Source organism: Mesocricetus auratus, unplaced genomic scaffold, assembly GCF_017639785.1.
Source record: "Mesocricetus auratus isolate SY011 unplaced genomic scaffold, BCM_Maur_2.0 Super-Scaffold_100009, whole genome shotgun sequence".
NCBI lineage: Eukaryota > Metazoa > Chordata > Mammalia > Rodentia > Cricetidae > Mesocricetus > Mesocricetus auratus.
The window spans coordinates 28,389,427-28,501,206 of record NW_024429193.1 but is presented as its reverse complement, the minus strand read 5'-3'; the positions used below and the strand labels follow the sequence as shown (position 1 = coordinate 28,501,206).

General features: G+C 44.2%; 3 protein-coding genes across 4 annotated transcripts; 2 read left to right on the top strand and 1 right to left on the bottom strand.

Annotated features, from left to right (window-relative positions):
- Window positions 1-4,498: 4,498 nt before the first annotated feature.
- On the top strand, window positions 4,499-16,949 carry Pla2g12a (phospholipase A2 group XIIA). The gene is made up of 4 exons (XM_005082816.4): window positions 4,499-4,862; window positions 10,799-10,875; window positions 12,131-12,296; window positions 16,042-16,949. Exons 1-4 carry the CDS (start codon window positions 4,649-4,651, stop codon window positions 16,158-16,160), a joined length of 576 nt encoding a protein of 191 aa, XP_005082873.1. The 5' UTR covers window positions 4,499-4,648; the 3' UTR covers window positions 16,161-16,949.
- Window positions 16,950-23,053: 6,104 nt separating this feature from the next.
- Casp6 (caspase 6) lies at window positions 23,054-36,470 on the top strand. Its single transcript, XM_005082815.4, is given in 8 exon segments — window positions 23,054-23,142; window positions 27,743-27,783; window positions 28,456-28,605; window positions 29,237-29,313; window positions 32,687-32,862; window positions 34,947-35,066; window positions 35,068-35,104; window positions 35,882-36,470. Coding segments are annotated over 7 exon segments (831 nt in total). The 5' UTR covers window positions 23,054-23,142; window positions 27,743-27,754; the 3' UTR covers window positions 36,124-36,470.
- A 2,194-nt stretch (window positions 36,471-38,664) lies between these two features.
- Mcub (mitochondrial calcium uniporter dominant negative subunit beta) lies at window positions 38,665-96,671 on the bottom strand. 2 transcript variants are annotated; one of them, XM_005082814.4, is made up of 8 exons: window positions 96,141-96,664; window positions 52,548-52,623; window positions 50,807-50,977; window positions 45,329-45,433; window positions 42,318-42,478; window positions 40,656-40,859; window positions 39,649-39,765; window positions 38,665-38,865 (listed from the first exon to the last, which is right to left on the bottom strand). In XM_005082814.4, the coding sequence occupies exons 1-8, from the start codon at window positions 96,237-96,239 to the stop codon at window positions 38,794-38,796; spliced, it is 1,005 nt and encodes a 334-aa protein (XP_005082871.1). In that variant the 5' UTR covers window positions 96,240-96,664; the 3' UTR covers window positions 38,665-38,793. The 2 variants fall into 2 exon arrangements, with proteins under 2 accessions (XP_005082871.1, XP_012978058.1); XM_013122604.3 differs by lacking the exon at window positions 45,329-45,433 and having other exon boundaries at window positions 96,141-96,671.
- Between the last annotated feature and the right edge of the window lie 15,109 nt (window positions 96,672-111,780).

The following is a 111,780-nucleotide window of genomic DNA, read 5'->3' as shown; positions in this document are numbered from 1 at the left end:
ACTACCTCGGAGAAGGACCTTGTGAATCTTGGACCTTTCTGAGCTTCCTGAGTCTGGTGAGTCTCTTCAGTGTCCTGACCTTCATGAACGCCTCTCCTTCCTTTGGAAGGAGGAATGTTATAGGACAGTCCACAATAAGAAACTGTGAAAACCCTGGTACAGTCCTGCTACAGGGCAGTGACGCCTCCTAGCTCTTGTCCCAGCTTCTGCTTCTTAAGTACTAGAACGTTTTCCTCCCCACACCCTTTCTGGAAACCCCTCCTCAGCCCCCCACACTGTCACAGCCACTTGACTCCTCTCCTGTCAGCAGCAGCAGACTGGCTCTCCGGTTCGTTAGCCAGCCTCCTTGCCAGCCACGTGCTTCTGGTTGCTTCTTTTATTTTGTTCTTTCTATGGGTTCTGCATCTTCCTGTGACCCCCGGGAAGGAACCCCCGACCCTCGGGGATGAGGTGATGAGGGTCGCTACTAATTTGGTGGGCCTTCACGAGCAGATCCGATCTGAAAAGTAAACTTCAAGAGGTTAAAGGAAACAGGCTCAAGACAACGTTTGCTGATCAAGAGTGTTTATTTTTGGGGCGAGCTAGAACTTATAGAGGAAGAACCTCAGGGTGTGCTACAAGCATGTCACTCAAGTCTCAACTCAAATATACACCAAATACGGTAAAGACAAAGCTATAATTTTCCATCAGTCATCAGTCGCATTCCACAAATGCTTGTCAGGTGCAGGAATTAGGGAGGGGTAGGAAGTATTCAAAGGAACACTTTAACCTTTTGTTAACAAAGACAATTGCTCTGTAAGGGTTACTTCCCCCTGGCTAGGTGGGTGGGCTGCCCTGTGTAAATTTAACTTTTATGGTTAGCCTTTTCCTTTGTCTCAAGGGCATGTGTGCTCGCAGTCACGTAGGCAGAAGGCCAAGAAATGGTTGACAGACCATTTTGTTCAAGGTTCTAGCAGTCCCCAACATCTTCCCTCAGTTTTCGGTGAGTAGAACCTTGGACTCACGAATCCTTGTGTCTGGCCTTCACATTTCCTCAAATAGCAGACTAAATGTGCCACCAAGTAGTAGCCATTTCAGAAGTAAAGCTCTCCCCCGCTTCCCCCTCCCGCATGTGACATCACCATCCTCTCGGGGCTACAGCAAGTGCTCCATCTCCATCACATTGCCATTGACTGTCTGCTGGCTGTCTCAGCAGCGTTTATCATTCTCCTAGTATTGTTTTTATTGGGTTACTACCTCTTTTCCAACTGTCACCCAAAGTACATCGTAAGACGGATGGGAGTCCTTATCTGTCCTCTTCTTGGCTGCACCCTCTTGCTCTTAATTCAGAGGTGTTCAGTGACTCAGCATTCACTGACTTTAGGATTTGTTTTAAAATCAGTGCCATCATTATGAAGCAGTCAGTGGAGACATCTGTCTCCAACTGGGTTCTGGTCTCATCTTCCTCCAAACACTGCCTTAGTCAGACAATGAGTACAAAAAGGAGGTACTTATGGTCTGCTTCCGGTTAACATCTCTAAACAATTTGCCATGCACTCATGGTAGCAACCAGATGCTCCTGGGGAGCTGTTACAGCTCCAGGACTTGTGTGGAAGACTCCTGTGTGTGAGAATGTAAGCAGTAGAGGCTGCAGGCTCAGAACCCCTTCTGCAGAGACTTGAAACCTGCAGAAACAAACAAAAAACCCAGAGCAGGCCTGGGTCAGGTTCTTCCTAAGGGCAATGAGTCGGGTCTCAGAAGGGGCCCGTGTAGGAAAAGACCAAGTTCTGTGGGAACCGGATGGTCTCACTCCAGGGCTTTATCAGCTCACAGGTCTCTCTCAGGATTCTGAATTACATACCGTAGAATCCAATGCGATCGGCTCAATGCAAACATAGATTCAATGCCTCCATCAAATTGCCTGCAGACAAGTCAGTGGGGCATTTTATTGATTAATGATTAATGTGGGAGAGCCAGGGCAACTGGTGGTGGTGTAGCCCCAGGTGATCCTGGGATGTTTAAGAACAAGAATTGAACAAATCAAGAGTAAGCCAGTAAGTAGGTGTCTCTGTGGTCTTTGTTTCACTTCCTGCTTCCAGGTTCCTGCCTTGACTTTTTGCCCTTACTTCCTTGTGATCTGAAGATGTAAGACCTTTCTCCTGCAAGTAGCCTCTGATCGTGATCTTTATCACATCGACAGAAACAAAACTAAGCAGCCCCAACTGTCTCCTCATCATTCTGGCTTTTATAACAAACTATGTTAGCAGGAAAACCTCACCTCTCTCAGGAACAAGACCCCAGGCCATCCTGAAGACAAAGAGTTAACTCAGAACATCTGCAGCTGCTTATTGTTGAGTTATGAGAACAAAGAGAGCTAAAAGTAATTACTAGCCCTTGAGACACCAACAAGGTCTGGGGGGGTAGAGGGGTGGGGGATGGAGTGGGGGGTGGTAATAATACTCCTCAACTAACAGCCAGCAGACAGTCAATGGTAATGCTGTGGTAATTTTTTTTTAAAGGCGGCTGGAGAAAGATGCCATGGACAGAGTTCAAGTGGAGGGTTTTTGTTGTTGTTTTATTTTGTTTTTTAATTAGTGGAAGGGAGGGAGGAGAGCAGCCTCCGGGGACAGGAGCAGCCGCATAGGAAACAGGCAGAGAGGGAGGCGGATGGGAGGTGGGCAGGGCCCTTTTAAAAGGGGAAGTCGTGAATGTACACAGGTGGTGCTCTTAGTGGCTGCAGCTGCAGGCGTATCCTGTCAGAACCCCAAGGACAGGCCAGTACAGATGCCTGAATACCAGCAAATACTCACAAAGCTGGAGTCAGAGATGGACAAAGTGGGGCTTCAAACGCCCACTTCCTGGGTGGGCAGCACTTGATACGTGATCATCTCTCTGACTGGGACAGGGAACACATAGAGCATACGGACCCTCCACTGCGCATCATAGCTCACAGAACTAATAAATCTCACGAATCGCTCACCTTTTGTCTAGTCTCTGCCACAGCCCTATAAAAACCTCTAGACAATGAAGTTCCCCGCATTTTCCCTCTTCAGAGGAACGGAAGAGGGTCTAACCAGTTGGGTTACTCTGAATTTGTGATGTCCTACGGGAGCTCAGTGGAACTGCACAATGTGCAGTGGAAGAGACAAGGTCCCAGGGAATGTGGCATTTGAGAATGTAACCCCTAGAGAGAGCCAGCAAGCCGGAGTCCTCAGGGCACAGGCTCCTGTTAAGACATTAGCACACCAAGTTGTGATGTGTAAGACATAGAAAAGAGAGAGGCTTGGAGCAAGATCCTTGCACTCGAGAGGCCCGTGTAGGAGGATGGTGTGTTTAAGACAATTTAGAGGGCAGCTTGGGCCACAAGCCAAGATCCTGTCCCAGAAAAATAAACAAAAAGGGCCTTGGGTTTTTTTTTTGTTTTTGTTTTTCTTTTGTTTTTTCGAGACAGGGTTTCTCTGTATTGTTTTGGAGGCTGTCGGTCCAGCCCAGCCTCGAACTCACAGAGATCCGCCTGCCTCTGCCTCACGAGTGCTGGGATTAAAAGCGTGCGCCACCACTGCCCGGCAGGCCTTGGGTTTTAACTGTGGGCTGGTTACACACAATCTTAGTGCATTCTGTCCCGTTTAGGATGACATATTCCTGGACCAGGACATCTCTCTGGTAGAAGAATTAAACAATCAAGCCTTGCTTTAAAATTCTGGTGGTAAAGCTGGTTGGGACCTCAAAGGTCAGCTGGCCCAGTGGTTCTCAGTATCAACCTGTTAACACCACTGTACTCTAGAGCAGCATCCAAGGACCTCGGCTTCCTCGCCACCTGATCTGTGGTTATCCTTTCACTACAGTATTTAAAATTTAAGGAGGGTGATTGTGATTCCTTAAAATTGGACAGGGACTAGAGGAGTGCTGTAGCTCAGCGGTTCTCAATCTGTGGGCCGGACCCTTGGATTGAAAGGATCAGATATCCTGCATATCAGACGTTTATATTACGATTCATAACTGGTGAATTACAGTATTGAATTAGCAATGAAAATAATATTGTGATGGGGGTCACCACAACATGAGGAACTGTATTATTAAACGGTCACAGCAACAGGAAGGTTGAGAACCACTGCTTTCATTGAAAAGGGGGTGTGTCCACCGTCAATGACCCTCAGACGACCGGCAACTTACAGCGCTAAGACTGCCGCAGGTCATGAGGTCCCCGTGAGGACCCAAATTCTGTGGAGTACGTGGCAGTCACGTGCTCAAAGAAGCTCCTGCAGTGGAGTCCTGACCACGCTCAGAAAAGGCCAGGCTGTGCCACTGGGGTCGTTCTTCACTGTGGCTCGACATGAGGAGAGCTTAAAAAACAAAACTCAGCACGGTGCTGAACCAGAGCAACGACCACGTCTAGGGCCCGCTCGTTTTTATGACTCCACAGAGGTAGGACTGAAAGCCAAGGGAGCGTCCCAGCGACCACGTGGTCGAGGAAGCCGCCCGCTCACCCTCGGGCTCCGGCGCTCCTGCGCAGGCGCACTGTGCGGGACGCGGCCCCGGGGAGCGGCGCGCGCCCGCCCGCCCCTGTCCGCGCGGCTCAGTGACGGGGCGCGACCCCGCGAGCGCGGAGGAGGCCGGGACCTGAGCCGGAGCGCGCGCCGCTGCCCAGCCCGGCCGCCCGGCCGCGCAGATGGCGGCCCCGCGGCTTGCGCCCGCCGGGGGACCCGCGCTCCTGCTGCTGCTCCTGCTGCTGGCCAGCGCGCGAGGCCAGGAGCAGACCACCGACTGGAGGGCCACCCTCAAGACCATCCGCAACGGCATCCACAAGATCGACACGTACCTCAACGCCGCGCTCGACCTGCTGGGCGGCGAGGACGGCCTCTGCCAGTACAAGTGCCGCGACGGTGCGCCGCCGGGGGGCGGGGCCGGGGCGTGGGGGGGACAGGTGCGGGGCGGGGGTACGAGAGACAGGTACGGAGCAAGGGGAGGGAGGGACAGGTAAGGGGCGGGGTGACGGGAGGCAGGTAGAGGGCAGGGGGATGGAGGGACGAGTGCGGGACCGGGCCTTAGGGCTACAGGTGCCAGACGGGATGGGAGGACAGTTTCCGGCCCGGGGAGGTGGGACGTAGATGCAGCACCGGGGGATGGAGGGACAAGTGTAGGACAGGGTGATGGGGGAACAGGTGCCAGGCAGACCTCGGGTGTGGAAAGAATGTGTGGCGCTTGGAGCGTGCTGTCCTTGGGATTGAGCAATCTGGAAACAAATCTGAGAGGTCACCGGAGTGCGTACTCTGCTCTCCACTGCTTCTGATCCCCCCCCTTCTCACCCCCCTTTTTCTTTCCTGGCAATTGCACGGAGTTGCCTAAGAACTTACTGATGTATGAACCCTGGAAGTGGAGTGGAACGTACTGATTTTAGCGCGGGCACACACACACACACACGTCTTGCGATTGAGTCAGACACACACACACACACACACACACACACACACACACACACACACACACGTCTTGCGATTGAGTCAGCTGAGCATATAAAGCCAAACGGGAATTTTAAAGCAATCAGTTGATATTAGCGGTGCTTTATTTGTTATCCTGCAAAGCTAAGGAAAAATAAGTTGGGGCTTTTGTACAGATTTCCGGTGCACTTGGTTTTTGAGGGAGGAGAGATTTCTGCTAGCTTCTAGAAAACAATGTATTAAAACTTGAAGTTTTGTTTTAGTTTTTGAGAGCCTGGGTAGCCTACACTGGCATCGAAGTTGGTGTGGCTGAGGCTGGTCTTGTACTCCTGCCTCAGCCTCTCAGGTGCTGGGATGGCACCATCCTGTCCATTTTGTGACCTTCTTTCCTTGGAAATCAGTGGTGTCTCTTCCTTATTCTCTGCCAGTATTGTAGTTTTTCGCTTATTCCTCTCATGGTTTTAAACGTTTTGTTGGAATCTTTATAGCCGTGTGGATGGTAATACAGTCAGCACTCAAGGCAGTTATTTGGGTTTTGGGAGGGTGTTTTTGTTTGTTTGTTTGTTTGTTTGTGGTTTTGCAACTGAATTGTTTTGAGAGTATGGGGTTTCTGTTTGGCAATTTAGAATGTTGGGATAGAACTTGAGAAATCAAATTTCTTTCTTTTTTTTTTTTCTTTTGAGACAGGGTTTCTCGGTATTGTTTTGGAGGCTGTCCTGAAACTCACTCTGTAGACCAGGCTGGCCTTGAACTCACAGAAATCCGCCTGCCTTTGCCTCCCGAGTGCTGGGATTAAAGGCGTGTATCGCCAACACCCAGCTAAGAAATCAAATTTCTTATGGGATTAGCCAAGGCTACCAGCTGGAAATAGTAGGGATATCCAGGACTTTAGTGAGAAAGTCTGACTGTAGAGTTGGTGGTCTTAATAAAAACCTTTATCCTGTAAAACTGCAATGTCACCTGCAGCCCGTGGGCCTCTGTGATGCCACCTGCAGCCCGTGGGCCTGTGGGTAACCTCCACCTCTATGTTCATATAGACCTAATGATCTTCCTTTGCTTCTAAAGTTTATGCCTGAAGATTTCCACCAGTGAGCACCAAATGTGTTAGGGGACTCCGTGGGTAACAAGGATTAAATGATAACTTTGCTAAGGCAAAAGTTCTAACTTAATTCCTGACCACTATGCAAATATTAGCCTTCACCACGTGTCAGTGGTTGGTAGACTGGGGAATCGGCAGTGGCAGATGAAATCCCTTTACCTGGAGTTTATGCTCTGATTGGGAGAAGCTGGCAGTGAATCAAAGAGCTGTGTGCTCACTGATCTGCTGTGAGCCAGTGCCTTGAAGCGGTAGTGGGAGACAGCCCCAGTGGCCCTGGGAAGTGTTAGGAGCTGTTGACCCTTTAGATAGGATGTTCCAGGACAGAACATCATCTCAGGACTGGACAGCAGCAAGACTGCTCTGTGATAATCAGGGAAAGATCTTCCCAGGCCGAGGGAACAGTGGCCCAATTTTTGTTTTGTTTTTCATGCGTGTGAGTGTTTTGTCTGTGTGTATGTATGCTCATCACGTGCATGTGGTGCCTTCAGAGCCCAGAAGAGGGCATCAACCCGGGGCTACAGACTGTTGCAAGCCTTTAGATGGGAGCTGGGAACCAGATCCGGGTCCTCTGCAAGAGAAGCAAGTGTACTTAACTGCTGAGCCAGCTCTCCAGGCCTTGTGAATCAATTTAAGTTTTTTAAAAAGTAGCTTTCTATTTAATTTGTTCTAAATAATTATCTTTTAAATTTAACTTTATTTATTATGTGTCCGTGTAATTTATTGGGGGAGGGGACAGAGAGAGAGAATGTACACATGAACATGTCATGGTGTACATGTGGAAGTCAGAGGACAATGCTTGACGTTTGAGAAACGGCTCTCTCCTGTCACTGTGGCATCTAGGGATCAAACTCAGTTCTTCAGGTTTGTAGGGAAAGGAGCTCTTGCTTGCTGACCCATCTTTCAGACCTTGAAATAATATTTTAATATACAGGTGAATTTGGAACTTCAAAACACTGAGCTGTTTCAGGAAAATAGTTACCTCTAATATTTGTGGTAGGTTATTTGTCCATCTATTGATAAAAAAAGTTTAAATTTTGGCAGAGCATTTCCCATTTTTCTCAGCTAGTAATTGCACTCATTACATGCTAGGAAAGGAGGACAAAGCTGTTCTCAAAGAAACGGTTGTGCTAATTTGGCTCAGAGACATTAGAAAGCAAAACCTTGGAGTGCACACTCATACAGAAGCGAAGATGCTATTTTTAGATGGGGTGAGCTGGAATGGCATCCGTTAGTTGTTCCAAAGAACCCCAAACTAACCAAGCACACGTGCATATGCCCCTTTCGGCGAGAGTATTAGGCAGTCGTCCCAGCATCGTATTCTTTCCAGCGTCTCATATGCGGTGGGTGTGGACCTTTCTTATTCAGCGCTGGAATACTCCATACCGCCACTTTCTCATTCGCCCATGGAGTTTCTCTGCCGTCTCTGCCGCCTGCTCATCTGCATCTCCAGAGTGGGCGTGTTTACTTGGGATTTTCCCTAACTTCATTTGCTTCTGCTCATCCTCTTGTCCAACGGCAGTTATCTCTTAAGAAGGAAGTGTGCACTTGCATTAGTGGGATACTTACAGGCCTACGTCAGCTCACTGCTACCGCAGTCACCAAGATGTCCGGAAGCATTCCCATAGATGGGGAATGGAGAAAAATTAGATAAGGTACAAAGAGCAGGAAAGAGGGAAGCATTGTTGTATGATCAGGAAAGGAAATACACTCCTAGTTCTTTAAAAAAAAAAAAAAAGCAGACAGTTAAGAAGATATGAGAAGCCTTCAATTACCTTCCGTGTTTTTTTTTCTTTTTTTGCTTTGCATCAGCAGTCTGAGGTGGGAATCTTTGTATACGAATGGTGCTGTGTCTGCAGACTTGCAGGTGGGAAAGGGGAGGTACATACCATCTAAACAAGTAGAAACAGAACAAGCTGTCATTTCAAATGCTAAGCCCCTCCTCTTTTCCTTCAGCTTCCTGGCAGGTTTTTAGGTGGTGTGCTTCTGAACCGAAAGCAGTTGTTAACCCTGAAAGACTATAGTCAGTGCCCTCTTTTACGATTTGAACACACTGTAGCATATCTGTAGTGCTTTAAAAAAGATTATTCATAGTCTGGCTCGTTGACTAATGTATACATCTAGAGAAGTGGTTCTCAACCTTCCTAATGCTGCAACCCTTTAATACAGTTCCTCATGCTGTGGTGACCCCCCAGCCATGAAATTATCTTCATTGCTATTTCAGAACTGTAAATTCACTGTTATGAATCATAATGTAAGTGTCTGATGTACAGGATATTGGATATGAGACCCCTGTGAAAGTGTTGTTAACCACAAGGGAGTTGTGACCCATAGCTTGAGACCCACTGCTCTAGAGGTGTGTCAGCATCTGAAATCACTCGCTCTTAAAACCCGTTCAAGAGAAAGCGTTCCGCTAATGTTTAAGGAACTGGGATGTTTTTCCCCAAGAACACTTTGCCTATTGAGCCTTTCTTCTTGCTATGGTTTGAGTATGGCTTGTCCCTTCCGGAACTGAAATTTCATCTCTGTTAAAAGGTGCAGTACTAAGAGATGAAACGTTACGAGATGCAGCGGACTCTGTCCTCATGAACTGATCAGATCAGTCTGCGTCTGCTTCATGGATCGATTGGGTTATCTTGTGACTGAGTGTGCAGTACAAGCCTGTTTGACTGGTTCTCCCACGCTGGTCTCTAGTCATGTGATGCTCTGCCCTTTCAGAGGACGAAGCCAGCAAGAAGGCCATAGCTAGCTAACTAACTAGCTGCAACTCCTGAACTCTGGACCCGAAATATGAGCCAAAATAAACCTCCTTTAAAAAAATTACCTCGGCTATTTTGATATTAGCAGCAGGATATAGCTTGGGCTGGAGGTGTAGCCCAGGCTAGAACACTGGCCTCATATTCTCAAGGCCCCGAGTTCAGTCAGTCCCCAGCACCAAAAAGAAAAAGAAATGAACTAAGACATCTGCCTTCTAAGCGGGGCTTTCAAACATAGGTAGAAATGTGTAGTTTCTCATGATTGTCCCATGACAACAGCAAACTGCAAACACTTGACTCAAGCGAAGTCACACTGGCTGAGTGGTCTCCCCAAAGGTTTGGATTAATAATATAACTGCTGCTGGAGAGGATTCGCCTATAGCAAGATGCTGCTTGCCTCAGTCCAGATTAATATCTATGGCTTAAGTTTATGACCCCAGGCAATACTAAGCAGATAGTTCTAGGTAGACAGTTCACTAAACAATGGTGGATGAAACAATGGTGGACGACTAAGTAAAGCCAACAAAATAGAAATAAAAAATTCTGTAGCTGGTCTAGAAAACTAATTACAGAAATTCTTGAAGAAATTCTCAGGTAGCTATTTATTTATGTTTTGATATTTTTGAGATAGGGTCTCTCTATGTAGCTCTGACTGTCCTGGAACTCACTGTGTAAACCAGGCTGGCCTTGAACTCGGAGAAATCCTCCAGCCTCTGCCTCCTGAGTGCTGAGATTAAAGACATGCACCACCATGACCATCTAGGAGTAGATCTTTTTGAAGTTCACTTTTAGAAAGGACTTTTTTTTTAAATTGCTACAGTTTGAAAGTTTAGCCCAGATATAGATAGCTTCCATAAGCTGTGTTAAAATGAATATTCTATTGCCCTCAAAAGTGTCCATCATGTAAAATGATGTTGAGTTTGGGGTAGAAAATGGAGGCAGAATGTATGGTCCTTCAGTGCCCTATGGCATACTAGAAGTATTAGATTATCATTGCATAGTCTCATCTTTCTTAGATTAGGCTCTAGCCAAGTACCTGGTAGTTGATGATTTTTAAGTTTTTTTTGGGGGGGGGCAATGGAAGATTTGCTGGAGGTTAGGACAATATTCATGCCTTACAGACTTTTACCTATGAAGCTCAAGCATTAGAGGTGTAAGAGGACAGGTTGTGTTGATCTTTGACACATGTGATGCTGTATCATGTGTCCCTTTGAGATCTCCAGTGGTCCAGGACAAGTTATTGCATGTTTTGACAATGTATGTTTATGAATAGCAATTACCTTCATGAATGCTGCTATTCGTCTATATATGTGCACATTTGCATATGTTCGGCATTCTTCACAAGAACTAAAAATAATTCCTTGATCAATCATCCTAATACTCATCAAAATAAATATATTATTATGTTTCATCCAACTAAACATTAAATGTCTTCAAGGCTAGCCAAGCACATTGTATACCTTTACAAATATGCATCTTATTTCTTCCGTATCTTAAACTAAATAGGACATCCTTTGTATTTTACATAGGATCGAAGCCTTTCCCACGCTACGGATATAAACTGTCCCCACCAAATGGATGTGGCTCTCCATTGTTCGGTGTTCATGTAAGTCCTTCCTTTCACTTCGATAAGTTTTGTGACTGTTAGTCTGATATTTCTAGTAATGCAAGACTTAAGTGTGTCCTCACTTAAGTAAGCAAAATTATTTTTGCTTACTATAATGATTGTGTTTGTTATTGTTTTCTGATAAAACACATTTAACAACTAAACAATACTAAATGGGTCTAAAATAATGATTTATTTTATCTTGTATAGATATCACATAAATATTGTATCACAGATATAACTTGAAATTTTAAAGTGCAAAGTACTACCACTTAGGGAGGAAAAGAATAGATCAGGCATGCTTTCTATGTTAAAAAAAAAGGTGGGGGGCTAATTGGGGTGGCAGAATAGTTCTTATAGCAGTTGTTACTGGGGATACTAGAGGAGCCAGTAGCCACAGGTAGAGGGTGTGTTTATAAAACAGCTCCTACCCATGAGGGTTGTGTAAGTTAGTTGAAATAACTAAATATAAATTATAGAGTTATGGTAATGGTATCTCTAGAAAATGAAAAGTTAAAAAACAAACCACCATTTGAATTGTAGGCAGTTAAGAATTTTCTATAGCACTTCATAGAAAGTACATCTCTATGGGGGAGGACACACAAAATGCATTGGAATATCCTAAGATCCTAATTGTTGTTTTTTAATGCTCTTAGGCATATTTGTTGTTTAAGCAATGCCTCATGGGGCTAGGGAGATGGCCCCATGGGTAAGAGTGATCCTTGCAGGATGAGTACCTGAGTTCAAATCCCCCATACCAACATACAAGCCAGGCATGGCCATGTGTGCTTGTGATGGAAACAGGCGGGATCCTGGGAGCTTTCTAGATAATCAGTAGCCAAAACAGTTGTCTTCAGGTTCAGTGAGAGCCTGTCTCAGGGTAATGAGGCAGATGGCCATAGAGGAGGACATTCCACATCCTCCTCTGCTGCCCTCCTGTGACCACTGCTCCTCACACACAGACTCCCTGCACAAATAAAGTTAGTTGTGTGTTGTGTTTTAGACAGTTAAAAGTTGTGAAAGCTACTGACAGTTAACTCTAACACTGCAAACTGGAGAGGAGTGTGGTATGGTTGACACAGTTACATGGCTAAGAATGAGTAAGAAGAATCCGATTATAACACAGAAAGCATCCATAGGTGGACGTGGGTCTGGGGATTGTCTACCGCAGTCGTCATTTCTTTCTGTGAAGTCCATTTGAATGCATTGCCAGTGCTGGCGGTTTGCATCTCACTGACAATAATCCATCTCACAGCTGAACATTGGCATCCCTTCCCTGACAAAGTGCTGCAACCAACACGACAGGTGCTACGAGACCTGTGGTAAAAGCAAGAACGACTGTGACGAGGAGTTCCAGTACTGCCTCTCCAAGATCTGCCGGGACGTGCAGAAGACTCTAGGGCTCTCTCAGAACGTTCAAGGTAAGGATGGGCCTGCCGGCTGGGATTCGGATGCCCTTAGTATTTCAGTGAATCCATGCTCAGTATAAAAGCATACCAAAGGAGCTCTTTCTCCTTCATTAGCTGTTATGATACAGCCTCTTCAGTTGTCTGGAGTGAGGATCATTTTGTAATCTAAAATTATATACAGTTACAAAAGCAGTGTTCAGAAAACTTAGAGGAGTGTCTGAGGCAGAGAAGGGAAAAATTCATCCACCTTGTGCCCTGGAATATGAATCTAATCATTCAAAAACTAAATGTTGTCATAGGGATGCGGTAATACAATGTAAGAGATTGAAGTTGGTTAAAGGCAACAGAAATTTATTTCCCATAGTTCAGTAGGCTAGGGAGTACAAGCTGAAGGCATAAGCAGTCATTGTCTAGCAACGTTTCTTTTCTGGGCTCATAGACCACCCTACCAGTTGTATCGTGGCATGGGGAAAGGGACTAGGCAGCTCCCTGGGATCCTGTTTTGTTTGCCTGCGTTTTTATTGTGTTGCACAGTCCTGGGATTACACTGAGGACCTTGCATATGCTAGACAAGCCCTCTACTCCTGAATTATGTCCTAAAGGAATACCTTTTTTATGTGACTAATCCCATTCATGAGTATACTACCCTCATGACCTACTCACTTCCCAAAGTCCTTACTATCTTAATTCCTTTACCTTGGATGTTAAGACTTACACAATTCTTAGAGCAACATAAACTGAAGTATTTTCTTATATTGTTCTATTATTAAATATGACTGCTTATATTATTCTATTATTAAATAAAACTCAGGAGTCAGATTTCAGGGTAAAAACCTGATTGAGCAGAGAAGTGACCAGTGACCCCCCCCCTTTCTCCTTCCCTGATCAAAAAAGGTTCTCGATCTTTTTAAGCCCCTCCCTACTACTTCCTGTGTGTCTCTGTTTCCTGGGTCCTCCAAAACCTCTATGGCCAATTCTGGTTGGCTAGTTTCTAACTCCACCCTCAGATTCAAGGTAAACTTTATTGTCAGATCGGAGTGTCAGTGTGAACAAATATCCCGCAACAATAGACATCTGTAGCACCAGTGAATTTAAGAGTGCGGTATAGCTGCTAGATTGAAGGCTCATGCCCATGATCCCAGAACTCAGGAGGCTGCATGTTGCACGACTTTACCTGGGGATGTGTAAAGAAACATCTGTTCATACTAGATAGGGCACCAGTAACGACCAAGGAAACAATTCCATCCAAGTCCAGCTTGGTAAACTGGCAATTTAACAATCACGCCACGTCTATTTAACAAAACAGTAGTATCACTCTTCACAACACAAGCTGAGATTTCCCCAGGGTTTTACCTTGGCTGATATACCAAACATGAGTTCCCTGTGTGCAGCAGGCCTTCAATACAATCAGAAAGTAGTTGGATGTACCCATAGTGCATCAATGGGCACATCTTGCATGGCCTGTTGATGACATTAGCATACCAATTAGAACAGTTTTTGATAACACTTCCCCAACATGCTACCATGTTCCAGCCTACAAATGTTAGCCACCAGGGAAGAAGCTTTCAGATTGTTCCCAACACGATTTCATCATGTCCTATAACCCCAGCAATAGGACTTACTATTAGTCATTGTGTGTGGCAATAGAATTGATTTCATCCAAGTCTAACTTGATGATCCAGTAAATTTATTGGTGTAACTTACAGCATCATGGGTATCTAAAGCATGTGTCCTACCTAGAGTAGGTAATGACTCACAAAAGCCATATCGCTGGAGTCCCAACCTCCAGTGACCCTTGTCATAAGCCGAACTGAAATGTCTGTGGAAATATAAATCACTGTTCAAATATGAACATTTAGAAGGCTTTCTACTATAAGTCAAAGAATGTATTATACACTAAAGTCAGAAGTGGCAAAGAGGAAGGCAGGAGAGAAAACTAACATTCTTATGTGTTTTCCTTAAATATTGTGCTAGGTAATGTAATGTTTTCTTTTGATGCTCACAAAAACCCCCAAGTGCTAGACAGGATGTCTCTATCTTTGAGGGAAGCAGAGCGAGGCCTGGATCTTGTCCCAAGTAGGCCTTGACTGTCTGACTCTGGAGCCCAAGCTCTGTCCACTGACTGTTCTAGGGAGGCACATGTGGTATTCTGATTCTGACATCCCAGGAAGACTCTCCAGGGGAGGTCTCTGCCGCAGAAGAGGCCTGAATCACTCTCCCCTCTAGCCCACTTCTGGCTGTGGTAACAAACTGAAGCGCTTGTGGATGGATTTGTTTTCTCACTTCAGAAAGACTGATGCCTGCAGTTCAGTCTGCGTTTCTCTGGTTGATGTGCTCTGGACTGGCACGGTCTTTTGGAGGACTTCAAAAAGGATGAGTTTTAAAATAAGAGTCGTCCTTCATGTGAATATTTGAAAAATGGCTGCTACTTTGTGGTTTAGCTCTGTGAATGTAGCATGCCTGCGGTTTCTTAGAACAGGAAAGGTAAGCTGATAGCTTTTTTATAGTCTTAACATTTTTTAAACCTCAGGAGAAACTACTTTGGATTTCCCATGAGCATCCACCCTGAAGCCAAGCTTTAGAATTGGTCAAAGAAAGAGAATGGGTACCATTAGTATGAGTGTCTTCAATAAATGCCATCAGTCTTAGAAGCCACTGGTCGTAGTGATGCCTTGAGGGTTCGGAGATTTTTGTTATTTGCTTGTTTTAAATTGTTTCTATTAAATTTGTGTATGTATGTACGCACACATAGACCACAGCACACTTGTGGAGGCCAAAGGACACAACTTGTGGGGGTCGGTTCTCTCCTAGTGCCTTTGCCTAGAGTCGTGCCCCTAGTGCGGAGGTTTCTCCTTTACACTCCTTCCTAAGTCCGAGGGTGCAGCGTATTCTTAACCTGTCAGAGCCGCAGCCTCTCTGTCCTCCAGTAGTGCAGCAGCCACACATACTCACTTGCCGTGTAAACTCCGCAGTTGTCAGACATCTTTATTGTGATTACATTTCTCTGCTAAAAGGAAAACTAACTCTGATGACTTAGTGTTCCATAAAGATTATTACTTGCCTACAAAAAGTTGTTCCGAACAATTGAAGCCAAGCATTTGTGCATGTGCGTGCGTGCGTGTGTGCGTACATGTGTGTAGGGACTGAGATGGAATCTGGAGGGTGTGCTGCTGGTGTGAGGGACTTGGATGACTTTGACCTCCTACGTGTTTGAGTGCCCACTGAAGGGCATGGCCCTGTGCTACAGCAGGTATACAGGTGGGAACAGAGCAGTGATGACATGTTGTGGTGATATTTGTGATTTATTAAAGCTTGACTGGGAATCCAGAAAGCAAAGTCAGCCTCAAGCTATAGAGATCAGGCAGTGGTGATAGACACCTTTAATCCTAGGACTCAGGGTTAAGAGTAGACGGATCTCTGTGAGTCCAAGGCCACCTAGATCTACACAAGATTGAATCAGTCTAAAAGAGAATTATAGCTCACACCTTTAATCCCAGGACTCATGAGAGGTATTTAAGACAGGAACGGGGCTCAGTAGGAGGCATTCATTCTCCAGCCAAGCTGAAGAAAGGTTACATACAGTCTGAGGCCTGGTGAGAGCTTGTGGAGACAGGATCAGCCCATTCAGCTTGAGGTAGAGGTAAAGAAGATAGTGGCCAGCTGCTTTGCTTTTCTGATCTTCAGCTTGAAGTTTGAACCCTAATATCAGTCTCTGGGTCTTTTATTATTCATGTTACAACATGTCTTTTCTCTGCAGCATGTGAAACAACGGTGGAGCTCCTATTTGACAGTGTCATACATTTGGGCTGCAAGCCCTACCTGGACAGCCAGCGAGCTGCATGTTGGTGCCGTTATGAGGAGAAAACAGATCTGTAAGGAAGCCTGAAGCCAGCGAGCAGATGAGAACTGATGCTTTCACAGCCGAAGCTGCCTTATTTTTGTGATGGGTCATTTTTAGACCTTCCTAGACTGTGTTTTGGTTTTCAGCCTCACAGTGAAAAGGAGTGGGCGTCGGGAAGAAGTAGAAGAGCATGCTCAGGACCGAGTAAGTAGAGACAGGGGCATGCTTGCCTTCGTGGGCCTCACCGTCTCAGTGGATCCCCAAATCGGGAAGAAACGCTTGAAGACTGTATGACTTGGTTTTCATAGCTGTACTTAACAATAAAAATGAGAGCAGATGTAAAATTCATTGTAAGAACTTTTCAACATTATTTTGAAATCTAGGACAATCTTCCCTTAGAAGTATTATTTACTGTGAAATTTCAAATACACACTTATGCCGAGAGAAAGTAACTGCTGTTTCTCTAGAACCTTCTGAGAGGATGTATCGTGTTGGTCACAGTAACAAGGCCTCCAAGTGTGCAGTTTGTACAGTTGGAGCCACCAGCCGGTATGTCTCTTCAGGGACATCCCAGTACATCTGAGTATTGTGATAGGAACAATATTCAGAAACACCGCATTCCTGTTTCACAACCAGTTCTAACAAATGTCATCTTTTGCTATGAATTCTAGGAAAGATGGATTTAATGGGGCAAATCAGAATACTATATGCTGTCGGGTTTGATGTTTGTTCCCTAATACTTGCTCCTCATCTTAGATGCTGGAGTATTCTTAAAAGACTGACCTTTTACTAGTGGTGGTCTTAATAAAACTTATTCTTGATAATGTTTTCTTGATTATTTCTTGAGTGTTTTCACGTCTTTAACTGTGGAATCAAAGTGGACGGGAAAGGCAAAGTAGAAAGAATTGTCTCCTGTGGACTCTCCCTTCCGCTGACAATAGCAGGTGTGCAAGCAGATCCCCGAAAACCTTGGCTGTCTCTTGAAATGTCTATGAATATTGGGGATGTCTTACTGACCTCAGAATGCTCAGCTCTACTGACGGTTGACTGCTGACTTTCCCGATCCCAGACACCAGACCACGTCTATCTTTTAAGTAACACATACTCGAGCTGTAAGTAAGCTGCTTGGAATGTCAGAAAAGAACACAATGCTAAGTGGTTCTTTGTAAGTCATTGCAGGTGGCTCTGGGCAGAAGGGAAGGCATTCTGAAGAAAGGGCTGCATTCCTGCAGCTCTGATCGAGTCTCTTCTCTAAATGGTGACATGATGGCAGCCACCCTGGTAAGAGATGTATCTGTCAGACAAAGCAAGGGTATGCCTTGAGGCTAAGTGAAAAACCAGGCTCCAGAGAAAAGGCATGGGACCCTTAACTGGTACTTTTAGGAGGGGAACAAAACAGGCAAAGGTCTTTCTGCACACTATGTTGCATTATTCAGAAGTCACAGACATATATATTGCAGTGTATATATTGAGATGGTATATAGTGAGTGAGGAGGGAAGTAATTCTTGTAGTTTGCTGTTTTTCTACCCTTTCATCCTGCAAACCCAGCCAGGCCCTATACAATAAGTATAACCAATATATATATAAATAGGTACTTTTTAAATATCTACTTTTATAGATTATTGTATAACTTACATACTATATATATTATGTATACTTTTATAGTATAACCAATGTATATAAAAATAGTAGGTTCTTTTAAAATATCAATTTTTATAGTTTATTGTATAACATATATTACTTTGATAGTGTTACCAATATATATAAAAGAGTAGTTTTTAAAAAAGGCAATAGGACCTGATAGGTAGCTCAGCAGTTAAAAGTTCTCGTTGATCTTACAGAGGACACGGGTTCAGTTCCCAGCACTCAATGGCAGCCAACAACCATCTGCAGCTCCAGGGGACCGACCTCTTCGGACTTGTGGTACACATAAAATCAATCTAAGAATTTGCTTTAAATAAAAACTTAAAATAGATGCTAACAGTAAAACTGCATCGGTGGATGAAAAGAGAAAAGAAACAAAGCGGAAGGACGTGACTGCTCCTAGATACGGTGGAGGAGGTTTCTCAGAGATAAAAGGGAAAGAGCATAGCCAGAGGCGGGACATCTGGGGGAGTCCAGAGTGGACATGATCCTGAACCTGTGAGGAGAAGGGGAGGGGGCAAGCAGGAGAGTAGAGGAAAGGGCCAGGTAACCAAAAGGACTGGATTATTTAGGGAAAGGCAGCTGGGGAAAGGGAAGCCCAGCCCGTAGCTGGGCTGGAGAAGTTTGGAGTGGAGGTAGGGAATACCAGCCACGCTCTGAAACAGGTAGGGACTGAGGGATGCCGGGAGAACCTGGTGGCAGGGTCTGCCTTGCTTTGTTAAGTATGCACCTGAGATGGCCATTTGTCTCAGGATTGAGACCTAACAATCAGTATTCTTGTAAGACCCCGAATTTATAGAAATAAAATGTAAGCTTAAACAGGGAGGGCACCCCACTAGAGAACTTGGGAAGTGAACAAAGGACCCCATCCCAGGAACCGGCCATACCACAGAATGGAATGTATGGGTTAGAGACCTTAATTGCAGAAGGGCTGTAAATCCACAAAAAACCAATTATGGGCTGCCACCTGTGAAGAACTGACCAGGGCAAACAAGACTAGTGGGAAACAAGGAGATAACACTATTTACTTAGGGAGAGATAAATTAACTCATACCAAGGTTTGATGTGAAGGACATCTTTACTTCCCCGGGACAGGAGTCACGTACCCCCTTCCCCCATCACGAGATAGGGACCCCTCCCAAAAGCTTGTGGTTTTTGTCTTTAAAAGCTGATTGTAACTGAACCTCGGGGCCAATCAGTCTAAAAGCTGACCGAGAGGCCCATCTGCAGATGCCTAATGAAAGCCTCTTGCATGTTGCATCAATTGGCGCGTGGACTCTTGATTCTTGGGGTGACGAATCCTGCTTGGGGACCCCTCCTCAATTCGGGGTACCCCAACATTCTCACTTCTGTGTGCTAACTATAGTGGTTTTGGATTGCTTTTCTTTTTCTTAAATTTTATTGATTTATTTATGTGGATGGGTATTTTGTGTCCATGGGTGACTATATGGCACATGCATATGTTGCATCTGCAGAGGCCAGAAGAGGATTCGCAGTTCCAGGGAACTGGAATTACAGACCATGGTGAGCGGCCTTGTGGGGTGCTGGGAATTGAACCCCGGGGTCCTCTGGAAAATCATCCAGTGAGCCTTGAAAGATGCTACTGATACGAAATAAATAATCCAGAGGCTGGAGAGATGGCTCCGTGGTTGAGAACGTTTTCCTTTGACTTCTATCAGAACTGTCACAGAGAAGATTTCTGTCCCAGGTCACTGCTTCCGTGAAGGCAGAGACTTGTGGTGGAGCAACGCAGCTCCCTTCATAGCTCACAGAGGCAAGGACAGGAAGGGCTGAGGACAAGGACAAGCCATTCTCTTTGAAGGTCTGTCTGAGGGGGAAGCTCCAGCTTCTAGTTTTCCATCAAATTCCAATAGTTCACTGAGTTGTGAAGTGACCAATGTGCAGGGCCATTGATACAGGTAGCATCCTTGTGATCCCGCACCGCTTCTTAGCAACGCCAGCCGGTGGGAGGCAAGCTTTCGACACACCAGCCTCCGGAAGACATTCTGGATCCCACCGTCATACACGTTTTTCTTAAGTAGGGAAGTCAGAATCCTAGAAGCTTAGTGTTTACATGATTTCTATAAGGGAAACAGCTGAGCACGTTGATAGCATTAGCACTGAAAACTGACCAAAATTTGATTCTCAAATTATTTAGAATATGTTCCGTGTGTTTCATTCTTAGGGTAGGTAACACGCTAAGACTTTGGTATAATAATTCTTTTTTTTTTTTTTTTTCTCCAAGACAGGGTTTCTCTGTGGCTTTAGAGGTTGTCCTGGAACTAGCTCTTGTAGACCAGGCTGATCTTGAAGTCATGGAGATCTGCTTGCCTCTGCCTCCTAAGTGCTGGGATTAAAGGTGTGTGCCACCACCGCCTGCCTGGTATAATAATTCTATAACAGTGAATGGTCTTCAGGTATGAGACAGTCCATCCTGCCAATTAAGTGTTGGTCTCTGCTGTAGCTGGCTTACCTTACTAAATAGTTTGGTTTTTGTCTTCTTCCTTCCATCAGCAGGGAAGGGAGCTTGCTAAGCTTCCATCTCGTGACTGTCTGGTGGGAATGTTCATCAGACTCGCTGAAGTGGACTTCAGCCACTATTATGGATAGCGCTTGCTTTAAAATTCTAAAATGACGCATCTGTAATTTTTAAATAAGTTGTTACAGTTTGGATAGAAACACAGGCCAGTGTGTTTGAACACTTGGTTGCCAGCTAGTGGTGCCCTTTGAGGGACGGTAGAATCTTTAGAAGGTGGGGCTAACTGGAGGAAGTGCGTCTGAGTTGCTTCTGGCTGAGCTGGCTGAGCCTTTAGAACCATATCTCAGGCCTGCTTCTGGCTCAGTCTCTACTTCCTGACTGCCAGAGCTGCAGCCAGCTGCCTCCGGCTCACACACCACCATCAGGAATTGCTTCTGCTTCAGAGCCTTCCCTCCGAGGAGGCAAGGTATCACCTTAACTAGAGCCGCCATAAACCCATCCTCCACTTTATAAACCCACCCTCCATTACCTTGCTTCTTTTGGGTGCTTTTATCACAGTGATTAGGAAACTGGCTGACTCCTGATACTTTGTATCTTTAATGATCTGGGGATCTGCAATGTCCTCGAAGGTCTGGGTGTTGAAGGCTGAGTCCCCAGCCCAGTGCATTTTCAGGGGTCATGGTCTTGAAGAGGGCTGCTATTCCCCCTCACCCCCACCCCTCACCCGTCTTCTTCTTGGCTGCTATGAGGTGGGCAGCCTCCCCTGCCATATACTACTAGCATGCTGTCCCGATTGCCTTTAACCCCCAGAGAAATGGGCTACCCAACTATAGAAGCCTCTAAAAGCGAGTTTTATTTGTAAATATTTTTCTCTTTTAAGTTGGTTCAGGTATTTGTTATACAGACGGCTAATACAAAATTTATTAAATGTCAAATTAGATGAAATCTTACTTCAAAATAAGTAATTACAGCTAGATGTGATACACATGCTTATACATCCAGCACTCTGGAGGCTGAGGCAGGATAACAGGTTTGAAGCCAGACTGGGATACATAGGGAGAGCCTATCTCCACATACATACATACATACATACATACACACACACACACACACACACACACACACACACACTATGAAACAAGATCCTCTCAATTACAGAGACTATAAAAACAATAGAACTCTGAAGAAATGACTCAGAAGGTAAGTGTGCTCACTGTTCTTTCAGCAAGGGCCAGGCAGCTCACAACCACTTCTAACCTTGCTCTAGGAGATCCCACACCCTCTCTAGGATTCTGTGGACACCTGTACACATGTGCACATATACATGCACACACACACACACACACACACATCTAAGTAAAACAATAGTATGGCGGGTGAGATTATGCCTCTCTGTAACCCTAGTGCTTGGAAGGCTGAGGCAGGATAGCCACAAGTTCAAGGATGGCCTGAATTATATGGGAAGATCATGTATGCAATGGTGGAAAAAATATTTTGAGATAAGGTACTTAGCAAGAAAAACAATCCCCTTTATCTGCTCTTTTCAAATAAGCCGAAAGTCAGTCAGTCAGTGGTCCTGCTCCTGTATGGTAAAATATAGGTAAAAAGTAACAATAGGTCACATCTGCTTTCTCCAAAGGTGACAGTACAACTTTAACCCCATTTTTTCTGAGCATTCCCCTTGAAAAACAGGGTTCTCAGTTCTTTGCAGGTTTGACTGTTGTCACAGCCACTACTGGAGAAAGAGACTGATAGGCCATGTCTTAATGACAGAGGACACTATTAGAACGAGTGAATATTACTAAGCCCAAGCCTCTTCACTTACCACTCAAAAGGGGCCTAGTGAATTGGGGACAGGTCTTTAGGACAAGGAAAAAGGTCTACTCAGTAAGCTAGCAAGACTGAAGACACAGTAGACCACCATCCTGGAAGGCTTTTGCTTTTTATTTTAATGGAAACGGTGATGTCAAGACTAGTGGAGAGCAGAGGCTGTGAAAAGATACCTGCAGATGCCCAAAGCCAGCTGTTGGCAGGAATGAGGCTGTAGGTGTGCATGAACATGCCCTGACCTCATATGCACACGTGCTCCCCGTCCCCACTCCCTGCATGTCATGTACACATGACTAAGCAGTATAATAAAATAACCCTCAGTCAACTGGCAGCACCTTAACGTACTTTTATCATCTCTACTTGGTTACTTTTCAAAGGACAAGGTGGCACACAGTAGGTACAACGCTCAGTGGGTGAGGACACAGGAAAAGCCGTCCCCATCACTGACAGAGCCGCATCGTCCTTAGAATTTGCTACACTTTGCCAAATTACTTCTGCTTCTGCAGGCCAGACCTAAACACCCGGGAGTTGGTAGTGCTTGACTTGCACACAAGAAGCCTGGGTGTGCTGGCACAAGACCGCACAACGCTGAGTGTGTGGAGGGAGGCAGGAGGATCAAGGCCAGAATCGGGGAAGGAAAAGGGAGGGAAGAAGGCTCGGGAGTTGCCTTCAGTTATTGCAAGCCTTCTAAAGTAACTGGATGTAGAGAAAACGCCCCCACTAAACCGGAGCACTAGATAGGGTGGCGAAGAGCCAAAGGCAATGTTGAGTTCACCACCCTGGACGTGAAGTTGCCTGTCCACCCTTGGCGTGGTGGACAGTGGTGTTGTCCCTCAACATCACCACCACCACACCTGCACGCAAAGGCGGGTTCTGCTGCGCAGGGAGGCGCGGTGGCGTCCTGGCGTTGCCGGGTGACAGGGCCCTGGCTGAGAGCTCCTCTGGGGGAGGCGGAGGCGGCCCCTGGGGCAGGAGGCGGGGCGCAAGGCGGGGTGGAGCTGGCAGGAAGCGGGGCCTGCGGAGCAGCGGTTGGAGGGCTAGGACACCCGGAGCTCGCCCGCAGGTAAGTGTAGGCGCCGGTGCGGGCACGGGGCGCGGGGCGAGCGGCGGCCTCCCGGGACTGGTGGGACTGGCAGAAGCGGCGGGAGTGCCCCGCTGCGCGGCTGCGGACGTAGCAGTGTTTGCCCAGGCTAGTTCTGTGAGAGCCTTTGTCCTCCAGTTCCGCAGCGTCGGGGCTGTTTAAACTTTAAAGGGCGGCGCTTGCGCTGTGCGGCCGAGAACTTGGCTTTGCAGGTTGAGTCCTGTTTTGTTGCTCGCTTCTGCCTGAAAACTGGAGGGAAATGTCTCTCCGGGGATGGGGCACAGGCCTGCGAGAGCGAGGCTCAACCCCCGGCGAGGACCAGACACCGCCGTCTCAATGGTGCCTGCAGCCAGCAAACCTTTGGCTGCCAAGCAGTGTTTTAGCCCCAAAGAACTTTTCTCCAGAGTAATAAATGCTAGTGCTCGCTTCGGAGCAGGCTTCTTGTCGCCTATCAAAACCCAAATTAGTGAAAGTAAGAAACTGCAAGTTTGATTGGTCTATAAGGTCTCAGGTGGCCTTTATTTCAGAGCTCGAAAGTCCCCATGGTCCGGCAGACAGTGGCCCTGCTGACTTTACAGGATCTATTGGCCATCTTCAGCTTAGGAATGAGTGGTGAGAGGTGGGAAACCAGGTTGGGGGGAGGCACTTGTACCGATTCCCTCCCCCTTTTGTTAGATTCCTTTTTTCCCTGCCCCCTTCCTTCTAGGGAGGAGGTGAGTTACTTCTTGTGGGTTATTACATGATTGACAGGGAATATGGATAGGTTTTTCGAGATAGCTAGTTTGGAAAGCTAGTGGAGTACCTGGTGACAGGTTGTACAGGCTTTGGAATCCCCCAGTGGACCTAACCTTCAGTTCCTCAGAGGCAAGTCTGGGCCGTGTTCTGTATTCTGAGGCTTTGGAAGTCATAATAAGATAAAAAGTATCCACAGTGCCAGGCAATGAACACACAGTGACTGATAGCATTATCCGGAAATAGCCATAAAAAAGAGAAAACAAAAGGGAGTGTTTTTGCACAAATTAAACTAAGGAACTGGAAGGCACTGTTTGCATTCAGATGGAACAGAACAGAGAAGCCGAAGGCCGAGAATCAGGTTTCACGATATACACATTTAAAATTCCTTTTCACTAATTCTTCTCTCATACAACACGTCCCAACTACAGCCTCCCCTCGCTCTGCTCCTCCAGCCTCCCCCAACCTCCTCTGTCCCCCAGATCCATTACCCACACTTCTCCCCAGAAAAGAGGAGGCCTCCCAGGGACAGCAACCAAACTTGCACAAGATACAGTGAGACTGGACACAAACCCTCACATCAAGGCTGGATGAGGCAGGAGGTGACCACAGATCCTACTTCTCATACTGTATCTTAATCCCAGCTCCCAAAGAGGCTAAGGAAGGAGAGTCTCAGGGCTGAGGCCAGCCTGGATAATGTAGAAATACATCTTGGAAAAAGAAGAAAATGCCGGGTCTGGTCATGCTGTGCTACAACCCAGTACTCAGAGGGCTGAGGCAGGGGGATGTGAAATTGAGGCCAGGCTACGATCGCCACTTTAAAACTCTTGGCTAAGATGAGAGTCCCTTGAGAAGCCTGCACCTTGTGCTGGGTACTTTTACATCAACTTGACACAAACTAAAGTCATCTGAGGAGGGCCCTCAATGGCTCTAAAAGTATGGTTCTCAGCCTGTGGGTCGTGACCCTTTGGGGTTGAGTATCAGATATCTACATTACGATTCATAACAGTAGCAAACATTACAGTTATGAAGTAACAATAAAAATAATTTATGCTTGGGGGGTTACTAAACATGAGGAACTGTATTACAGACAGGGTCACAGCATTAGGAAGGTTGAGAACCACTGCACTGTAGGTCAAGCTGTAGACAAGCCTGTAGGGCATTTTCTTAATTACTTATCAATGTGGGAGGGCCCAGTCCACTGTGGGTGATGTCAGCCCTGGGCTGGTGGTCCTGGGTTCTATGAGAAAGCAGACTGAACAAGCCACCAGGAGCAAGCCGGTAAGCAGCACCCCTCCATGGCCTCTGCAGCAGTTCCTGCCTCCAGGTTCCTGCCCTGTTTGAGTTCTTGTCCTGACTTCCTTCAGTGATGAACAGCGATGTGGAAGTGTAAGCCAAATAAACCCTTTCCTCCCCAGCTTGCTTTTTGGTCATGGTGTTTCATGGCAGCAATAGAAACCTTGACTAGGGCAGATGTCTTGGGTATCTGTTATAATTTTCCTAAGCATTCCTCCTCTCTCCACTAATGCTTATGCTTGAGTCTATATTAAAATTGTCTGAGGCTGACAAGATGGCTTAGCAGGTAAAGGCACTTGCCACCAGGCTTGAGGACCTGGGACCATGTTATAGAAGGAGGAAGCCTGCCCTACAAGTTCTCATCCAACCTCCACAGTGCCCTGGCATGTGCCTACCAGCCTCCGTGCAAACACAAAATAAGCACGCGTTAAAAACAAACGTCATTAATAGACTCCCCCTGTACACTAAAGAAGCCCTTGCCGAGGTTGTGAATCCACAACCTTGAAACCGAATGTCACATTTAATAGATTTTCTTGAGCAACTTAGTTAAGTCTGTAGTCCCTGAGCACACTGACAACCCAAACCGAGGCTTCCCCTTGACTAGGAAGAGCAGAGTTGCTGTCCAGGCCTATCACCCTTAGGAACACATCAGGTGGTGACTGCCTTTCGTCACAGCAGCCCTCCAGTACACTTTGAACTGCCTTAGGCAAGTCATTCAGTGGAGGCAAAGCTACCTTCCACCCAGGCTAGAGAGCCTGCGGGTGAGGACAGTCTTTGGTTTTCTGGCATGGTTTTCTTTCATTGGAATTTAATTCGGTTTCTCTATAGTATTGTTGGCTAAAAGATGAGGGAAGGCTACGCGCAGCTGTGGTGTGGCAGGAGTGAGGCCCCTATCCTGTCATCCCAGAGCAGCCAGTGGCCTGGGAATTACCTGGTTCCTGTGATAGCAGGGACCCAAGGGCAGATACCCTGAAGGAAACCTTGGGAGAGTGGAGACTGAGGTAAAGTGACGATTCTTAATCTTCAGTATGAAACTTACCTGGTTACGACGGCAGACTGCCAGTCCCTTCCCGGATTCTCAGTTAGGATGGAGAACCGGGATTGGACATGCTAACACTCACACCTGGTATTCTGAGGCACATTGAGGAAACCCACTTAGCCCTTACCTATTGGATAAGGAAATGCCCTACTGGACTCTTCATTGAGAAATAGTGTGGCCTGGGCAAACTCCAAGAGGGATAGGCTAAAAGGGACACGAGCCATTCCCCCACTCCCCCACGCTCACTGCCAGGGTGGTAGTGGTCTTGTTTAGTGACATGAGGTTTGGGACCGTCAGACACCAGGGAGACTGTCTAAAGACAGAGGGAAACCATCCACTCTGCCTCCGTGACCTCTGCCAAAGATGTCTCCTGTTCGCTTGCCTCTTTGTTCTTGACTCTGGCCTCCCTCTAATCTGTTAACTAATCAGATGATAACAGACTACTGATCCTCTTTCAGTACAGAGGCCGTTGGCTACATGTGCCTCATTTAATTTTGTTGCAAGCTGGGCCAGGTGGCCTGTACTTCTGGCTGAGCCAGGAGGAGCAATGCGTTGAGCCCATGAGTTCACGCTGAACAACAAAGTGAGACCCTGTCTCATTAAAAATAAATGAAGGTTGAGCTCCCGTTTTACTTGCTACATACGTCTCAGGTGCTCAGTGGCCAGCAGTGGCCAGTGACCACCCATGGCATGGCATACATTGAACGTGGGCTCAGCGCAGTAAGTTCTGACACACAGAAGGGTCGTCTGAGAGTGGTGGTGACATGTGATCGGTAGTGAGTACAGGGGTACTTAGCAGTGTTTTCAGTGGAGATATGCCATTCAGAAGACCAAAATTTGAGCTTTGCAAGTCTTGCTCTCTTCTGGTTAAGTGCATTCCCTGTACTGTGACATTAACTACACACTGGATTTAGTTCTGTGTGAGTCAGCTCCTCTCCACAAAAGGTTTTCTGTGTACAACAAAGCAACTGCATTTCCTTCAAACACTGGAACCACAGAATTTGTTTAACTCAAGGCAAATGTGTTTTCTCCATTTTAGCTTATGATTTGTTATTCTGCAGGCAAGAACAGCCTTGTGTTGCTGTCACTGGTTTACTGATCAGATGGCTTCCCTTCATTTCCAGGAGTCTTAGATTGGAAGTCAGAGGACCAGAGGATATCACTGTACTTTAGTTAAAAGTAAAATTACACTTGGGAGGCAGAGGCAGGCAGATCTCTGTGAGTTCGAGGCCAGCCTGGTCTACAGAGCGAGTTCCAGGACAGCTTCCAAAACAATACAGAGAGCCCTGTCTTGAAAAACCAAAAAAAAAAAAAAAAAAAAAAAAAAGAGTAAAATTAACAAGCAGGGCGTGGTGGTGCACACCTTTAATCCCAACCCCCAAGCAAAGGCAGATAATCTGTGAGTTAAAGGCCAGCCAGGTTTACATAGAGAGTTCCATCCTTGCCAGGGTTATGCAATGAAATCTTGTCTCAATAAAATAAAATTAACCAACATCAACTTTGTTTTCCTAATAGGTGAAGTAAAACATGACAGAAACAGATGGCTTCTACAAAAGGTAAGAGTGTGTTCTTGTCTGATGAAAGGCTTTTCCTTTCTTGGTCCCAACCATCTTATAGAAATGAAAGTAAGAGTGCAGTTGTTACCTTCAGTGTCCTTCCGGATCTGGGGAGATGATGTGTAGGTATGGCTAGAACCATAGTTCTCAACCTGTGGCTCACAACTCCTTTGGGGTCGCCTAAGACTATCAGAAAAACACAGATACTTACATTATGATTCATAATACTAGCGAACTATAGTTATGAAGTAGCAATGGGAATAACTTTATGGTTGGGGTGTTGCTACAGCATGTGGAACTGTATTAAAAGGTGGCAACATTATGAAGGTTGAGAACCAATGGGCTAGAAGGTACATCTTGTCAGAGGACCTGGAGTGATGTTCAAATGATACCGTCTTTGGTAGGGTGTGGGTTTACTACTAGAACTTGGCCCTGGGCCTGCCCGTTGTCCTGTCACTGGATCCTGGAAAGCAGGAGGAAACATCAGTGCCGAGGGCTTGGGATGGAGAGCTGACAATGGGACACAGGTTGTTAACCAACAGTTAGCTTTTGTCACTGATGGAGTCGTCCAGTGCCCAGCCCTATAGAAGCAGCAAGCTCCCATCTAGACATTGACTTTGGGCTCCGTGGGCTCATTCTTTAACATGAGTTGTTTGTCTTGTGCCTCATCAGCAGGGAAGTGTTTGATCCAGCAGAACAGTACAAGATGGACCACAAGAGGAGAGGAATCGCCCTCATCTTCAATCATGAGAGGTTCTTCTGGCACTTGACGCTCCCAGAGAGGCGGGGCACCAGTGCTGACAGGGACAACCTGATTCGAAGGTAGTTTTCTCTGTCAAGATGATACTCTTAAATGACAACTAATCATAATTTAGCACTGATGACAGATTAAGAGCCTTACTTAGCCGGGTGGTGGCGGCGGCGGCAGCGCCTTTAATCCCAGCACTCGGGAGGCAGAGGCAGGCGGATCTCTGTGAGTTCGAGGCCAGGCTGGACTGACAGCCTCCAAAATAATACAGAGAAACCCTGTCTCGTAAAACCAAAAAAAAAAAAAAAAAAAAAAAAAAAAAGAGCTTACTTAGACCCAGCATGTGCTTAGCATTCATGAGGCCCCTGGTTCAATCCCAGGTACACAAACAGGAAACACCCCACCACCATCACCCACACCCACCCTGCAAAATAAACTGGGAGCTCTTTGAGAACTTGGCAGAGCTGTCTTCCTCCCCTATACTGTTGATTGTCACTAGGTTTTTCCTTGTCACTAACAGATGTGCAGTAGATGGTAATAGTCGTCACCGAATTGGCTCTTAGCACCGTTAAGCCCTTTCAAGAGGGATTACCACCGTCAGTTTTTACATATCATAAAAACAGGCATGGAATTCCTCAGAAAGGGAGGATTATTGGATGGCCTGGAAATGCCCTCAAGCTAATTCTGAGTTTGTTGTGTCACCAGGCTTTCAGATCTAGGATTTGAAGTGAAATGCTTTAACGATCTCAAAGCACAAGAACTCCTGCTCAAAATTCACGAGGGTAGGTGGCCTTGCAACTTAAGACCTCTGATGGGGTTGAGTACCTGTTATCTCCCGCACAAGTAATTCACTATGCAGCAAAAAAACTGTTACTACTTTCAGCAGGTTAGAGGTGTTTGTCCTGCCTCTGTGTTTCCACTCCCTAGAGATCTGGCAAAGTATGCCTCCAAAGATTATATTAGCATGCTTCCAGTTATATGTTTATGTATTGTTAGTATTACTCCAGAGTTGCAGGAAACGACTTGTTTGATGGTGAACATCTAAAATGCAAATTCTTCAGATGCTGGGTCTTTCTGAGTAGGCTCCATACTTAGTCTTGCCCTTGCTGTTCATTGCTTCATGGTGCTGATTCCCGTGTCTTTACACTGTTGCATCACTGTGCAGTGTGTATTCTAATTATAATGCAACTTAGAGTCAGTCCCTACTTATGAGCTTGCAAAGCAGTTGCTACTGGACTATTATTGCTGTTTGCGTAATCACTTTCTCCAGCACTTTCCTGTAATTAAACAGTTATCCGTGAAACTGGCTGCTAACTAGGTTTTCTACTTTGCTCATAAGCTTTGGAGGACCCCCGGGTCTTAATGATCCTGGCAGCTCTGAGAGTTAGGCATGGCTGTCAGAGGTGCAGTTTCTAAGTCTTTTCAGTCTACTGCAGGAGATTCTGCTCATTCAAAGAAACTTTCGGGGCCTTGCCCAAGTCACATGGGTCTTTTAAAAAGAATTCGTAAATTACCACATAGCCACTGTATGAAGCCAGTTCCGTCGTGACATTCGTATTCCATTTTTGGACCATGCACTTTGATCATGTTCATTCTTTACCTTCTGTTCCCTCATCTCCCCTCCGTCTAGTCCTACTCCCCTTCCCAAATGAGTGTGACAAGTGAGGCAAGTAAGGGAACAGTGTGAAGCCGAAGATTGCACTTTCAGGATCACTTGAGAGACTGTCAATCCTCTTTCTGGGTCTGCCCTGTTTTGCTTAGTGGCGATGGTCTCCCTGTTCAGTGCATTTTCCTGAAAATGACATGTTTTGGTTTTCTTTGTGGCTGAATACAACTCTATTGTGTGTATGTGTATTTTCTCTATTCGTTAAGAGCTGAAGACGACTAACTGGGTTTATTTCTGGGTCTTCAATCCAGTTGGTCAGTGTTTCTCCGTGTGCTGGCATCATACTGGTGTAGTATAACTTAAAATCAAGTGTAGCAATAGCCCAGCTTCGTTCTGTTCTGTTTGTTTAGGGTTGCTTGGCTAGTTCCGGCTCCTCATGCTTCAGTATTCAACTCGGGATGCTTTCTAATTCTGTGAAGAATGAATTATCATGAGAACCTGTAGATAGCTTTTGTGTTATAGACCTTTTCTTAATATTGTCAAGCCGTGAGCGTAGAAGCCTGTCTTTCACCTCCATAGTTTATTCTTGTTTATTTTTGTTGTTGTTGTTTTTTTTTTTTTTTTTGGTTTTACGAGACAGGGTTTCTCTGTATTGTTTTGGAGGCTGTCGGTCCAGCCTGGCCTCGAACTCACAGAGATCCGCCTGCCTCTGCCTCCCGAGTGCTGGGATTAAAGGCGTGCGCCGCCGCCACCACCACCCAGCTGTTTATTTTCTTTTTTAATGCTATTGTGAATAGGATTCTATTCCCACTTTCTTTCTCAATATATAGCATAGAAGGAGGCTTCTCATTGTGGTAGCCTATTGTTTTGTTGAATATGTTTATAAGATCTAATTTTTCTGGTGGAGTATTTAGTGTTTGTTTAATTTTAAAAATTTCATGCATGTGAATGTTTGTATGTAAGGTGCCACATTAGTACCTGCATGTATGTAAGCATGCCACATTTGTGCCTGGTGTCTTCAGAGATCCGAAGAGAGCATCAGAGTTCCTGAAACTGGAGTGACAGATGGTTGTGAGCCGCCATGTACTTGCTGGGAACTGCTCCTACCTGCTGAGCCGTCTCTCCAGCCATTTAGTGTCTTTTAAATACAGGATGGCCAGCTGGAGAGATGGCTCAGTGGTTAAGAGCACTGGCTGCTCTTCCAAAGGACCCATGTTCAATTCCCAGGACCCACCTGGCAGTTCACAAGTGTCTGAAACTCCAGTTCCATGGGATCTGACCCACCTCCCTCTCTCACACTCTTGTGCGTGCACACACACACACACACACACACACACACACACACACACAAAGATGCAGAAGAAACACCAATGCACATGAAATAAAAATAAACCTTGCATAAATAAAAAATATAATAAATCTTTACATGCAGGATCGCACCATCTAAAAATGGGGATAATTTACTTCTGTCTTTCCCGTGTGTTTTTTTCTCCCGCCTTACTGCTCTGATTAAAACTTAAAAACACCATATTGAGTAAAAGTGGGAGGAGCACGTGTTCTTTCGTCCTTTGAGGAAACGCTTTGCTTTTTCTATAGTACGGAGTTATTATTAGGTCTGTCACTAGTAGCTGCATCGTGTTGCATTGTGTTTCTGGTTTCTTCAAGGCTGCCAGCAGGAGAGGAGGTTAAGCTTTGTCAGCATCTGTTTCTTCATCTCTCAAAGCAACACTGTACTTTGTCTTTGAGTCTATTTGCATATGCTGAACCATCATTATAATCCTGCAGTTAAGCTAACTTGGTCGTGGTGTGTGTTTTTCTTAATGTGTCGTTGAATTCATCTTACAAGCATTTTACTGAGAATCTCTGTATCCATGGTCCTTGGGGATGTTGGTCTGTGATGTTTTTGTTGTATCTTTAAGCGTGGATCTTAAAGGAGCCTCCCCATTTTTTCCTAAATCATGTTTCTGTACTTGGTATTAGCTTTTTGAGACAGGGTTTCTCTATGTAACAGCCCTAGCTGTCCTGGAACTCACTTTGTAAACAAGGCTGACTTCGAATTCACAGAGGTCCACCTGCCTCTGCCTCCTCCTTTGCCTCCCGAGTGCTGAGGTAAAGGCCTGCACCACCATGACTGACTGAAGAGCTAATATCTTTGTGAAATTGCTTTAAACTTTAATTAGTTTCTAAGCCAGCCATAGTAGGACACACACATGTATCCAGCATCAGGAGGTTAAGGGTGGTGGTGGATTACTGGATATTTAAGGCCAGCCTTCTTAGGCAAGAGTGTCAGTCCTGTCTCAAACATCCAAAATTTAGAAAGTAAATTTAGGGCCAGCATGGCTTTAGAATGAGGTCCAGTCTTAAGAAAAAATAGGAAGAAAGGATAAAGATGTGTTTTATTACAGGAAGTTTGTATTAATTAAAAAAAAGTAGGTCCTTCCCCTGCTATTTTGTAAGTGTACTTTTTTAAAATGCCCATAACTTGAAGTTCTGCATGTGGATAACTTACTTATTTTCACCTCTGCATGCATTTTGGGGGGCATCTGTAGTGTCCACCTCAAGCCATGTAGATGCCGATTGCTTCCTGTGTGTCTTCCTGAGCCATGGTGAAGGCAACCACATTTATGCATATGATGCCAAAATTGAAATTCAGACGTTGACTGGCTTGTTCAAAGGAGACAAGTGTCAGAGCCTGGTTGGAAAACCCAAGATATTTATCATTCAGGTAAGACTGATCATATCATTTTATAAAATTCAGTTGATTATAATGGTTAAAAAGTTAATCTCTAAAATAAGTTTCTCCAATAATTGGAAAAGTCCTTTTTGAATCCGGGTCTAACAGAGTTGTATTTTGAGATGTTAACATTTATTGTAAGAGTGTTTTGAGTCATGAGGTATTGGTACACACCTTTAGCCCCAGCACTCGCTTGGGAGGCAGAGGCTGGTGGATCTCTGAGTTTGTCTACAACATATGGTCTACAGAGTGAGTTCCAGGGCAGCCAGAGCTACACAGAGAAACCCTGTCTTGAAAATCCAAAAATCAAACAAAAAAACTAAACCAAGCGCTGGTGGGGCACATGTTTAATCCCAAGCACTTGGGAGGCAGAGGCAGGCAGATCTTTGTGAGTTTGATGCCAGCCTGATCTACAGAGCAAGTTCCAGGGCAGTCAGAGCTACTGAGTGAGACCTTGTCTAAAAGAGCAAAACAGAAGTGTTTTTTTTTTTGAGACAGGATTTCTCTGTGTTGTCCTGGAACTCACTCTGTAGACCAGGCTGGCCTTGAACTCACAGAGATTCACCTGCCTCTGCCTCCCTAGTGCTGGGATTAAAGGCGTGCACCAGCAATGCCCAGCAACAGGAGTGTTTTTATTAACATTTAATGTGACAGAGAGTCACCAGTGTGCCTCTGCGTGGCTGGGCTGGGTGTGGAGGATGCGTCACTGGAAGGAAGACCTGATTACACAGGACCGTGGGCAGCCTGGGCTCGGGTCTGTGGGAGCTGGAGAGCATGTAAGCCAGGCTACCCTCCCCTACCTCATCCCTTTTTCACTTCCCCAGGCTCACTGCCAAGCTGCCAAATAGTTTCAGAAATAAAAGCAAACGTTTGGAGCATGAGAAGTATTTATTTGGTACTGGAGACTTCAACGTGTGAATTTCAGGGTGGAGCACAGTTTAGCCTGTCACAGTGAAAAGTAGAATTTAGCTGCATGACAGACAGACCACTTGCCTGGCAAACATGAAGCCCTCAAACTGGAAAGTAGAAGAATTTAATGCTAGCTTCTGACTTGAAATAGTTATAAGTTTAGAATGCACTTTAAAGTGGGAATAGGCTAAGAGGAGAGGGAGTGTGGTGCTCAGGGCTGGAGGGATGGCTCCCTTATGGTTAACTGTGCCTCCTGCTGTTCTTAGAGCAGCCGAGTTCCCATCCCTGCTTCAGGGATCCCAGCACCCTTTTCTGAACCCCGGGGCACCTGCACTCACATACGGACATTCACAAAGAAACTGTTCGTTCAAGCAGGGTTTCTCTGTGCAGCTCTGGCTGTCCTGAACTCACTCTGTAGACCAGGCTGGCCTTGAACTCGGAGATCCACCTGCCTCTGCCTCCTGGGTGCTGGGATTAAAGATGAATGCCACCGCCTTAGATACTTAATTGTTAAACATTGCAAAGTATATTGTAAACAGAAGGCAAAGGCTTGTGGATAGATACCTTTTTGAGTCAGACAATGCTGTTTCAACTATTGACAAATTATGACTGAAACTAGACCATTACCAGGGAAGTAGCTGTGTTAGCTTTGTATCTCTCATTGGTTTTGACTTGCTTATGTGGCTGCTGTTACTGATGGGTGTGTGTGTGCTGGTTTAAAACTGGTGGGAACTCAGTGAGTCTAGACCGACAGCTGTGGAGCCAGCATGGGACCCAACTAGGCCCTCTGCGTATGGAACTCAGTTGTGTGGCTTGGTCTATCTGTGCCCCCACCCTGACCCCCAGCAGTGGGACCAGGATCTGCCCCTGGTGCATGAGCTAAGTTTTGGAGCCCACTCCCCATGGTGGGATGCTGTGCCCAGTCTTGATTGGGGGAGGGGTGTTTGTTCCTGCCTCAATTTAGTGGGCTAGGCTTTGTTGACTCCCCATGGGAGGCCTTGCCCTTTGGGAGGAGTGGATGGGGGGGGGGGATGTTGCTTGGGGTGGGGAGGGAGCTGGAGAGAGGTGGGAGGGAAAACTGTGGTTGGAATGGAAAATGAATAACAAAGAACAACTCAACCAAAGGTTGGGAATGTGCAGAGAAAGTGTTCTGCCCTGTTTTGTAGGCCTGTCGGGGCAACCAGCACGATGTTCCAGTAGTTCCTCTAGATGTGGTGGATCATCACACAGGCTTGCCCGACAATGTCACACAGGTGGATGCTGCCTCCGTGTACACGCTGCCCGCGGGGGGCGGACTTCCTCATGTGTTACTCGGTGGCCGAAGGTGAGTGAGCCGAATGCTGTGTAGAAGCCTGTGACACCTTCGAATTAGATTGGCTCTAATTGGATTTAATTTCACAATTAAATCGCCACTTTCTATGAAAAAGCCACAGACCTAGTCATGTTAAAATCCTTTCTGATAAATGAAATGTAAAATACCATATGGAATAACAACATTCCTGTATAATTGTATTATAATAACAGAGTGTATAATTGTTGCTGCCGTTTGGTGATAAAGTATAGCAGTGCTATTCTAATATATTTGTGGAAAGCCTTGTTGAAAAAAATTTGCTAATTTCTTTGGTTTTCGGGGGGTTTGTTTTTGGTTTTTGTGGTGTTTTTTGTTTTGTTTCTTGAGACAGGGTTTTTCTGTGTAGCTTTGAAGACCAGGCTGGCCATGACCTCAGAGATCCACCTGCCTCTGCCTCCCAAGTGCTGGGACTAAACGCATGCGCCACCACTGGCCGGCAATTTGTTTTTGAACTGAATAGTTTTGCTTAATCTCTGGCCTTGCAGTATCACTGGCTATTATCTTATTCTAGTTTTCTTTTTTGGAGAGTGGAGGAAACTTCACTAACCCTGTATATGTAAAACCATAGAATTAACATGTTTTCCTGCATGAGATTGATAGATAAAACAGTAACCACACGATGAGCAGCAGACCTTAGACTTTCCCAAGGACTTTAGAGAGCTACCACTTCTGTAACTATTCGTTATCAAAGTGTCTTTCGGTCACCTTGAAGCCAAGGGAAATCACGCAGCTCCCCCACCGTCTTTTCAGGGTATTACTCTCACCGAGAGACTGTGAACGGCTCGTGGTACATCCAGGATTTGTGTGAGATGCTGGCGAGGTACGGCAGCTCCTTGGAGTTCACGGAGCTGCTCACACTGGTGAACAGAAAGGTCTCTCAGCGCCGTGTGGACTTCTGCAAAGACCCAGGTGCAATTGGCAAGAAGCAGGTTCCCTGCTTTGCCTCAATGCTGACCAAAAAGTTGCATTTCTGCCCCAAATCTAGTAAGTAGGGTCGTTGGTTTTGTCTACACACATTTCGCTTTTATCCAGCTGTCAATTGGTCGAAGCCTTTGGCCCATCAGGGGAAAATGTTTCAAGGTATAAGGTGCTGTGAGAGAGTGCCGTTTCCTGTTTGTTCATTTTTAATCACGTTGGAGATGACGGAAGGACTAAAAGAAATCCTCAGGAAATTACTATGCATAAGTGTCTACTAGCGTTTATTACATTTGTAGTAAACTGTAAGGTTACCCAAAATACCAGCCACTTTGCCTTACATTTATACAAGTGTATTGTATAATGTTTTTAAAGATTTTTGAAACTCATGAGATTTTTCATTGAATAAAATTTCTAAAACTCATAGCTTATGTAATTTATAGTGACCTATTTACTTGGTCATATATCTGTTTATTATCTTATTTACCTATAATTAAACTATTTTGTGTGTGAATTTAATTACCATTTTGGAAAAAATAAATGAACCTTAAAGGATTATTTTATGGCACTCTGAGGGTTAAATACAGTATACAGTGACACACAGCCACTATAGGCACACACAAATGACAGACACTTACCACCACTACAGGCTCATAATATCTAGGCACACACACAGTACCACATAAACAATATAAGCACACATGCCTGACCACTACCTAACATAAGCACATGTTCAGTGACACCTAGCCATATGGTCAAACAAGCAGTGACAGAATCCACTAGACAAACACATGTGACACCAAGCCACTGCAAGCACACATGCAATGACTCTTAGCCACTGTGCATACAATGTAGTGACCCTTAGCCACTCTAGACCCACACACAGTGTGATACTTGGCCACTCTGGCATACATGTAGTAATTCAGCCACTATAGGCAAAATATCTGCCAAAATGTGATTCTGCAGTAACTTAAAATGGAAGCTCCTGACATTTTTAGCAACTCATTAAAAATATGATTACTTTTATTTTTAAGGTTCAGTTCTTATGACATAACATTTTGAATAATAGCATTTCATTAATAACCTGCTGGTTAAGGTGGTTAGTTATATTTGGGGCTTTGGGAACAGAAACACTTTAGCTGCTGGTATAAAAGCAATGCTTTACTCATAGAAACTGAACTGACAACCAGGGAGCCTACACGGGACTGATCCAGGCCCTCTGCATGTATGTTACAGTCATGTAACTTAGTCTTCTTGTGAGACTCCTAACAGTGGGAACAGTCTCTGACTCTTGCCTGCTTTTGAGACCCTAATCTTTCTTTCTTAGAAGTACTCTTATTTACATATTCATCCCCCCATTCCCTTGCCCTCCAATCCTCCCTTGCTTCCCCCAGCCCACTCCTTCACCCACTCTCCAGGGATAGTGAGGCTTGGCTCGGTCTAATGCTGGTTCCCTAGACTAGGGTCTCCATGCTCTCACTAGGTCAGGTCAACTGTTTCTGCAGGTTTCCCCAGCACACTCTTGGCTCCTTTGCTCATCCCTCCTCCCTCTCCACAACTGGATTCCAGGAGCATGGCTCAGTGCTTAGCTGTGGGTGCCTGTTTCTGCTTCCATCAGCTACTGGGAGAAGGCTCTAGAAATGATAACCAGGGTAGTCATCAATCTCATAGGGGAAGGGCATCAAAGTGGCCTCTCCACCACTGCCTAGATTCTTAGTTGGGGTTATCCCTGTGGATCCCTTAACATTTCCCCTGTGCCAGACCTCTCTCCAAACCTATACTGGCTCCCTTTGTCAAGGCTTCTCCTTTCTTGCCCTCCTTCTATTCCTCCCCTGACTCAGTCCTCCTGTTCTCCTCCCCTCTTCCCACTTCTCTCCCTCTTCCCTTTCCACCTCCCTCCTCCCCCCTCCCAATTTGCTCAGGGGTTCTTGTCCCCCCATCTCCTTTGGGGGACCATGTGTTCTCTTGGGGTCCTCCTTGTTTCTTAGAGGAGGTGTCTAATCTTAATACAACTTGATATTCCATGGCTGGCCCATATCCATGAGAGACCTACCTGCATCTGAAGAGAATCTATTGGGGGTGGGCAGAAGGGAGGTTTGGGGGAGGAAATGGGAAAGGGGGAGGGAATGAGAAAGGGGGAGGGAGGAGAAACTTTGGTTAAGATGTAAAAACAAAAAATAAGTAAACAAAAAAGCAATGCCTTAGATGCCTCGCCCCAGCTGCAGTTGAGAAGTTACCACTATGGCTAGCAGAGCATCTACACCCTTGATAAAATAGTACAGTCACACAACTGTTGAGTAATTAAAAAACAAAAACTGGGCATAGTGGCCCATGCTTGTAATTACAGCACCCAGGAAACTTAGGCAGGAGGATTGCTTAGAGTATGAGGCAGCTTGAGCCACAGTGTAAACCCTGTCTCAAGAAATAAAGCAAAGTTCAAGTTAACAAGGTGATTCCAGATGAACCTAAGAAGCAAAGTGAATGAACAATCGTTTTACCTCCACGTGGGGCCAGCAGGGGAGGGGTTTGGGTACCAGCAACTTTGCCAGGGCCATTTGCAACATCCATCCTCACAAATCCACAAACCAAGCATCTCAAGCGAGAATGTCATAGGATACTTCTGTTCCACACATATTTATTAATCAATGTCTGAAACCATCAAATGGAAATGAACATGACCTTAAAAATTTTCAGTTGGTAAGTTACAAGATTGGCACATAGCCCCCATGATATTTAAAAACGTAAGACTAATTCTTCTTGTTGAGTTCTGGCATTTGAAAATGGAGGGAGTGGCGCACGTTCTCCAGGGATTCTGTAGCCTGTTGTGAGGAAGAAAATAAATAAATACAACTTGAGATCAGTGAAAATAAGAAATACCAACATTACTGTTTGAGAGGAACTGTATAAATTTAACCTTTCCATAGGACAAGAAAACATTTAAATTACTAAGGTAAATGCCTTGTTTGAATCCTTTTTTGATTTTTTTTGTTTGTTTGTTCAGTTGTTTTGTGTTTTTGAGACAGGGTCTCACTGTGTACCAATGGCTGTCCTGAAACTTTATATGTAGACCAGGTTGGTCTGGACTCCCAAAGATCTACCTGCCTTCCCAGTGCTGGGATATATCAAACGTGTGCTACTATGGCTACTATACCGAGCCTTATGAATAATTTTTAAAAGATGAGTTTTGACTTCATTTTACCTCATCATGGTGCTCTGAAAAGAAACTGCCGGGTAATCATTTTTGTCATGTTTTTTTCAGTTCATATTCTTGTTTTGTTTTTGTTTCTCAAGGCAGGGTTTCTCTGTGTAACAGTCCTAGCTGCCTTGGGACTCGCTCTGTAGACCAGGCTGGCCTCAAACTCACAGAGATCCACATGCCTCTGCTTCTCAAGTGCTGGGATTAAAGGTGTGCGCCACCACTGCCCGGCATTAAAGTTTTGTACCACTACTGACCGGTCAGTTCATATGCTTTTTAAAAATAATAAAAAAAATCTATCCCAACCTTTTGCAAAACAATCCATTAAAATCTTAGACCAACATTTGCATGCATTTCCCTGTCTCCCAAACACAACCAGCTCAGTGATGTACTTGGAATAAAATACCTCGGCGAGCTCCTCCTTTAACTTGTTGTATTGCTCCACATCAAAACACTGCTGCTGCGATTTCTTGTGGAAAAACTGAAGAAACTGCCTGCTCCGAACAGATGAGTAAGTGTAGTTCTAAAGAGAGGAGACAGCACAGCTGGAATGAAGATACTAGCTCCGCCAAGGCTACATGGGCAGAGGAAAGGAGTGTTTACAGAGAGCCCGCAGAAGCAGGGCGAGCAGCTGGGGTTGGGAATAGCTGCTCCTCTTACGAGCAAACTGGGAAGAGAAAATATACGCATTTCGAAAGAGGAACCGTGTGAAGATTTGGCAAAGCCACATTGCGACAAGCTAGTTACTGGAGATCACTAGCTTTTGAAGTGCAAGTTCAATGTCATTGACTAATGAGGGCACAGAGAACACGCAGCATTTATCCCAATGGAGGAGTTCATGTGTTTACACTAATTCATCTGTAGGAATTAAAATTTTTGTGTTGATAAAGCTTCCATCCATCCTTGTGGAAAAGAAAAACATTTGCTAGCTTCAGAAAACTCAGGGCATGAGAGGGTTTTATTGATAGATGCTTGTGCAATGTTTATGTCAACTTGACACAAGTTCCAGTCATCTGACAGGAGGGAACTCCATTGAGAAGCTAGATCAGGCTGTTAGCAAGCCTGTAGGGCATTTCCTTAGTCAGTGATATGGGAGGGCCAGGCTCATGGTGGGCAGTGCTCAGAGCTCAGACCTGGGAGCTCAGAGACCATGGACTGAGCAAGCCATGGGCAGCTGTCCTCCATGATCTCTGAGCCAGCTCCTGCCTCCAGGCTCCTGCCCAGTTTGACTTCCTGCCTTGGCTTCCCTCAGTGGACTGGGATTCAGGATATGTAAGCCAAATAAACCCTTTCCTCCCCAAGGTACTTTCGGTCATGGTGTTTTATCACCGCAGTAGAAACCCTAACTGAGACACTGTGTGACTTGGATGAAGAATTCGTTAGACAGATGTTCTGACTTCCCTAACTACTCACCTGTCGGGTTATGATGAAGTATGCAAAAAAGACCATGGAATTTGCAAACGTAAGGAAGAATGTGACTGGTTCCATGATGTCCCACGAGTACACCCACCAAGTAAGCCAGGCCAGTGCCCCTCCCTGAACAGAGAGCAGAGCTAAGCCAGCCCATAGGAGTCCGCTGGTTTTGGCTTCTGACCGAGCTTCTATTCTAGCTTTGACCTGGAGGAAGGGGAAAACCATTCATTCAGTTTACAAGTTTGCCAGCTTAAGGGGCAAACAAAAGCAACCAGAAACATTTTTGCATTACTTTGAATAGGTCAGGTATGTAGAATAATAAAATTCATGAAGTATGTATTAACTGCTCATTTCTAAATCAGTTCATTAATCTACTTTTTTATTGTAAAGATAATACCTTTTCAAACACCTGCACTCAGAGGCAGAGGCGGGAAGGATCTCTAGGAGGTAAAGCCCAGCCTGGGGGATGGAAGGGGGAGGAAAGGAAACAAAATCCCCTAAATACAATTATGTTTATAATCAGAAGCCTAGCAGTCCTGTTCTGAAATCACAGCCTGTTTTCTCTGATCCCCATCTTATAGACACTGTGTGCACATTTGTTCTCTAGAGGTTCCTTCTGTTACAGACACACTGTGTGCACATCTGTCTCTTCTGTTACAGACACAGTGTGTGCACATCTGTTCTCTAGAGGTTCCTTCTGTTACAGACACACTGTGTGCATATCTGTCTCTTCTGTTACAGACACAGTGTGTGCACATCTGTTCTCTAGAGGTTCCTTCTGTTACAGACACACTGTGTGCACATCTGTCTCTTCTGTTACAGACACAGTGTGTGCACATCTGTTTTCTAGGGGTTCCTTATGTTATAGACACACTGTGTGCACATCTGTTCTGTAGAGGTTTCTTCTGTTTGGCGTCATTTCTTGAAGCAGGGTCTTCCTATGTAGATGAAGCCCTGTCTTACCTGGACCTTGCTGTGTAGACCGGGCTGGTTTTAAGTTCATAAAGATCTGCCTCCTCTGCCTCCCATGTGCTGGGTTTAAAAACAGCCACCACTGTACCCAGCATATCAATTTCTTGAAAAGCAAAATGTGAATAAATAATCCAGAAAAACAAAACAAAAAAGTGTCTACTATTCTTTCAATACCCATGGAAATTGATGACTACATTTCTAAAAACTTTATGTTCATATACAAAGATTAGCTAGCTGTTTTTGTTATAAGTGAAATTATACCTAATAGAATGCAAGTTTTCCCCTTAGACTACCCATCAAAATAATGTTTTTTTTTCTCCATGATTTGGAGAATAAAAATAAGCATAGCTGTTATGAGGAAGCCATTACTAACTTTCCACGCACAGTTCTCTTAGGCAGAATTGGGACCTGTCATGTAGCACTCCACGGCACCCTGCTCCACTCCACAGCATCCTTTTCCCAGTCTGCTGTTCACAGAGACTGGCGGCTGATGCCTCGGAAGCAGAGACATCAGCTCAGGAGTCGAATCATCAGGCTCTGTCACTGATGTGTACTCAGAGGTCACAGGTCATTTTCCATAGTAGAGGAAAAAGTGAGTCTACACAAAACGCCCAAATGCTCCTGCGACTGCTGGCACTCACTGATAAGAGGCTTAACTCCCTAACAGATACTGCTGTGAAGCCTTCCCACCTGCTCCAGGGGCTGCAGCTGCTCCTTCAGGTGGTCAATCTTTGCCATCAGGTGGTGCTCCCTTTTCTTCTGAAACTCCTCTAAATGCAAGACTGTAAATAGTCTGTGAACCAAGGATTTCAGGTTCTCCATCTTAGTCATGTGCTCTTCACTTGGCTTCTCTGAAAAAGGTAAGAGAGACATAGGCATTTACTACATGGTTTTTTTTTTCCTCTAGGTGAGTCTAGACCTGTGCTTCTCAGCCTGTGTGTCATGACCCCTTGGAGGGAGTGTCAAATGATTCTTTCACAGGGATGCCCTAACACTGCCATGAAATAGATATTTACATTACAGCTTGTAACAGACCAGCCAGCTTTTTTTGTTTGTTTGTTTTTCGAGACAGGGTTTCTCTGTGTGGCTCTGGAGGCTGTCCTGGCACTTGCTCTGTAGACCAGGCTGGCCTGGAACTCACAAAGATCTGCCTGCCACTACCTTCTGAGTGCTGCGATTAAAGGCGTGTGCTGCCACCACCGCCTGGCAAGCCAGCTTTTCTTAGCCTTTTCCCTCTGGGCTTTTATCTTTCTTCTGTATGTGTTAGCTTCCTTCTTACACTGTGGCTGGTCCCTGACGTCCCCTCTCTTGTTCTCTCCTTCCTCCCCTTTCCTTGTTTCTCCTATTTATCCTCTCTGCCTGCCAGCCCAGCCTGTCCTTGCTCAAGCCTCGCTATTGGCCGTTCAGCTCTTTATTAGGACCATCGGGTGTTTTAGACAGGCATAGTAATACAGCTTCACAGAGTTAAACAAATGCAGCATAAACAAAAGTCACACACCTCAAAATAATATTCGACCACATTACATAGCTCCAGTCTTGACTACAGAATAAAAACCTGCCTCAAAATTATATATATTACAAAAATTATGTACATATTATATATATGTTTGATTATATATATATATGTTTGGATTTTATATGTAATGCATTAGATTAGAAAATCAACAGACTTCAGAGTTAAACTGTACCAAAGATCAAATAAGCTTGACAGACATCTGTAGAACAACCCATCTAAAACCTAAGGGGTACACTTTTTTTTTTGCCAGCCCATGGAATTTTTCCAAAAACAGACCACATATTATAAAGAGCAAGACTTAATACAAAAAAGTAAAAAATGATTTCTTTCATCTTATCAGATCATAATGATTATAATTTCTAGTAGAATAACACTAGGAATCAATAGAATAATGTACTGTACAAACCTGGAGAGTGAACAAGAGACTTTTGAATAAGTGGGTCTTTGGAAAGAAATGGAAATGTTTGCTCTAAAACAAAAGGAAAATACTGCTTCCCAGAAAGTTGAATATATAGTTCTAAGAGGATAGTTTATAACTGAGTACTACAGTAAAAGATTAAATCTCAAATAAATAACCTAATTTTCTCAGTTGAGGTTCCATCTTCCCAGACGACCCTATTTTGTTCAAGTTGACAAAACTCAACAGCATATATATTTTTTAAAAAACTAATTAATATCATAAAGCCTCTAATCCAGTGGTTCTCAGCTTGGGAGTCCAACGACCCTTCCTCACAGGGTCGCCTATGGCATCAGAAAACACACATATTTGCACTGCAATTCATAACAGCAGCAAAATTCCAGTTATGAAGTAGCAATGAAAATAATCATATGGTCGTGGTCAGCACAGCATGAGAAACTGTATTAAAGGACAGCAGCTTTGGGGAGGTTGAGAGCCTCTGGACTAACGGAAAAAGTGAGCCGCATCCAACAACATAGGGTGAGTAGCGAGATGGAGATGCTAAGAACCAACCAAAGAACACTAAAAATACCACACCCCAGGGGACACTGTCTCCCATGGGCCCCCATCAAGGTGACACTGGGGAGGCAAGATCTGTGAGCTTGGAGATCCTCGTAAAGATACCCCCAAAGCTGAAAATAAAGAGAAAGGAGAAGGCTGAGAGCTAAGAGAATACCTAGGAACTGTGGGACGCTATAAAAGCCAAAAGGTCTCCACGCTGGGAATGCCGTATGGAGAAGAGAGAAGGGGACGGAGGCACTATGTGGAGTGTGATAACAGAAATGTCAGAAGCAAATCGCTAGTGCTGAAAATGTTTCCCGTTCAATATCTCTATCCCGAATGCTTGGGACCAGACACTTATTTCAGATTTTGCATGTTTCAGGTTTTGGATTTTTTTTGTGATGGGATGGGACCCAGGTAAACACAACATTTACTATACATACATAGACTGAGGATGGTTTTATCATATGTATAATATGTACATATATCACGCTAAGCAAACACTGTCTCTTGGTATACCTCCACCCTCCATGCATCTGCATTCTGACTACAACCCACCACAAGGACTCTAGTGTAGAATTTTCCACATGTATTATACCACCATTCCAAAAGTTCTGGGTTTCTGATTTTCCATTTACGATCGTTCAACCTACAGTTTGAAATGAAAAGCAAACTTTTTAAAGAGGTGAGCCCCTTCTAGTTTCAGATCTGGCACATGAGCCTGAAAGTTCCCATTCCTTCTTAAAGCAAACAAAAAGGGAAGAAACGGATGGTCAGGAACTCTCCTGAGAGCTGTAAGGGCTTAGCACAGTCTGCAACCATACTACCTTGACTGTTTGAAGTTTGGTCTGATCTTGGAAGCGAAGCAGGGTCAATCCTGGTTACTAGTTGGATGGGGGCTGATGTCACAGGGCAAACCATGGCCCCCAACGTTGAGGGGAGTGGCTGAGAATCACAGCTTGCCTGCACTGTCTCTGAAGACTTGCTGGAGGCCCCTCATGTGATTTGGAAACCCCAGGTGGTTCAGGTGTCATACCTACACCTTTGAGAGCTCTACCCAGTCCCATGGTAAAAATCAGGGGAAATGACCCTCCTGCTTCCAGTAGGAAAGGATGGCCATTCTGTAATACCTCAGGCAACTGTTCTCAAAGCAAAACTAAGTTGCTTTGCTCCGTGTAGAAATCCCCACCAAAGAAAAGCTAAGATGGCGGGAGGGCCATTGCTTACCCTTCTTGTGACACTGAACATCATATGCTAGTTCGTTAATGACCAATTTAAAATCTTTCATTAGCAAAGTGTCCATCAGTGTGGAGGCTGGAATCTCACTGCCATCTGAAAAAAAAAAAAACAATACAGAGCCATGGCTGCTTTGAAGCAATGGGTGCCCGTGCCAACATGCAGAGTCATAGACATTGGCCGTCTAGGTGATGCCCCTTTCTCACCAAGGGAGTTTTCTCCAGTTGCTTTCTTACCTCCCGTTCCTCTGGACCGTATATAACAGGCAGGCGCTCCCCTCCCTCTGCACCAGGTGGACTGGAACCCAGACCGATGCCTGTGGCTAACATGGTCTGCTAAGGTTCAAGGAGGAGCGAATTCCACAGCAAGCCTGTGGAGACAGCACTCTCCAGGTTGACCTTGCAGCCATCTTGAGCTGCAACCTTCATGATGGCTCTTAGCAGGCCTGCGCTGTTGCCCTGTGTTTTTTCTCGCAGTATGCTTCAAGCAGACAAACCCATCAGCCTGAAAGGTGGAATGTGAGGACCAGCGCCCGGGCGGCTGTCAGGGCCCGGAATGTGCCTGGCATCCTTGAGATTCTCTTGAGATAAACCAGGCCCACTCCGGTTTAGATGAAATCACTTTGGGGATGGGGACTACTATGCAAGCCTTTTCTGTCTGACTCATTGGGGAGGGGTTTTCCCCCCTTCTTTGAGATAGGGCATATCCTAGTTAGGTTTCTGTTGCTGTGAAAAAACACTGGACTTTGAGGAAAGGGTTTATTTGGCACAAAGGCTACAGCCCATCATTGAGGAGAGCCGAGGCGGGAACGGAAGCAGAGAGCACAGAGAAACACCGCCTACTGGCTTCTTCATCATGGCTTTCCCACCTTGCTTTCTTGTTCAATCTAGGACCACCTGCCTAAGGAGGCAGCACCTATAGTGGGCTGGGCCCTTCCACACCAATCATCCATCAATCAAGAAAATGCCCCACGGATATGTTGTCTTAGTTACTGTTCTATTGCTGTGAGGAGATAACTTGGCCATGGAAACTTTTAGGAAACGGTTTAATCGGGGGACTTGCTCACAGTTTCAGAGGGTTATTCCTTGATCATCATGGCAGGGAGTGTGGTGGCATGCATGCAGACTCGCTGCCGGCTACATCTTGATCAGAAGGCAACTGAGACACTGGGAAACATCCCGAACATAGGAAACCTCAAAGCCCACCCCCTTCGGTGACACTTCCTCCAACAAGGCCACCCCCACCCCAACAAAGCCACACCCCTAATAGTGATGCTCTAATGAGATTAAATTCTAACTACCACAGCCCAATAGCACCCAAAAGTGCTAATCACCACACTGGCTCAAGCTCCTTTTTAGTGTGGAAGGAGGAGACAAAACTACAAGGAGACTGGGTGGCAGAGAGAGAAAAAATAGACTTATTAATTCCAAAAATTAGATTGTAGTTGTGTGATTTGTTTTATGAGAATGGATACAGACCATGAAGAGAATCTAATGGCAATTTTAAATATCTCAGAGAGAAAAGATTGAATTACAAGAGTTATTTGAGGGGAACAGGAAATGATGTCAATCAGTTAACAGCTGTAAGTAAAATTGAAATAGGGACTGGTCAAGATAAAAAAAGGGGGTTAAATTTTAAAAGGAATAGTTTTAAAACAAAAACTTAGGACTGTAAACCACATATTATCTAACTGAAGAATCAATAAGCCTGACTTTATCATTAAAGAAACTAGAGACATCATGACTAAACTTCTATATTACATCCAGACATGACAAATTACTCCTTGGAAAATCTCCTCAAAGACGAAACCTTGTGTGACTCTGTACAGCATTCTCCTAAAGGAAGTCCACCTGCCCTCCTGAGTGTGTACTTCCTGAAGTTTCTCCTCAACCCTGACCTTGCCTCATCTCTGAATTCATCCTCTGAGGATCCAGGTTCTAGAAGCACAGGGTAGAGGTCTCAGTCTGTCTCTGCAGACGTCCTCATCCTTAATCCACCAGCAATAAAGCCAACACAAGATGTTCATATAATTGAATGCTCCCTACCCTGACTTAACCCCATCATTGCTTACCACCAGCACCGTGGTACCTTCTCCTCTAAAGCCAATGACAGACGGTTCAAAGTAAAGTTACACTTTCCATCATGACAACATTATTAGCTCTAGGTCCAGTGGACATTTCCCAGTTGCTGTCTAGCTTTGTACCTGGTAGTTGGAGAAACTTGTCCCAAGACCTGGTGGTCAAATCTTCAAGCTCACAATTATAGTTATTTGGGAAACCCTCCTATTTCAGGGATCTTCCAGCCTCTAGCATGTTGGTTTAGCACCTAGGAATATTTCAGGGATGTGGGGATTGGGGAGGAGGGAGCCTCCTGGAAAGTTTTAACCAAGTGGTGTTTTGTACTACTTGGCACACAGCCTATTTAAAACACAAAACCCAGAACAAGTTGAGAAAGCAAAGTCATTGGGCAGTAAGAGGAGAACTTGTGCTGGGCAGGGAGGTCTTTCTGTTCCTCAGAATAGCCCACACATAATTATGTGAGACACATTCTGGAAGGTTCTGGGCCTGTATTTCTGCTTGTACATTCAGCTAAAGCTGTTTTAGCTACAGTAACCAGTATGCCCAGGGAAGTCTGCTCGCACAGTGGAGAAGAGCCTGGCTGCCTGCCTCCTGACTGGCTCGAAGGCTCTACCATCCCAGGAGGCAGTCAGTCAAGTCTGCACTTGGCTCTGTCACCAGAATCTGGCTGTTTGGGTTCCTGTTCAGCTGGGGTGAGACTAAGTAGCCAGGAATTGGCAGAAAGCAGAGCTATAGCAGGTTCAGAACACAGATTTTCAAGTGTAAATTAAACACAGGCAAATTCCACACACAGGCCCTGTTTTCTTACACAACAACAAGACAGCAGAACAATGATATCCAAAGTGTCATTTAAAAATTCACATTCAGTGACTTCAACTAAAAACTTCAATAAAGAATCTTCAACTCAATGAGCCCCGTTTCTAATTTCCTTGGAGGAAAAGCCTCTGACTTTCTGGCTTCCTTGTACTGTTTTTAAAGTTATTTGGATAAAAAGCAAGGGAAACATCACCCGTTTTTAGCAACCAATTTTCCCATGTCTTTTCACTCATCAGAGGCTGAACTCTTGCATGGAAGTGTTGCTCAATCCAACATCTGAGTTCTGTCTGCATCTGACTATGCCTAGATTCCCAGGGCTGCCAGGAAGTCCCCTGGATTCCTACTGCTTCTGGGTCTGAGTTGTTAAGAAGCCCCTTGTAGCCACAAAGCAGGAAGAAAGCTCTCATTCAAGTCCTTACGCCAACCCACTAGCATTTCTCAACCCTCTCCCCTCCCCTCTGAGAAGTCCCACTCCTCCATTCACACTGCCACTCCTAACACAAGGCCTCTGCCTCTAGAGTTCCTGGGAACTGCAAGTCCCTCCCAGCTTTTCCAGGTCCCTCTCATCAACTCCAGGCCCCCATCGTCTCCTCCAGGTCCCTCTCATCAACTCCAGGCCTCCATCGTCTCCTCCAGGTTTCCCTCCCCTCCCTTCTCTCTCGGTTTTTTGAGACAGGGTTTCTCTGTGTAGCTCTGGCTGTCCTGGAACTCACTCAGGTAGACCAGGCTGGCCTTGAACTCATACAGATTGCCTGTCTCTGCCTCCCGAGTGCTGGGAGATTCCAGGTCTCTCTTGTTAACCCCAAGCCCAATGGTTTCCTCCAGGTCCCACTCTCCTCCAAGTCCTTCTCATCTTCTCCAGGCCCCATCATCTCCTCCAGGTCCCTCTAATCATCTCCAAGGACCAGTGTCTCCTCCAGGCCCACACCCCACATCTTCTCCAGGTTCTCCAGGTTCTTCTCATCTTCTCATCTTTGCTCAGATGTGCCTTGGAGACTCACCCATGCTCCTTACCCTGCTTTCCTCCATTAGCATTTACTAGTTAACATACCTCATAATTATCACTTTGCTTTGCTTCTTTTTCCTCCTACAAATGTAAATTCTAGTAAGGGCAGGAGCTTTTTTCTCTGCTTGTTTGCTCTGTCTCTAGCATCTACAAGGACTGGTATATTAGATGCCCAGCAAATATTTGTTAGATGAGTAAACTCTTTAATCTGTTTCTAATTTCTGTATCTATCGCTTACTTGTTTCTTAACTTGGTTAGAAAAAAACGATTTTCTTTCTGTTTTAGCTTTAATTGTTAACTATGTGCTTGTGTTTATGTGCCGGTTTATGCATATAACTGCAATGCCTGTGCAGGCCAGGAGAGGGCGGTAGATGCACTGGAGGTGGAGTTACAAGGCTTGTCCACTCCCTGTGGGTGCTGGAACACCGCTCTTCACCAGCGAGTCATTTCCCAGCCTCTGCTTTTTTCCTTTTCAAAATTGCAAGAGTAATCATCAACTTTTTTTCCCCCGAGTGCTGGGATTAAAGGCGTGCGCCACCGCCCGGCAATCATCAACTTTTAAATAAGATTACATAGAACTTTTGTTTTGTTTTGTTTTTTCGAGACAGGGTTTCTCTGTATTGTTTTGGAGGCTGTCCTGGAACTGGCTCTGTAGACCAGACTGGCCTCGAACTCACAGAGATCCGCCTGCCTCTGCCTCCCGAGTGCTGGGATTAAAGGCGTGCGCCACCAACGTCCAGCGATTACATAGAACTTTTAATACAGTAGACAAACAATGATAATTTATTGATATATATTTACCAATGACCTTTAAATACTGAACTGAGATAAATAATTCCTTATGCAACTTTAGTTCTTAGGAAAGATATTTTTAATATCAGGAGAGGTAGCTAATCATTTAAGGTATTTAAAAATATGATATAGATTTTACATTATCATGGCATGTATATATTTTCCTAAGAACTGATTCTGTAAAAACAATCCATAACTATAATTGCTTTATAGTAAAGATTAATTCACTATCACTTCATTTTCTACTGGCAATTTTAATTGTAGAAAATATATTTTATTCCCAATTATTCAAAGTTTGGTGAAATTATACACTAACATCATTATATTAAATATTTTTTCATAGGGAAAAAATCCCTGGTTGTTTATAAAATGAAGTACTGAAATTTACACTAAACTTATTCCATCTTCTTTTATATAATAGAATTAGGACTCTTTTTTCTGTTTGTTTTGTATTACGTTGAGACATTGTCTCAGTACATAGCCCAGCCTAGCTTTGAACTCTCAGTCTTCCTGTCTTGGCTTCTCCCATGCTGGGATTCTAGGCATGCACCACTGCTGTAGGCACGCGCTACTGTGCTGACCTTGAGTTATTATTTTAATAGTACTGATATGTAAAAGGAAGGGCTCCACAAAGGGTAGCTATCGGCCATACGACGACTGATTTAATTAGTTATGTAACGACACTCCCTTTTTTAGGAGAGTAAAGAACCAAACACGCCCATGGAAGGGAAGAGCGAGCAAGCTGGAGGTAGAGATCTACGAAGCACAGACACACACCTGTTGTGACGACAGCTGCAGCTTTGATGCCTTTATCCTCATTCTGTAAGTCCTGAAGGAACGAGCCTACTGTTGACAGCATCGGCTTGACTACAAACTGACAGCGCTCCTTTCTGGATGGCAGAGTGAGTGTTACCAAGGGAAGACCATGTCTGTAATTAATTGTTATTTCTGTTAAGACAAAAATGTAGTCAAATATGAACACGCAGGGCATAACCTTAGAGCTTTAGACTACAAGAACTTATCAGAGCTAGAGAGAGCTGGCTCAGTGGGTAAGAACACTGCTTGCTTCTGTAGAGGAGCCAGGTTGGGTTCCCTGCACCCTCAAGGCAGCCCACATGGTCTGTAGCTTCAGTTTCAGGACAGTCAATGACTCTTTTGATCTCTGTGGACCCCTGCATGCACATGGTGGATGCAAATATATATACAGTTACACACACACGCACGCACACACGCACACATAAAATAAATATTTTTAAATAAGATAAAATAAAATACAGGAGCTGAGCAGTGGTGGCTCACACCTTTAATCCCAGCACTTGGAAGGTAGAGGCAGGCAGATCTCTATGAGTTCAAGACCAACCTGGTCTACATATCGAGTTCTAGGACAGCCTCCAAAGCTACACAGAGAAACCCTGTCTTGAAAAACAAAAAACAAAAACAAACAAAAAAAAAACCAAACAGGAACAAACAGAAAAAAAGTGGACACATAGGCAGTTGGATTACCATGAGTTCCAGACTGGCCTGGTCTGTATAGTGAGTTGGTGAATAGTCAAGGCTACATAGTGAGACCTTGTCTCCAAACAAAATAACAGCAAAAGAACATGACTGACTAGGTCGCTGGCCATGGAGTGGGCTTTAAACCTCATCAGAAAGTGAGTGGTTACTCCCATCACATTCCTGCCACTCTCTACCCACTGAGCATATACTGCCAGGCCAGTGGTTATTATAGCTGGAAGGGTTCACACCTGGCTAAGACTGGTGAAAAGTTTTCTCCTCTTGTCTGTAAACAGAACCTTCTGGCTAGCCAGGAGAGATGAAGCTTCCAGTTTGGTATCAACTTCATTTCTCCATGTCCTGTGACTCAAGTATGTGGTGTCTTCAGCAGTAGGGTCTTACCATCAAGTTCTAGAGGGTAACTAAACCTATAATGTCGGTGGTCGGGGGCAGATCTATGTATGCCATACCATTGACCAATGATTCAAAAGAATGTGGCTCATGCCCAGCACTGGTCTGTGATTGACAGACAGCCTTTGGTGACTGGGAGAGGCGTCCCCCTCCCACCCCCATCGTAAGGTAAAGTAATGGAATGCTTATGCTTATACACGTCATTCATAAATCTGGGAATCCTTATGAAATCTGTAGCACCCATATGGTATCTGCATTGTGCCACAGTTTGCCGTTATATGCAGCACAGGCCTACTATTCTCTAACAGCTTGCTGTAGCTTCTCCTGCTTGACATCATAATCATCTGCCCAGTGTCTTCACAGGTAACGAGTTCAGATCCTGAGGGCAGAAACTCACTCATCTTCATCCCCAGTTCCTAAGGGCACTTGGTAAAGTTTGCCAGAGGCATCGCCGGAGATGGTGTACTAACAGAAGGGCAAGAAACCGAATGCACCCAGATGTGGGATAGGGTGGGGTGGGCAGTCTGCTGGGCTCAAGACTGTATCTCCCACTTTATTTGGAAGGATGGAAATAAGTTAGTCCATAAATCAAAGAAGTGATAAGAAAGCTTACCATCAGGTGGCGTCACTGTTCCATAGTGGAGGGCTTGGTAGTAGTTTGGATTTCCACACAGTTTCATATATAAAACCTGTAAGAAAGATAATCTTTAACACACACACACACACACACACACACACACACACACACAGGGAAAGCTAAGACGGAAGAGTCTTGGTCGGTTTATAGCACAGGCATGGTGACATGTGAACTTTGTATGTGTGCCCCACAGAGGCCAGATGTGGTGGCTTGAATAAAAATGTCTCCATAGGCTCACAGATAAACACTTGGTGGGCAGTTGGTGAAACTGTTTAAAAAGGACTACGGGGTGTGGCCTTTCTGGGGTAGATATGGCTTTATTGGAGGAGGTGTCTCACTGGGGGTGGGTTTTGAGGTTTCAAAAGCTGGGTCCAGTCTCTGTCTGCTCCATCTTGTACATCAGATCAGGTTTAAGTTCTCATCAACTGCGCCACCACCCTGCCCACCCCCCCCCCACCCACCAGCCTGCCACTGTGTCCCACCATGATGGGCATGGTCTAAACTTCTGACACTATAAGCAACTCTCTCTTTCACAAGTCGCATTGCTTATGGTGTCACTTCAGTGACTGAACAGTGACTAGGAAACCGGGTGTTCAACACATCACAGGCAATGAGTTACACCAAGTATCATCTGTCACACTGGCTTATGGCTGTCCATTTGAATTTTATTTCTAAAAGTATAACATGCTATCAAGACCAGAAGAGAAACAGCTAATTACGTTTTAACTTTTGTGTTTTGAGACAGGGTCTCTCTCTTTCTATAGTTCTAGCTGTCCTGGAACTTATGTAGATCAGGCTGGCCTCAGACTCACAGGGAATCCACTTGCTTCTGTCTTTCAAGTGTGGGATTAAAGGCATATGTCACTACACCTAGCATTTACTCCTTAAAATAGATCTACCTCAATGAATAAACATGCACAGGAGTCCTCCAAGTTTGTATGATGAATTTTGTAATGCTATTGCTTTTACTGAAACGAAATTAAGGAAACATACACACATTGTAGAAATATGAAGTCTCAAATAGTCATCAAACCTGCCTAGTGATTCAAACAGTTCTCAGTGTACAAGTCAAAGAGCAAGCTGCCTGTCAAAAGTCCCATCCCTCTACAACCCCACCCACCCACAGCATTCACAATTTGGGGTGGAGTGTGTGCACTGTCTTTCTGAATCACCCCATCTTTACCTGAGGTTGACTCTGTGCAGAGTAATGAAATTGGGATATACAGGAAATAACCATCCTCAATCTTATCAACCCTGTGTGTGTGTGTGTGTGTGTGTGTGTACCTATGCAATCAAGTGAATGCCTGTGTGTGCCCATATGTGTGTATGTGTTTACTCATGCAAAAACCCTGGTTTCCTTTCAAAAATTCATCTTTAGATTTACTTATTTTTATTATTTTATGAGCATGGGTGTTTCGATTGCTTATATGTCAATGTACCACATGCATGCCCACAGAAGCCAGACAAGAACATCGGATCCTCTGGAACTGGAATTACACACAGTTGGAAGCTGCCATGTGGATGCTAGCAGTCAAACCCAGGTCCTCTGGAAGGGCAGGCAGAGCTCTTAATCAACTTGCCAACTCGAACAGTGTGTTCAAGGCTGTCAGAGTAAGGCACTATCTCAAAACGATAACACAAAGGCAGAAATGTTTACCATGTATTCATGTGTAACTTAAACTTTATATACCATTCTGTGTATGTGTATGGGGGATAGATAGGTGTGGGTATGTGCTTGCACACACACCTGTATGTTCTGAGAGGGATCATGTGCAGTAAAATGCCCAATAACAGCATTTAGAACCTTGCCTAGCTCTAGCTGACCATGAAAAAGATGGAGCCCTGTGACTTAAAAACAGAACAGAGCTTTCTTACGAGAAGGGATGTTTGTAAAGAGTTGACCCCAGAGGGAGCTAGCCTAATTTACAAAACCAACATAAGCCAGTGGAGCAGTTTATATTTAAGCTTCTTAGTCGAAAGGCGGCGGTGAAATGTTAGTGCAGAAAAGTAAAAACATGTTTCCAATAGAAGCCTTTTGAGGATGCTTTAATTACGGTGCCTCTCACAGCCTGTGACACTAGTCTCCGCATGAGTGCTGTAATTTGCCCTCATCATACTCACAAGAACACCACTCCTTTCAGGGTCGTTCAGTTCTATTTCCCACGTATCACTAGGCCATGTGATTTACTTTTTAAAAGATTTAAGATACAAGCTGGAAACTGCCTTAGAAAACATCTTGGCTGCTACTAACATTTGACTGCTGAGAATTATCAAATTGCCTTTGAAAACATGAATTATGATTCTTTGAGACATTAGAAAAGGGGCTGGAGATGTAGGAGTGAAGTTCAGAGGAAAAGTATCTGCCTGACATGCATAAGGGCCTGGGTTCAAATCCCCGGTACCACCAAAATAAATAAATAGCTCAAGGCATGAAAGCAATAATCATTATATACAATCAAATTAATAGAACTATTATATCATCTACTATCTCAAACAAGATATTTTATCTATTGTGTGTGTATGTATACATATATATACACAGTTCAGAGCCTTCATACTTGTATCTAGCATCCAAATAGTTTGTATATAGTTATATCCATTTATTCAAATCAGTCCACAAGGGTTAACCACAACTTTTAAATACAGCAGATGTGCATAAAGACCTCTTTGCATGGTAAATGAGGTAACTCCATGTTGGGAAACAAAGAGGAATTATATAAAGGTAATGTTTTCGGGTTCCTTTTTGCAATCACATAATTCTAAACTGGCATGCACCCTGTCTGGTAAACCTGGATGTGACTGATCCCTTCACTACATATCTGAATGCACAGAGAAATAATAAATAAACTGTAGTGAATAGTGACTGTGCAGCTAATATCACCTGGGCAACAACTTAATCATCTAATATTTACTAAGGGATTGCTATGTGCTAAATGACTACCCAGTCTTCAGAACTTCTGCCATCAAACTAACCTTTCCAGCCTGCTTTTTTGTTGTCACTATGGAAGACATCTTTTTAGATCCTTAAGGTCTAATCTTCTTCACTGGAACTTGGTTAGGATCCCAGTCTCTCCTGCCACCCAAGGACTTCACTGTCCTGAATATTTTTCAATTAGTTTCCATGGATGGACAAGGCATGACCAAGCTTCTCCTGCCTTCTTCCATGGCCAGGCCCTCCTTCCTTGCCTTGAAAAGGCTGATTACATTTACCTCTCTCTCCTCACCCTCACATAGTCCTTATCCACTGCAGCCTGGCCCCTAGCCTGCCAGGTCCCAGAAAGCTCCCTCCGAAGGCTCTGATTTCTTCCTTAGTGCATCCACTGAAAACTTAGTTATCACTGGCTTTGCAGGTGCCTCAGGCACTTCTCCTCACCCTTCCCCTTGAAATATTCCTATTTCCCATAATTCCATACTGCCTTAGAGCTCTGGTTACACCTTTCCAATCTAAGTATCAGGTTCCTTGTGTTAGAGTTTCTATTGCTGTGAAGATACCATGGCCATGGCAACTCTTACAAAGGAAAACATTTAGTTGGGGCTGGCTTACAATTTCAGACCTTTAGTCCATTAGTATCATGACTTGAAACATGTAGGCATATGGTGAGGAGACTAGAGTTCTACATCTTGAGCCACAGGCAGCAGAAGACTATGTCCCACACTGGATGTAGCGCAAAGCCCACCCCCACAGTGACACACTTCCTCTAACAAGGCCACATCTTCTAATAGTGCCACTCCCTATGTATGGACCAAGCGTTCAAACACATGAGTCTATGGGGGCCACGCCTATTCAAACCACCATATTCCCTTTCTTGTAAGTGCCGGTAGTTTGCAGAGTTCCACAAGAAGCAACCTGTTCTTCTTACTCCATGAACTCCACCATCTTCCTGCTCACATAGTCCCACATAGTTGCTGTGCTGTTGACCTTACACAGCATCTACAGTCTGGAGTCTCTAAGCTGTGTATACCTGGCTGGGACCTTCTGAGTATCTGCCGAGCTCACATGTGCTCCCTTCTTTTTTTTTTAAGATTTATTTATTTATTATGTACACAGTGTTCTGTCTACCTGCATCCCTGCAGGCCAGAAGAAGGCACCAGATCTCATCACAGATGGTTATGAGCCATCATGTGGTTGCTGGGAATTGAACTCAGGACCTCCGGAAAAGCAGTCAATGTTCTTAACCTCTGAGCCATCTCTCCAGCCCTGCTCCCATCTTCTAAAACTCTCCTTGCTTTCAACTAGCAGATGCTGGACTTCCCTAAGACATGTCCGTGTCACGTGATTGCCTGTTCCAAACTGGGCCACTGAGATTCCTATCACAGGAACCCGACTGAGCCTATGAGTATGTCAAATCATGACTCTACACATTGCTAGGGAGAACATATGCAACCTTTTGGGAGAGCTAGCAATATACCTCTAAATATACAAAGTCCTTATGACCAAACAACACTACCCAGAGTGTAAGCCAAGAAAAAAAAATCAATGTGAATGTGCATAAATGGCAGATATAAAATATATCATGCAGTACTATATAAGCACATATATATTCTATATATCAGATTATCTAAGAGTTACTGTATATAATATCACTTTTCCTAACGAGATTAAAAAACTGGAAATTGCTGGACAGTGGTGGCACACACTTTTAATCCTATCATTTGGGAGGCAGAGGCAGAGGGATCTCTGTGAGTTCGAGGCCAGCCTGACCTACAGAGGGTATTCCAAGACATCGGGCTACACAGGGAAACCCTGTCTTGAAAAAAAAAAAACAACAACAAAATAAAAACTGGAAATTATACAAATCATCATTAATACAATGAATAAATCTTGACATACTTATATTATTATATATTTATATATTATATTAAAGCAGTGATTGAATAATGTAATGTGAAGCAACAAAAATAAATATAAAAGATTATATTCAGTAAGATTACATTTAAGAATAAACAAGGAGGAAAGTACCCTCTAACGTGGGAACACAGGAGAATGGCTATACTTCAGAAGCTTCTAGAATGCCTCTGATCCTTCTTGCTCTGGCTTCATTTTAAAGCCCACTCCCACCCAGCTGCTATGTGAACATTGTTCTTCAAGATTCTCACATTGGGACTGGCTCTAGAACTAGACAGGAGTACTCCTTTGTGATGCTGTTTCTAATAGCTGCGGTAGGAAATGAAAGACTCGCGGAGAACTGTGTGCTCATGAAACCAGAAAGCATAAACAAGACTCCAGGAAGGAACGGCTTGTGAAGGAAAGCTTTGCATGGGATCAAGATGAGAACATGAACCAATTCTTGGTGACCTAGGTCAGTCACTGTCCAGATTGACCTGGGAAAAGGGGATCGACACTGAGGTCTGGCCAGATGGTGCTGACCGTCATCGTTTGTGCTTTGATGCCTGGTGTCGGAGATGCCGAGAAGCAAGAAGTCACATGGGACAACACAGTCGGCCACGCTCTTCAAGTCTTGCAAACCAGCACCTAAATGCTTCGTGCTTATTCCCCCACAGACATATAATACGATGAATTCTTTTCAAATGTCCTTATAAAATATTTAAAAATGAAATATATTGAAATAAATGTAAATAAGACTTCAATTGGAAGTTGTGAAACTTTATTTTTTAATACATATGTCTTCACTTTTGTCATTTTTGCTCTGAAATTATAATTTTGTATTTCAATTGGAATGTTTTCCTAAAACATAATGCACATATTCAGATCTTATATCCACCCCCATTCACTTCTAGTTTTGAACCTTCTACCTTATTATCTGTATTACAATTTCATTATTATTGGTTTGGCATATCAGCCTCTAGACAGGCTGCCACACCTGATGCCTAGTGAAGATAGTACTGATATTAATCTGGTCTTCACAGAAGACTGAGAAGAAATAAAAGGAACATTTAAAGTTTCACTAAGTCACTTCCAAAAACAACAATACAATAAAATACAGCTATAGCAAGATGTTCCTTTAGGTCTACTGGTATCCAAGAATTATCTTGGGAGGAAAAGGAATATAAGCAATAGATACGAAGATCTGCTCTAACATAGAATAGAGGTCTTGTGTTGTTGTTGTTAAGGTGAGTTCACTGAAACCATACTGTGCAAACTAATAGCCACCCCAATACACAATGGCTAAATAAATATGAAGATTGTGTGATGTTCAGATCTACCGGGAATGACCAAAGACTTAGGCTTAACTCAAATTTAGATTAAATGAGTTTATTCTTACTGCTAGTACAAAGAAGGCAGCCCTAGATCCAAACAGCATGCCATATGGAAGGGGATTAAGATGGGGATTTGAAGGTAGACATTAGAAAGGTATGTACTGCAGCCACCCATGGAATCCACAGCTAGGCAGGAACGTTGTTTTACTCCCCTAGTTGTTTTTTTTTCTTCCCTGCAAAACAGGAATAAAAAGACCATTGCGTCCCTTTCCCACAGCGGTAAGTCAGTGTTACAGAAACAAAGGCAGCTGTTAGTACGTCACAGGCCACAATCCTATTCTTATCCTACCTGCAGGCCACGAGGATCTCCCAGGCTCCCAGAGCAAAAGGTCAACGGCCCTTGAAGGATGTCTGGCTCCATATTAAGTCTCTTTAGGCATCACAGGGGAGCTGTGCAAATTATTACTCAGGTTGGAGCACTCTAATGACTGGGATAGAGCAGTTCATTTCTGGGCAGGCAATAGCACAGTGCCAACAGGTCAGGGCTGGTTTGAATGTCCCCACATTGACAATGCCTTGTAGGAGCACAACGGGGACAGAAGGACATCAGAACCCTCAGACAGACAGCTGGCAAGCAGGTATGACCTCAGATGGGTTTAAAGAAGGGAAAGAGTGAGTAGTTGCTAAGTGGGGATAGGTTATGCATGTAGCATCCCTGGGTGGAAAAAAAGCTATTGACAAAATGGTGTCACTGTACTGAGCCTTAGAAGTCAGAGGAGGGTCAACAAGAAGATACGCAGAGACAAAAGGTTGGAAGCCGATATTCACAATGAGATGTAGAGGAGAGACATGATGGTCATGATGGGGACAGAGATAAAATAAGACACAGCTGAGTTTAATTTCAATCTAGCAGGGTCAAAACTAGCATCTTTAGGGGGTGGGGATGCTTATTTTCTGAGACATGGCATCACTCTGCAGAACTGACTGCCTTGGGACTCCACATGTTGACTCCACGGAGACCCACCTTCTTCTGTCTCCCAGTGCTGAGATTAAAGGGACACACCATCATGCCTGGCCAAAAGCCAGTGCCTCTTTAAACTACAGGAACTCAGTGTTTTCTGAATGAAAACCTTGCTATGTTGAGATTTTGAGTTTAGTAAGGTGTAAAGTTCATTTTAAGGAGATAAAAGATTAAGGGGTTTATAAAAGAAAAAGTCAAGCAACCAGTGGAGAGGTCCCTGTGGGGGACCTGAGGCTTCCAGCCAGAGGCAGCCAACTGTGAACCTTTGGACAACTGAGCTCACTCCTCACAGCATCCCAGGAGACAATGAGATAGAGCCACCCAGTCAAGCTGCTCCACATGCCTGCATCACAGAGTCCTGCCAGTCAACCTCCAGAACCCTTCTTGTGATGGCCGTAAGGTTGGAGAACAGACATATTTCACCAGGGAAAAGGGACAGCCTGTATAGCTGAAAAAATAAGCAACTCCCAAAGAAAAACTTAGAACATTCCTTTTAATCGTATTAAATAATAAAAGGAGAACCAATAGGTCTCTGGCAGCTATCACTTACCAAGGCCCTCCCCCTCTCCCGGCAAAGTCCAACACTGTGTGTGTGTGTGTGAGAGAGAGAGAGAGAGAGAGAGAGAGAGAGAGAGAGAGAGAGAGAGAGAGAGAGAGAGAGAGAGAGAGAGAGAGAGAGGGAGAGAGAGAACTACAGTGAACTAATGAACAGAAACCTCTCTCACAACTTCCTCTATGACAGATTATGGTCCTGCACCTGAGGTGCCATTAACCTCCATCCAGAGAGTGAATACTGAGGCAGAAAAGCTGAAGAAGAGAATGAACTATCTAGTGAAGAACTGAAAGGATTCTCTATGCCTTCTGTGAAACGGTGCATTCAGGACCTCTCCAGCTAAAGCCATCTTCTCTGATAGGAGATCTCAGAAAGTCAGCAGACAAGGGGGGCAGAACGGGACGGGACTCAACACGAGACATACATGACAAGACACATGGACGACCGGCAGACTTACACACCTGCAACTCTGTCACCTGACTGAAAATAAATCCCAGGAAGGAAAGATGTCCTGTGCTATCCTGATTAAATAAAAAAAAAGGAGGGCACAGTCCTCAAATCAAATTTCCAGTCAACAGCCTAGGCTGGGGGAAAGTTCAACATTTCAAACTGACTCATATAGCAAAGTAAATCTCATCAGCATATGTAATACGTGTTAATAAGAAAGTGTTCTGGGGCAGACTGAATTTTGGCTTGGGAAGATCAAGACAGAAACATGATCTAAGTTCCCTAAGGCCCTACCTCACAGGGCCACACATCATTCTTCCCTAGCAAGAAGGCCAAGTGTTCCTCTCACGGCTTCCCACCTTGTGGCTTCCCACCTCTCCCTATCTGCTTCCTTTCAGATGAAGTCCCTTCTTGGCTTTATTATAACCCTAACTACAGGGTCATACAGTTGGGTTAAAAGCTGCAGGACCACAAGGCAGTGGTGGCACATGCCTTTAATCCCAGCACTCGGGAGGCAGAGGCAGGCGGATCTCTGTGAGTTCGAGGCCGGGCTGGACCTATAGCCTCCGAAACAATACAGAGAAACCCTGTCTCGTAAAAACCAAAAAAAAAAAAAAAAAAAAAAAAAAAAAAGCTGCAGGACCAGACTGTCCAGACCGGAGTTCCGGTCCACTTGCAGGGTCTGCGTCCAGGTCTTGACCCTTTCTGGACCCAACTCCTTCCCCCACCAAAATCCTATCAGTCATCCAGTGTGGGATACAGGACCATAATCCCATCACTTGGGAGGCTAAAGAAAGATGAGGCCCTTGAGTTCAAAGCCAGCATAGGAAACATGGTGAGAACCTACCTTAAAAACAGAAGGAGAGGCCGGGTCGGGAGGCAGAAGCAGGTGGATCTCTGTGAGTTCGAGGCCAGCCTGGTCTACAGAGTGAGTTCCAGGACAGCCTCCAAAACAATACAGAGAAACCCTGTCTTGAAAAACCAAAAGAGAGAGAGAGAGAGAGAGAGAGAGAGAGAGAGAGAGAGAGAGAGAGAGAGAGAAAGGAAGGAAATTCCATTTAGCAGAAGGCACAAGTTTTTTTCTCTCCCGAGTCAGCCCCTTACCGACTGAGTTCACCTCTGTAAATGACCTCACCATCTACTCGGTGGATCATGGCACTCATTCTTTTCTCTCTCTAAATTACGGACCCACACTAGCAGCTGTGCTTCAAAACTAAAGACCCAATTAACCCAGTTTTACTTCCTCTGTTCCAGTTCCTGTTGCAAACCAATAGCATGTGCCGACTACTCCCAGCATCTCCTAACTGGTTTCTCAGCTTTGGATTTTATCCTCTGCCATCCACTCTCCACAGAATAGTTAATTTGATCATCAGAAAGTGAGCAGCAGATCTTGTTACCCTTTGCTAAAAGCTCAACGTCCCCTCTCGAATCAGCCCCAGATCACTGCTTCCTGGACACCTTCATCCCATTGCTCCTTCCTTCCCTCTGTGTCCCCGAAGCACCAGGTTTGTTTTTCCCTCTCTTATTTCCTTTTCTCTTTTTGCCTCTCTTTGTTGAGATGGATTTTTAGGTAGCCCAGGATGGCTTTAAAATCACAGCGTAGCAACATGAACCTGGGTCAGCACCTGGACTTTCTAATGAATTCCATGCATGCATTTTTTTTTAACAGAATGATTGTCTTTATTGAGTGTGATCCCTGTGACTTTTTGTACTTTTGTCTGCTTCATTTTTAAAAATGATTCCAAATCGCCGGGCGGTGGTGGCACACGCCTTTAATCCCAGCACTCGGGAGGCAGAGGCAGGCGGATCTCTGTGAGTTCGAGGCCGGGCTGGACCGATAGCCTCCAAAACAATACAGGGAAACCCTGTCTCGTAAAAACCAAAAAAAAAAAAATTCCAAATCATTAAAATGACAATAATCCAACAGCAGGTTTGGACGAAGACCGTGTTTGAAAACCAATGCTTGAATTGCATCATTTGATCTTCCTTTATTCCTTTTTTTCTTCTACAAATATGTTATAGATTATTTATTCCTTTATCTTGCTGCTGTGGACACATGTATGCACACATGCATGTATGCACATTTTTTCTAAGCTGCCTGGCCTCTCTAATCTAGTCACAACTGTCCTATTTATGTTACTTTGATAAGGATTGTTCATTCATTTTTGAGAAAGTGTCTTGCTGTGGGCACAGACTCCCATTCCCCTACACACAGTAAAGGAGAGGCAGGCTACCCAACAAAAATGACAAGGTTTTCTAAGAGCCTAAATTTTGTCATAAATTCTATCTTAATCATTATGTGATTATGTTGTACCATTTACATACATGAGGGGAAATGGACATCTAAATGTTATCACATGCCTTGATATCCAGTTATATAAATGTATTCCCACCTGCGTTCTGGACCACCTCAATATAATGCTTTCATGGAATGTTATACCATCCACCATCCTGGCCCCAGGTAAAGGAAGGTACTCAAATACTTGGACCACTGAGCACACTGCTAGGCATACATGTGCCCGTGCACATGTGTGTGTGTGTGTGTGAGTGTGTGTGTGTGTGTGTACAGGTGCACACATGCACGCATGTTTTGTAAATAAGTCTTCAACTTCTGCGTTGAACTCAGAAGAATCAAGTTATTTACTTTTGCTGAATGACTACCACGTCCTGGGTATCTATGCCAAGCTCTTAGGATGGAGCCATGGGAAATAAAGATACAGCTCTTACCCTGTAAGGGACAAACATTGTAATTCAGTCTGGATGAAATGACCAGACAATCGCCCTTTTAATGCTAGCAAAGCTTACGATATGGATTTTAAAGATATATTTAGATATATGTAAACTTAAGTCAGAAGGTAGGTTTGGGGTCTCTCTGAGTCCTGTAATGGAAGCCCCCTGCATTCACTCTCAACTGAGTTATGTAAACTTTGCCCCAGTCTTAATGGCAACAACTCTCTATGAAAAATGCTACAGTCACACAAAGAAAGCAACTCACTTCCTGAAGTAAAAGCAAGACTAACACCTTCCCAAAGCATACCTTATAGTTAAGAAACCACAGAGATTTGTCCATTCCTCCTTGGCAAGGATGGCAAGGACTTGTCATTCCTTCCAAGACACTTTCAAACATGTGACAGAAAACATTGCTCATCTTCTCTGTCACAGAGAAAGTTGAGGAATTCAGATTTGGGGATAAATGATATACTCTAGGGGATTTCTTAAAAATAAAAAAGCTAAATGTAGAAATAATGGGAGTTGCTTAGGAGAGAAAACCACAAGTATTGCCAGGCATGGTGGCTCACAGCTGTAGTCCCAGAGCTTTGGAAACCTAGGCAGAAGTCTGAGCCAGACTGGCCTCTAAAAAATGTTCCAGAGGGAAGGGGAACCACGATCAGAATATAGTGCATGAATTTTCAATTTTTATATAGAGAGCTTGCCAGAAAACCACAACTTGAATGAGAGAGAGAGGAAGTGTGACTACAAACCTTGAGCTACAGCAATTTCATTACTTTATTAAACACGTCTAGCCAAATGACCTCACAATATCTGTGTATCACTGGCATTTTTTTACATACTAATTCTTATGCCACTTCCCTTTTTTTCTACTTATCCCTGAAAACTTCAAAATATCCCCCCAAAATGGTTTTATGAGAGAATAAGACAACTTGCTTTAATTTCAATATAAAAATGCCACAAGTACACCTTAATGTGTTCAGTATGATCTTGTGTGACTGCTACATGGGCTTCCTGAAAATAGCATTCTCCTTGGAGACACAAATAATGAACATCCAAATCTCCAATACTTCTGCCAATTTCTACTTAACTGTAAACTCAGCTTTCACTTACCAGCTGGGGACAATAACCTCCACCCTTTCCTCCTTGGACTTTAGCTTACAAATGGAAGTGAATTTGGCAAACCAGAGAAACCTCTTTTAAAAGGCATGAGTAAGCCCAAACAGCTGAACTGATGATAAGCCACCTGTTCAGTAAATAATAGGATATCATTTATTACAGTCATGATTTCCTAAAGAAACGTCTGATAGTAAGATCCAAGTTTATATTAATGAAACCTAATCAGAGTGGCTATTTAACAGTGGAAGCTAAGTGTGGTCCATACATCCCTTGGTATTCCAGGGCAGGGAGGGAGCACTGGTTCCAAAGCCCCTTGAGGATATCAAAATGTGAGTGTATTCATTGGATGCCATGTAGATTCTACTGTTTAGAGAAGGACAGGGGAAAATTCCATCATGGGGCTAGAGTGATGATGATCAGTGAATATGAGCACTTGCTGTTCTTCCAAAGGGTCTCAGTTTTGCTCTGTTTTGTTTTGTTTGAAAATAGATTTTTCCCCCATATGATATATTCTGATAATGGTCTTGAATGGGGGAAGTCCTTCTGTGTATATGTTGTCCTATTGGTTGATAAATAGAGCACTGTTGGTCAATAGGGAAGCAAGATAGGTGGGACTAGGAGTCAAGGAGGATTCTGGGAAATGTATTCAAGAGTAGGGGTCGCCATGTGATCCGGGGAGGAGAGGAGAGGATACATCAGGATGGCGTATAAGAAAAAGAAAGAAAGAAAAGAAAAGGGAGTGAGGGAAGGAGAGAGGGAGGGAAGCAGGCAGGTTTGGGTTTTCCCCAAAGCATAGCCCACAACAAGGATTTTTGAGGTTATGAGAGGCAAGAGACGGGGAAGGAAAAAAACCCAACAGATGAGCACTGCCGGGGTCACCTCCAGACAAAAAGGAACTGACCTTGTTAGTGCCCATGACAAGCACTTGAAATGTCACCCAGTTTCAGTCAGTTAAGAAGTGTCCCATTCCTGCAGGTAGAGAAGCAGAGAATAGAGAGGAGGAGGAGGAACTTTTTCTAGGCCTTCTAGGCTCGGCAAACTCCAAAGTCCTTGTGCTGAAGAAAACGCTTGACTGAGATGCAGAAAGACCATGTGATGTAGCCAGTTTGAGATCAGACACCAGCAATGGATGGGGAAGCCTAATTCTTAAAGACACTATCAGTACATTTACAGCTAAAAGTGGAAACAGACAAAGTGGATGCCGTCAAGGAACAAAGACATCAGCAACACGGAAGATTCCAAGAGTAAATATGTTAATACCATATCCCTAGGGGTTTCCTAAGCAATAAAGTGGAGTTACCCTTGTCCTCATCTTTCAAAGTAGCTTCGAGAGCATCTTTATCTGAAGTAGATATAAAAGTGGATTAAAGAAGGGAGTGTAAGAAACATGACGGAGTGGGCAAAAGCTCTCACATACAGGTCTGATTCGCAGATCCCACAAGGTGTCAAGAGACAATGGGCTCCCTAAAGTGGTTCGCTGACCTGAGCATACATGGCATACTGTGTGTGAGCCTGCTTGTGCGCACATGCTCTCTGTCTCCATCTCTCTCTCACACACACTAAAATAGCTCTTTTTTAAGAACATAAAATTAAACCTTTGTATATTCCATAGTGTGGACCTAATAAATATCTAGTTAGATTTTAACCTCTACAAAAGGTCAACTACAACATTCAGCAAAAAACTGAAAACACTTGGGAGGATTAAATAAATTATGAACCTGTAAAATATGACCATTACTTGGCTCTGTCACTTAACTGCTTTAAACACTCATGAGATTTGACCAGTGTGGAACATTAATGTTTTCAAGGAGCTAGAGAATCAGCTCAATGGTAGACCACTTACCTATAAGACACAAGCTCCTGGGTTTGATCCCTAGCAACAAAACATTTTTTCCAAGAAGATATTGATGCAAGGAAAGACTCATGACAATTTGGAAGAATTTAGGATATACATATATTATAATTGTATAAATGTATAAGTAATCACCAAATTTCTATTTCAGAACACTTTCATAATAATCATGCACTTTCACTTCTAAACTGCTTTTCCATGAAGTCTGGATTTAGTGCATCAATAAGCAGTATATGGTCTCCCGGTACCCTGTCCAGGGCACATATGTGAAGTGTGGTGAGGTTTCCTTTCTTATTGCATTGGTTGCTTAGTTCTACAGACATGTAGTGCACAAAGCTAGTGTGATTGACAGTCTGACACGGAACAGTGCGACAGTACCACAAGTAAAAATGGCACACCTTACAGTGAGCACGAAGACCTGATGTCAACCATGGCTCAGTTAAGAAGCACCTGGATCAAGGGTTGAGGAAGCTAGGACTATTAAACATCTAAATGTCACTGTTGTTTTGAAGATAATCAAATCAAAGCACTAAATGCCAGGTGTCCTGGTGCACACTGTAGCCAGCACTCCAGATGCTGAAGAAGGAGGACCTTGAGTTCCAGGTCAGCTTTCCGGGGCTGCATAGCAAGTTCAAGGCCAGCAGAGCTCCATAGAAAGACCCCGACTCAACAAAAAGCCCAAATAACATTAAATGAAGATAGATAATAATAATATGACTAAGTCAAAGGACATCAAGAGAAGTACAGTAAGTATCAGAGAAAATGCAACATGATTCTTAGATAGGCTAGCTGAATGCTCATATATACATTTATAAATAAAAATAAAATTAAACTGGCTGTAATGGTACATGCCTTTAATCCTAGCACTCAGGCGGCAGAGGCAGGATTATCTATACAAGACCAAAACCAGTCTAGGCTATATTGTAACAACAACAATGATGATAAAATTTGTGTAAAAGTTCTGGAAAGTTTTAGGCACAAACTATATCAACGTGAGATATCATTTGTAACTTTGTTTTGTGCTTCTGTTTCCTTAGAAGAAAACAATAGGAAATACAATTTTATACTTTTAACTTTGGTATGCTTTTGCTTTTTGATTTATGTAAGATTCATGTGCACATGTGTGTATATGGCATGTTTTGATCTTGTTATTTGGTTCTTTTGAGCCATGGTAGCATGTATCCCAAGCTGGCACAGAAGTCCCACTGTCTCCAAAGATGACCTTGAATTCCTGAAATGCCTGCCTTCACCTGCAAAGTGCTAGGTTTACAAGCATTAGCTGCCATCCCCAACTTTGGCACATGTTTTATTAAGAGCATGTTATATATAAGCATGCTTGTACACAGAAAAAAAGATTAGAAAGAAAATACCAAATACCCATAAGTTACTTTCTAAGTGGTAGAATTAGTACAGATTTTCTTTGTTATTTTTTCTTTAGTGAAATTCCAGGAGCTTAAAAGAATTCTTTTGAAAAAAAAATACAAGTCAGCTAGGTAGGTTGAGACACACGTTCAAAAGTGCAAATTAAATCGAAATAAGGCAGAGCTAGATGAAGGAGGAAATGACAAGGTTTGGGGTGAGGTTACTTCCTGAGGAGTGTACCTGTCCCCAAGTCACCGTGCAACTGTTATCTTTGTTTTAACTAGCTGAGCTCTCATAGACTTACAGAGATGACAATTCTATTGCTCAGAATTGTATACAGGGCTGACACCACCAGTCTCTTCCTGAGTTAGCCACATTTCCCCAGAAGAGGACCCTAATCTAAATGAAAGATCTAAGCCAGGGTGCTGCACTCACAGTTTGGGTAAAGAAAGACGGCTCAGTACAACTTCACTATGTGAAATTGCATTCAAGTCTCCTGTTTTCCCATGAGTACAGCAGTTCAGCTGTGCATGATGCCAGTTGAATGTGAATGCATTCATGTTCCCTTAAAAGAGGGAAAGAGGGCACTTGCCCAGTATGCAGAATGGGGTTAGAGCCTGAAGGTGTTGTAAATTTTCTTTACATAATTTTTAATTGAAAATAGATTTTTATTCAATATATTCTGATCACAGTTCCCTCCCTGCAACTCCTCCCAGACCCTCTCCATCTCCCCACCTACCCAAATTCATACCCTCCTCTCTCTCATTAGAAAATAGGCAACAAAATAAATCAGAACAAACAAAAAAGAAATAAAGGAGAAAAGCACATACAGATGCAGAGACTTGCTCACACGCAAATCCCATAAAAACCACAAAATAGTAAAGCATAATACAGAAAAGCAAAAGACACGTATGGAAGAAAAAATAGTTGGGCAAAGCATTATGAGATAAAAAAAAAACCTCCAAAAATATGATTGAGTTCATCTTGTGTTGAACTCATTTTGTGTTCATCTCGTGCTGGGCATGGGACCTCCCCTTAAGTGTGGTTGGTATACAGTGAGTATACAAACAGTCTCTTTAGTTTTGCAGGATGCCTCCATCCAGACACTATAATAGAATATGACTGTTTTGGTAGCTTACATTTTGAACTTGACTGCTCAGAGTTCTGGAGGCTTGGGAGCTCATACAGCATTGGCATGGCTGGGTTCTAGTGAACTTGTAGGGGGGGCGGGGGGAGAAGAGGTGTAGGGGCAAGCAGTTCCTTGTCTCTTCTTACGAGGGCAATAGCCAATAACCTAGTTATTCTCAAAGTCCCCATTTTCAAGTAGCATACTGGGGATTAGGGTCTCAATATTTACATTTTGGAAGAACCCAAACCTGCCTATACCACAGAACCATAGATGGAAAGGGACTTTTCCCAGGACCCTGTTCTTAAGTCCTAGGCCTGGTCTAGTGTTACCATTCCGAATGCTGTAATAATGGTGAAAGGAGATGAGAATTTGGGGGCCTTGGATGCAAGTTAATGCTTACTGTTTGGTTTGGTTTCTTGAGACAGGGTCTCACATAACCTAGACTGTCCTGGATGTTATGGTGTAACCAAGGATTTGAAAGTGCTTGTCTTATCTTTGTGTTGCTGGGGGTTGAACCCTGTGGCTAATTATTAAGGGCACTGGTCCAATTCTGCCACTCAGCTACATTCTTAGCCCTATATTTTGAATATTAGAGGGACAGGATCATGGGAAGACTCTTATAGGCAGCTTCAAATATAGTCCTGTAACATGAAGTATCTTGACACAAGAAGATCTTGTGATAGAGTATCAACGATATAGGAACACACCATGGAGCAGTATAGAAGCAAGTTCACAAAAATAAGTTATGAAACATCACTAAGATGGGTAGCATGTATCAGTGTCAACCCTGTAATGATGTTATTGCTACAGTCTACCTAGCAAAATGTTACTTTGGAGAGAAAGTAACATTTCTCTGTGAATCTACAATACCTTCAAATAAATATGCCAAATGAAAGCAAACATTTGGCTCCAAGTGACCTGAACCCTGATGTTATCAGACTTGGGGTTACAACCTCTGCCCCAAGTCATGTCCATCCATCCATCCATCATCCATCCATCCATCCATCCATCATCCATCCATCCATCCATCTTCCATGAGCCAATTAAAAGAGCCAGATTTAAAATGGGAAGCAGAAAAAGAAGACTTATTCAATGTGGCCATGTAGGGAAGAGGAACAAGGAGACCCATGGCACATCCATCTCCCTCCAGTCCATCTTCAGGGTCCTGAAGTGAGATCAAAGTCTAAACAGTGGTCACAGGTATGGAGGTCTAATTAGTCTCAGTGACAGTGTGGTCCTGCCCACTGACCCATCATTGCCTGCCCTTCCATTTCAGCCTGTAAGGTGGTCTGACAAGTTGTTAGAACTGTGTGACATCCCTTTCCAGGAGACAAGATGCCCCTGTGGCTGGCGCCTTTCCCTTCTCCCAGCCTGAGATTCCCACAGAAATCCCCATTTCTTTGGAGTCCGTTGTTTCAACAGTCTGATTGTCAGATTGAGAGACAATGATGTCTCTTCAGAAGATCCCCATTTTTGCCAGGCCCGGTACACTGCAATCATGTTTGTGCTCTCTGTTCCCCTTTGGTGTGGGTGGGACCCACTGACTTCCTTCTAACATGTGGAACATGGAAAAAGTGATAAGATGACTGTCTGCTGACAGGCTCCCTCCATTGGTTTCCCTAAGGTTGTTTGGAGAACCAAGCCACCTGGCAGGAGAGGCCCAAGTGGCAAAGAACTGTGGGCAACCTTTGGTCACCAGCCCGTCAGAAAGCAAATGCTACAGCCCATTTCTCTGAACCCTGCTACCAACAAAGGCAAGGGCTTGGAAGCCCTGTGGTGACTCTTCAGCTGAGCTCTCATGCAGTGAGCAACCCTGAGACATGCCCGGGTTTCAAGCCACTAAATATATAGTACTAAATATAAACGTATAGTTGACAGACCATGCTACACGCCTTTCTGTTCCAATGTTTTCCAGTTGTTTCCTTTCCTGGATTTTATCATCGTGGCCTTTTATTCTTGTTCTGTTGTTGTGTAAGAACCTCAGGGAGGAAGCGCCCCTCTATTTGCTGCAGGAGCCATCTTTCATCAGACGTCATTTCCCATCCCTCTGGGGACCGAATGCTTTGTGCTCCCTCATTGTTCCCATGTTGAAGCCCTAATTCCCCATGGGATGATGCCTGGGAAGTAGTGACTGTGAGAGGAATTAGATTTAAATGAGATCAGAGGGTGGAGTCCCATGATTGCATTAGCTCAGTTAAAAGAATAGAAACACCAGAACTTTTCCTCGGGCATTAGAAAATACACCAAGAAAGAGGTCATTATCAGCCATGCAGAATGTCCTCGCTAGCACCTGCACTGGAGATGTGCCAGCCCCTGGAACTGAGAAATAAATGACAGTTTTTAGCCCACCCAGTCTATGCTATCCTGTTACAGCAGATTGATACATCACAAGACCAATAAAATGAGCAAGCCGTCCCTTATAAATGGGTTCTTCTTTCTCATGCCACAAGGACGGTGGAGAAGAGCGAGAGCTTCTGTTAGAGTGTTCTTGCCCTTAAATCGCTTCATCAATACGGCACAGTCATGAGGCTGTATTTTCTTCTTATAGTTTCAGCTAGCAGTGGAACTGAAAACACCCCACGTTGCCATCTGCTGCCATACCAATAAAAAGCAATAGCCTTCAAATAATCAGCCTTTTTCATTTAACAGAGAGAAAAAGAAAATTGGGCCTAGACTCCTGGTACCACGGAGTCTCAGTGAAGCTTGACTCTCAGGAGAAGCTCCCTCCCCTGCACAAAATCTAAGCAACTAAGTCTCTCCTTTTCTCTAAGTAAGAGTGTGTGTGTGTGTGTGTGTGTGTGTGTGTGTGTGTGTGTGTGTGTGTGTGTGTAATGGGGACTATTAGAACTGTATGAGTATCCTTAAATATGGGAAAATAAAGCCCCCCGGGTTTCTATCCTAGCTTCCTGGAACATAAACATGGCTTTAAAAAATGCTTATTTTCTAGGTTGTTTCAGATTCTGGCTACTACAAATAGCTGCTATGGACACTGTTGAACAAATGTCCTTGTAGTATGCTGGAGCATCCTTTGGGTAAATGCCCAAGAGTGGCATCACTGGGTCTTAACATAGATTCCCAATTTTCTGAGAAACCACCGTACTGATTTCCAAAATGGCTGTACAAGTTTGCACTCACACCAGCAGTGGCAGAGTGTTCCCCTGACTCCACATCCTCTCCAACATAAGCTGTCCTCAATACTTTTGATCTTAGCCATGCTTACTGGTGTAAGATGCAATCTCAGAGTCATTTTGATTTGCATTTCTATGATTAAGGATGTTGAGCACTTCCTTAAAAGTCTTTTGGCCATTTGAGATTCTTCTGGTGAGAATTCTGTTTAGCTCTGTACCCCACTTTTTCAATTGGGTTATTTTGTATTCTGATGTCTAGGTTCTTGAGTTCTTTAAAAATTTTGGAGATGAGACAGGCATTGGTGGTGCATGCTTTTAATCTCAGCACTCGGGGGGGGGCAGAGGTGGGTGGATATCTGTGAGTTTGAGGTCGGCCTGGTATACAGAGCGAGTTCCAGGATAGGCTCCAAAGCAATACAGAGAAACCCTGTCTTGAAAAAAACAAGTTTTGGAGATCAGGCCTCTGTCAGATGTAGGGTTGGTGAAGATCTTTTCCCATTCTGTAGACTGAGGTTTTATCTTATTGACTGTGACCTTTGCCTTACAGAAGCTTTTCAGTTTCAGGAGATCCCACTTATTGTTGCTTTCAGTATGCTACCGGTGTTCTATTTAGGAAGTGGTATTCTGTGCCAAAGCATTCCAGGCTACCTCACACTTTCTCTTCTATCAGGTTCAATGTATCTGGATTTATGTTGAGGTCCTTGATCCACTTGGATTTGGAATTTTGTGCATGGTGATAGATATGGATCTATTTGCAATCTTCCACATGTTAACATCCAGTTATGCCCACATTTGTTAAAGATGCTTTCCTTTTTCCATTTTACCATTTTTGTCAAAATCAGGTATTCATAGGTGTGTGAATTAATGTTAGGGTCTTAGATTTGATTCCATTGATCTGCCTGTCTGTCTTTATGCCAATACCAACCTGTTGTCAGTACTACAGCTCTATAGTAGAGCTTGAAGTCAGGAATGGTGATGCCTCCAGAAGTTCCTTTATTGTACAGGATTGTTTTAGCTATCCTGGGTTTTTTGTTTTTCCATATGAAATTGAATATTGCTCTTTCAAGGTCTATGAAGAAATGTGGTGGGATTTTCATGGGATTGTATTGAATCTGTAGATTGTTTTTGGTAGGATTGCCATTTTTATCATGTTGATCCTACCTATCCAAGAGCATGGGAGATCTCTTCAATTTCTTTCTTTAGGGACTTAAAATTCTTGTCACACAAGAATTGTAACATTTTGGTTAATGTTACTCCAGGATATTTTATATTTGCCGCCATTGTAAAGGATGATGTTTCTCTGATTCTACTATTTACTAGTTTTGTGTGATTTATTTGACTTTCCTGGGCTTCAGTTTCCTTATTTATGAAAGACAATTTTGGTAAAGCCTGTGTATGACAAAGCCACACAGCAACCACATGAGTCCATGTATACAGAAATTATTCTTAAGTTATCACATTTCCATCCAGGACCAACCATGTACTATGATACTACACATTACTGTATATGCATTTAAGACGATAACTTTCACCTGGAGAGATAACTCAGTGGTTAAGAGTGTCTACTGCTCTTGTAGAGAGACCCAGTATTTTTCCAGAGCCCATTATCAGTCTCTGAGAACAGATGCACTCACATATAGAATACACATAATTTAAATAAACAAGTAGAATAGAATAGCTTTAAAACTTAAGACTAGGCTTGGTGTTCTTGTGGAACTCCTAATAGTGGGAGTGCGGGCATATCTGACTCTTTTGCCTGCTCTTGGGACCCTTTTCCTCCTGCCTGGTTGCCTCATCCAGCCGTGATATGAGGGTTTGTGCCTAGTCTTATTGCGTCTTGTTATGCCATGTTCTGTTGATAACCCCTGGAAGGCCTGCTCTTTTCTGAAAGGAAACAGAGAAGGAGTGGATCTAGGGGAGAGGAGAGATGTGGTGGGGGGGGGGATGGGGAAGAGTGAAGGGAGGGGAAACTGTGGTAGAGATGTAATGTATGAGAATAAATAAAATTAATTAAAATACTAAAACAAAACTTAAGACTAGACTGTCTTCTTTGGGGCAGAGGGAGACTGAATCAAGGGACAGGGAAGAAGCTGTGTACCATGTTAGCTGCAGTCTTGCTGTGAACACAGTACTGGCCCAGCAGGGTCTCTCTGTGTAGCCCTGCTGTCCTGGAACTTGCTGTGTAGACCAGGCTAGCCTTGAACTCAGAGATCCATCTGCCTCTCTCTCCTGAGTGCTGAGGTTATTGGCATGTGCCACTACACCAAGCTATCCCAACAGTCTTAGTCTTAAAGCCCCATTTAAATCTGATTTTTTAAAAAATTAAATCTCTTCTAGTTTCTTTCTCTATAAAGCCAAATTGTTGCTTCTCTTGGAGATAAATGTGCAATCTGGAGTTTTATCCAACAGTTTACTTATTGTCCATGTGGAAGCCTAAAGAGGCTGAGGAAATGTCATACTTATATCCTCAATATGAAGGTAGTATGGCTAGGTCATTGCATTAGTTAGGTTTCTATTGCTATGATAAATACCATGACCAAAGGCAACTGGGAAGGGAAGAGTGTATTTGGCCTACACCTCCACATCCCCGCCCATCATGAAGGTATGTCAGGGAAGGGACTCAGAGCAGAGAACTAGAGGCAAGAACTTAAGCAAAACCACACAGAGTGCTGCTCACTGATGTGCTCCTCTGGCCTTACTCAGCCTGCTTTCTTACTCCATCTAGGACTACCTGCGCAGGGCTGGCACCACTCATGGTGGACCATCAATCATTAATCAAGAAAATGCCCCCACAGGCTGGAGAGATGGACCAGTGGTTAAAAGAATCTGTTGCTCTCACAGAGGACCTAGGTTCTGTCCCAAGCATCCATGTGGTGGCTCAAAACTATACTAAACTTTAGTTCCAGGGGAAGCTCATGTGGAAAAACAGAGGAGAGAAGCAAGGAAGCCAGTCTAACAGAGGAATTCCCAACTGAGGTTTCCTCTTCCCAAATGACTCTAGCCTGTGCCAAACTGACAAAAACCTAGCCAGCCTCATCATCTCTCAGAGAATTCAAGCACCCATCTCAGATCATGGAACAATGAAGTTTTAGTGGCAGCTGAAGCTCTTCAAGTCACCCAGCTTAATAAAAGCTTGAAAAGTTTTATTTCCAGACTAAGAGCCATCCCTCTGCCGCAAAATAGACTAGCCATTGGGGAACTCATCCTAGAGGCATGGGCTGGGCTTCTGCCTCAGTTGCTTGAGCAACTGATTGCATAAGGGTAATTTCAACACATCTCCAGGTACTGTAGTGACAGGTCTGAGTGAAAAAACTTGCCGTCCAGAATGGCATATGTGGAGGATGGGCTGCGGCTACGCATTATTAATTAAAACAAAGAGTGCTAACTTCAATGGCTGCTGATAGTCAACATTCATGGGGTTTATATAAGCTTGACTTTGAAAATCTGCTCCTTCGTTGAGCAGCTTAACTAGAACTTTACAACTCCAGTGTGGTGATATTTTGTTTCTGCTCTAACAAAGTTTGCCTGAAGATCTGAGGGCAAAGCTGGCCACTAGTCAAGAGTCAGAGATCTGGAGGTCTATACAGACAGACAGGAAGTGATATGGCTGGGATGAGAGAGATATATAAGGCAGGAGGAGATGGGAGCTTTCTCTTTTCAGCTGGGAAGTTGAGGAGGTAAGGTGTGACTGTGGCTTACTCCTTTGTCTCTCTGATCTCTCAGCATTTACCCCTATATCTAACTTGGGGCTTCTATTAGTAACTATTAGTAACTATTAGAGCTCATGCTATACTTCAGTTTGAATGTGTTCTGGAATGTTAACATGTAAGAGAAGGTTACTCCTAAGTGCCTGGCTTGGTCCTTTTGTCAGGGTTGTGGTCTACAACTTACTCCTTGCCTCTCAGCCAGGATTTGTACTAGGGTTCCAGCATCCCTACTGGTTTTCCTGCGATCACACCTAGAGAATAATCCTTTCTGTATAAACTCTCCTCTGTTTATGGTTGATCAGGAGGGGCCCTCTGCTTCCTGTTGCAACCAGTAGGTACGCTGTCTCTTTCCACCCTCACTAGAAACCATGGGACTTCCCATCATGCTTTGCTTCAGGCTTTGAGTGTTGTGGTGTTTGGAATGAGTGATGCCCCTTATAGGATCATGGGTTTGAATACTTGGTCCTCAGTTGGTAGCTGTGTTTAGGGAAGTTATGGAGTCTTAAGGTCTTAAGGAGGTGGAGCCTTGAAGAAGTATGTCATTGAGGACCTTGCCTCAATTCCTGTTCTTTCATTCTCTGCTTATTGCATATAAATAAAAATGTGCTCAACCTGCTTTCTATCCCTTCAGCCATGATTCCTTGACTGTTGCCATGCCCTCTCTGCCATGACAGAGTTTGCCAAATAAACCCCTTTTTTCTCTCACTTCCTTTTTTTTCCAGGATATTTTATCACAATGAAAGAAAACCAACTCATACAAGTATTATCTTTGTTTTGGTCAATTTGGGTCCCCCCCAAAAGAAAATATTTGTTTCCTGTTCTACTTCTTTGGCTACTAATGAGGCTGACTCGTTTTCATGTCTATTCATATTTTTATTTTCTGTCTTTTTTTTTGAGAGCCACTCATGGCCACTGTCCGTTTCTCTACCAAGATCTAGATGTTTTCCCTATAGGCCTGATGATGGCTTCCTATATATTTACTGTTTAGACAAAGGAACAAATATCTACTTGAGTTGGTTTAAGCAAAAACAGAAATTACTCTAAGGACATAAGAATTGTCTCTCAGGGGAACTACAAAGAAGGATTCAATTAAGCCTCATAAATGCACTAGGATCAGAGACCAGAGAGTGATGTTGAGGGTGGAAAATTCTCTTCATTCATATTTTGCACATAAGCATTACCTTGCTTAGGACCTGGAATTGATTTTCACTGCTTAACTGCAGGCATTGGTCACCACCCAACAGCTCCAAGTGCAGTTAGTAGAGCTGTGCATCCCAGACTCCAATCTAAGTTCCAAATTAGGGGAACACTGGAACGAAGGTCATGACCTGCAAGATGGCCAATAACTGAGCTGTGTAGATAAGATGCTGAACCTCTTAGATAGACGTAAGGGTGTAGATAAGATGCTGAACCATTGAGATAGACGTAAGGACAGTCCCCAGAAAGCAAGACAGCTTGTAGAGACAACAAAGTTGCTTTCTCGAGTTTCAGAGCTAATAACCTCACTATGTGAAAACATTAATAATTTTAATGGTGTGCCAGTGCAAGATTGTTATCAAATGTCTAATAGGTCTAAGCAAATTGGCATAAATATTAAGATATTTTCTTCTAGCTCGGTTTGAAAGGTTCATTCAGGACATGTAATTTCTAAGACAGATTTGACTTTTATGTTTCCACATAATTGCTGACTTAACAACTACTGTTGATTACAATGTTTAGTCACTGGCAGACATTCCAACTCCGTTAATTAAATGGCAGCACAATCTCACTAAACAGAATAAACTAATTAAATGAACCTTCATATAAGAAGAGTAAGGCTGATAGCCGAGCAGTTGAGCTTAAACAACAGCTATGCATAGCAAGGCCATGTTGCTTCTGGGAAAAACTTTACAGCATTTGAAACCCAAAAGTTTTGCGGCAATTACTAGTTTAGTAAAAACAAAAAGGGCCCAAACAAATCTAGCCTCACAAAATATCACTCTACGAACAACTTAAGCCTTTCCTTGGTCAGCAAGAGAGATAGCAGCAACCAACTAATCTTTTGCAAGGCACCTGAGTTTATAAGTCTCTAAAATTTCACTGTTTTCCAACTTTTTCATGGACATTAGAGGTCTAATTTAAAAAAAAAAGAAATAAAGAAAGCAGGATCTCATGTAGTCCAGGCTGGTCTTGAACTCCCCTTGCAGCGAAGGTTGTCCTTGAACTTCTGATCCTTCTGCCTCCACCTCTTGAGTCCTGGATTTCATTCATACACTACTAAAGCACATTTGTACGATGTTGAAACCTCAGAGAGCATGAGAAGTGAAAGGAATTTTAAGGATTAACGGCCCAATCCCAGATCCCACTACTTAAGCCAGCCTCTCGGCTTTTCAGTATTCCACCCCAACTTCTGAGCTTTCATTCTAATGCCCCTACATGCTTATACGCCTCATACAGAGTCTGGATCTCTATAACTCATCCATGTTGTGTTTGAGCGACATCCCATGACCACAGAATAGCCATGGTAAGCGGGTACTCTTTTACTGTGTTGCCTACCTTCTTCCCTTGGTGTACACAGCTTGGCCACGCTCAAATGCGGCTGCCAAAGGCTCTCCTGGTACCCTGTGGCGATTATCAATGCCTTGCCTATCTGCTCCAAATTTACCCCATTGTCTAAACGGATCTGAGTCTTTCAATGCTTTTCCTTTACTGAACAGCTCTGAAGTTTCACTTTTTAACAGGGGATGCTGGAGAGACACTTGAGAAACAAAGCGGGTTTGCGTCCTGGATCTGGCGTATTTACTTAGCAGGCTCTTAAGGTGTGGGACATTGGTGGCTTCTCTAGCACTAGCCTCCTGTCATCTTCAGCTTCTGCCTGAGTTCCTCGAGTGACACAGCTCCTATGGTATGAGAAGCAACGAAGAACCAAACTAGGTACAATAAAATAGACTCTGCAACTGAACCAAATCTGCCTCGCTGTTCTCTCCAGTGTTGGGACAGGTTTGCTTGCTTAGATACAACTTTTTTGAGGGGACCACTTTTTCACAATACCCTCTCAGCTACTTGAATGTAAATATCTTGAGCTGGGCATATAGTTCAGTGGATAAAGAGCTTACCTAGCATGCACAAAGCCCTGGGTTTAATTTCTAACATTGTACAAATGTGGTACAGTAGTATATGACTGGAATCCTGGTCCTCAAGAGGTGGCGGCAGATGGATCAGAAGTTCAAGGGGAGCCTTGGCTGCAAGGGGAGTTCAAGACCATCCTGGACTAAATGAGACCCTGTCTGAAAATAAAAAATAAAAACAAATTTTAAAGAATCTCACTTTGATTTCTTCTATAAAACTGTTAGAAAAAAATACCTGGCTCCTTAATTGTCTATGTCTTATTCACCATCTGTGATATTTAGTGTTATCAGCCTGACAGGTTCTGAGTTACTTGGGACACAAACCTCCAGAGACACCTGTGAGCGATGGTTTAGCCACTGAGAATGTCTGTGAGAAATTACCTCGTAAGTTAATTGATGTGGGAAGACCCATCTTAACTACAGGTGGGGGCGTTGCCAGCATGGATATCCAGGACTGTGAGAAACAGAAAATAACCCAAATGCCGCAGGCAGACAGAGTGGGGTGCGGTGGGGAGGGAGGGACCTCAACCTGGGGAGAATTAGGGATTTGGTACTCAAGTGGGCAAAGAGTTGGCAAGTGACAGACACAAACACAAGAGTGATGAATCTGAGTGTAATTTTTTAAAGCATGCATTAGACTTTTATTACATGAGGAAGTAAGGAAGTTAATTTTGTACATATGTTAAGGTACATTGAAGTCAGCAAAATTGATACATAAGGCACATTATAAGACTATAAGTTTAAAATAGGAATAATTTTGTATATGTGTTAAGGTACATTGAAGTTAGCAAAACTGGCACATAAGGCACATTATGAGACTAGAAATTGAAAATTGAAAATTAAATACATAACAACCTGCAGTAACCAGACAGTAGTTACAACATGATAACATTAGCTTTGAGATTAACCTATTTTTAGAATTACTTGCCCTGACTTATGGGCATATGCCCCAGCCATAGTTTTAATTTTTGATTTAGTGCTTAACTCACTATTGGCCTGCTTTTTTTGACTTTTTGATTATACTATTTTGCTGTGCCTTGGATAATAGACATCAAGGGAGTCTTGCTTTAGCAAGCCTTTTTATGAAATTTAGAGTATAATACAGCACTTTTTTTATATTTATTTACCTATTTTTATTATAAATTGCAGTATAAGGAAGGGGGCAGCCGTTGTTTTAAACATTTGGAGAAATTTTTTACAGACTGAAGGAGCCCACCATCGGCCCCTGATTTTGTTAGTTCTGTTTTCGGAAAGCAAGTTGGAACACCAGTGGTGACCAGAGGAAGAACATCCAATTTTACTGGACCGTCAATCAGATTGGACCCTTGAGGCATACTTATTCCTACAAAAGAAATTAATACCAAAGAAGACAGGATACAGAAACATCTACCGGTTATTGCTAGAACAAATCTAGAACACATCTTTGATATGGGACGCCAGGGACTTCCAGGAGACCAGTTTCCATGAAACTTTTGCCTCAGGCCTGCGACCGAGTTTTTAGGCTCGTCATGCAGACACCACTGGAGTGGGTGTGGCATCCACCACTCTCTGCTTTCTGACTAGGATGTAATGTGACCGGCCACTAGAGCCTTCCCTGCAGACTGGACTGTCTCCTCAAATCATGACAAATCCTTTCCTTTAAACTGTTTTTGTCAGCACAGCCATGGGGAAAACAGCCAGGAAACCAAGTCCAGTGACATATTCCAGTGATATATTCATGTCCTTTTGCTAACAATAACATTTGTCCCCAATAACAAAACATGACACCCTAGCGCAGCCTGACAATCCTTCTGGGATATGATGGGACTGTACCCCTCTTACCTCAGTGAAAGAATCATGCAAGATGAGTGTTCTAGAACACCACATTCATGATGACTTGTAGGTGAACTGAAATTCCCCAAGCCTTCCTACAGAGCAACCAAGAGAAAACTGGCTCAACCTACCCTCACACCCATTGAGAGGCGCTGCCTTTTGTAGAACTACCGATTGTTTTTCTACTAACCAGTGGAAATAAATAAACCATATTTATTAACCAATGTCAGGCTACTATAGTGGAGGATGGGAACAGGAAGTCTCCAGAGAAAGTGATAATTTTTCTACTGTGATGCCAGCTAGGGTCAATGATGTTTAGAACAGAAGTAATATACATATATGCCAAATAAAACATTATGTGTATATTACATATGTTAGCTCTTTAAGACAAGGCTTTCATTGAGGCCTTGTTTTTCGGGGGGGGGAGGTTTGTTGGGGTTTTTTTTGTTTATTTGTTTTTTATTTTATTTTGGGTTTTTTGTTTGTTTTTTCGAGACAGGGTTTCTCTGTATTGTTTTGGAGCCTGTCCTGGAATTCGCTCGGTAGACCAGGCTGGTCTCAGACTCACAGAGATCTGCCTGCCTCTGCCTCCTGAGTGCTGGGATTAAAGGTGTGCGCCACCACTGCCCAGCTTCATTGAGGCCTTGTTAATATTTCACTGATGATTCTGGAGTATCAAAGTTTAAGAATATGTAAGTATCAACAGCAAATTTGTTATCTCATTAGGTAAAACAATTATGCTGAAGCATCATGATAAGAAACATGAATGGAAAATCCTTCTAGCATCCCGAGACCACCCTTCTGATACTGATCAATAGCAATAGTCAAGCCAGACAAATCAGAGCCAAAAATCATGTTTACAAACTGAAAACATGCAATTGGACCAATGTAGTTAGGAAATACAAAATCAAGTTAATGTATCTCTGTGTATTACCTAACTGCAGGAGATTAGCCTTGGTGTTCTGTTTTATTCTAAGGCACAATTTTTATCCTAAGTAGCTGATTTGATGGGAGATGTCATTCTGTAAATATGTTTCTCTTATTGATGAATAAAACACTGCTGACCAATAGGGAAGCAAGATAGGCTGGTCTAGGAGATGAGGATTCTGGGAAGTGTAGGCACAGTCAGCCGTCATGTAGGATACCAGAGGAGTACCCTGTCTCCGGACATTTCTCCAGTAAGATAAGACCATGTGGAAATACTTAGACATAGAAATGGGTCGGTAATTAAGACAGAGCTAGCAGATCAGAAGACCTAGTCAACAGCCTGCAGATTTATAATTAATATAGTGTCTCGTATTATTTGGGGGCTGAAGCAGCAGCAGGACCTACGTGGTTGGCAGGAAAGAGTACATGTAACACTGATTTCCTATTTTGGGAGCCACATCCACGGCAAGCTAATGAAATGCCATTAAACTCATATTCTTGAGATCTATGACATTTTTCTAGCATTGACTATAGCTCTTGTAGCTGCTAATCACAATTCTTCTAAAGGAAATCATTCCCTAAACTGCACTCTGGGCATCTTTCCTCGGCTGTCTTTCTCCTCTTCCTCCTCATGTGTTCGCTCACAAATGCAAAGCCTGGCCTCAAATGCTTCTCTCTCTCCTCTTAGCCCTTTCCTATTAAGTTTCTGCCCGGAGGGCTGCTTATAATGAACCCAGCAAGGTGTCAAATGATCCTGTTCTGGACAAATTAAAAACACTGAATCTTCATAATTCACTTTTGAATTTTTCAGGAAGAAATCATGTTTCCTATAACCATTTCCTGCAGAGGAAGGAACCCCTGGGGTGCCTTGGCAGTTCAGTGACCACCCCTAAAACAAAGTTACCTCATTTCTGCTTAACGGAATTCTAGGAATTAAAGCTAAATTTCCACTGGACTCTGTTCTTCCTTCTACGGTAGTCAGGTTTACCTGCAATGTAGCTCATGCTCAGCCCTTTGTACTAAATGCAGCCATGTGCCACATTCAGTGAAATATTCAACGGAATATGAGCTCAAGTGACATGTAACACCCCGAGGCCTGGCCCATATTACCTTGCAAAACTAATGTCCTGTGTGCGTTTGACTTTGGAAGTTGCCTGTGGTTGACAGACCTGTGGTTGACAGAGCAATAGATCAATACTGGTTCTCAAGTGTCTCCTGAAGGTGAGGACCAGAGCTAGTGCATGGTCATTTTTAAAACACAGAACCATTTCATGAAAGAAAAACAATGGTATTAAGACATGGAAGTTCCTCAAGGTCTTGGATTCAATGGCACCAACATGTGAGTTGACTTTTACTGTTATTGTTTGGGGACAGGGTATGGTGATTTGCCTAAGAATGAACCCCATAGGCTCATATATTTGAACGCTTAGTCACCAGCAAATGGCACTCTTTGAGATGGATTAGGAGATGTAGCCTTGTCGGAGGAAGTGTATCACTGGGTGGTGGACTTTAAGATTTCAAAAGCCCATGCCAGGCCTAGTCTGTCTCTATCTCTTCTCTGACTGTCTCTTTGTCTATTTCCCTGTCTCCCCAACCCCACCTCCCAACCAGAAGAGAACCTTGTTAAGACCATGTGACTACACCAAGGAATGGCAGTAGAAAGTCTTTCAACTGCCTGAAGACTGAGCTGAACAGCATCCTTAAATACAGCCAAAATATGGCCAAGGATGTTTACCTATCACAGCGACCTTTGCACAAAAGCAGGAACGTACTGGTATCAACGTCAGGTCTTGTGCTGTATAGGACCGTCAGTAGGTAGTGCTGCCCCCACTGGCTCGAGTAAACTCTTTGCTAGAGATCCCCCAAGGTTTGTGATGGCAAGCTGTGTGTAACCATAGTGGTGAGGAAAGTGCCTGTTGGAGTGGAGTTATTTGGAGGGGCCAACTGGAATGGTTGCAACATTCTTGAGCAGCCCTACAGTATCGGAAGCAGCCAGCATGGGTACCAGGGATGGACATAGCAGCCATCAACTAAGGAGTCAAATTCCCTGGTCCTCGGGATCCTGGCTACCTTAGAGGATCAGTAAGCATCCAAAGTGGTGCTGACAATCAAGTCCTACCATTAACAGTGCTCTGACAGTTTCTAACAGTGCTTCACTCTTCAGCAAACACACTTGGGGGAAGTTGTATTGTTTGCTCTGCCTCCCCCGAGACTTAATGCTGATGCTGAAGAGAAATCTATGGGAATGGACGCCTATGGCAGCACACCACCTTTCAGTGATACCTCTGCCCATCATATCGCTTTGTCCCGAAGAATCAGAATGTATCACTTGGCCAGTTATTTTCTTGACTCCGGACAGTAGTTCACTCTACACTTTAATCACAATTGTCTCACTGTTTTGTTTTGTTTTAATTTCATACCTGTTGGGCACTGGAGCCTAAACACAGAAAATGGTTGAGATTTATATTCACTTTCACACTCCATCCCCTTGTTCCGTAATACCAGTCCCTGTTTTCCTAGCTCTGTGGGCAGCAACCATGACGTCATGATGTGTCCTTTTTGTACTCCTTTACCTCATCCCACTACGTAAAGATGGAGTTGCTAGGTCCAAGTTCATCTTCTAGCACACCATCTTCACTGCTACTATGAAAATGGAGATCTATAGACCAAAGGTCAGCGAATGGTGTCCAGGGGTTGGACTTCAATCGCTCTTTTGGGTTTGTTTGTTTAATAGCATTTGTTAGAACACACCTTTGCCTATTCAGGTACACATTGTCTGCAATGCCTAAACTACTAGAAATTCATAGGAGGAATCCTTGGTCTAGATTAACATCCTTTCTCATGCAGACAATGAAATCTATCATCTTATACTTCATTCATGTATCACCAAATGCCAAGTACTTGTGCTAGTAAATAAAAAAGATTATATGCCCAAATCTACAGCCAATATGATACCTGCTTTTTAAGAGTTACAGTGCTCAAAGAAATACATTATTCATGGAAGGAGAAAGACATAATGCAGAAAGCCCTAATGGAGGGGAGTAAACAGGTATCCAGTGAATGAGAAAAACAACAAAAACATAAGTAGACAGAAAGATGACTTCTATCTATCTAATCAGGAAAGACCAAATATCAAATGTTAGCTAGAAAGAAAACAGGTATCAGCTAGTGAACATTTGGCAAATTGTTATGCTGTATGAAATGTATTATATCCACATATTTATTGGCTGTTCTCTTTGTTGTGCTATGAATCATGGGTAACCATGCTGCAGACTTGAATAGTAATTCTGGGAGTTTCCAACAGCACCCATCCCTACAGCATTTCAATCTCTACAATTCAGAGGTTTCTGGTTAGCCACTAGACACTGTGACACACACTTGTGAGCTCAGCACTCAGAAGGTCGAGGCAGAAGGGCTCAAGTTTCTGTCAGTCTGAGCTACGAGACTCTGGGAAAAACCAAAAAGGTGAAGCAGAGAAAATGCTGCCCAAAACACAGACTCCCAAATACAGTGTGGCACAGTTAAAAAGGAAGTTGTTTTTTCCAGTGGGTACACTATTGAGGGCCCTAGGATTTTCTGGGAACAACAGATTCCTTGGAGCCAGTTGTCTCCTCATCTTCTAGAGGTCAACTACTTCAGAAGGTATGAGCTGACAGTCCTACATCTGCTTTCTAGACACAGAAAGGGAGGAAAGAAATCTGCTTCCTCCTTCCTTCCTTTCCTCCTGTTGTTTTCCCTTGTGGCAATCCTGTCTCTGCTCTCCTGAGGGGTTCCAGGAGTAATCCACAATGCCTAGCCAAGCAACCAACTCCGTAGCTAAAGCAGGAAGCAGTCATTACTCTGATCACATCCGCCTTCCTTGGCATATCTAGAACTTGGCCATAATCTCCTACATGAGTGCAAAGAGAGGTGAAGAAGTAGCTTTTGAGAATGACCCAATGTTATAGCCATAGCAACAAGATTGGTTACGTCTGGGGAAACAGGCTAGGATGCCATAGGATAGCGTGTATCTTTTGACTCACTCAATCCCCAATCGATTTCTTAATGTGGTATTCCCAACTTGAAGTCTATTCTGGACCACTATAGGTCAGCCATCCAACTCCTTCCCATTCCTAGATTGGCCCCTGTGCACACACACAAAATAACCAGTGTTGTGGGTTAGTGTGGGCTGCCTCTGACTAGGAAATGTTTCTTTGGAACACGTTGACATTCTAGGAGATGTGTTCTGCAGCATGCGACAGTTTATAACAGGATTCTTGTATTATAACAGTGGTTATTGACCTTCCTAATACAGTGACTGTTTAATATAGTTCATGTTGTGACCCCCAATAAATTTTACTTGCTACTGTAATTTTGCTACTTTTGTGAACAGTCATGTAAATGGCTGATATGGCTGATGGTCTTAGGTGACCTCGGTAAAAGGGTCATTCAATTCCCCAAAGGGATCGAGACCCACAAGTTGAGACCTTTGTGTTATACTTGCTACTCTATCTAGCACTCCAATGGACATGGAGCCAGAGATGGCACTTCCTAAAGAGTGCGTGTGGCTTCCCATGGCAGCTCAGGGTGATCCAAGCCCCTGCTTGCAGACTCCCCTCTGACCCTCCTCTATCTCCAATCATGTCTGCTAAACCTTTACCCTACTCTAAGAGCTTGCTTAAACTAGACCTCATCTCCGCAACTCTGTGTGTTTGATTCTGAGACAGAGTCTTGCTGTGTAGCATAATCTGGTTTGGAAGTCCCTATGTAGCCCAGGCTAAATTCAAATTCTAGATTTCCCTGCCCCAGCCCCCAGAACACTGGGACAGTTGATGTGTACTGGGCTTACAATGTCTGATGATGGCCCATCTCTGAACTCTTCTAGATTTATTGCCTCTAGTAATTAATTTTGTCTCATGAAGAGACAGAACCATGGAAAGTGGTGCCCTACCATTCACTCACAGAAAGCCAATCTAACCAAGGGGAACTTCCAGCTAAGGATGGAATGGAGGTGGGACAGGTCAAAGCGACAGTAGCACAGCAGAGGCTCTGGCAATAGCTAGGACCCCCCCCACGCACATACACAAGATACTTAGATGCCACCATTTATTAATCCTCCTTGCTACATCTAGAGAAATTGGAAGCATTGGCTACAGTCCCTGCATGACCCCCCAGCTCTTTAAGTAAATAAGTCTCTATTCAACACTCCACACCTGCATATTCAACACTGTGTGAGTCTGCAGATGAATAGCAACTGCTGTGCTGGGCTCAGGACTTGGTGTGAGAACCAAGTCTTCAGAACTCAGCTTTGCACCCCCGGGGCTTCCTTTAACGGATGCCACCAGGAAGAGCAACGGATGGCAGCCTTATCCATGCCCACTTTTCACACCAAAGGGAAATGGACCACGTTCACGAAAGGGACGGGAGTGGCTACTGTAGGGTCTGTGCACACCCTACTACAAAAACTGCTTTTTTCTTTTTAGTTTACTCTATTTTACATTTTGCCCAGGAGTTATATTTTTTAGCAAATATTTTAAAAATAAATTTTAAGTGGTTTTTAAATTACTTAAGTTTCAATGATTAAACTTGTAGTCCTGGCTTGGTGAGATGGCTTAGCAGCTTAGGGTACCAGCCACCAAGTTTGGGGACCTTAGTGCAGTCGTCAGAACCACATGATAGAAGGAAAGAACTACTGAGTGATGGTCTCTGACCTCCACTCCCCTCCCAAACACATCATACACAAATGTAACTTAAAATTTATAATCAGATGGAGCATGGTGACACATGCCTCTAATTATGTATATAATATTATATGGTTTAATACAGTGTCCAGTTCCAGGTTGTCTGACACCTCTGACCTCTTCAGGCACTTGAAGTATCCATGCATAGACACACAAGTAAACGTGAAATAACTTCTTACAATATCCTGATATGAATGCATGTCTGGAATAAAATTAAATATGAGTTAAAACTACAGTTTGGTTATAATGGAAAAGTGCATAAGGATTATTTTGGTTAACTTAAAAAATCAATTATATGTGGCTCATAGGACAAAGAAGACAGATTAATGCTTTGAATTTTCCCACTCTCCAGTTAGCTGGAAGAGGGGATTGGGGCAATAAGAACCAAAAGGACTTTATTAAGGAACCGTGTACCACAGTCTGTTCTTTGTCATCCATTCTGTCATTCTTCTGTCCAACAAGCGTTTGTCATGCACCTACTGTGCTGGGGCGGAGGTGGTCAGTGATGGAGACGGCATCATTTGGGTCACAATGAATTATTAGAACCCAGCCGGAACAATCATGTGAGCACAGAAACGCAGCGCACGGTCCAATGATCCAGTGCTGTAGGCAGAGAAAGTGTGATTTACCCGCAGCCATCACAGAGCCCTCCATGAACTCGGGTGGGGCGGAGACAGGTGGCCATTAGAAGTGGGGCGGAGACAGGTGGCCATTAGAAGTGGGATGATGGGAAACCATAATCGCCCACAGGAAGGAGAAAAACACAGGACAAGCCAGGAGGCATAATGAGCTCAGCCATGATGGACGTGATTAGGTGGGGTATGAAGTAGGGGCTGGGGCCGGAGGCATGGACCTGGGACACTCTGGAAGTACCGTAGCTTTCATTTTAAAGTTTACTCATTTGGTTGTCAATAATAACAAATCCGTAGAAAGATCTTTCCAAACTTGAGAGACACTACTTCCTCTTGAAGAATGAAAATTGCTTTTGATTCTCCAAGCAGAAAGCAAGGCTACAGAAGCGAGCGGGCAGGCTGTAAAATGCCACAGATATCCTCCAGCAAGGTTCAGAAAGTCAATACTGTGCTAAGCTGTTCACAAGGGGTTTCTACGCCATTTTTTTTCCTTCCAGGTTTATGGTCACATTACTGTCAGCCTCTAGGATGCACAATTATTCATTATTATCCATTAACAGCCTTTAAACCAGTCTTCAAAGATCTCATTTAGGGGAGCTGGAGAGACGGCTCAGCAGTTAAGAGCACTGGCTGCTCTTCCAAAGGACCCAGGTTTAATTCCCAGCACCCACACGGCAGCTCACAGCTATTATACTCTAGCCTCAGAGGATCTGTGCCCTCATGCAGACACACATGCAGGCAATACACCAATGCACATAAAATAAAATCTATCTCAGGCATGATGTTAGCACACACATGTAATCCCAACACCCCAGGGGCTTAAAGTGGATGGATCTCTTGAGCTTGGGTGCTGGAGATGAACAAGAGGAGCCCACAAAGACTCCCTTCCCTTGCAAAGGGTTAGAAAATTGGCATCATCACTAGGGAAATTCATCTAATATTTTACAAATTTTACAGCACCCTCCCACGAAGACACCCATGGTCAGAGAAACAACAAAGGTTTGCAGAAAACAATTGCAGTCTGCTCATGCTCCCGGGCAGGTTCAGTGAAATTGTTATTTACTGTTTATACCCAAGAGGTTCAAAAATGCATGAGCTCACCTTTAGAAACCCAAAAGGTGATTTTTTTCCAACACAATAACTATACAAAGAGGGATATAACAGGATTGCTAGCTTTGTTGATAGCCATTCAGAGGTAAAGGAAGAAAGAAAAGGGAATATACTACTGAGCTCAAATGTCTACTCAATCCAGTAATTGTGTCCCAAGAGCCCTGGGGAAGACTCCTGCCGGCCTCCAAGATGTCTTCTCCTTGGGCTTTGCCCCAAGGCTTTGGGCCCTGCTTGCTTCTTCATGTGAGGTCATTTCACTGACTTACATCACTTCCTATTTTTCTGTACAGGCTTTTTTTTTACTATTTATTTCCTGCTCCTTAATCTATTCAAACAAACACTCAATGACCTTGCTCGCCTATACATTCACCCTCAATTCTTGCCCATACTATAAATCTCAAGACAGAAACTTCTGGGGGAAAAGTCTTATAATATTTTCTAGTCTTGTTGAGTAAAGGCTTGTCAAATCAAATAATATCAGCTACAGTTGGGAGTAGTGGCACATGCCTTCAATCATAGTGCGTGGGTGGTTGAGGCAGGGGTTTCTCTATGAGTTCAAGGTCAGCCTGGCCTACATAATGAGATTCAGGTCATCCAAAGCTACATAGTAAGACCATGTTTCAAATAATAATAAAATTAAAATACGAGTCATGAGTTTATTAGGCTGGAAACTTTAAAGTTTACAGGCCTGGATAATTGAACCAATCCTCTTATTTGGCAACAGTAGGGGTAGCAGTAAAATAGGAAGGTGTAAAGTATGAAGATAGGAGGAAGAAAACATGAAGAATCCAGGCTTGGAGACATGCTTTAGTGGTCAAAGTTCATGTCTGCATATTGGAGGACCCGAGTTCAAATCCCCAGAAACTCGGGAAAACCACGTGTCTATAATCATGGTGTGCCTGTAGTGTGATAGGAGGCAGAGACAAGAGAATGTCTAGATTTGTAAGCTAGGCTGGCTAAAACAAGGTGAAAGGTGAGGACCAGCACCAAGATTGTCCTCTGGCCTCCGCAAGCATACCCATACATCATACATATACACCACACACACACACATAACACACACACACACACACATCATACACATACACCACACACATACACATAACACACACACATCATACACATACACCACACACATACACATAACACACACACACATCATACACATACACCACACACATACACATAACACACACACACACATCATACACATACACCACACACATACACATAACACACACACATCATACACATACACCACACACATACACATAACACACACACATCATACACATACACCACACACATACACATAACACACACCACACACACACACACACATCATACACATACACCACACACATACACATAACACACACACATACACACACATCATACACATACACCACACACATACACATAACACACACACACATACACACACATCATACACATACACCACACACATACACATAACACACACACACACATCATATGCATAGAAACACAGACACACATACATCATGTGCATATACCACACACATATCACACACCATACACATACACCACACATGAGCACGCACACACACACACCATACATACATCATATGCATACACCAGACAGACACACATCATACATCATGTGCATATACCACATACACATCATACATCATACACATACACCACACATGAGCATGTGCACATACACACATCATACATCACATTTATAAAAACACAGACACACATCATACATCATACGCATACACCACACACATCATACATCATACGCATACATCACACATACGTCATGCATCATGCTCACGCATACACCTCACACACACACAGCATTACAGTTGGTGGTGTCTCACAGCAAATCACTTCATCTGACACATCTATGGGAAAAGCACCAAAGAGACTTTGTGAACAGGCAGCAGCAAATGGCCTGCTGCACTCCCTTGATTTACTATTTAAAACAATTGGTTCAAAAACCAAACTGCTGATTATTTTATGCTTCTCTGAACTGTATTTGTCAATTACCTTTTCCCCATTAAAATGGTTATGAAAAAAGGGTGATGATACGATGGAAACAATTTAAGGCAGAGGAAATGGAGCTGAGCACCATAGAAATGTCAGTCATTTCACTTTTGTTAGAAGTGAGTTGAGATCTGGTCCTCAGCTTTCCAGCAGCCGGCACACAGATGACATCACTGACTGCTGTTCACCACTGCAACTCCGTCTGTTCAGAAGAACCCACCCATTCTAACACTGAGACAACACAGCAGTTCCTTCCATGGCTCCTCTTAAAGGCACTGATTATAGAATTCCACAGAACTGTCGCTTCAAAGGTATGTCAGTGTGGGAAATTCAGTGGGAACATTTAGGTACAAAATCCCACAACTCAAGACCTAAATAGCTAGTTCACAGTACAGAGTGCTAGAGTTGTTTAAAAGCCAAGCAGCTGGGCTGGAGAGATGCTCAGCAGTTAGGAGCATTGGCTGCTCTTCCAGAGGTTCTGAGTTCAATTCCCAGCACCCACCTGGTGACTTGCAACCACCAGAGTGGGATCTGATGCCCGCTCCTGGCATAAAGGCATACATGCAGATAAAGCACTATATACATAAACTAAATAAACCTTTTTTTTTTTAAAGCAGCTGGTAATTTGGTCAAGAGAAGAAGCACCTTGCAAAGGCAAGGGACAAAGACAGAAGAGGTCATCAGCCTTGGACCGCAGGCGATCAAGGAGAGAATGTATTTGATGTGTGAGGTGTATGCGTGAGTATGATGTATGACGTATGTGTGTGTGATGTATGCGTATAATGTATGATGTGTGTGGTGTATGCGTTATGATGTATGATGTGTGTCTGTGTTTGATGTTGGACATGTTTGCCTCCTTCAGTAACCTCTTGCAGTCCAGGTATTTCTCAATTTTTCAAGGAACCCATTGACCCATGAGTGACCGAATGCAGACAGAGGCCAACGGAGATGAATGCTTCTACTACGCCACCCTACGGGGAACCCAAGAACTGTCCCAGAGGTGCGAGGAGCTGAGCAACACTGAGCTACACACCAAACTCTGGGCCTCAGGAGGAAACCGGGTCAAGGCCTCCGGGTTGGGGCTCACAAGTGCCTGTAACTTCAGTTCCAGGAGATCCGCTACTCTCTTCTGGTCTTTGCAGGTACCCGGCATACACATGATACACAGACAGACATACGCATAAAATAAAATTTTAAATCAAAAGAACAAATGATGCCAAAGCCAAGTGGGATTTAAAATAGATTCCTAGACTATGCTGATTTGTTACTTGCTTAATGACATGTCCTTTATGTTAGCCTATAATACCTATAGTGACTTTAGAGTTCCAATAGTATACATTCTTGAATAGACAACATTTCATAGATGGAGATACTAGAATGAAAAATATTGAGGAACTTAATCTATGAGGACATAAAATCCCAATTGAGTAAATAGAAACTTCGAGGGGTGTGCTAGCTTTCTGTTTAAGGACAAACTAACACAGTCAGCTCTGAAGGATGAAAAACTCATTTGATGGGGGATGTTCTTCTGTAAATATGTTTCTCTTATTGGTTGATGAATAAAACACTGACTAGCCAGGCAGGAAATATAGGTGTGGCTACCAGAAGAGAATTCTGAGGAGAGGAAGGCAGAGAGGAGCCGCCAGAGGGACACCATGTAGCTGCTGAAGGAGTATCATCTCCCAGCATCCTCTGGTAAGCCAATTCTACATGGAGACACATGGGTTAATAATTTAAAGAGAACTAGCCAATAAGAAGCCTGAGTCAGCCAAACAGTTTATAATTAATATAAACCTCTGTGTATGTTTGAGGCAGAAGGGCAGTGGGACCAGGTGGGACAGAAACTCCGCCTACAATTCATGATGTAAGAGACTTTAACCGGAGGTCATTTGGCCCTGCTGTGTTGACTGAACAGTATAGCATGGAGAAAGCATGTGGGAGAGAAGGCCTGTTCACAACATGGCAGCAAAAAAGATAAAATGCCATGCCTAGAGATGAAAAGGACTTTAAAAGTAACAAGACAAATCTTGGTTTTGAAAGTGGACGACAGGCTCATACAGACCGAATGACCCGGACAAACTTACAGAGCTGAGAGGAGGCAGGGCCAAGCCTGCTGGCACCCTGATGCCCCAGTTGCTGAATACCAACAAAATTAGATGACCTGCACGCATGCTATCACCAAATAGTGAGCAAATATTTAACCCCATGTTTTCTAGTTTAGTGCCTCTCAACAGACACTCATCTGCCAAGATACGAAATGATTTCCTGGTCTAGTTTGCCACAAAACAACACAAATACACTTAATTACAGTAAGTAGCAAGTGATGACATTTTTAAGCACTGATTCCTAGTGTTTAACAGACAAACCAGTCTACAACTACTGTGAGGTCAAAGCATCAGTCACCAGAGAGAGAGAGAGAGAGAGAGACAGACAGACAGACAGACAGACAGACAGACAGACAGACAGACAGACAGACAGACAGACAGAGACTAGAGCTCTCTGAAAGCAGAGCTGCAGGGCACATCATCACTCCAGGGGCAAACTAGAGGTAGCATGGAGGACATGATGGTAAACAAGAACAATTTGTTCACTAAACCCCCACAGACAAAACTAATTCAAAGAAGCCACCACTTAGAAGAAACCCGATACTTCCAAGTTGTAGGGTCTGAAATATCTTTTTTTAAAAAAGCAGCAAATTTGACCCTTGAGTTTCTTAGCAAACTACACTTGCCTTAAAAAAAAACTGTTAAACAGCTTGTGGTGGGGATTTAAATGTTTTGGGAACACAAAATCCTATCAGGATTTTTTTGTTTCCATCTAAGTAGCAGAAAACCCAAATTAAGAAAGGCACATCTGGGAAAGAGCTTTCTGTTTGGATACAACTCACCAGGCACTGTAGTCGCTTGAAGCAGTGCCCATGTGCACCAGCAGGAGCCTCCAGTCACCCTGACAACCACATCAGAGCACTGGAGGCAGCGGCTGTCACCAGACATGATGATCACAGATTCCAGGCCAGGGAAAAGATAATGCAATGTATTCCTTTTGTTTTTGTTTCAGACAAGATGTGTTCTTTAGTAAACAATTCTGTTACATTAAACATATCCATATCAACAAACTGTGGGGGTTTTTTCCTACCCATAAAACACTGGCAGATAATTACCCACCTACCACATAAAAGATGAGAACCATGTATTTTTCAAAGTTATTAAATGCACACATATAATTTCAGAAAAGACTGATTATAGCTGGGGATGCTTATTAAAGACGTGACTTATGACAAGTCCTTGCAAGCTATCGTTTTTATGAGGAAACCTTTTTTTTTATAGCTGTTTTCATGGGCTTTTGGTGACAGGAATGGTTTTGAGGGGAAAATATACAGCAACGATATTTGTCTTTAGCCCCAGAGTGTTTCATATGGAAAGCAGTGATATCTCAGAATAAAAAAATGTCTCGATAACGGGGAGATCTGATTTAAGAGGCCCGGAGACTGCAAAACTGAACACACAGAGGTAAAAATACAGGCTTGGATTTATTATGGGATGGAATATTTTGTCACATGGGCAAATGGTGGAAGCATTCCCACTTCTGCAAAGTATCTTTATGGCCTGGGCAGCTGACTTAAGCCTAAGATTAAATCATTCCAATTTAAGGCTTCTTGCGATGCTAAGTGAGCTACAATCCCTGTTACTAGATGTAGTCAGCCTCTGTCTCTTTTCATTAGAGGCAGGTACTCCGTGATACCACCATATCTAGCCTCAGGTGGGCAGTGCAGAGAAAAGGACTTAGAGCTGGTGTTGATCCTTTGAGAAAGGGCTGCCAGTCTTGGAAGTCATATAAAACATCACTCCAGGTGTTTTTAATGGGCGTGACCTTATAGAGTGATGCTTAGTAGTTTGGTTCTATTCTCAGCCCGCCCTACAGAATTGTCAAATGAGCTTAATAATTAGCAGCGTTTAATTATCACGTGTATTTCTGTGCTGTGAGGCAAAGAACGGAGTAGTTTGTTTGGAATGTCTTTGACTCTGAAAGATAATCTTTGAAGTACCATTTCCAAGAAGCCTCTCCCCGCAACCCACCTCATTGAGTTCAACCACGTTAGGTTTTAAGGAGTTTGCCCTTTTCTTGGGTATTAGTAACAAAATGGACTTCTTCCCTTGCTTTTATACATTTAAGGAAGGAAGTGTTGTTGTTTCTTTTTTAATGCATTGAAATATTTCCTGCATCAAGTCAGATTCCGAAGTCTCAGGTTAATACTTTGGAGCAGAATCCAAGGAAGGGGAGGGTGTGTGTGTGTGCAAAAGAAACAGGAAATGAAAGAGGCAGAGCTGACCCTGCTTCTTTCACACTGCCTTTAGCAATCTGAAGCTAACCCAGTAACTGAGGGGTGGGCCGACTCAGCTCCCCGCCCCCAACCGCGGCCGCCTGAGTTCTTCCCCCTCCCCGCCCGCCCCCAGGCTCCCGTCAGCGTCAGCGCTTTCCCGCTCTTCCTATGTCTTTTTCGTTGCAGACTCGCACCCCTCCTCCTCGAGTTTCCATAGGCCATGACACAAACTGTGTCCGCCTAACTGGTACAGCTCACATCTCTGATTCACCACTGCCTCCTGTTTACAAGTAACGAGGGGTGTGAAAGGGAGCGGCTCGGGGTTTGGAGGATGGACAAGACACGGTCCTGGGCCAGTCCACCCTGGAGCAGGCAACCCTGGTGACAGCCACCTGGGGGACATCCCACCCCTGGACACAGCCACCTGAGAACAGCACGCCATCCTCTCCAGGCCCCTCCTCCAGCCGCAGGACACCTCGGTGGGGACCTTGGGGTCGGCTGGCTGCACTCCCGGGAGATGCACCCCGCGCTGGCCACTCTGGCCTGTCTCCCTGCAGCCCAGGGACGACTCTCGCGCGGCCACCACCTGTCGGGGCACGCCGAGCAGCACGCAGGGAACTGCCTGGCTTTCACTCTCGCCAAAGTTGCCCGACGCAAACTTTTCACCCGCGACCCCCAAAAGCCTGCGTCGCTCCCTACCTGGGGCGTGGGTGACCGTAGCCTCGGACACGCACGGTCACGGGCTCGGATCGTCGGCAGCAGCCGCGACCGTCCCAGATAGAGCCCGCTCGGGAACATCCTTCCGCCGGGCCCGAGCTCCTGGCATCAGCCAAGCATCCTCCTGCCGCCAGAGCCCAGCCCGCTGTGGGCTCAGCCCTCCCCGCCAACTGGGGCGGTGACAGGAGGGTGTGTCCCCGCTTCCACTTCACTCGGTGCACACCCCGGCGCCAGGATGGTTTTTTTCCTCCGACAAAAAATTAAACAATCTTTTAGAAAGAGTAAAGTAACGGACTTCTCAGTCTTGGGCTTCTGGTACCTCTCTTCCCGCACATATTTCTTGAGAAAAGAACAAGAACCGGACTCACACCACGCAGCTGTGGATGTCGAAACTCACATCAGCCACTTCCGGAAGTGGTGAGGCACTCCTGGGATCCCAGCTTTGGAAACAGAGGCCTGATAATCAGGAGTTCAAGGCCACCCTCCACTCTCAGCTACACGAAACCCTGTCACAACATAACCAAAACTCCCACAACCAGTTTATGGCGCCATGTGTTGGGAGAGTATTTCTCTCCGTTGACACCCTCTCACCCGGCTCCCCTGCCCCTTTACCTAGGCAGGGAGACCCAGGGCCCTGGGAAAAGAACTTCCGGGATCTGGCAGGGGAAAAGTACCCTGAAAATTGCTCTCCTGGCCCACAGGGCTTGAGATGAGTCTTCCTGCCCGAGCCCAGGGCAGATTCAGCCCAGGGCTCTAGGTGTGCCAGAGCTTTGGAGTTCATTACAGGCTGGCCCATGTCCAGACTCGGGGAAATTTTCTTCCACGGCAGAACTGGCTTCTCTCTGGGGACAGAAGAAAGGACTCTGCTCTCCCAGGGACAGGAGTTAAGCCTCGTGAAAGCACTGTTAAAAACTGCTATTAGTGTTAACGATCAGGTCTGCAGCTTCAGATTATAAGCACTCCTGAAGCTCACTTTCCTGTAAATAGCAAACATGTGGGAAGGCAATCTGGCTTCCTAATTGGTGGCTGTTGGACTTTCCCTTGACTCTACAGCTGCCTGGAGCCCAAGGACTGTCAAACAGCCAGCTACTCTGCCACTTGGAGCACGTCACAGATGCCTCGAAGAAACTACACGATGATGACCACAGCTGTTTGCTACAGCTCCTGAAGCTACTGCCCTGGCACAGGATTTTTTTGTTTTTTTGTTTTTTGCTAGCACAAGCCCAGTAACTATATCTAGCCCAGATGGGAAGCACTTCACCTGTTGTGATTGGTGGAAACAAACGATCCTTATGAAAGTTTTGCTATGGTTGTACAAATACCCCTTCTCTAGCTATAAACAGGAAGTTTTGCTGGCTTGGTGAGGCAGATGGGAGACATCATTGTGTTTTGCCTGCTCTGGTGGTGCAACATTAGGCCCAATAAAAGACTTCTCTAGGCCAATGGTAGTGATACACTTTAGTCCCAGCAATCAGGAAGCAGAAGCAAGAGGATTTTGTAAGTTCAAGGTCAACTGGGTCTACATAGTAAGTTCCAAAGCAGCCAGGGGGGGCATGTTTGATCTACACCGTCCATTATTGAAGAAACCCAGGACAGGAACTCAAACAGAACAGGAACCTGGAGGCAGGAGCTGATACAGAGGCTGTTGGGGAGTGCCGCTTACTGGCTTAGTCTCCATGGCTTGCTCAGTCGGCTTTCTTATAGATCCCAGGACCACAGCCCAGGGATGGCACCACCCACAATGGGCTGAGCCCTCTCCCATCCATCACTAATTAAGAAAATGCCCCACAGGCTTGCCTGCAGCCCAGTCTTATGGAGGCATTTTCTTAACTGAGGTTCCCTCCTCTCTGAAGACTTTGTGTCTAGTTGACATAAAACTATCCAGCACACGAATGTGAATGGTCTTTTCTACTTTCATAGAGTAGGCTGAGCTGGCTATGCAGAGGACAAAAGCAAGCCGCAGGGGTGGGAGGAGCCGCAGGAGTAGGAGGAGCCACAGAAGGGGGAGGAGTCGCAGAAGAGGGAGCCACAGAAGGGGAGGAGCAGCAGGAGTGGGAGGAGCCGCAGGAGAGGGGGAGCCGCAGGAGTGGGAGGAGCCGCAGGGGTGGGAGGGGCCGCAGGAGTAGGAGGAGCCACAGAAGGGGAGGAGCCGCAGAAGGGGAGGAGCCACAGGGGTGGGAGGAGTCGCAGAAGGGGAGGAGCCGCAGGGGTGGGAGGAGTCGCAGAAGGGGGAGGAGATGCAGAAGCGGGGAGAGCTGCAGGAGTGGAGTGGGCGAGCCTCAGAAACGGGGGGGGGGGGAGGGGGGCCGCAGGCTGCACTGACAAGTAGCAGAACTGGCACAGCAGAAACTGGTGAGGGAAGACAGGCAGTGCTGGAGAGCTGGATGTTAGGCCGAGCTCCCCATAAGCAGAGCCACAGTGGCAGATAGAGCAGCGAAAGCAAAAGGAACGCTTCTGAGAGAACTACATGGGCCCAGGCTGATGCCTGAAATCAGGCTGCAAGGGCCTGCCGAGATGGGTCCGCGGCTAAGGGCCCTGGCTACTCTTGCAAGGATCCAAGTTCCATTCTCAAACTATGGCATCTGATGCCCTCTTCTTACATTCTTGGTTTCCAGTCTAGCCTTTTAACGGCCGAGCCATCTCTCCAGCCTGATGCCCTCTTCAAATATCTGGGAATACTTGGCACACAAGCATAAATGCAGGTAAAACACTTTGAACATGTAAAATAATAAATCTAAAAAAAAATAACATGCTTTAACATGCCAACAATCAAAGGGACTGCAGGGAGGAAGCTCAAAGACGACAACAACTAGAAAGCTGATGGTTTGACTCTGGGACTTTTTGCTTACAAAATGAAGAAAAACTAGGTGTTTAGTACGAATAACCCAAGGGTTATACTTGGCAGCTCATGCCTAAATCCCAGCTCTTGGGAGGCAGAGGCAAGGAGTCACCACAAGTTTGAAACCTGCCCCAAATTTGACGTTCAGGCAAGCCAGGGCTACATAGTGAGAGCCTGTCTTAAAACAAACAAGACACCACCAATAAACCCCACGGGGTTTAATAAGATCCCTGTTAAACCAGAGTTTGGATCTAGCATTTAGGTCTAGAATTATATAATCTTAATCTAATACTTTCTATCTTCTGCTATGAGCTGACCACTGGCTTTCTCCCAGTCACGGATGTCACAGATGGCCAGGATTAGGGTGACAGTACAAATCCTGAACTGAAATTTGGATATTTCGCACATCATGAAACTTTGCATGAATTTTCACTTGCGTATACACATATTCACATATGCGTATACAAACACATGTGTAGCCGTGTCACTTCTTAGGAGCTATGCACCTTGGCTTGTGAGGTAGGGACTGCCATGTGGACACGGTGCTCCCTGTAGGGTAGACTGACTGGCCAGCAAGCTCCAGGGATCCTCCTGTCTCTCTCTCCAGCACCAGGGTTACAAGCATGGATCACTATACCAGGCTTTTTCTTTTGGGCCACCAACCAGCTCCCAAAGCAAGACACGAGACTTATTATTAGTTATGAATGCTTGGCCTTATCTTAGCTTTTATTTAATGTTTCTCTCTATCTACATTTTGCCCCAGGGTTTTTTTTTACCTCTCTCTTTTCCCCCTCCTTTCCTTCTCCCCCCCTCTTCTCTCTTCTCTCCCTCTCCTGTTCTTCTCCTCTCTCTTTGCTCTCTCTCCTCTCTCTCTCCTCCCAACTCCTTCCCTCCTCTCCCTCCATCCTCTGTCTCTCTTGTCTCTGTATGTCTCTCTCATCTGTCTGTCTCTGTCTCTGTCTCCTCCTGTCTTCATGGCTGGTAGCTGCCTGTCTTCTGACCCAGGGCATGTTCCTTTCTTTCTCCCTCTTTCTTTCCTCCTCCTTTTCTTTCTCTCTAGCCTAGATTCCTCTTCCTACTTATTCTGTCTGTCCATCAGCCCCACCTATCCCTCTCCTGCCTAGCTATTGGCCATTTGGCTCTTTGTAAGACCATTTAGTGCCTTAGGCAGGCAAGGTGAAACAAATGCAACACATCTTTACATAGTTAAACAAATGCTTACATCCTTAAACAAATGCAGCATAAACAAATGTAACACACCTTTACACAGTTAAAGTAACATTCCACAGCATAAACAAATGCAACACACCTTTACACAACATACCACCATGTCAACTTCTTACCCTGAGTACTGGGGACTGAATGCAGGTCCTTCTGCTTGCCTAGTAAGCACTGACAGAACTTCCTCTACCCCACTTGGTTTTGATTTTGAAAAATATTACTTTAGCACTTAGGAAGCTGAAGCAGGAGGATTATCACTAAGGTGGTTGATGCAGAAGGCTTGTGAATTCAAGAACTGTCTGAACTACAGTGAATGTCAGTACAGAGTATACTGAGTCATACAATCCCGTCTCAAAAACACAAATGAGTACACAAGAACAGGCCAGGTACAGCAACCAAACCCTTCCCATGAGCACCGAGCTTTAAATCTGATGGCATGTGAACACAGTAGACTGGAAAGGCTTGGCATGTGGACACAGTAGACTGGAAAGGCTTGGCATGTGGACACAGAAGACTGGAAAGGTGTGGCATGTGAACACAGTAGACTGGAAAGGCTTGGCATGTGGACACAGAAGACTAAAAAGGCTTGGCATGTGGACATAGTAAACTAAAAAGGCTTGGCATGTGAACACAGTCGACTAAAACAGCTTGGCCGTTCTGAAGCACGTTAATGTTATTAACAAACTGACTATACATAGGAGACAAGGCAGCAATGACAGCACACACACACACACACACACACACACTCACGTTTGTTTCTGGAGTGGGTAAGAATTCAGCGAAGGTAGAGCACGGGAAGCATCCTGAGGACAAAGAGCAGGTTCTGCAGGGAAGGATCCAGACCTCCGGTTGTGTTGCTCAACTGTTTTGTGAGATGACGTCACCATTGCCAGACTCTGTATGCGGGACTTTGCACACATCTTCCACACAGTCTTCATGAAACTCTTCCCAAAAAATTAGTATTACCTCACGCAGGGATGAGGCTAAGAGATGGTCAGAGCTTGCCCAGGTCATACAGCTAGAAGAGGGACCATTGTGCAGCAGGTGCAGAGCTGGTATTGTTTTTGCTTTGTTTTGTTTTCCTCTCACTACCACAGTTATTTCCATTATCCCAACTATTCTATTATTTGAGCATCATTCAAGACTCTTAACCTGGTAGGCAATTGCAAACTCAATTTCAGAAGGGTTTCTGTTGAACCCCCATGCTTTGTTTTGTTAGGGAGTTGTAGGTATCCATTAACTTTCAATATCAAACATGGGAGTCTTAAAAGACAGGTTCTCCCTGCTGGTTACATAGTAACAAATAATTCCTCTTCAGAGCCTATAGCAGTCTCTTTCTGGTTGACTGTATAGGAGCCTCAAATGGTCTCCCATTCATTGCTTGTGGTTCAGCAGGAGTATGGCGCCCATCTGGGAACCAAGCCCCTACAACTCTGTGAATGTAGGTTAAGATGGAAGACTCGCTTTGATCCTCAGATTATCTGGTTGTAACTTCTGGTACCTTGTGATATCACTCCCAACAACCTATCTAACTGAATCCTCACAAGGAATCAGGCCAGCAACTTTTTAGGATGGCAGGCTAAGACTAGTAGGTTTCCACTGCCACACTTAGGAGTTCCTTGATCAGAAGCAATGTTGTGAAGGCATGGTAGGTGGGATCCCACAGAGGGCAGTGTTGGCAGAAACATGGGCAGAGTAGACAACTCCACATCCACACATGCATGTGTGTATGACATGGAAGAAAGACTGCTCCATGATCTTCAGGAAGTTACCTGCTTCCCCAGAGGATGATGCCACACTGAGGTTCTAAAGCTGGTTCCAGCTAACGATAGGTTAGGAACACAATGGCAGCAACCAGCTGGGCTTTTAGAAGAAGACCCAGTGTGTGTACCATGCAGCTTCTGTCCTCGAAGATGAGACATCTTTGTGCCCGAGTCCTTGGGCAAGTCCTAGAGTGACACCCAGGATACATGAGGCATTGTGTGAGCTCCTGTGGGTACTGGCAGGCCCACCCTGTGACTTTGTGATCTGTAGCCTACACAGCTCTCTTGCCCATAGGCTTTATTCTGGAACCTCCGTGACTCTTGCATTCTGCATGCCTGCAAAAGCAGCAACAGGTGGACAACACCAAGTTCACGTTACCTTGAGCTACAGCCAGGCTGCCTTGACCCATGGCCGCAGTGTTCTTGGAGTTTCTGAATGGCTGATCGGAGAAAACATCTTCCTATGTGGTCCTTTCCTGCCCAGTGTTCTGGAAGCTTTTTCCAGGCACTCTCGTTGTTTTCAAACTTGCATCTGTGCATTCTGTAGCCTTCAGTAGCAGAGGTCTCGGCTTCAAGGGGCCTTTCCTCTTACCTCAGTGCAAAGTGCACAAATTCCCTTTGATGTCATCCTGTTTAACAGTGACAGTCTCGTAGTCCCCACCTGCCTTAACCGCTTTAGGTGCTCACCATTTTCCTTGAATTTCTATGCAGGACAGAACAGATTTCTTTTTTTCATCTCAAGGACTGTTTGCAGTTCTACTCTTTTCTTGAGACAAAGCTGACTTCGTCCCAGGCTAGCCTCAAACTTGCTAGACAGCCAAAATGACCATGAACTCCTGAGCTTCTTGCCTCCAAGTTACAGACGTGTGCCACTACATCTGCTTTCCTTTTCACTTCACTTGATAATTTAGAATTATTCCACACAGCCATGTGGGGGTGGTTCACACCTTTAGTCCCAGCACTTGGAAAGCAGAGGCAGACAGATCTCTGAGTTTGAGGCCAGCCTGGTCTACAGAGCAAGTTTCAGAACAGTCATAGCTACACAGAGAAACCCTGTCCTCCCCCCCCCAAAAACCAAATATATCTATATACATAATATGACATATTATATATATATACATATGTGTATGTATATTATTATATTATTCCATAGAGTTTTTACAAACATTTACTAATTACCTAGTATGTGCCAGGTATGATAAACACTGAAATAAAAAAGGCAGTTGTTGTAGAATATTAGTTGAAGATGTGTTACATTTTATTTATACTAAGGAATATTTGTTTAATGATGCAAAGGCGTGTTGCATTCTTTTATGCTGCATTGGATTAACTCTGTGAAGCTGTGCTACTTCGGTTGCCTAAGGCACCCAATTGGTCTAATAAAGAGCTGAACAGTCGATAGCTAGGCAGGAGAGAGATAGGTGGGGCTGCCAATCAGAAAGAATAAATAGAAGAGGAAGAGAGGAGAGAGAAAAGGAGGAGAGGAAGACATCAGGGGCTAACCACCCAGCTACACAACCAGCCATGGAGTAAGAAGGAAAGAAATGAATATAGAACAAAGGTAAAAGCCCAGAGGTAAATGTAGATGGGGTAATTTAAGAAAAGCTGGCTAGAAATAAACCAAGCTAGGGCTGGGCATTCATAAGTAAGAATAAGTCTACATGTGTTTATTTCAGAGCTGGGTAGAAGGCCCCCAAAGAGCAAGGGGTAAAATAATCACTACAAGCAGCAGCTATGTTTTAAGAGGGAATGCCAATTCTAACACAGCATGGCTGGGCTGTGATGGGGATGGGCATAGTAAGGGCACACCCAACACTAAGAACTATCTAACCCAGGTGGGGAGTGCCCAGCGGAGACTGCAGAAGGTAGTAATGCTTTGGCTGAGTTAGTTCTAAGGGGCTCCTGGAGCAAAGCCAGGCAGGAAGGGGTTCAGAAGGCTTCCCAAGAAGGGGAGCACACAGCTTTAGGCTCAGTATGAATGGCAGCAGCTCCTACGATGCTACGCAGTTAGCTGTTCTTAGCTTAGTGCCACGTCTTCCACTCCAACTTTGTTCCAATCTGTTTTTTTCTCAGATTATGTGCTGCCGGATCCCCATAAATCCTGTCAAGGAATTTTAGACTCATTAAGCTGGGGTTTCGGGTTGGCTTTCAGAAGACCATTTGCGAGCATGCCATTTCAGTCCTAGTTACTAAACACCTTAGCTCTAAGTCTTGGCCTTTCTTGTTTAAATTCGTGATTCAGCCATTTATTCACATATTCTTTATTCTTGACCCTGAAAAAATAATAAAAGTCTATTTTTAATAATTAATTGGGAGTAGGTCACAGTACCTTCCATCCCATTCCAATTTGTCATCCAAAAGGTGTTAAATCCTAATGGAGAAGGACTACAAAGAAGAAATTGAATACCAGGGCTGCAGGTGATTCATTAAAAATTAAAGATGGGAAGTTCATTTAAAAATTGGAGAGTCCTCTTACTGGTACAGTTTTACAACCTTCCTAAGGGTAAATGTGAAATGAGTTGCTTATAAGTGTTGGTGCTATAGGGGTGACCCTAAGAGCCCTCCAAGAAGGACTAGTAAGTTTTTATACTCATTCAATTAAATCAACATGGTTTTGTCCACTCTGCCTTGGGATGGGTTCTTGGGGATATGGGAAGTAGGATAAGAAGTTCAAAAGAGATAAAGGTGGATTGGGGGTGTAGTTTAGTGGTAGAGTATCTGTCAAAGCTGCAGAAGAGAGGAAGGGAAGGATAGAGGGAGGGGGGAAGGGAGGGAGGGGCAGAGGAAGGGAGGGAGAAAGGGAGGGACAGACGGAGGGGACTGACCTAAGGAATAGTCAATCCCTCCCTTTAAGAAAATTCATACGTAATGAAGAACTGGAAGGAACATACAAAAATCACTTTTTTATTTTAAGAACTTAAACACAGAATTATGAAACTATAGATCACTAACTTAAAAATATTTATATTGCCCCTGTATTAACCTGTTATTATCATCACTAAGTGTTATATAAAAAGTGTAGGTTAGTCTACACATTCTTGAGTTTTTTCTTTTCACAACGTCGTAATTCTTTCTTTCTTAGTTATCTTAAAATCTCATTATAGAAAACCAGAAAAATAAAGCATAAAAAGTACATATATGTCACCATACACTAATTAAAATAATATACAGCAACCTAAGTGGCTCTCTAGGTAAGATAATCATATTTGTAACAAAGCAAAGATTGCAACAGAAACCATGGCCACCTCCCAGCAGGGCTGCTCTTCTAAGTGATGTTCAGGCCAACAGTCAGGGACAGTGGCTCCTGGGACTTGCAGCTGTTCTCCCAGGCAATCTTACAAAATTAAATAATCTTCGTATAGAAAACAGGATTTTGCGAATAGTTGTCCCAGTAAAATCTTAATAAAATATTAACTACCATTTGTGCATACCATTATTAGTAATCTCCATTAATTTAGACTCAGAATGACAAATATATTTTCTCTCATATGCAGAACCTAATACACACATTGCTAACAAGACATTAAATGGTGGATGATGACAAAAGATAATGAAGGAGAAACACAAAATATGCTTACTCTCATTTTAAAATTTTAGTTTTTGAGGCAGGGTCTTACTATGCAGTCCTAGCTGACTTGGAACTCAACATGTAGACCAGGATGACCTCAAACTCAAAGATCCACCTGCCTCTGTCTCCCTAGCTGGGCTTAAACATGTGCACCATGATGCCCAGTTGATATTTATTCTCATAAGTGTGTATTGGGGAGATAGGGTGCGGGCGCAGAAGTGGGGTCTGTGGAGAGAGGATCGGTGTGTGGGAGGCCGGGGAGCAAAGCGAAGGAGCGAATGTGAGCCAGGTATAATGAGATATGTCATTGAATGATGTCACTAGGGGGATGTCCTAAGCCTCTGTGCATTATCTGGGACTGAACGGCTGCAGGACCAGGCAGGACAAACTTCTGTCTACATAATGAATGCTATTGTGTGCTGGCTAAAAAGCCTCAATAAAAAGTGGGGTGGTCCCTGTGAAGTGACTCAGTGGCTTCAGGCACTGGCCACCAAGCCTGGTCACCTGACTTTCACCCCCAGAGTGCACACGGTGGGAGAGAACTAACACACGTTATCCTCTGATCTCCACAAGCGTGCCTCCAAACAAATAAACATCTTCTTAAAAGCATAAAAAAAATCCAAGACCAAATTTTAGTCATCTGTAGTAACTCATTTAGTGGCATTCTAGTTAGCCTCATTACTGCTGTGACAAAACACTGACCAAAAGTGACGCGGAGGAGGAAAAGTATACCAAGCTTTTGAGTTAGAATCCCTCACTGAGGGGAGTGAAGGGAGGAGCGTGCAGGCCTAAACTGAAGCAGAGACCACGGTGTTCCTGGTTCCTCTCCAGGGCTCGCCCGGCATCCCTGAGCTTTGTTATTTGACCAGGTGCGGTCCTGCCCAGGTGAGCGGGGCTCCTCCCGTGTCAATCATTAAGCAAGAAAATGACACAAACAGGCCCACAAGCCAATGTGAGGCAGCTCCCTAGTTGAGGTTACACCTTACCAGGCAGCTCTAGCTTGTGCTGACAGAAACTAATTAGCGCAAGTGGTTATGAGTAATTAATGCTCATTGTCCAAAAGAATGAACATCCTAAGTACACATTGTTCACCAACAGCAGGTCTGTGTGTGTCCCACCAGAGGAGAGCATGGCTGCCTCCCATCCTAAAGCCACTCACACAAACGCGCTTGCCTTCTTCTAACAGCTATCCTAAGGAGGCAGGAAGGGTGATGCCCACTTTTCCTAAACTACCTTCCTGCTGTTTTAGATTTTAGGTCTTTGTCTCATGCGCCACGCCAACATATGAATACTCCCTCCTGCCTTTGAATATGAGTCTAAGGGTTGGGCTCTGGCTGTCAGGCTTAGCAGCACCTGTACCCTCTGAGCTGTCTTGGTGGCCCATTGTTTCCTTTTCTTGGTTACTTTTGACTCTTTGGATAATATCTTAAACATTAAACTTTTCGGTGAGTTTTCATATTTTCAAAAATATTTTAGGATGCCGGGCATTGGTAGTGCATGCCTTTAATCCCAGCACTCGAGAGAAAGAGGCAGGAGGATCTCTGTGAGTTCGAGGCCAGCCTGATCTACAGAGTGAGTTACAGGACAGCCTCCAAAACAATACAGAGAAACCCTGTCTCAAAAAACCAAAAAAAAAAAAAAAAAAAAAAGGGAAATATTATGTCATATAGCCTCATGACTTTCTTAACATACCAATGTCCTCATCTGTATATTTTCTGATCTCATGACTACAACAGTTATATCCTTAAATAGCTATCAAACATTGCCTGCAGAGGTAACTCAGTGGGTAGAGCACTCACCTAGCATGCATGAAGCCCCGGGTTCCATCCCCAGCCCCCTATGAAATCATGTGCAGTGAGGCACACCTGTAATCTGTCACTCAGGAGGTGAAGACATGGGATCCTTAATTCAAGGTTATCCCCATCTGCTGCATAGCCACTTCAAGGCCAATCTGAGGTACAGGAGACCCTGTCACAAAACGAAAACAAATAGAAATAAATGGCTAGTGCTATTTGACATATACATACATAATAATGTATAGATGTTCTTCTAAAATACAGTGTGTGTTTCTGGTCAAGCCCCTACCCAAGTGGAGGAAACAATAGACCGATATACAAAAATTTCTCCCTGGAATTTTATTCCTGTCCTCGGTCTAAGAACTCAGTGTCTCGTCTTCCTTCCTTCCTTTTTTCTTCCTTCCTTCCTTCCTTCCTTCCCTTTCCTTTCCTTCCTTCCTTCCCTTTCCATCCTTCCTTGCCTCCCCACTCCCTCCTCCCCCACCTTTTTTTTTTTCTTGAGAAGGTATTATGTAGCCCGGGCTGGTCCAGAACTTACTTTGTCCCCAAGGAGAACCTTGAACATTTGATTTTCCTGTCTCATGTCCCAAGCCCTGGGATTACAGCTGCACACCCAGTTTGGAACCTAGACAGTTTCAACAGAAAAGAGAACTCCTGGTAAGTAAATCCTTTGCTCACCCAACAATTAGTGTCTCCCAAAGCAACTGGCCAAGGCTTGTCCTCTGGCACTATCAGGATAAGTGTCCCCACACGTACATCTGAATACCACTCACCACACGCTCTTACTGACACCTATCTTCTGAGGGACAGCATCCCTTGTCATGGCAGTGGTAGACAATCACACATGCCACAGCACAAGTATGAAGGCCAGACGACAACTTGAGACAACCTGTCTCCTTCCACCATGTGGATCCCAAGGATAAAACTTAGACCATCATCAGGTTTGGTGACAAGAACCCTTACCCACTGAGACATCTTTCTAGCCAAGGACACATATCTTAAATTATTAGGTAGACTGGAGAGATGGTCCTATGTTTAAGAGCACTTGTTGCTCTGGCAGAAGGCCTAGAATTCTCACCCCCCCCCCCCAGCACCTACACAGCAGCGAACGACTGCCAATAGCCCCAGTCCTCAGAATGTGATGCCCTCCTCTAGCCTCTGGGTACTGCACACACCTGGTGCATACACATGGTACAGACACACATGCAGGCAAAACCCACAAACCTAAGGTTAAAAATAAATACTAAAAGAACTAGTGTAACTTGATGTACAAAGTGCTTTTGTAACATTTTGACCAAGAATATCATGTATTTGGAATCATATTCATTCTCCGTTATCCTCTTGTCCCATTCTTCTGTTTCCCTTCTGCTACCATACTTCATACACGCATACTTATGCATACATATGTGTTGAATATTATACACACACATGTGTACACACATATCCTCCTCTCTAGCTATCTTTGGTAACATTCCAAGTGTTTACTCCCAGATATACCGGATGTAACAGATATAACCTACAGTAGTCTTGGCATGGACATTTTTTTTTTTTTTGTTTTTCGAGATAGGGTTTCTTTGTATTGTTTTGGAGGCTGTCCTGGCACTCGCTCTGTAGACCAGGCTGGCCTCAAACTCACAGAGATCCACCTGCCTCTGCCTCCCGAGTGCTGGGATTAAATGGACATTTTTTAACACACACACATACACACACACACACACACACACACACACACAGAGGTGGTATCCTTCTGAGTCTGGTTTACTTAACAAAATGATCTTACATTCCAGCCAGTTTTCTACAAATGGCATATTTTGTTCTTATAACGAAATTAAAAATCTCTAAAATGTATACATAGAATGACTGCTTTGGGTTCCCATCCCCATGAATTCCTCATCTGTAGGAATAGATTATTCTTCCTCATTGGTTACAGGTTCCCCACAGTGTCATACCCTGTCATTTGCAGTCCTTTACTGCTGTCACTTTAGAGACACTTTCATAATTAATGGAGGATCCACCTTAAGCCTGGAGCTTTCCATTCTGACCCCTTCCTCTATCTTTGATACTATCTCAAATGTTTACTCCCAGATAGTCTATAGCAGTCTTGTCATGGACATTAAAAGTGTGTGTGTGTGTGAGACGCAAGCATGCGCATGTATGTGTGCCTGCTTGTATTTGCACCCCATGTATGCACAATGTCTTGGAGGCCTGAAGAGAGCAACAAGTTTCTCCTAGAACTGGCATTGTTGGGCTGTGAGGCACACTTCGTAGGCATTCATGACCACTGAGCCATCATTCTTGCCTGTAACAATTAGTTGACCCCATCCAAACCTCAAAATTGGCTTCTCTATCCTGACCATGAATTCCTCCTGGTGTAGACATCCCACTAGCCCTTTGACCTCACTGGGGTCTGCAAACACGAAGTCCACTTTCATTTTCACCAGTTTTATGTTCCTTTAGTTTAAGTGAGTCCCTCCCGTGTGTCCTCTTTTAGAGGCAGGGTCTCAATCTGAAGACAAGGCTGGCCTTGTCCTCCTGGTCCTGCCTGTCCCTAGGGACACAGGAATGCCCACCAGACATGGTCCTACCTGTCAGACATGCTACACACCAAGTCAGGGCAGCCTCCCTCTTCCCGAGGTACTAGACACTTTCCCACTTCTCTGCTGATATTCCAGAGTCTTCCAGAAAAGTCAAGTGTGATCCAAAGGTACTTTTTGGACTCACTGACTGACAGCAGTGCAGACGGCTCGCCTCCCAAAGAGCCATCGGGCTTCCTTCAACTCTCTTGCCATGCAGAAGAGCCTCTCATTACTATCTGAAACAGGATTCTCCTCACCCAGCTTCACTGCCCAGCATTCACTACACTTGACAGATGAGATACAATATGCCCCCTTCTCTTACCTTCCAGAAGTGGTTCTCAACCTTCCTAACCCTGCAACCTTTTAATACAGTTCCTCATGTTGTGCTGACTCCTTTCCCACAACCATAAAATTATTTTTGTTGCTACTTCGTAACTCTAATTTTGCTGTTATGAACTGTAAATATCTGACATGCAGGACCCCTTTGAAGGGGCCATTTGACCCCAAAGGGGTTGCTACTCACACATTGAGAACTGTGGTTACAGGGTTTCTTGTGCTATGCAAAGCGATTTAGTAATTTTTAAAAATAAATAACAAAGTTCACAAAGACAGAACATTCTTCTTTAAGTAGAAATATCATACTTATGTTCTCCAATGACAGTATTAGACTAGTGCGATGGCTCAGTAGATCAAAGTTTACAGTGACAGCCAAAGTGATGGTGAGGACTAACTGCCCGTGTTCTGACCTGCGCACGCTTGCTCTGACCTGCGCACGCTTGCTCTGACCTGCGCACGCTTGCTCTGACCTGCGCACGCTTGCTCTGACCTGCGCACGCTTGCTCTGACCTGCGCACGCTTGCTCTGACCTGCACACGCTTATTCTGACCTGCACACGCTTATTCTGACCTGCACACGCTTGCTCTGACCTGCACACGCTTGCTCTGACTTGTACACGCTTGTTCTGACCTGCACACGCTTGTTCTGACCTGCACACGCTTGCTCTGACCTGCGCACGCTTGTTCTGACCTGTACACGCTTGTTCTGACCTGTACACGCTTGTTCTGACCTGCACACGCACATACACAGTAACACATGATAAATAATAATACCAGTAAAACGTAACACATTGACAGTATTTAGCTGCCCTCAGGGAACCGCAGTAAACTCCTGGGTGGTGACAGCGGGGTGCAGACACAAGCCGGGTCCCCTCGGGGGTTGTGGGAAAGGAGAATACTTGGTTTTTATTACAGCTCTGCCACCCATTAGGGTGAGTCATTTAAACTCATTTCCATCAGGGGATGGGAGAGAGTGCTTTTATCTTTATCTAAAGAAAAGCAGGAACCTCAGGGCTCTGCCTCCTGGGATTATGGCTATTCTAACAGAGAAAAGGCCAGGGACTACATCAAAGAGTGCAATTGCAGGAGCTAAATTCATCAGATCACTGCTCCTGCCAACTGTGTCTCTATTCTTCATAAGCTGCCTCTTTGGAGTCTATCTCAGCTTCTTCCTGTGCCCCAAACAAGCACCAAAACATTTTGTTCTAAAAAAACAAAAATAAAGAGATCTACAAAATTATAAAGCCAGTAGAAGTCACACATGCCAAGAGCCTTATTTTTTTTTTCTTCAGCATTTACCAACAAGGACTTTCACAGTGCATAAAACAAAATTCCACTCCACAATCCAATAGATCATCATCAATTTTTTATAGCAAATAACCTACTCTGAATGAATGACAGAGTTTGATCAGAACAAAAATCTCTCAAGAGTTCAATATGATCTTCAAGTCAATTAAAAAGGAAGTCACATGTTCTTAAAAATTTCTTTTTACAAATAGGTAGGAAAAAAACCTTACTTTAAAT

Bases quoted from the DNA above. Each gene is read 5' to 3' on its own strand.
- Mcub (XM_005082814.4), bottom strand. From the start codon at position 96,239: ATGTTCCCGAGCGGGCTCTATCTGGGACGGTCGCGGCTGCTGCCGACG. The intron at 45,434-50,806 runs GTGTGTGTCTGT...TTTTTTTTTCAG, and splicing joins TGCAGCTGTCGTCACAACAG to ATGGCAGTGAGATTCCAGCC. The intron at 38,866-39,648 runs GTATTTTATTCC...TCCTCACAACAG, and splicing joins TAAAGGAGGAGCTCGCCGAG to GCTACAGAATCCCTGGAGAA.
- Pla2g12a (XM_005082816.4), top strand. From the start codon at position 4,649: ATGGCGGCCCCGCGGCTTGCGCCCGCCGGGGGACCCGCGCTCCTGCTG. The intron at 10,876-12,130 runs GTAAGTCCTTCC...TCCATCTCACAG, and splicing joins CTCCATTGTTCGGTGTTCAT to CTGAACATTGGCATCCCTTC. The intron at 12,297-16,041 runs GTAAGGATGGGC...TTTTCTCTGCAG, and splicing joins GCTCTCTCAGAACGTTCAAG to CATGTGAAACAACGGTGGAG.